Source organism: Bos taurus, chromosome 1 (genome assembly GCF_002263795.3).
Source record: "Bos taurus isolate L1 Dominette 01449 registration number 42190680 breed Hereford chromosome 1, ARS-UCD2.0, whole genome shotgun sequence".
Classification (NCBI taxonomy): Eukaryota; Metazoa; Chordata; class Mammalia; order Artiodactyla; family Bovidae; genus Bos; species Bos taurus.
Genome location: NC_037328.1, coordinates 87847870 through 87992048, shown reverse-complemented (window position 1 = coordinate 87992048; position 144179 = coordinate 87847870). Strand labels below are relative to the sequence as shown.

The 144179-nt window shown below is 37.4% G+C and overlaps 2 protein-coding genes, 1 non-coding gene and 1 pseudogene across 8 annotated transcripts; 3 read left to right on the top strand and 1 right to left on the bottom strand.

Moving 5' to 3' along the window:
• The first annotated feature begins 28026 nt into the window (after nucleotides 1–28026).
• Nucleotides 28027–120652, top strand: PIK3CA (phosphatidylinositol-4,5-bisphosphate 3-kinase catalytic subunit alpha). Of its 4 annotated transcripts, XM_024993044.2 has the most exons (22): nucleotides 28027–28342; nucleotides 69216–69260; nucleotides 83631–84058; nucleotides 84554–84763; nucleotides 86318–86568; nucleotides 88544–88789; nucleotides 89447–89532; nucleotides 92541–92646; nucleotides 93112–93264; nucleotides 93361–93495; nucleotides 100437–100561; nucleotides 101440–101521; nucleotides 102281–102445; nucleotides 102662–102765; nucleotides 103783–103954; nucleotides 105652–105758; nucleotides 106285–106406; nucleotides 107238–107316; nucleotides 110282–110452; nucleotides 111040–111157; nucleotides 111263–111414; nucleotides 112205–120652. In XM_024993044.2, exons 3-22 carry the CDS (start codon nucleotides 83707–83709, stop codon nucleotides 112473–112475), a joined length of 3207 nt encoding a protein of 1068 aa, XP_024848812.1. In that variant the 5' UTR covers nucleotides 28027–28342; nucleotides 69216–69260; nucleotides 83631–83706; the 3' UTR covers nucleotides 112476–120652. The 4 variants fall into 4 exon arrangements, with proteins under 4 accessions (XP_024848812.1, XP_024848781.1, XP_059743896.1 ...); XM_024993013.2 differs by lacking the exon at nucleotides 69216–69260; XM_059887913.1 differs by lacking the exons at nucleotides 28027–28342; nucleotides 69216–69260 and adding an exon at nucleotides 28911–28996.
• On the top strand, nucleotides 67527–67656 carry LOC112448316 (small nucleolar RNA SNORA20). The gene has a single exon (XR_003036682.1). It is a non-coding gene; the product is annotated as a small nucleolar RNA SNORA20 (small nucleolar RNA).
• KCNMB3 (potassium calcium-activated channel subfamily M regulatory beta subunit 3) lies at nucleotides 100559–133447 on the bottom strand. 3 transcript variants are annotated; one of them, XM_059885913.1, is made up of 5 exons: nucleotides 132170–133447; nucleotides 124692–124883; nucleotides 122742–122940; nucleotides 121491–121784; nucleotides 100559–100647 (listed from the first exon to the last, which is right to left on the bottom strand). In XM_059885913.1, exons 1-5 carry the CDS (start codon nucleotides 132229–132231, stop codon nucleotides 100597–100599), a joined length of 798 nt encoding a protein of 265 aa, XP_059741896.1. In that variant the 5' UTR covers nucleotides 132232–133447; the 3' UTR covers nucleotides 100559–100596. The 3 variants fall into 3 exon arrangements, with proteins under 3 accessions (XP_059741896.1, XP_059741892.1, NP_001178213.1); XM_059885909.1 differs by lacking the exon at nucleotides 100559–100647 and having other exon boundaries at nucleotides 121224–121784; nucleotides 126801–133447; NM_001191284.2 differs by lacking the exon at nucleotides 100559–100647 and having other exon boundaries at nucleotides 121386–121784; nucleotides 132170–132231.
• On the top strand, nucleotides 132426–134531 carry LOC782455 (large ribosomal subunit protein uL30-like; annotated as a pseudogene).
• Nucleotides 134532–144179: the final 9648 nt, after the last annotated feature.

The following is a 144179-nucleotide window of genomic DNA, read 5'->3' as shown; positions in this document are numbered from 1 at the left end:
TTCTGAAGCTTCCTCACCTCTCTCAGCCTTCATGGAATTGAAAAGAGTTAGGGCCTTGCTCTGGATTAACCTTTGGCTTAAGGGAATGTTGTGGCTGTTTTGATCTTCTTTCCATACTGCTCAAACTCTCCCCAAATCAGCAGTAAGACTGTTTTCCTTTCTAATTATTCATGTGTTCACTGGAGTAGCACTTTTAATTTCCTTCAAGAACCTTTTTGCAACTTGGCTAACTGGCCCAGGAGGCCTAGCTTTTGACCTATCTTGGCTGTCAACATGCCTCTCTCACTGAGCTTAATCATTTCTAGCTTTTGACTTAGCATGAGAGACGTGCAACTCTTTCTTTCATTTGAACACTTAGAGACCTTGGTAGGGTTATTAATTGGCTTACTTTCAATATTATTGTGTCTCAGAGAATAGAGATGCCTAAGGAGAGAGAGAGTGGCTAGGAAATGGTCAGTGCATAGAACAGTGCATAGAACTTAATGGATAAATACACACAATATTTATCCATTAAGTCTGCCATCTTATACAGGCATTTTGGTTTGTGGCCCTCCAAAGCAATTACAATAGCATCAAAGATCACAGATTACAGATCACTGCAACAAATATAATAATAATAATAAAAATAAAATTTCAAATATTGTAAAGATTACCAAAATAACACAGAGACACAGAGTGGACCACTGTCGTTGGAAAAACAAAAATGCTAAGAGACTTGCTCAACACAGGGTGTCACAAACCTTCAATTTGTAAAACAAACATAATGTCTGAAAAGTGCAATACAATGAGATATGCCTGTAATAAAGAGAAATATAAAGTGGAAAAGGAGAAGCAGAGAAGGAAAAAAAAGGGGGGAGAATAAAGAGGAGAAGTAGGGGAAGCAGATGGAGAAGAAGAGGATGAAAGACAGGGAGGAACTTCCCTTGGTGGTCCAGTGGTTAAGACTGCACTTCCAATGCAAAGCAGGCAGGTTTAATCCCTGGTCTGGGAGCTAAAATCCCGCATGCCTTGTGGCATGACCCACCCACCCCCAAAAAGGGAACACAGTGCCAGGCATTATTCTAAGCAATTTATCTCATTAAATCTTTATAACAACCCCAAGTGGAAAGTTGTAGTCACACAGTCATGTCCAACTCTTTGTGACCCCATGGACTGAAGCCCACCAGGTTCCTCTGTCCATGGGATTCTCCAAGCAAGAATACTGCAGTGGGTTGCCATGCTCTTCTCCAACAACCCCAAGGTAGGGTCTGTTGCATGTGTGTGTGCATGCTCAGTCACTCATTCATGCCCAACTCCTTGTGACCCTATGGACTGCTATGATCCTCTGTCCATGGAATTTTCCTGGCAAGAATACTGGAGTGGGTTTCCATTTCCTCTTCCAGGGGATCTTCCTGACCCAGGGATTGAAACTGTGTCTCTTACATTCCCTGAATTGTCAGGGAGATTCCTTACCACAGGCATCATTTGGAAAGGCCAGAGTCTATTATTATTCCCATTTTACAAAAGAGCCTCTTACCATTTGAAAAGCATACTCAAAATGACAAACAGTATACAAGCCGATGCGGCCTACAATGATTCCATTGACCTTTAGCTTTGTCTGAAAACTACCATCAGATAGAAGTTACACATATCTACTAGTTACACAAGCAACATGAAGGTGTCCTTAACACAGCTGTATAACACCCTGGTTTGTGGAAATGGCAACCCACTCCAGTGTTCTTGCCTGGAAAATCCCATGGACAGAGGAGCTTGGTAGGCTACAGTCCATGGGGCCTCAAAGAGTTGGACACGACTGAGCGACTTCACTTTCACTTTGTCTATCATGCAGCTTTAGGAACAGAAGAATTCAATTCAAGTGAAATAGTATAGAGGCACCATTGAGTACTTCTAACATACTATATTAGAAATCTTTGTGAAAGATGGTGTGGATTAAGGAACTTGAGTACTAATGATAATTGATAATATGATGAGCAAAACAAACTTCTCTAAAATAGATTCATACATCTTATTCTCTTATAGGCTATTTAGTTTTTTTCCTTTTCCTTTATTTTTGATTCCTACAGCAGACACTGTGATGATGGTTTAGTCACTAAGTCATTTCTGACTCTTGTGACCCCATAGACTGTAGCCTGCCAGGCTCCTCTGTCCATGGGATTCTCCAGGCAAGAATACTGAAGTGGGGTGCCATTTCCTTCTCCAGGGGATCCACCCAACCCGGAAATCAAACCCGGGTCTCCTGCATTGCATGTAGATTCTTTTACCGACTGAGATACAAGAACATTAGCCACTTGTTTACCTCTTCTCCCCTGACCTCATGTCCAGAATCTGTATCTTCCTCATTCTTTTTGGCACTTTGTCACCTATGCTGAATCCAGAAAATAAAATTCAAAGGCATTAGAGACAATGAGGGACTTCCCAGGCGGCACTAATGATAAAGAACCTGCCTGCCAATACAGGAGACACAAGACATGCCGGTTCGATCCCTGGGTCCAGAAGACCCCCTGGAGAAGGTCATGGCAACCCATTCCAGTATTCTTACCTGGAGAATCCCTATGGACTGAGGAGCCTGGCGGGCTACAGTCCATGGGGCCACAAAGAGTTGGACACCACTGAAGTGACTGAGCATGCAGGCAAAGACAATGAAGTGAGGGGGAAAAAAAGCAAATAAAATTTAATAAGGTCCTGTGAAATTGCAGGAGATAAGGCATCTGAAACAAGAATAGGGTGCAATAAAAAGGAACATTCAGAAGCAAGATATGTTAGTTATCTATTGCTGCATGGACTGTAGTCCACCAGGCTCCTCCATCCATGGGATTTTCCAGGCAAGAATACTGGAGTGGGTTGCCATTTCCTTCTCCAGGGGATCTTCCCTACCCAGGGATCAAACCCAGGTCTCCCGCATTGCAGGCAGACATTTTACCATCTGAGCCACCAGGGAAGCCCACATGACAAATTACCCACAAGCTAAGCAACTTACAAGAAACCTTTACTATCTTACACAATTTCTGTGGGTCTTGGAGCAAATTAGCTGCATGGTTCTAATACCAAGCGGGGCTGTGGGGCTTCTGGGCACAAAGCCTTTCTGTACCCCTCTATTTCTTTGATCATATGAAACAGCCTTCATTCAGCCTCCATGACTTCCCTGACTTCCAGCGGGCAGATTCAAGCACTTGTTAATTAAGGGAGGGGATACCAGATGAGGGAGAAACAATCAAGAGCAGCCCTGCGGGGAGGACCTGTTTCCCCATCAACAGATACACACAACAATGTCTTTGAGCTGTTTTGCAGATACTGAAACCCCTTGCAGGTGGGAGAAGTTGAAATGGTGTGCCCATAAGCATGTAGACCCCAGACCATTTGGAACAGAAGGTTGATGATGTTGACTCTCACTTACCTCACCACTAACCCATCAGAAGAATGTCCATGAGCTGATCACACCTTCTTTGAACATTTACTATAAAACTCACAATCTTCTCCAAGTTGGGACACACAGTTTTGAAGGCATTAGCCTGCTGTGGCCCCCTTTGCCTGGCAAAGTAATAAAGCTATCCTTTTCTACTTCACCCAAAACTCTGTCCCAAGATTCAATGTGGCACTGGTACACAGAGAAGCTGAGCTTTTGGCATCAGTTCTGGCTCAGAGTCTCTCATGAGATTGTAGTCTATCAGCTAGGGTTGCAGTTTTCTGAAGATTTGACTGGGGCGAGAGGATCCTCTTTCACATGATTTGTTACATAGCTGTTGGCAGGAGCCTTTAGTTTCTCAGTCCATAGAATTCTCCATAACACTATTGTGTGTTCTCACAAATGGCAACTGGCTTTCCCTAGAGCAAGTAATCCAAAAAAAGAGCAATAAGAAAGCTACACTGCCCTTTATGAACTGGCATCCAAAAGTCATACATTTTCACCTGCATCTTTTTTCTTATTCATTAGAAGCATGTCACAAAGTCCCGCACACACTCAAAGGGAGGATTCTTACACATTACTTTTAGATGGCTGCATCAAGGAATTTGTGGAAATACTTTAGCCCACCACAAAAGAAGAAAAATAACTCTAGGAAATTATAAACATGATCAAAGCATGACCATCAGAAAAAAAATTTAATATCCAAGTTAAAAGGTTAAGTTGAGAATAGTTGACAAAAAGTCAGGGATGGTTACTTTCAAAAAAAAAAAAAAAAAGGAAAAAAACATAATAAAGCTTTAATCCAGATGCTCAAATTCCCAACTAAGTGGAATTTCAGGAAGAGAAAACATAAAAAAGTAAAACGGGAGATAATTAAAATTTTTCCTAGAATTGAAGGACACACATCTCTAACTTTATGAAAGGTAAGAGTGGAAAGTTATGTCCACTGCTTAGCACAAAGCATGAAAAATGACCAAACCAAAACATGATAACACTAGAAATAAAGAGAAGATTCTAAAAGCTCCCACAGTGGATTTTTTTTTTTAGTTACAAGTTTCCAAACACCACCCATGTGGTAATCAAATTTCAGTTTTTATTATTTGCATAGGACCAAAAGTCTTTGTATCTTTTTAGCTCCCCAAGTGTTTTTTAAATATTAGTCAAATTTAGGGCTTCCCTGGTGGATCAGGGGTGAAGAATCCACCTGCCAATGCATGAGACATGGGTTCAATCCTTCATCATGGAGGATTCCACAGGCTTCAGAGCAACTAAACCCATGCGCCACAACAGTTGAGCCTGTGCTCTAGAGCCTGGGAAGCACCACTACTGAAGCCTGCATGCCCTAGAGTCTGCTCAGCAACAAGAGAAGACACTGCAGTGAGAAGCCTGCACACCACAAGAGAGTAGCCTTCCCACCCTGCTCTCTGCAACTAGAGAAAAGCCCCCACAGCAACGAAGACTCTGCAGAGCCAAAAAAATTAATAATAATAAGTAAATTATTTTTTAAAATTAGTCAAGTTTGGAAATCATTGGTTTAAAGCGTTTTGAGGAGAGTGAGATAAATATTTTCATATTGAAGTATTATTTTTCTCTAAAGTAGTTGGATATATTTTCCCATTGTTCTTCTATAAATGAATCCAGTTTTTTGTGGGTGGTAGAATTATCCTCATTTTATAGTATCATGGTGGAAAGAGGGGGAAAAAATTTTCTAAAGCACACCTACAACTAAATTTTAGTTCCATGTAACCTTTTTAGATTTACACACTAGAAATGGAAACCTCTTTTCTAACAGCATTAAAAAAGAATAAAAGGAAATGACTTAAACTAAACTACAGCAAAATAGCCTTTAGAGTAAAGAAGTTTCCTGACATTTGGAGATTTGTCAAACACTAACATGGGTTTCTAGGGATGTTATGAAATACTCACTTTGGAGAGTTTTTAGAAAATGCTTCTCATCTGTCTGAGTTTGGAGGATAAACCTGAAGAGAAGAAGACAGCCAAGAAGACTAAATAAATTTGTTTACTCAATAAGTTGTTATTGAACTACCACTAAGTGTCTGGTACTATGCTAAATGTGGGGGGTATTTTTAAGACAGCATTTTTCAAATCTATTTGATCATAGAATACACCAACGAAAATGTGCAAATAGATCTCCACCAAGAGGAATTTCTAATATATAATGCTTATTTGTATAAAAAGAAAACAAAAAAAGAGTCTTACAGATTAATTGGTACAAGAAAATAAAAAATAATATTTATTCACAAAATTAATCAAGCTTAAAACAGTTTTCATTTCATATTCTTATTATAAAATGATACACATTTATAAATTACATTTACATAAAATTACCAACTATACTCTTTCAGAACTTGCAATTCATCAATGTGATCAGTATAAGACAAATATACAAATCTGTTCTTTTCTATAAACAGTTAGAAATATGTCTTGTACTGATCACTTTGATAAATGGAGAATGGAAGTTCCAGTATTGTAAAATATCAGTTCCTCTCAATTTAACCTATAAATTCAAAGCAATTTTATTGCATATGGATGAGTAGGTGACTTTGTACAGTATGGAAAACTGACTATAAGTTCATCAAGAAGACTAAATGAATCAAAATAGACACAAATGGATGACACATTGATCATAGAAGTTAAAGTTCTCTTCTTCCAAAGTCCCACCTAAAAATGACATTACATGAATTCTTAAAAAAGATTATAAATAAAATTCCAGGGAAAAGGAGGGCAATAGGGAAAAGGAGAGTGGCAAATGATACCAGCAAATTATTGGAAGATGGAAAACAACAGAGACGATAACAGAGAAGAGGATACCACAAGTTAAGATGCCTCTCAAAGAGAAGCGTGTCAATTTACCTTACTGAATTCCTGACAGGCTCAAAATATGGATGAATCAGACACTGGTTATGGGGATGAAAGTCAGGGATGAAAACAGAGAAACTGGTCAAATATTTGTACACAGAATAACTAGAATAGTAGGTTCTCTACGTCTGTGTCTCTACTTCTGCTTTGTAAATAGGATTGTCTATACCAATTTTTCGGATTTCACATATATGCATTAATATACAGTATTTGTTTTTTTCTCATTCTGATTCACTTCACCCAGTATGACAGTCTCAAGTTCCATCCACACCTTTACAAATGACCCAGTTTCGCTCCTTTTCTGGCTGGTAATATTCCATTGTATACATGTACCAAATCTTTTCTATCCATTTCTCTGCTGATGGACATTTAGGTTATTTCCATGTCCTGGCTATTGTAAATTGTTCTGCAATGAACACTGGTATGTGTGTGTCATTTGAATTATGGTTTTCTCTGGGTATATGCCCAGTAGTTGGACTGTTGAGTCATATAGTAGTTCTAGTTTTAGTTTTTTAAGAAACTTCCATACTGTTCTTCATAGTGGTTGCACCAATTTATATTCCCTCCAACAGTGCAAGAGGGTTCCCTTTTCTCCACAACCTCTCCAGCATTTATTATTTGTAGATTTCAGGAGCAAGAGAAGTATGGGATGAATTGGGAGATTGGGATTGACATATATATGCTAATGATACTATGCATAAAATAGGTAACTAATGAGAACCCACTGTATAGGACAGAGAACTCAATGTTTTGCAATGACCTAAATGGGAAGAAAATTCAAAATAAAAAAAGAGGGGATGTATGTATATGTATAGCTGATTCACTTTGCTGTACAGCAAAAACTAATACAACATTGTAAAACAACTATACTCAATAAAATTTTTTTTTAAAAAAAGGTTATTTCCTCACTTTAGAACAGACAAATCACTATCGTCTCAGAAGAAATTGAAATCAGAAAGTCCTATGCTTAGACAAAGCAAGTACAGTGCAGTTGTAAAAACCTCAATTCTGAGTAGTAAGGAGCCAGGATCTTTCCTTCATCGTAGGAATTCCAAGAATCAGACACATATCTCACAAGCAGAAGATTAGAGGATCCTTTTTTTTTTTTTTAAGAAACTCAATAACTCTGGGGACAATTACTTACTAATACTAATACTAATATCTAGGAATTCTAATAGCTGAATCACCCTACTCTGAAGCCTGCCACTCAGCTTTTTTAGCATCTCATTCTAAAATATAAATTTTATATACTTATATATAAATATATGAGAGAACTCCCCTGATGGTCCAGTGGTTGGGACTTCACCTCCTGGGTGTGTGGGGTATGGGTTCAGGCCCTGGTCAGGCAGCTAAGATCCCACATGCCTTATAGCCAGGGAATCAAGGCATAGAGCAGAAGCAGTATTGTGGCAGTTTCAATAAAGACTTTAAAAATAGTCCACAACAAAAAAATTAAACATGAAGACTTCCCTGGTAGTACAGAGGTTAAGAATCTGCCTTGCAGTGCAAGGGACATGGATTCAATCCCTGGCCAGGAAACTACGGTCCCATATGCTACCGAGCAACTAAGTCTGCATGCTGCAACTACTGACCCCATGAGCCACAATTAGAGAGGCCATAGGCGCAACAAAAGAGCCTGCAGGATGCCACAAAGATCCCGAGTGCTGCAACGAAGACTCAACATAGCCAAATAAATAAATAAATAAAGTTTTAATTAAAATATAAATGGATACTCTAGGTCACTGAACATTTGAGGACACTTTTTCAGTTCAGTTCAGTTCAGTCACTCAGTCATGTCCAACTCTTTGCGACCCCATGAACCGCAGCACGCCAGGCCTCCCTGTCCATCACCAACTCCCGGAGTTCACCCAAACATGTCTATTGAGTCAGTGATGCCATCCAACCATCTCATCCTCTGTCGTCTCCTTCTCCTCCTGCACTCAATCTTTCCCAGCATCAGGGTCTTTTCAAATGAGTTAGCTCTTCGCATCAGGTGGTCAAAGTATTGGAGTTTCAGCTTCAACATCAGTCCTTTCAATGAACAGCCAGGACTGATCTCCTTTAGGATAGACTGGTTGGATCTCCTTTCAGTCCAAGGGACTCTCAAGAGGATACTTTCTAACAGGTAATAAATACTGAAATGAACAATACATAGAGGTGGGGAGTGAGTGTAAGGGGAAGGAACCCCAATTTAGATGCAAGAAAACATTCAGGCAATTTGTTGTGATCATTGATGGGTAAAGGGACAACATTGTGTGTGTGTGTGTGTGTGTGTGTATGATTTAAAAAAAAACTTTCTTATTGGAGTAAGTTCATTTACAATTTTGTGTTAATTTCATGTGTACAGCAAAGTGAATTAGTTATGCATATACATATATCCACTCTTTTTTAGATTCTTTTCCCATATACGCCATTAGAGTATTGAGTAGAGTTGCCTGTGCTATATAGTAGGTCCTTATTAGTTATCTATTTTATATATAGTAATGTGTATATGTCAATCCCAATCGTCCAATTTATCCCTTCCTCCTCCCCACTTACTCCCTGATAATCAGAAGTTTATGAACAGGGTTTTTTGGGTTTTTTTTTTAGTAACAATCAGAGGACAAGAAATAACTCTGTGGAATTTTAAACATAATCATAAAAACTAAAAATTCAATAGAGGGATCAGATTGATACATTCCAAATGGTGCAGGAAGGCAAAGATTAAAGAGTCAGACTATAGTACAGATAATATTAAAAATATAGATAATATTAACAAAAATCAGAGACATTACTTTACCAACAAAAGTCTGTATTGTCAAAACTATATTTTTTCCAGTAGTCATGTACGGATGTGATGAGAGTTGGATGTAAAGAAAGCTGAGCACTGAAGAACTGATGCTTTTGAACTGTGGTATTGGAGAAGGCTCTTGAGAGTCCCTTGGACAGCAAGATCAATCCAGTCAATCCTAAAGGAAATCAGTCCTGAATATTCACTGGGAGGACTGATGCTGAAGCTGAAGCTCCAATAGTTTGGCCGCTTGATGCAAAGAGATGACTCATTGGAAAAGACCCTGATGTAGGGAAATATAGAAGGCAGGAGGAGAAGGGGGCAACAGAGCACAAGATGGTTGGATGGCATCATCAATTCAATGGGCAAGAGTTTAAGCAAGCTCTGGGAAAGGGTGAAGGACAGGGAAGCCTGGCATGCTGGAGTCCATGGGGTCACAAAGAGTTGGACATGACTGACTGAACAATAAGAAATATTAACAAAACCAAAACAGTAGAATGATACAGGAGGTATAAATATCTGACTGAAAAAGAATCCCAAAGGAAGAAAATTGAAAAAAGAAAATAATCAAAATAAGTTTTTCCAATGGACAAGAATTCTCAGATTAAAAGAAGCTACTGAGTACCCAGGAGTATGAATAAAGGAAGATAACCCCAGTATCATTGAACTCTAGCACAAAAAACCATAAATTATGGTACATTTAGAATAGTGAGTTTAAAGGATCTCAGGGAGAAAAACAGATCACTTAAACAAAAATGAAACTATTAATTTAGATCACATTTTAAAATGGTGACAATTGAGTCAGGCAAGAATTGACAAAAATTCTAAAGCTAGTAGGTGAAGTAATTTGAGAACAGAATAATTATATAGTCAAAATTTTTCACATATATTGTTTATGATTATAAAAGGAAAAATAGTAAGTTTTAGTGGAGAGATTTGGAAGATACCATTTTAACCAAGCAACCAAAGTTAATATTACATGGTAGTTGCCAAGCAGGAGGGGATTGGGAAAAGGATGGAGTGGGAGGTTGGGGTTAGCAGATGTAAGCTTTTATATAGAGACTGGACAAACAACAAGGTACTTCTGTATAGCACAGAGAACTACCTTCAATATCCTATGGTAAACCATAATGGGAAAGGATATTTTTAAGTGTGTGTGTATATATATATTTATACATATATATATGCCAGAGGTGCCTCAGTGGTAAAGAATCCTCCTGCAGTGCAGGAGACTCAGGTTCAATCCCTGGGTCAGGAAGATCCCCTGGAGAAAGAAATGGCAACTCACTCCGGTATTCTTGCCTGAGAAATCCCATGGACAGAGGAACCTGGTGGGCTACAGTCCATGGGGTCACAAGAATCAGACATGACTTAGCAACTAAACCACCATCACTGTGTGTGTGTGTGTGTGTGTAACTGAATCACATTGTTGTACAGCAGTAATTAACACAACATTGTAAACCAACTATACTTCAATTTTAAAATGTTAATATCACAAATAATAGGGCAAATTGACAACATGTACCTCCTGATGAAATGTATTAAAAAGAACATTTATGTATTAGGTTGGTACAAAAGTAATTGTGGTTTTGCACTGTTGAAATTTGCTGTTTGATATTGGAATACATTCTTAAAAGTGGCTGTCATATATCATTTTAATGAACATTTTCCACTCTACATTTTTTTTTGTTAATGACTTATTACTTGCTGTTTATTTTATATTTATCTGAGACTATGGAAATGATCTTAGACAAAATGCAAATTCAAGCAATTTTCTTATCTGAGTTCAAAATGGGTCATAAAACAGCAGAGACAAGTTGCAACATCATCATTGCATTTGGCCCAGTAACTGCTAACCTACATACAGTTTAGTGGTTCAAGAAGTTTTGCAAAGGAGACAAGAACCTTGAAAATGAAGAGTCTAGTTGCCAGCCATTTGAAGTTGACAATGACCAACTGAGATGATCATTGAAGCTGATTCTCTTACAACTAAATGAAAACTTGTTGAAGAACTCAATGTTGATGATTCTATGGTCATTCAGCATTTGAAGCAAATTGGAAAGGTGAAAAAGATCAATAAGTAGGTGCCTCATGAGCTGACCACAAATCAAAAAAAGTCATTTTGAAATGTCATCTCTTATTGTATGCAACAACAATGAACTATTTCACAATTGGATTGTGATGTGCAATGAAAAGCGGATTTCATACAACAACCATGATAACCAGCTCAGTGGTTGGACAGAGAAGAAGCTCCAAAGCACTTCCCAAAGGCAAACTTGCTCCAAAAAAAGATCATGGTCACTGTTTGGGGGTCTGCTGTGGTTAGTCACTGGTGGTCAGTCTAATCCAGTATAGTTTTCTGAATCTCGGTGAAACCATTACATCTGAGAAGTATGCTCAGCAAATCGATGAGATACACCGAAAACTGCAACACCTGCAGCCGGCCTTGATCAACAGAATTCTTCTCCACAACAACATCCAATTGCAAATTGCACAACCAACACTTCAAAAGTTGAATGAATTGGACCGCTAAGTTTTGCCTCTTCTGCCATATTTACCTAACCTCTTGCCAACACACTACCACTTCTTAAAGCATCTCAAAAACTGTTTGCAGGGAAAATGCTTCCACAACCAGCAGGAGCCAGAAAATGCCTTCCAAGAGTTCACTGAAACCCAAAGCATGGATTTTTATGCTACAGGAATAAATAAACTTATTTCTCATTAGCAAAAATGTGTTGATTAAAACAGTTGCTATTTTGATTAATATAGTTGTGTTTGAGCCTAGTTATAAGGATTTAAAATTCATGGTCAGAAACCACAATTATGTTTGCATCAAACTAACAGTATTCCTGCCAAAAATGTATAACCTGAATCAAAGTATGATGAAACGTCAGACAACCCCAAATTGAGGGACATTCTACAAAACAACTGACCTGTTGTTTAAAAAAATGTCATAAAATACAATGTCAGTTTCAATGTCGTAAAATAAAAAGAAATGCTAAGGAACTGTTCATTATTAAAGAGACATTAAAAACTTGGAAATCAAATGCAATGTGTAACCCTGGGTTGGATCCTGGTCACGTTTTAAAATGTTACAAAGGACATTAATAGGAATAATTGGTGAAATTTTAATAAAACCTGTAGATAAAAGTATTGTGACAAAGTGAAATTTCTAGATTTTCATAACTTCACTGCTGCTATTTAAGTGAATGTCTTTGTTTTTATGACACACACACTTCAGTATTTAATGGTAAAGGGATGTATTCTGTGAAATATACTCACACATGACTCCAAAAGAATGGAGATTAGAATGGTATCTAATTTCATGACAGCAATGTAGTTAGAAACAAATGGAGCATCCTCCTAAAATTCACAGGGAACGTGATTTCCCTCCCAGAATACTGTACGCAGCTATATCATCAGTTTTCTATTGCTGCAGAGCAAATTGCCATAATCTCAGTCACCCATTTATTATCTCATTGTTTATGTAGGTGAAAAGCCTGAGCACAGAGTAGTTGGGTTTCTTGTTCAGGGTCTTACAAAGCTGTAATGAAAGAGTCAGCTGAAGCTCTGCTGTCCCCTGAAATTTAAAAGTCCTTTTTCGATCTCATTTGAGCAATAGGCAGAAGTCAGTTCCTTGACATTATAGGACCAAAGTCCTTGTTTTGTTACCAGCTGTCAGCCTGGGACTGCTCTTAGCTCCTAATAGCTTTCCCCCATGTCATGCTATATATATGGCTCCCTCCTCTCGCAGTATAACAATTTGCTTCATCTTCAAGGCCAGTAGGAGAACATCTCTTAAAGGACTCACCTAATTAGGTAAGACTCAGTCAGGATAATCCCTCTTTTTATTCACTCAAAGTCAATTTATGAGTAAGTTATTCATGGGAATACTACCCCATCATATGTACTAGTACCATCCACACTCAACAGAAGGGTATTATGCATCAGGGGAGGGAAATCTCGAGGACCATCTTAGAATTCAGCCTGCCACATCCACCTAAACCTTCATTTGGAGTTTAAGGGTTTTCAACCCTAGCATCACAATAGAATCTCCTGGGGAAATAATTCAATCTTAGTATCAGAATTCTCATTTAGTTGGTCTGAGGCACAATCTGAAAAGATGCTGCTTTTGTTTTTTAAGGCTCTCCCATGTAATTCCAATATGCAACCAGGGATGAAAATCACTATGGTAGAATGAAAACCTTTTCAGATATCCGAGATCTCAAAGAATTTACTTCCCATTTGCCTTTTCTCAAGAAGCTCTGAAATAAGGCTGTAATCAAGGAAAGCACGGGATCCAGGAAACAAGGACTCTAAAACAGGAAATTACAGAGGGAAGTCCCCAGATGACAGACTGCAGGAGCCTAGGAAGTAACCAGTGTGAACTGGAAAAGGAGGATGAAGGACTCCAGGATGAGGTCTCAGAAAAAAACAAGTGGAGTTAGTAGATTATCCAGATTTTTTTTTTTAAGACTTTAAAAATGTGGACCATTTGTTTAAAAGCTTTACTGCATTTGTTACAGTATTACCTGTGTTTTATGTTTTGGTTTTTTGGCCTTGGGTCATGTAGGATCTTAGTTCCCCAAACAGGGATTGAACCTCCATCCTCTGCCTTGGAAGGCGAAGCCCTAACCACTGGACAACCAGGGAAGTCCCAGTCATCAGATGTTTCTGATCACTAGATGAAGAGAACTAGTATTAGGTATATGACAGAACTGATATATAATTGGAAAAAATTGTAAAAATAGGTGCAAAGAAAATTTATACATTTGATAAATGATGTAATTATTTTCTTCAAGAAAAATTATAAGCTTTTCAAGACAGAAAAGTATGTACTACTTGGCAATGCAGTTAACAATGTTAATGTGGCCAGCAATGGCAATCCACTCCAGTACTCTTGCCTGGAAAATCCCATGGACGGAGGAGCCTGGTAGGCTGCAGTCCATGGGGTCACAAAGTTGGACACGACTGAGCGACTTCACTTTCACTTTTCACTTTCATGCATTGGAGAAGGAAATGGCAACCCCCTCCAGTGTTCTTGCCTGGAGAATCCCAGGGACAGAGGAGCTTGGTGGGCTGCCGTCGATGGGGTCACACAGAGTCGGACACAACTAAAGTGACTTAGCAGCAGCAGCAATGTAAATATTGATCCTTAAGTTAAAATTATAATTACCTCGAGTGTACGAAAAGAGGGGAAGAAAGGGTGTATGTATATCTATGTAAAAGAGCTAAGTCAATAAATTGCAAAATAAAAAAAAAAGAAATTTCAAAGTAGATCTATAATACTAATCACAAGGTAGAAGGCATGGGGAACTACTGTTTTATATATAATCTTTTCAATATTACATTTTTTAAACTATGTGCATGTTTAAATTGCTAAATGTTTTTAAAAAAATAGGAGCAAAAGAAAGCTCATGAATAACAATGTAAAAGAAAATAAATTGATTTTTTTATTCAATTTTTTACTCAGTTTTTACTAAATAGATTAGCAAAAGTTAAAAGTTCTTACATGAAAAAACTTATGTGAAAAATTGTTACAAAAGGTAAAGGGTAATTTGCAACTGGTAGGATTGGAGAAGACTCTTGAGAGTCCTTTGGACTGCAAGGAGATCCAACCAGTCCATTCTAAAGGAGATCAGCCCTGGGTGTTCTTTGGAAGGAATGATGCTGAAGCTGAAACTCCAGTACTTTGGCCACCTCATGCAAAGAGTTGACTCTGATGCTGGGAGGGATTGGGGGCAGGAGGAGAAGGGGATGACAGAGGAGGAGATATCTGGATGGCATCACTGACTCGATGGATGTGAGTCTTAGTGGACTCCGGGAGTTGGTGATGGACAGGGAGGCCTGGAGTGCTGTGATTCATGGGGTCGCAAAGAGTCAGACACGACTGAGCGACTGAACTGAGCTGAGGATGGTAGATTGGTATAGCAACTGGGGAAAGCAATTTAGCAGTTCAGCAAAATTGAAAACATAGGCACACTACTACCTAGAAATTTACATTCATGTATGAGCCTTAGAAGGATATCCAAAGCAGTATTTCTTATAATTTGGAAAAATTGAAAAGAATTTGAACATTTATTGACATATCACTAAAATTCATTGGTTCATTCAGCACATGCTTTATGAAGTGGCTACTATATGCCAAGCACTGTTCTTAAAACTAGAAACATAACAGTAATGGATACAGACTAAAATAGTTTACATTCTAGTAGAAGGAGGCATATAATAAACAAAAAAGTACATAATTTGTTGGATGGCAATAAGAGTTATGGAAAAAAACAAAGCTTGGAAGGGTAACAGAAGTCCCGGGAAGGAGTGTGTGTTTAACTTTTAAAAAGGTGTTCAAGGAAATAAATTTTTGAATAAAGACTTGAAAGTGATCAAGCAAGTCAAATGAATACAGGAGTTGGGAGTGTGGCAGGCCTTTAAAATAAATAAACTAGGTTGCTATATACCAAGACAGACAGACAGATCTCAAAACGATAAAGTTGAGTAAAAATGGCTATAAATGTACCAAAACGCTATTGTTCAAAATAATTTTAAGATAATAATACTATTCCATGTTCCCAGATATAGGTAAGTAAAGTATAAAAATATAGAATTTTAGAATAAAACTAAGAAGAAAAAAATACCAATTTAAAAATAGCAGTTGGCAGAAAAACAAACAACCCAATCAAAAAGTGGGCAGAAAACCTAAACAGACATTTCTCCAAAGAAGACATACAGATGGCTAATAAACACACGAAAAGATGCTCAACATCACTCCATATTAGAGAAATGCAAATCAAAACTACAATGAGGTATCACATCACACTGGTAAGAATGGCCATCAACAAAAAAATCTACAAACAATAAATGCTGGAGAGAATGTGGAGAAAAGAGAATCCTCCTTGCACTGTTGGTGGGAATTCAAAATGATACAGCTACCATGGAGAACAGCATGGAAAGTGAAAGTCACTCAGTAGTGTCCAACTCTGCGAACCCATGGTCTATACAGTCCATGGAATTCTCCAGGCCAGAATACTGGAGTGGGTAGCCTTTTCCTTCTCCAGGGGATCTTCCCAACCCAGGGATCAAGCCCAGGTCTCCCACATTACAGGGGGATTCTTTAACAACTGAGCTATCAGAGAACAGTATGGAGATTCCTTTAAAAGGTAGGAATAAAACTACCATATGACCCAACAATCCCACTACTGGGCATATATCCTATGGAAACCATAATTGAAAAAGATACATGTACCCCAGTGTTTGAGGTTTCCCAGGTGGCACTAGTGGTAAATAATCCACCTGCCAATGCAACAGACATAAGAGACATGGGTTCAATCCTGGGTTAGGAAGATCCCCTGCAGGAGGCCATGGCAACCCAGTCCAGTATTCTTAAGTGGAGGATCTCATGGACAGAGGAACCTATCAGGCTACAGTCCATAGGGTCACAAAAAGTCAGACACAACTGAAGCAACTTAGCACAGATGCACTCCAGTGTTTATTACAGCATTATTTGCAATGCTGCTGAACCTAGAGCCTATTATACAGAGTGAAGTAAGTCAGAAAGAAAAAAACAAATATCATATATTAACGCATATGTAGAATCTAGAAAGATGATACTAATGAACATATCTGCAGGACAGCAATGGAGACACAGACAGAGAACAGACTTGTGGACACAGGTGGGGAAGGAGAGGTGGGATGAATTGAGAGAGCAGCACTGAAACATATATTTGTTGTTGTTCAGTAACTAAGTCATGTCCAACTCTTTGCGACTCCATAGCCTGCAGCATGCCAGGCTTCCCTGTCCATCACCAACTCCCAGAGCTTGCTCAAACTCATGTCCATCAAGTCCGTGATGCCATCCAACCATCTCATCCTCTGTCACCCTTTTGCCTCTTGCCACATCTCATACCCCTGCCTTCAATCTTTCCCAGCATCAGGGTCTTTTCTAAGGAGTCAGTTCTTCACATCAGGTGGCCAAAGTATTGGAGCTGCAGTTTTGGAATCAGTCCTTCCCATGAATATTCAGGTTGATTTCCTTCAGGATTGACTGGATTGATCTTTTTGCAGCCCAAGGGACTCTCAAGAGTCTTCTCCAGCACCACAATTTGAAAGCATCAGTTCTTTGGTACTCAGCCTTCTTTATGGTCCAACTCTCACATCTGTACATGACTATTGGAAAACCATAGCTTTGACCAAACAGATCTTTGTCAGCAATGTGTTTCATGCCTTCATGGACCACAGCCTTGTTGTGGTGAAGGAACTTGAGTAACTCAGTGAAGCTATGAGCCATGCTGTGCAGGGCCACCCAAGGCAGACGGATCATTATGGAGACTTCTGATAAAATGTGATCCACTGGACAAGGGAATGGCAAACCACACCAGCATTCTTGCCTCGAGAACCCCATGAACAGTATTGAAACATATACATTTCCATATGTAATATTAGACAGCTGGTAGAAATTTGTTGTATGACACAGAAAGCTCAAATCTGGTGCTGTGTGACAACCTAGAGGGTGGGTTGGGGTGGGAGGTGGAAGGGAGGTTCAAGAGGGAGGAAATACATGTCTACCCATGAGTGATTCATGTTGATATATGGTAGAAACCAACACAATATTGTAAAGCAATTATCTTCCAATTAAAAATAAATTTAAATTAAAAAAGAATGGCTTTCCAGTAATTATATGGCCTTTCCCATTGTTTATTTAAAATATTCTGAAATATGTAATTATTTTCCAGTTTTAAAAAATAAAATAAAAATAGTGGCTGGTTCTAGGGATGAAAGAATTAAGCTTGGATAGAGGATCAATAATACTTATCTTTATTGTAGTATTTTATTTATTAGATGTGAAACAATAAATTTCGCTCAGATAAAACAGACTGTTAAATAATTGTTAATTCTGGGTAGAAGGAAAATGGGTGTTGTATAATTTTTTTTGTACTTTTCTGAATTTAAAATTTCTCAAAAAGATTAGCCAGTACATTTTTGGAGAGAATAATGAGAGCAAAATTGATCTTTCAGATAACAAAGTGAATAATAAAGCTATCATGATTCAAATACTTCCATGCTAGCATAGACAGAGAGATTAATGGAACAGAGTAAAGTTCAGAAATAGATTCAGAGGTATATAGGAATTTTTTATATGATAAATACAGCATTTCAAATAAGTGAAGAGACTAGAAAAATGACCAAGAGGTAGAATAAGTCATTTACCAAAGAACATGAACCTCAATCTTCATTCAAGTTGTGTGTATCAGCAGTTTGTTCCTTTTTATTGTTGATTCATATTACATGTCATGGGTGTACCAGTTTCTTTAACCATGCATTTATTGAAGGACATCTATGGTATTCTGATTTTTGACTATTTATTCTATACAAATTTTAAAACAAGTTTTGTGTATAAATATATCATGAAAAAAAAAAAGACTAAAAGACAAAATGCTGGGAGGTATACCAAAGTAAAAATGACCTTTTTTAATCTTTTAGGGAGACTCAATTTTTTTCCTTTACACATTTCTTTATTATCATTTTTTGTTGTTTGTTTTTGGCCATGTCACATGGCAGGCATGTGGAATTTTAGTTCTCCCACCAGGGGTTGATCCATGCACGGCCCCCTGCAGTAGAAACATGGAGTCTTAACCACTGGGCTGCCAGGGAAGTCCTATTTTTATGTATTATTTTTAAAGAGTAAAAATAATATTTGAGTGAAACAGTATTTCAAAAATTACAATTGCCAACATTTAAGTGAGAACAGTAATTTTTGCCTTATTATCATATAGCACCTATGTACTATCAGGAATGATGTCGTTTAAATGGATGCTTTTACAGCAAAATTGAATCTATTCCTATAATTTGTTTTTATTGTGGCACGATATAAAAATCTTGTTTCACATGAGAATGGCACACCAAAGTGAAAAAGAAAATGAACTGCATGTCTTTCAACATTCAGTATTCCTGAGTTAGGGTGCACTGAAAATCACTTAGCTATATTAAAAGATTTGTCTTACTCAATATTTTAATGTCCCTTGTATTAGAACCTCATGATACTACCCTTCTAATACAACTGCTTTAACTAATATAAGGGATTCCCAATACAAACATTCCTGTTGTTTCTTAGGTAGAAACATTTAAACAAAGTAGTGTTCAAATAGTAGATTCTACAATCTGGTCCCATCACCTCATGGGAAATAGATGGGGAAACAGTGGAAACAGTGTCAGACTTTATTTTTGGGGCTCCAAAATCACTGCAGATGGTGATTGCAGCCATGAAATTAAAAGACGCTTACTCCTTGGAAGTAACAGAGACATTACTTTGCCAACAAAGGTCCATCTAGTCAAGGCTATGGTTTTTCCGGTGGTCATGTATGGATGTGAGAGTTGGACTGTGAAGAACGCTGAGTGCTGAAGAACTGATGCTTTTGAACTGTGGTGTTGGAGAAGACTCATGAGAGTCCCTTGGACTGCAAGGAGATCCAACTAGTCCATCCTAAAGGAGATCAGTCCTCAGTGTTCATTGGAAGGACTGATGCTGAAGCTGAAACTCCAATACTTTGGCCACCTCATGCGAAGAGTTGACTCATTGGAAAAGACCCTGATGTTGGGAGGGATTGGGGTTAGGAAGAGAAAGGGACGACAGAGGATGAGATGGCTGGATGGCATCACTGACTCAATGGACATGAGTTTGGGTAAACTCCGGGAGATGGTGATGGACAGGGAGGCCAGGCGTGCTGCGATTCATGGGGTCGCAAAGAGTTGGACACAACTGAGCGACTGAACTGAACTGAACAATGGCACTGAAAGTATCTTTGCAGCTGCAGAATTAATTTTAATCATAGCTATTAAGTATAAGAAAATTGTTATTCTTTGTGGTCTACATGCAAAATTTGTCTTTCTAACAATGTTTAATTTTTTAATACCGTAAAACTGAGTATTTTTCCCTGAAGAGCTGTTTCTCACCATTGAACCTCATAAAAATACCTGTAAGGCATATTAGTAACTATGCTCTTTAAGCTAAAGACAAGAATTTGAAATGAATGAGAAAATACAGGTTCTTAGCAGAGAAAGCAGAGAAGGCAATGGCACCCCACTCCAGTACTCTTGCCTGGAAAATCCCATGGACAGAGGAGCCTGGTGGGCTGCAGTCCATGGGGTCGCTAAAAATCAGACAAGACTCAGTGACTTCACTTTCACTTTTCACTTTCATGCATTGGAGAAAGGAATGGCAACCCACTCCAGTGTTCTTGCCTGGAGAATCCCAAGGACCGGGGAGCCTTGTGGGCTGCCATCTCTGGGGTCGCACAGAGTCGAACACTACTGAAGTGACTTAGCAGGAGCAGCAGCAGCAGAGAAAGAGAAACCATAAAAAAGAGCCAATTAGAAAACTAAAAATTGAAAAATATAATATCAGAAATTTTAAAATTTCCTAGGTGGGCTCAAAAGCAGAAATGAATATAAAAGAGATAAAAGTAAGTGAACTGAAAGACAGGTCAATAGAAATTATCCTGTATGGACAAGAGAGAGAAAAAAGATCAAAACAAGGAACAGAGTCTTAGAGAGATGGAGGACAACTTCAAAATGTCTAACATTCTCATCACTGGATTCCCAGAAAAGGAGAAGCAAATTGGCAGGAAAATACATGAAGAAATAACTGCTGAAAACATCCCAAATTTAGTGAATTACATAAATTTTCAAACTCAAGATCTCAGCAAACCCAAATAGAATAAACTCAAACAAAAACAAAACAAACAAGAAAACCCTTCAGTACATCATAATCAAACCGTTGGACTCAAAAAATGTAAAATCTTGAAATAATCTAGAGAAAATTTTCTAGACAAATTACATATAAGGGGGAAACAATGGATATCTGAATGACCACAGTCATAAGGGGAAAAATGCTGTTAAATCAGAATTCTATAACCAATGAGTATATTCCTCAGGAATAAAAACAAAATAAAAATATTCTCTAGTGAAGGAAAACTAAGAGAGTGTGTCAAATGGCAGGCCTGCTCTAAAAGAAACACTAAAGTAAATTCTTCAGGCTAAAAGTAAAAATTCCAATCCCAAAGAAAGGCAATGCCAAAGAATGCTCAAACTACCAAACAATTGCATTTATTTCATACGCTAGCAGAGTAATGCTCAAAATTCTCCAACCCAGGCTTCAACAGTACGTGAACCGTGAAATTCCAGATGTTCAAGCTGGATTTAGAAAAGGCAGAGGAACCAGAGATCAAATTGCCAACATCCATTGGATCATATAAAAAGCCAAAGAGTTCCAGAAAAACATCTACTTCTGCTTTGTTGACTATGACAAAGCCTTTGACTGTGTGGACCATGACAAACTATGGAAAATTCTGAAAGAGATGGGAATACCAGACCCCCTGACCTGCCTCTTGAGAAACCTGTATGCAGGTCAGGAAGCAACAGTTAGAACTGGACATGGAACAACAGACTGGTTCCAAATTGGGAAAGGAGTATGTCAAGGCTGTATATTGTCACCCTGCTTATTTAACTTATATGCATAGTACATCATGAGAAACACTGGACTGGATGAAGCACAAGCTGGAATCAAGATTGCTGGGAGAAATATCAATAACCTCAGATCTGCAGATGAGACCACCCTTATGGCAGAAAGTGAAGAACTAAAGAGCCTCTTGATGAAAGCGAAAAAGGAGAGTGAAAAAGTTGGCTTAAAGCTCAACATTCAGAAAACGAAGATCATGGCATCCGGTCCCATCACTTCATGGGAAATAGATGGGAAGCAGTGGCAACAGTGTCAGACGTTATTTTTTGGGCTCCAAAATCACTGCAGATGGTGATTGCAGCCATGAAATTAAAAGATGCTTACTCCTTGGAAGGAAAGTTATGACCAACCTAGACAGCATATTAAAAAGTAGAGACATTACTTTGCAAAAAAAGGTCCGTCTCTAGTCAAAGCTATGGTTTTTCCAGTAGTTATGTATGGATGTGAGGGTTGGACGATAAAGAAAGTTGAGTGCCGAAGAACTGATGCTTTTGAACTGTGGTGTTGGAAAAGACTCTTGAGAATTCCTTGGACTGCAAGGAGATCAAACCAGTTAATCCTAAAGGAAATCAGTCCTGAATATTCTTTGGAAGGACTGATGCTGAAGCTGAAACTCCAATACTATGGCCACCTGATGTGAAGAACTGACTCATTTGAAAAGACCCTGGTGCTGGGAAAGACTGCAGGCAGGAGGAGAAGGGGACAACAGAGGACGCAATGGTTGGATGGCATCACCGACTCAATGGACATTAGTTTGAGTAAACTCTGGGAGTTGGTGATGGACAGGTAGGCCTGGCGTGCTGCAGTCCATGGGGTCAGAAAGAGTCGGATACAACTGAGTGACTGAACTGACTGAAAAGTGAATAATACCAGAAGGAAACATGGGTTTTCAGGAACGAAAGAAGAGAAATGGAAATGGATGGGTAAGTCAAAAAGATTATTTTTTTTCCACATAGGCTCTCTAAAATATGTACAGGAATGTCTTAGAGATATTTTAGGTTCAGTTCTAAACCACCTCAATAAAGCAAATATCACGATAAAGCAAGTCAAATCAATTTTTTGGTTTCCAACTGCATATTAAAGTTCTGTTTACATGAAATATTATAGTTTATTAAATGTGCAATAGCATATCAAAAATGTAGTACTGCATAGCTTAATTTTAAAATACTTTATTACTAAAATATGCTAACCATAATCTAAGCCTTCCATGAGAGCAGTAACAACAAAGATCACAGAACACAGATCACAATATAATAATACTGAAAAAATTTGAAATATCATGAGAATTACCAAAATGTGACACAGAGACATGGAGTAAGCAAATGCTATTGTAAAAATGGCACCAATATACTTGTTAACTCATGGTTATCACAAACCTTCTATTTGTAAAAAAAAAAAAAGAAAGGATATATTTGCAAAGTACAATAAAATGAAACATGATAAAATACAGTATGCCTGGCTAACTATTGAAAGCAAAACTTATAAAATTATCTAAGGGGGTTTCCACATATATAAATTTATACATATACCAATTATACCTTAAAGATCAGTGAGTGAAGCAAAGAGGGACCTCTGTGACTGCAAGGAGTCTTTCCACATTTTACTTGAAGTGATGTAATACACTCAGTGGACTGTGAAAGCTTATGTATATATATTGTAAGACAGAGCAACTATTTAAAAAAATACAAAGAGATATTTGTATCCAAAAAGGCAATATACCAACTAATTAAAATGTACTAATAAAAATATTCAAATAATCCATAAAAAGGTAGGAAAGTAGAAATAGAAAAATATATAGAACAAACAGAAAATAAACAATAAAATAGTAGGCCTAAATACAATCTTATCAACAATTATATTAATATTAAATTACAGAAATTTCAGAGATTGTCAGACTGGATTAAAAAGAGAGTCTTATGTGTTGTCTACAAGTAATTCATTTTAAATATAACAATATAGATAAATAAAAGATAGGAAATACATATATCATGCAAATGCTAACCAAAGAAGGTGGAGTGACTACATTAATATTAGAAAAAATAGATTTCAGGTCAAGGATATTACAAGGGATTAAGATAGCACATAATGATAAAGAGTCAATTCATCAAAAACACATAAGTCTAAATGTATATACAGCTAACAAGAGAGCTTTAAGATATGTAAAGCAAAAACACACAGAAGTGAAAGGAGAGATAGACAAAGCCACAATTATAGCTGGAGACATCAATGCTCTTCTCTCAGAAACTGATAGAACTACTGCAGAAATCCAGTAAGGATATAGAAGACCTAACATTATCAACTAACTTGCCATGATTGACATAGAACATTGCACCCAATAAAACACACATAAAATGTTCTGTTATAGGGGTACAAACTTGTGTGCAGATCAAGAAACAACAGTTAGAACCAGATACGAAATAACTGACTGGTACAAAATTGGGAAAAGAGTTTGTCAAGACTGTATATTGTCACCCTCCTCATTTAACTTAGATGTAGAGTACATCATGTGAAATGCCAGGCTGGACGAATCACAAGCAAGAATCGAGATTGCCAGGAGAAATATCAGCAACCTCATATATGCACATGACACCACCATAATGGCAGAAAGAGAAGAATTAAAGAGCCTCTTGATGAAACTGAAAGAGGAAAGCAAAAAAGCTGGCTTAAAAACATTCAAAAAAACCAAGATCATGGCATCTGGTCCCATCACTTCATGGCAAATAGATGGGGAAAAATGGAAACAGTGGCAGATTTTATTTTCTTGGGCTCTAATATCACTGTGGATGGTGCCTGCAGCCATGAAATTAAAAGATACTTACTTCTTGGATGAAAAGCTATGACAAACCTAGCAGCAGCTAGCTAAGTCACTTCAGTTGTGTCCGACTGTGCGACCCCGTAGACGGCAGCCCACCAGGCTCCTGCATCCGTGGGATTCTCCAGGCAAGAGTACTGGAGTGGGTTGCCATTGCCTTCTCCAATGCATTAAAGTGAAAAGTGAAAGTGAAGTCGCTCAGCCGTGTCCAACTCTTAGCGACCCCACGGACTGCACCCTACCAGGCTCCTGTGTCCATGGGATTCTCCAGGCAAGAGTACTGGAGTGGATTGCCACAAACCTAGACATCATATTAAAAAACAGAGCTATCACTTTGCCAATAAAGTCCATATAGTCAAAACTATGGTTTTTCCAGTAGTCATGTACAGATATGAGAATTGTAGCATAAAGAAGGTTGAGGGCTGAAGAACTGATGCTTCTGAACTGCAGTGCTGGAGAAGACTCTCAGGAATCCCTTGGACAGCAAGGAGATCAAACCCTTAATATTCATTGGAAGGACAGATGCTGAAGCTGAAGCTCCAATACTTTGGCAATCTGATGCAAAGAACTGCCTCATTGGAAAAGACCCTGATGCTGGGAAAGATTGCGGGCAGGAGGAGAAGGGGGCAATGGAGGATGAGACAGCTGGATAGTATCACCGACTCAATGGACATGAATTTGAGCAAATTCCCAGACAGTTAAAGACAGAAGCCTGACGTGCTGCAGTCCAAGGAATTGCAAAGAGTCAGACACGACTTAGCGAGTAAGCAACAAAAGGACATTTACCAAGATACTCAAGCAAAATAAACCTTAACAAATAGAAAAGAACTGAAATCTTAAAAGTATGTTTTCTGATCATAACCAAACTAGTAAGTGCTACATGGTAGTTCATTTTTGTTTTCCTTTGGTGTGTTTTTATTGTTTGACTTGTCAATTTTATAAATCCAGAGTATATTGCTTCATAATCAAGTTGACTCTTGTTTCCAAATGACTTCAAAGCGTAGCTGTAATTTCAGTGTTTGTTACAGAGTATGTTTCAGTGCACAATACACATTTGAGTATCAGTTATCTTTATTTTCAATGGAAAAAAACCAAAAGGCAAGTAACTATTATTAAATACCTCCAATGTGTTAGAATGGAACAACAGTGTCACCTTGGACATTCTACCTCTTTACTTTAGAAAACAGCTCTTTAATTCTAAAGTATTCCATTTTTTTTTTGTCTTACAGTCTGAGAATCACAATTTCAATTATTCCTGTAAAACATTCTTCTTTCAGTCTCAAGACCTTAAGCAACACATTTCATCATATAGAGGCCTAACATAAACGCTGAAGAACAGTGCAGACACCTTCAGAAGCAAGATAAAGCAGACAACATATCAATGGTCACCATATAAACCAAATACAGCAATTGTGACTTCAGCAGTAAACGTTAATCCTGTACCATTGAGTAAGCATACAAGTACCAGGTATAACATTTTCTGTTGTGAACTGCTTGCGTTCTAAGTTGCTTTAGTTGTGTCCGACTCTTTGCGACACCATGGACTGCAGTCCACCAGGCTCCTCTGTCCATGTGATTCTTCAGGCAAGAATACTGGACTGGATTGCCATACCTTCCTCCAGGGGATCTCCCCAACCCAGGGATGGAACCTGAGTCTCAAGTCTTCTGCACTGGCAAGCAGGTTCTTTACCGCCAGCGCCACTGGGAAGCATGACACATGTTGTGACACGTAATTTCTTAAAGGCAGATTGAAAAGTGGAAGAACGTGAAAGTCACTCAGTCCTGTCGGACTCTTTGTGACCCCATGCACTATACAGTCCATGGAATTCTCTAGGCCAGAATACTGGAGAGGGTCGCCTTTCCGGTCTCCAGGGGATCTTCCCAACCCAGGGATCGAACCCAGGTTTTCCACATTGCAAGTAGATTCTTTACCAGCTGAGCAACAGGGAAGCCCAAGAATACTGGAGTGGGTAGCCTATCCCTTCTCCAGTGGATTTTCCTGACCAAGGAATCTAACCAATGTCTCCTGCATTGCAGGCGGATTCTTTACCAACTGAGGTATCAGGGAAGCCCAAAAGGCAGGTTATCACATAACAAAAATCATATAACGCATGTACCATCTATTAAAATAAATTTTAGAAAAAAACATGTATTTACCGCAATTTTCCCCCACTAAGGACCACCTATTAAGATCTCACTAAACTCTGGGCCTGGGAACACAGATTTGGGAAATGCTGCCTTAATGTTTCCTTTGAGTAGTAATTCAATATCATTGCTTTTTTTGGTTTGTTTAAATTCCTTTCTCTTCAGTAACACAGTGTTCTGAAAGTGCTGAAAAACACTGGTTCAAGAAAAATATTTAGAAACTTAGACCCGTGAAATATGAGATGAAAACCAGAGCTTAAGAAAAGAGAGAAAGCACAGGAAATACAGAAACACAGTCAAACGAAACTATGACCACATAAAGGAATGGTTCTTTTTTAGGATTGGTAAGGATGTGTGGTGTTTGAGCAAAACTGGTTATCGGTCAGCTTTCTGCACTGAATGACAAGCTGGACTGTAACATCTCCAGGGCGGGTCACTTTCAAGTCCTCTACTTAAAATGCAAGAGAGGGCCCGAGTTTGAGGACTTGTATTGCAGATTTCTGCTAATCACTGTTTCCACGTCTTTTTAATACAATGAAAGGCCGCTAGGGGGAGAAACACGCCTAAAACCTGACCCTTATCAGTGGTGATCTCAAAACGTAACAGATCCTATTACTCTCCAGCAAAAAGAAGCTTCTATGGCACGCAATATTAAACCACCACCCTGCATCGAATCTGGAACCAAAATGGTTTTTCTAAAGTCTCCGTGGGCACTAAGCGAAAAAAGCACGTGTTCTGAATGGTCAGAATGGAATCCTACAAGCTGATTCAGATCTGAAAAAAGGACATTGCAAAAGGTCTCCCTGAGTGAGTCAAAGTATTGCAGAGGGCTATGGCAGCGCATTCCTCTTTCGGGATGGGCTACAACTTAAACCTTACGTTGGCAAAAGGACGCGAAGCAACGTTTTGTAAAGGCCTTCTTTCTAGTATCGATATCCATTTCTGGTTAGCCACTGACGGAGGCGGTTAGCCACTACGTTCCCTCCCCTCTCCCCTAGACGAGAGTCTCATTTCCTCTATGGGCGTAAAAGTGAATGGACCCGCTTGCTCCCTATACGCCTTTCTATATCTCAACCCAGCCCTACAGCTCGTAGAAACAGATAGGCGCATCCCTGCTGTTCGTACACCTATGCCTCCACAAGATGGCAAAACACCCTCGCCACTGCAAAAGACGACAGCGTTAAATACCAGCGCGGCACGAAAATGAGCCACAAAGCCACTCAAACTTCGGGCACAAAACCAACGCGCAGGCGCACTGGCACACTGTTACCCGATTTGCCCACTTCCACCTCCTGGTCTCCGCAGTTTCACTTCCCCTCGTTTGGTCCTCTGCTTCCGGGGCACAGTAGGCTCGGCCCCTCCTCATCTCTTACCCTCCTCTACCCGAGGAGGGGGGAGTCGAGGGGGTGGGGAAGAGTTCGTTGTTTGTTTACACGATGTGAGCGGAAAAAGAGACCAATAAAGTTTATTCTGGAAACAAAAGGAAAAAAAAAAACAGGGGTGACAGAGAAAGGAGACGGGGGCGGGGGCGTGTGGCGGGGGCTAGCTAGGAGAGGCAGCGAGAAGGAGAAAGCGGCAGTTCCGGTGCCGCCGCTGCGGCCGCTGAGGTCTCGGGCTGCTGCCGCCGCGGCCGCTGGGGCTGGGGCCGCCGGCGAGGCAGGGCTCGGGCCCGGCCGGGCAGCTCCGGAGCGGCGGGGGAGAGGGGCCGGGAGGCGGGGGCTGTGCCGCCCGCTCTCCTCTCCCTCGGCGCCGCCGCCGCCGCCGCCCGCGGGGCTGGGACCCGATGCGGTTAGAGCCGCGGAGCTTCGAGGAGCCCCGAGCGTGAGTAGAACGCGGACAGGCCGGGAGCGGGCGCGGTCGGGATGGGGCCGGGTGGGTGCCGGGGACTCTCGGGCGCGCCCGCCGTCTTGGGCGGGGGCTGCCCGCCCGTCGTCTCTCCCAGCTTCGGCCCGCAGGAGAGTTCGCCTGCGATCCCCGCTCTCCTCCGCCTGCCGCTGGCCTCACCCAGATGCAGAGGCGAGGGCTCGCCGCTCCCTCTGTTCTCCCTCTGACCGCCGCCTCGCTCTTCGTTTCCTTCCTCTCCCATTTTTGGGGATGGGGCGGCTAGAGACTGAGGAAGTGCGCCCAGGGCCGCCGCCCCGGCCGCGATGGCTAGGTCCCCCGCACCCTTGCACATCCACCCGACCCGCGAGCACCGCGGCGTGAGCGATCCCGGGTGCCAAACCGTGAGCTCTTCCTGAGGGGCTGTCACGCCCGAGGACTCCGACCGCGCCAGCCCGGCGACCCTGCGTTTGCCTCATACTGGGTTTAAATCGCCCGGCTGGGGCTTGGAAGGCTACATCCCCGTAGCCCATAGTTCCTCTCCCACCCTTCAACTCGAAGTTGTTTTTTTCCTTTTAACCGAGACAATCAAACGTCTAAACGTATTGGATATTTCATTCATAGACCTGAGACGTCTCGCGATTTGTGTCTTTAGTAAGTCTAATATGTGATGCCTGCTTTATAGCTCCTAAGTGGCTCGGAAAGGTAGGGTAGCGCCTAGAATTGGACTGTGTAAACACCAGACGTTCAGCCAGTGTGTTTTGATCGCGGCTTGAGGGGTTTATTTTAGGATGCTAAAGGAATAGTGGTGATGATGGCTAGTTACCAGGCTTAGGAATCGAAAGCTGTTTTGGATGTCAGTAATTGGGAAGCTGTTTACGTACTTATATAAAGGGTAAGGGGAGCGCAATAAGAGGGGCTTCTGTGAAAAACAGCCTTCGTATTAATGAAGTAGAGCTGTGATTTCGTTTGGTGAAGCTTCCTCATTCCAGCACTGCGCCTTTGGGCACATGCAGTACATGGGTTTGCTAGATGATGTTTTGAATCGTAGTTTGTGAGGCCTGGGAGAACCCCTGGAAAACTTGGGTAGGTAAACTTCTGTTAACTCAAGTCATCGGGTAATTACTATGGCCACATTTGAACCACTGTGGGCAATACCGGTCGCATGTTTTCCTGCTCAGAAGCTGGGTTCTCTGGGTATTTGCTTACATTGCACTGTACAAAATTTGTTTATGTACTGGATTGCGTGTTGTTAAGGAAAGACCTACAAAATACTTAAGATACCACGTTGCTAATTTAATTTGTATAAATCACAGCACGTCTTTATTAATGGATCCTAGAAGCAACTGTAGTGTAAGAATTTGTTAATATGTCTGTATTCAAGTTTTAACATTTTTTAAGACTGAATCATTGAATTCTGGTTGACAGCATAGATCTCTATCTAAACATCACATGTTCTGGAAAATTTTAATTATCAGATTAACTGTTCTGCAGTGTCATCAGCCAGAATTATCTGAAGAGGGCCCAGTGGGGGTGTGGGGGGGGGGTGGGTAGGGTGGGGGGTATTTTGTTTGGTTTTCTGAGTTTTCTCATGTCACCTTTTTGGATAAAATTAAATTTCATCTCTAAGTTTTTTCAAAAGTTTCTTATAGGTTTTTCCATCATTGTAAAATAGAGTGTTTTCCTATTAAAATCACGAAATAGATGATTGAAAGAAGTGATAGCACATGGTAACAGTCATAGCATCATGGGGGAAATAAAAAGAAAATGAATAATTAACTTAATATTTTATCATTGATTTTATGAATATAAAGTTTGAAAGACATTCCGATCAGTTTAGTTCAAGAATTAAAAATGAACCACATATAAATGTAGAACAGTGTTTTTATATGTCTAAAGCTTTTTTTTCTCAATTTTTAGTAAGTTAGATATAGCATTAAGGAGATGTCACTAATACAAATGCTGTAAACCCAAGAATTACTGCATGAGTGTATCTTCTCATGGGCTAGATATATGTGAAAGGAGGACTGTAAAAGAGCAATCAATGGCTTTGCCTGGGAACAACCTCATCTTAAAGCAGAGTTTCCTTCCTGTCAGTATAAGAGCCTCTCCATCCCAAAGAAGTATTGCCTTAAAAAAAAAAAAAAAAAAAGGTAAATTTACAAGTAAAATACTTAAATAGTAAGATAGGTCATACATTTCCTAAAAGAGTTCACTTTGTTTCCTTTATTGAATTAAGATTTTTTAACATTTACTATTACCATTTAAAAGTCATTTGCTCTGTTGATCTGTTTATTTGAAAAGGGCTAACTTAATCCTGTTTGATCTCTTTAGCAACAAAAATAGCATTACAAGGATCACTTCTCTATTTTATTATTTAAATATCTTGAATTTCAAGGGAGGGGTGATTCTGTAAATGAAATGTGTTTCTTAAGCATCATAAAAGATTTTATCTCTGAAAATATTTATGATCCTTAAATTTCTGCAAGTTTAGAAGCATAAATCTTAGAAAATCAAGGTTTATATTAGTATAGTTATTGAGCTGTTTTTTTAAGTATGTTTGTCTTGAGCTACAAAACAATCCTGTAGAGAAGGCAGTATTGCTGTCTCTGAGAAATGACATTTTAATCTAAGGTCAGACAAGTATCAGGTGACAGACTCATTGACAAAATGAATGCTTTGTGACTCCTTTCGTTTTATTATGCTACCTCTAACTTGCTCCAGCCTGCTTTTTTTTTTCAGCCTGCTTTTTTATAAAGAAACTAGAGCCCATAGATCACCTTTTCCCTTATTTGTAATAATAAATGGATGTGTTTAATTCCCCCTATAGCTTAAACAGTGGTTTTTTATCCTGGCCACATATTAGAATCATCTAGTTAGCTTTTTAAAAATATCAGTGCCAGGGTCTCCTTCCTGGAGATTCTGGTTTAATTGGTCTGAGATGGAGCCCAGACATCTGTTTAAGTTCCCCAGGTAATTCTAATAGACACGATTGTAAAGCCCTTGCTTTCTAAGACCTGTATAATTTGTTTCTTTTCTTCTAATTTCATCTCTCCTTTTTCTTCCTACAGCTCCCTTGGCCTTTTCCTGCTTCACATGCCAGTGCTATTTGCTTTTCATGAGACATTTGCACACTCCATACCCCTTGTTTAACTGGCTGACTCCTCATTTTTCATATCAGTTCCTTTGAAAAGTCTAGTCTGGGTCAGGTGCCCTTGCTTCCTGTTCCCATAACATCTTGTGCTCCTACTGTCAGAGCATTGACTCAGTGCATTGGCAATTGCCAATTTATTTGTCTGTATCTTCCACCAAGATGTAAATTTCATGAGAATGCTAGGGGTTTTATCTTATACAGTTATGTTCTCATTGTCAAGCACAGTAGCCAGTACATAATAGAGTTATTCACTGAATAAATATATTCACAACAGACTTCTTTACAACAATAATTTACAAATGCCTATTGAGTTTTTATACTATATTTGTTCACTGAAAATATACACCCCTAACCTGCCACACACATGTATTTTAATTGGAGACATTTGGGATGTTCTAAAGAACATATAAATTATATCAAGAGTGACACTCAAACTCCCCCCCCCACACACACCCCTCCACACAAATAATTAAACACAGAACTGTACTAGAAATCAGGAGATGTGAATTCAGATCCTAACCTCACCACAAGAGTGTGTCCTTGGGCAAGTCTCAATCTTTTGGGGCCTCAGTTTCCTCACCTGTAATAGGGGAATTGTACTGAATGCTCTACATGGTACTACTCAGTGCTTTAGCCTTAAAAACCTATGAGTACTAAAAATACTGACTTTGGGAAATCTGAACCTCCTGTTGGGCTGCTGTCTATGGGGTCGCACAGAGTCGGACACGACTGACGCGACTTAGCAGCAGCAGCAGCAGAACCTCCTTGGTTCAAACCCTGGCTTCTATGCTTACTGGCAGAATTACTTTGGACAGATTTCTTAATATGTATAATGAGAGTAATTACTACTCAACAGAGTTGTTATTGTTTTTGTTTTTGTTGAATTAAATGAGTGTCGATCCAGGAAAGTTTTGGCCAGGATCAGATGCCTAATACATGTTCATTTCCTTTCCCCTTTGAAAGTGTTAGATCTCATGAGTGGACTTATCTAAGATAAGAAAAAAGATAGTTTATGTAATATATCCTGTTTTCCACTTTGCTGACTGCTAACTTTACAGGTGTGACTAGGGACCAAGAACCACGTGGCTTTTAGTTTCATTTTCTTAGAACCCTATTCCACTGTCAAACACCCAGGTGTTAGTTAACCTGCCTGGGAAGTAATTAAGCCTTGAAGTTTGAACCATGACAGGAGTGTCCCTGGTAGCTCAGTCGGTAAAGAATCTCCCTGTAGTTCAGGAGACCCAGGTTTGATCCCTGGGTGGGGAAGATCCCCTGGAGAAGGAAATGATAAACCACTCCAGTATTCTTGCCTGGAAAAATCCCATGGACAGAGGAGCCTGGCGGGCTACAGTCCATGGGTCCCAAGAGTCGGACATGACTTAGTGACTAAGCCACCATGACAGGATAGCAAGTATCAAGCTATTTATGTATCATAATACATAATATGGAGGAAGGGAGAATCTGAACTGATGACCTTATACCATCGCCAAAGATCAGTAAAATCAGATTTGACCATTCCAAAAAAATGGAACAGATTAAAACTAAGGATAATTTACAAAAAAGACTCAGATTTTGGTGAAGTCTCTGTTTGCCAGACCTTAAAATTCAGGGAGTTTTTTTTATTTAGTAAATTTTAGTAAAAATTATTTAGTAAGTAGTAATTTTATTTAGTAATTTCCAGGAGATATAGGAAGTTTACCTCTGGTCAGGACCAGTTGCAGAAGATTGTTCTCGACATCAGATTAGCAGTTACAGGTATCAGTTAGCAAACTGAAGTTATTGATATTTTTCTCTGGGAGTGTTGTATCTTAATTTTATGTGTTTATTTTAACCTTTATTTATTTGATAACCTTTATTTATTTGGTGACACAGTGTAACAATATCTCTGCTGAAGTTTCTTAATGCCAGTCTTATTTTTGTATAAATCAAATTGACTTGTCTGAGTTTTCCCTTAAGTTTATGTCTTTGTTTTGTTTTTAATTTTTTAATGACTTTAGCGTATCATTTATATATTTATTTTTTTTTTGTTGGCCACACCTCAGGGCATGTGGGATCTCTGTACCCCAATCAGGGATCAAACCCACACCCCCTGCAGTGGAAGCACGGAATCTTAATCACTGGACCACCGGGGAAGTCCCTTAAGCTTATGTTTAAAGTGAACTTTATTATCTTTTAAGAAAAGATACTGTAATAAAAATTAAAAATAGTGGTTAGGAGAAACTGAAGTCTTAAGGGTATAAAAAAGAAGCATGAGGCAACACACAGTGAAGTCTAAGGATTCGACTTAAAGGCTTGTGGTTTCCATCGTTCAGAAAGGTTATTCAGCCTTAGATAAACTGATAATGTTTTATAGCCACTTAAGTTATTTGTATTTAATCCTTTATTAATATGAATCAGTTGATACTGGTTAACAAATTTTTATGTGTTCTCTCTCCCTGTCCTCAACTGTACAGTTTGAGTATAATGTCAAAATACTTTAATAAAAAGTTTCTAAGTTTATAATAGAAGTGGTGGCTTAGAGCTTTTTCTTCAAGTTTAATGTTTCTTACAGTGAAACTGTTTTTAGAATGGATTATAATGCTCTGGTTTGGATGGCTGAAAGACCAAATTCCAATCCCAAACTGCTACTTTGTATTTGTCTATAGGGGAAAGGAGGCAGACCATATCACATCTTTGCCCCTCTTTAATATGCTACTTTATAGTAACTCATGTAATTAATGAGATAATTTAAGTAATCCAAGTTCTATACAATTATTTAAAAGAAAATATATACATACTAATTATTTTAAATTTATACCTAGTACAGGAATAACACACTTCAGCGTTTGGTCTGACAATTAAATACTCATCTCTTCATATCATTTTGCTAGTTAGCTTGATGGTTTATCTAAATTACAGTCATTTATAAGAGGTTACGTTTTAGTGTCTTTTAGTATTAATATTAATTGGAATTGTTACAAAGGAATCACTGTGTTAGGGCCAGCATTACCATTTGAAATAAGTGTGGGATTTTTAAAAAGGTAGAAGTTAAGTATTCTTACAGACCATGCTTATCTGGTACACCTTATCTGGTACACTTCAGATTTTAAATATTTGTGTAGTGGAAACCAAGAAAGTCAGTGTTGTGATGTAAAAATAGCTGCATTAGGATAGAAACATTCTGTTCTGATCATATTCTCTTGCCAAACTCACCAGGGGTTAGTAAAATTCTGTAGAGAGATGCACCTTATAAAGCATTATAGAGATTTAAAGCAATATTATAAGGATGATTTTAAGCATAAAATTTTTTTTAACAGGAGGAGACTGTGTTCATTCTTGTATCCTTAGCACCTAGCATAGTACCCAAAAGTTGCTGCTGCTAAGTTGCTTCAGTCATGTCTGACTCTGTGCGACCCCTTAGAGGGCAGCCCACCATGCTCCCCCGTCCCTGGGATTCTCCAGGCAAGAACACTGGAGTGGGTTGCCATTTCCTTCTCCAATGAATGAAAGTGAAAAGTGAAAGTGAAGTCGCTCAGTCGTGTCCAACTCTTAGTGACCCCATGAACTGCAGCCTACCAGGCTCCTCTGTCCATGGGATTCTCCAAGCAAGAATACTGGAGTGGGGTGCCATTGCCTTCTCCAATGCGTGAAAGAGAAAAGTGAAAGTGAGGTCGCTCAGTCGTGTCCGACTCCTAGCGACCCCATGGACTGCAGCCTACCAGGCTCCTCCGTCCATGGGATTTTCCAGGCAAGAGTACTGGAGTGGCTTGCCATTACCCAAAAGTAGGTGATCAGTAAGTGATATTTTTGCAGTGGAATCATAATTGGGGATCAAAACACTTATCTATCAGTTAGTAGCTGTATACTTTAAACTATCTGAAAATTAATAAATTGCTGTGTGTCAGTCTTAGTTGATCATTTACTGTGTATAGATTCAAATTATAGGAGATATTTTTCTATAAGTAAACTAGTTGCATATTTCTATTGATGTTTGTAGACATGTTTAACAAAGATTGATAGGTTAGGAATAGCTATTTCCTAGAAGAACGCTGAATCAGGAGTCTGAGAATCTAGGTTCTATCTAGCTCTTTGGCCTTAGATCTTGACCTCTTAGCACTTGTTTGATTCCTAGCATTTTAAAGCCTATTTTTTATTTCAGGGAAGAGTAAGTAAGCCATTCCCTAGAAGGAAGATGGCCTATCTCAGTTTATTATTATCTTCAGAAGAGAAAATCTCTTTTATCTACTTGTTTATAAATTTGCACGTATTTGAAGGCCCTTCTGTGAAATTCTGACAGAAAAAAACTGCCATCAGAAAAGAATGGACTGGAAAGATTTTTTGCTTTCTCTCCAAAATTGTCAGGGACTTGGGAGGATCAAACTTACAGCAGGCGTGCCCTTTTTGGTTGTTGGCACTGAGAGCAGTTAAGTTTCTGACAGACATTGAGAGTAGATCATCCGTTGCACTCCAGTTGCCAGGGTTTTGAAGGCTCGCAAACCTGTCTCAGCACCCTTAATAGCCATTGGCAATCTTCCTTACTTTAGTTAAAGACTTCTAGGAAAACGTGTCCCATTATTTCCTTTGGTAACCCATCCCACTAGTTGGTTTTCAGAAAATACATTCTAATCTTAGAAACATAATTCCAGAGGCATAGTAAGGCTCTTTTTTCTAGATGTGTCCTCTGTTGTGCATAAAAATATATGAAAAGATGACAAAACTAATTGTCCTTAATCAGGAAACAGTGATGTTTCCTGATGTGTATGCTATTGATTTGTTGTTTCTATAAATGTTCAAACCACTCACTTTCAACTTTTGAATAGGTTTTAACCAGCAAACCGTTCAGGTAATGAGATATTATGTAGAATTATTTTGATTATGTACTTCCTTTTTCAGCAAGCTAAGCAGATTTCTGTTGTTCTTCTTTGACAGATCATGCTTTTCCAAAGTGCTTTTCTGATGGACTTACTGCAGGTCTAGACCTGAAAGTACTGTTGCATTTTGAAACAATTGATTGCCTTTAGCCTGAAAGCAAGTGAATTGTGTGTGTGTTGGGTTTTTTCCTTAGGAGGTTAACCTCTTGACAGGTACAAAATCCTTCGAGTTTTCTGCCAAATAACCTACTATTCTGGAATATAGATTTATGGAACATGTCATCAAAAGTAAATCAGCATTAAAGGTAAAAATTATTGGGAAAAAGATTTAAATTAGGCACTATTGTAAAGTCAGTATGAAATCAAACTACATATGACAGCAAAGAAAGGAAAAATTATATTTTCACATTGTCATTTTATACTTATTGTAAAGATTAATAGTAACATCATTTTATTTTCCATATGAAGATTTCCTTAAAATCTAGTGGCTTCTTTTTTTTTTTTGCAATTGATACCTTGGTAGGCAGCATCTTAAAGTATTTATGAAAGTGATATTTGTATTCTTTTTCTATATACCAATTGTAAAAGTTGGACATGACTTTATCAAAGCAGTTTCTCTACTTGATAATTAACAGTGGTAGTAAAATTCAAAGCAGTTTATAGTATTAGTAATGTTATGGTTCAGAGACTAGTAGTTTGTTTTCTCTTCAGTATAAGGGACCAACTTTCAACTTCCTTAGTGATATTGTAGGACTTAAGATTTACTCAAAATCACTGTGAATAATTTTGACTGCTTCTATGCAATGAGAGCCTAAAGCCTTGTGTTGTTCACAGACACTACTTATATACAGCTAAATGATCTACTGATGTGCAGTGACTAAAGCACAGCTAAATGGGTCATGTGATGGTGTTTTGTTGAGTTTAAATATCAGATACATAAATCTGTTGAGTACATTCCTCTTGCAGATAATATTTTTCCCCAGTCACAATGGGGTCAAGTAGTCTTAACAACTGTACAGAATATTTAAAGTCAGAACAGTCTTAGAAAATCCATAAAATCTGGTCAGTGTGTGTAGGCTTGTTTAATTTTTCTTTTCCTAAATATGTGTCACAGTGGCTAAGAGCATGTGCTCTGAAACCAGACTATCAAAATTACTAGTTTTGTAATAGCAAAATTATTTACCTGTCTAGGTTAAATAGTGTCTTGTTCATTCACCAAGTTGTGTCTGACTCTTTGCAACTTCATGGACTGCAGCATGCCGGGCCTCTCTGGGTTAATATATAATTCCTTGTTCGTAGAAGAGGGATAATAACAGTACCTACATCATAATACTATAATGAAGGTTAAATGCCAAATACATGAAAGCATTTAGAACAATACTTACTATCAGCCTGCCAGGCTCCTCCATCCATGGGGTTTTCTAGGCAAGAGTTCTGGAGTGGGTTGCCATTGCCTTCTCTGAGTACATAGTAAGCACTCAGCAAATATTTGTATGCTACTTGAGAGCGCTAACCATGTCATGTTCATTGGTTCATTTTGGGGTTTTAACATTTTGTAGTGAATTGAATCCTGGCCATTTTGAGAATTTACTAATGGATCCTATCTCTGAAGAATGAATGATAGGGTTCCTATCTAACAAACATCCGGAGAAGGCAATGGCACCGCACTCCAGTACTCTTGCCTGGAAAATCCCATGGACGGAGGAGCCTGGTAGGCTGCAGTCCATGGGGTAGTCCAAGAGTTGGACATTACTGAGCGACTTCACTTTCACTTTCATGCATTGGAGAAGGAAATGGCAACCCACTCCAGTGTTCTTGCCTGGAAAATCCCAGGGATGGGGGAGGCTGGTGGGCTGCTATCTATGGGGTTGCACAGAGTCAGACACGACTGAAGCAACTTAGGAACTGCAGCAGCTAACAAACTTCTTGACATACTGCTTGCTTTTTGTTCTACTACAGTTTTTTAAAGTTTCATACTCAACTCTGAGAATTCGAGTTCAATTTCATACCTAAGAGAAGTTAGCATATAGAGATTTAATGTGATTGAAATGAGGGATTTGTAGACAGAAAGGAATTAAGTAAATGGACGTACATTTTTCACATCTGATCTCAGCTTCCTATGGATTAATTTTCCCTGTCCATTCGTAGAATCTCAGAATCCCCAACAGATAGCTTTTTTCTTTTTTTATTGAAGTATGACTGATTTACAATATTAAATTAGTTTCAGGTGAACAACATAGAAATTCAGTGTTTTTCTAGATTATACCCCATTTAAAGTTTTTATAAAATATTGGCTATCTTCATATGCTGAACAGTATGTCCTTACAGCCTGTTTATTTTATATTTATTAATATTTAGCTCTTGACTTCCTACCCCTATATTTCTCCTCCACTTCCTCCCTCCACACTGCAAGCCGCTAGTTCTCAATATTTGTGAGTCTGTTTCTGTTCTATTATATTCTGGCGTTTATTTTTTAGATTCCATGTGTAAGTGATAACATAGAATATTTCTTGCTCTTTATGACTTATTTCACCAAGCATAATACTCTTGAGGTTCATCCATGTTGTTGCAGATAGCAAAATTTCGTTCTTTCTGTGGTTGAGTAATATTCCATTGTATGCATACATACCACATCTTCATCCGTTTTCATCTGTTGGTGGACACTTAAGTCGCTTCCATCTCTTGGCAGTTATAAATAATGTTAGTATGACCCTGATGGCTCAGCTGGTAAAGAATCTGCCTGCAGTGCAGGAGACACAGGAGATGTGGGTTCAATCCCTGAGTCGGGAAGATCTCCTGGAGGAGGAAAATGGCAACACACTCCAGTATCCTTGCCTGAAAAGTCCCACGGACAGAGGATACTGGCAGGCTACAGTCCAAAGGGTCCCAAAGAGTCAGACATGACTGAGTGACTAAGCATGCAATAGTCATGAACATTAGGGTACATGTATATTTTTGAATTATAGTTTTGTTTTCTTTGGATATTATACCCAGGAGAAAAGGAATTGCTGAATCACATAACAATTCTATTTTTAGTTTATTGAGGAACCTCCATACTGTTTTCCAGTGGCCACACCAATTAACAGTCCCACCAACAGTGTACAAAGGTTCCCTTTATTCCACATTTGCACAAACATTTGTTATTTGTGGTGTTTTTGATGATAGCCATTCTCACAGGTGTGAGGTAATATCTCAGTTGTGGTTTTAATTTGCATTTCTTTAACGATTAACAAGCTTGAACATCTTTCTGTGTGCCTGTTGGCTGTGTGTCGTCTTTGGGAAAATGTCTGTTCAGGTCTTCTGCACACTTTTTATTTGGGTTTGTTTTTTTTTTTATTTTTTGGTGTTGGGTTATGTGAGCTCTTTATATGTTTTGGATGTTAGCCCTTATCGGTCATATCATTTGCAGGTATTTTCTCCTATTCTGTAGGTTGTCTTTTTGTTTTGTTGATGGTTTGCTTTGCTATGCAAAAGCTTTTAAAGCTTAATTAGGTTTCACTTTTGCTTTTCTTTTCTTTGACTTTAGGAGACAGATCTGGAAAACGCTGTTACAATTTATGTCAGAGATTGTTCTTCCTATGTGTTCTTCTAGGAGTTTTATGTTTTCCAGTCTTACAGTTAGGTCTTTAATTCATCTTAAGTTTATTTTTGCTTATGGTGTGAGAAAATGTTCTAATTTCATTCTTTTGCTGTTCATTTTTCCCAGCACCACTTATTGAAGAGACTGTCTTTTCTCTGTTCTATAGTCTTGTCTCCTTTGTTGTAGATTAATTAACCATAGGTGCATGAATTTATTTCTGGGCTCTTTATTTTCTTCCATGAACCTGTCTGTTTTTGTGCCAATACCTTGATGATTTGATAACTGTAACTTTTTAGCGTAATCTTAATAACTCCAGCTCTGTTCTTTTTTCTCAAAATGGTATTGGTTATTTGGGATCTTTTGTGGTTCAATATAAATTTTAAGATTGTTTGTTCTAGTTCTGTAGATGTCTTAGATATTTCAACAGGAATTGCATTAAACCTGTAGGTTGCTTTCGGTAATATGGACATTTTAGCAACATTAATTCTTCTAGTCCATGAACACAGGATTTTTTTTATTACTTTGTATTATCTTCAGTATCCTTCACCAGTGTTTTATAGTTTTCGGAATATAGGTCCTTCATCTCCTTGGTTAAGTATATTCCTTGATAATTTATTCTTTTTGACGTGATTTTAAATGGGGTTGTTTTCTTACTTTCTAGTAGCTCATTATTCAGTTCAGTTCAGTCGCTCAGTTGTGTCTGACTGTTTGCAACCCCATGAATTGCAGCATGCCATGCCTCCCTGTCCACCACCAACTCCCGGAGTTCACCCAGACTCACGTCCATCAAGTCAGTGATGCCATCCAGCCATCTCATCCTCTGTCGTCCCCTTCTCCTCCTGCCCCCAATCCCTCCCAGCATCAGAGTCTTTTCCAATGAGTCAACTCTTCACATGAGGTGGCCAAAGTACTGGAGTTTCAGCTTTAGCATCATTCCTTTCAAAGAAATCCCAGGGCTGATCTCCTTCAGAATGGACTGGTTGGATCTCCTTGCAGTCCAAGGGACTCTCAAGAGTCTTCTCCAACACCACAGTTCAAAAGCATCAATTCTTCAGCACTCAGCCTTCTTCACAGTCCAACTCTCACATCCATACATGACCACAGAAAAAACCATAGCCTTGACTAGACGGACCTTTGTTGGCAAAGTAATGTCTCTGCTTTTGAATATGCTATCTAGGTTGGTCATAACTTTCCTTCCAAGGAGTAAGCATCTTTTAATTTCATGGCTGCAGTCACCATCTGCAGTGATTTTGGAGCCCAGAAAAATAAAGTCTGACACTGTTTCCACTGTTTCCCCATCTATTTCCCATGAAGTGATGGGACCGGATGCCATGATCTTAGTTTTCTGAATGTTGAGCTTTAAGCCAACTTTTTCACTCTCCACTTTCACTTTCATCAAGAGGCTTTTTAGTTCCTCTTCACTTTCTGCCATAAGGGTGGTGTCATCTGCATATCTGAGGTTATTGGTATTTCTCCCTGCAATCTTGATTCCAGCTTGTGTTTCTTCCAGTCCAGCGTTTCTCATGATGTACTCTGCATGTAAGTTAAATAAGCAGGCTGACAATATACAGCCTTGACGTACTCCTTTCCCAATTTGGAACCAGTCTGTTGTTCCGTGTCCAGTTCTAACTGTTGCTTCCTGACCTGCACACAGATTTCTCAAGAGCCAGGTCAGGTGGTCTGGTATTCCCATCTCTTGAAGAATTTTCCACAGTGTATTGTGATGCACACAGTCAAAGGCTTTGGCATAGTCAATAAAGCAGAAATAGATATTTTTCTGGAACTCTCTTGCTTAGTGTATTAAAAAAGCAACCGACTCATATAAACTAATCTTGTATCCTGCAGCTTTACTGAATTCATGTTCTAATAATTTTTGTGTAGAAACTTTAGAGTTTTCTATATATAGTATCATATCATCTACAAATTGGAGAAGGCAATGGCAACCCACTCCAGTACTCTTGCCTGGAAAATCCCATGGGCGGAGGAGCCTGGTAGGCTGCAGTCCATGTGGTCGCTAGGAGTCAGACATGACTGAGCGACTTCACTTTCACTTTTCATTTTCATGCACTGAAGAAAGAAATGGCAGCCCATTCCAGTGTTCTTGCCTGGAGAATCCCAGGGACGGCGGAGCCTGGTGGGCTGCCGTCTATGGGGTCATACAGAGTCAGACACAACTGAAGTGACTTAGCAGCAGCAGTGGCATCTACAAATAGTGAGTTTTACTTCTTTCCTTGCCTGATTTCTGTGGCTAGGACTTCCAGTACTGTGTTAAATAGAAGTGGCAAGAGTGGGCATCCTTGTCTTGTTCCTGGTTTTAGAGGAAAAGCTCAAAGCTTTTCACCATTGAATATGATATTAGCTGTGAGTTTATCATGCTGCTGCTGCTGTTTTGTCAGTAAGTCACGTCCAGTCCTTTGCGATCTCATGGACTATAGCCTGCCAGGCAAGAATACTGGAGTGGGTTGGCATTTCCTTCTCCATGGGATCTTCCCAAACCAGGGATCAAACCCATGTCTCCTGCTGGGCAGGTGGATCCTTTACAACTGAACCACCTGGGAAGCCCTGGGTTTGTCGTAGATGGCCTTTATTATGTTGAGATATGCTCCCACTATACCAACTTTGCTGAGAGTTTTTATCGTGAATGGATGCCAGATTTTGTCAGATGCTTTTTCTCCATCTATTGAAATGATCATGTGGTTTTATCCTTTCGTTAATGTGGGATATCACACTGATCTGCAGATATTAATTATCCTTGCATCCCTTGAATAAAACACACTTGATCATGATATATGATCCTTTTGATGTATTTGTAAATTCTGTTGCTAATATTTTGTCAAGGATTTTTGCATATATATTCATCAGAGATATTGACCTATAATTTTCTTTTTTTGCAGTATTATTAGTTTGATTTTGGTTTCAGGGTAATGGTAGCCTCATAGAATGAATTTGAGAGTGTTCCTCCTCTTCAGTTTTTTTGGAATAGTTTGAGAAGTATGGATATTAGCTCTTCTTTATATAATTGATAGAATTCCTCTGAAGCCACTGGTTCTGGACATTCGTTTGCCCCCCCAGCAACTATCTTAATAGCACTGTACCATGGGGCTTCCCTGGTGTCTCAGTGGTAAAGAATTTGCCTGCCAGTGCAGGAGACGTGGGTTTGATCTCTGGGTCAGGGAGATCCCCTGGAGAAGAAAATGGCAACCCATTCCAGTGTTTTTGCCTGGGAAATTCCACGGACAGCAGAGTCTGGGGGGCTACAGTCCATGGGGTCGCAAACAGTTGGACACGACTTAACAAATAAACAACAAATTGAAGCAGTAATTGTTACATGCTACTAAGTATTTCCTTTCCCTGTCTGTCTTCATGCACTAGATGGTGATTGTGTCATATTGTCACATAGGCGTTGTGTTGCATGGCTTTTGTAGAATTCTCATGTCGTGTTTTAAAGCTTCTCCATTATACTTCCTGTGAAGTCTTAATGAATACAGATTTAACTCTTGTGACTCATTCTGTTCGTTACCTAGTTTACACTGACTGGACATTGTATAAACCTTACAAGTAATTTACATGAAAATAAGGAAAGCAGTCATGTGTTCTGAATATTTTCATCAGTTTATCTCTTAAGTCTTTGCCTTAATCACTAAGGTAACTAGTTACCTGGCATCATGGATGGAAGTTTATGTGGCATCACCTACCTGGTTGCAGTACCATGGTTGGCACCGTATATAAATGAGACAGTTAGTATTTATGTTTTTGGTAACTTAACTCTGTGTGAATTTGTTTTCTTACCTCTTTTAGCTTTTAACAGTTTTAACTAGACCGCTCTTGATGGTCATACAACGTAATTTATTTTTCTCAAGTTGATGATCCATAGTCTATCATATAACAGGAAAATAATAGCAGTAAAACCTGCACACTTTAAAAAACTTCATATATTATTGGAATTAGTTTATATAGAGATTGCTTAAGAAAGTGTCTATCATTTTTTGCATAATTGTTCAACATTTTCCATTATTAGTTGCTCTTAAAGAATTGTTAGCATACTCCCAAGCATTTTTTATGCATGTAAAACTGTATAGAATTTTGTGTCTTTGGGGAGGGGAGGAAATGATAGGCATAAGGAAAAGTTTTTTTTTTAAAAAAATGGCAGTGGACTGCCCTTGTACTGACAAAGAATTAATTGACAGTCTGTGGGAGAAAGTTTCTTTTATTTTCTAAATGTACCTATTAATATATAAATTTTTTTTAGTTACCTCAAACCCAGCAGCAGCAAACTTTAATATCATGAATCTGGGAAAGGGGAATGTTACGGACTTTATGCATGTTACTCCCTTAATCTTCACAGTAGCACTTCAGTACACATCCTCTCTTCATTTCACAGGTTAGGAAACTGAAGTTCCACATCTAATCAGTACAGTGGAGTTGCATCACGTTCAATTTACAAGAATTCAGTTATACATATTAATACCAAGCCAAAACTAAAAGCATGATGAAAGCAATCATTTAAATATTGCAGTCACATTCCACTACTGAGCTTTTGCTTAAAGTAGACGTGAAATTAAAGATGTGAATTTGCTGTTATGTCAAACTGGTTTCAGTGCGTAGGTATGGACTCACTGTGTTGAGTGTGATTCTGTTATTGAGACATGTGTGATGTTCATGCAGTATGGCCTCTGATACCAGGTCTCTAGTGCAGAACTAAAGAAACAGCAACATGTTCCAGTGTTGAAAGAGAAACTGTTGTTTTAGACTTGCTGAGCAATTGTGTTGATTTCTAAGGTGGCCTATAGACATGACCACAATAAATTTTCATCTCTCTGGTACATGCATGGACATGTGGAAATCCACAGCATTTTAAATACTAGATATATTTTATATATTTTGTATATAATTTTGTGTTCTAAATTGATGTATGTATTAATATATTATTATCTTTACACAAAACATATTTTTGTACAAGGTGGTATACAAAAAACATACGTTGTAATTTATGGGGGATTTAAGAGACTTTTTTTCAGGAAAGTGTTGACTCTAAATCCACAGACTATGTATGTGATGTTTGCTGCTATACACCCAGGAACTAGCATGTTACCAAGCACAAGGTTTATTGAATAAATGGGGAAAAAATGTTTAATCATTCAGCAACTTATGTTTTTTTAAATAAAAATATACATATGGTGATCACATTTTCTCAGCCCAGATTTTGAAGGCACTTTTGAAAAATCTGCTTTATCCCCCAGATGGATTAGTCTTAAATCATATTAGAACAATAAGAAAATAGAATATTAGAAATTACAACTGTCTCACAACATCTGGTCCTAATATGACCACTAGACTTACTGTTATTTATGTTTCTTTCCTTTCTCCCATCTGTTCTTTTACATGCATATGAATTTGCTGAAGGAAGTATAACCATACTAGACAGAATTTCTTTAATGAAAACCTAAATGGGTTTTTGCTTTTTCACCTAGAAAAATGGAAAGACCAGAGGATAGAAAATATAAATAAGGTGACAAATCTATGTGTTATTCTTACCTCCTTATGTAATATTTATTCCCTTTGGTTTGTGAAGGGAAGAAGAACTTGAATTCCCTTCTTGAATTCCCATCTGGTTTGTGAAGGGAAGAAGAACTTCCCCTCAGTCCCTTGAAAGAGCTGAGCTGCCAGATATTATTCTCTTTTAGCTGGTCCAGAAGACATGTCTCCTGGGCCATGAAGACATGATCTCTTTCTTACATTGGCAGGGGAGGAAAGGCTTGATACAGTGAAATAGGACATTTGCTTGTAATGCTAGATCAGAACCAGAATATCTAACCTGCCTGCTAACTGCATGACATTGAATAAGCCACTAACGTTTCATAAGCCTGAAAAGTTGATGCTGTGTGGCTAGTGACTGAAGAGATATTTTCAGGATGATACTATGTTCCAGACGGAGAAGGAAATGGCAACCCACTCCAGTGTTCTTGCCTGGAGAATCCCATGGACGGAGGGGCCTGGCGGGCTGTGGCTAAGCAACTAACACACACACACACACACACACACACACTATGTTCCAGAAGTGAGCTTATGCAAACAAACGTTAAGGATGTAGAAGTAGCTCAGTCATGTCCGACTCTTTGCAATCCCATAGGCTGTTGCCTACCAGGCTCCTCCATCCAAGTAGGTTTCCATTTCCTTCTCCAGGGGATCTTCCTGACCCAGGGATCAAACCCGGGACTCCTGCATTGCAGGCAGACATTTTACCATCTGAGCCACCAGGGAAGCCCCAAGGGTGTAGAACTCAAATGAAATAGCAACTGTAAATAAAATAGGAGGGGAAATAAGTCAACAATATATTAAGTCTATTTTATGATTACCAAATAGAAATTATTCTAAAAATGAAGAGGTGTCTTAATAAGAAATTTTATAATTCATAGATCAATAAATCCAATAAGGGAAGTAAAGATCATATCAATGAATATGGAAAAGAAAGTAATAATTTCCTTTTGTTTCTTTAAAAACCAGGAACAAAGAGAAGTTTTAACAAAATATATCAAACTGAAAGCTGAAATAATGGTTAATGGTGAAACACTAGGGAAGTAAACATTTTTTAAAATTTGGAAACCCATTATCACTATATTATTATATAACATTGTTCTGGAAGTTCTGACCAATACAGTGAGACTTGAAATAGAAACAAAAGGAGTAAATACTAAAAAAGAAGCCACACAGTCCCATTTTCAGTATGATGTAGTTGCATTCGTAGGAAAACTAGTTGAGAAATTACTAGATTTAATAAGAAAAGAATATAGAGTAACTAGATTTAAGACAAATAGTTTAAAATTAGTGGTTCTTCTTTATGGTAGCAATAATTGTTTAGAAAATAATATAAAAGAAATAATTTTTAACAATATACCAAAGAGAGTTAAATTATGTTCATAAGAAATATATGAACTCATGTGAAGAAACCTAAAAACTAGTGAAATATAGACACAGTATGGGCACAATGAGGAGAGTGTCATTGCATCTGTTATAAGTACCAGTTTGTCTCAAGCACACCTATGAATTTAACATAATCCTAATTCTTCAAAATGTCAGAAATTTGAACAAGAGACTAAAACAGGTAAAATAAATTCTAAGTGAAAAATGAAGAAAAATGTCAGAGAGCTAATCCTATTGCCCTATCAGATATGAAAATATACTATAAAATGCTAATAGTAAATCAAGGACTTGGATACTGGTATAAGCATTGATAGTAAAGTTGGTAAAGGAAATAAAGATCCCAGAAACATTCTGAATGTAAAAAGGGAGTTCAGAAATCAATAGAAAAAGGAAGACATTCAGTAATTGTTTATGAGAGCATTAAATAGTTAGAAAAACAAAATGAATTTGATCTTTTATCTCATCTTCTATAACAATAAATTCTGGATTAATTGAAGGGTTAAGTGAAATAAATATTTTTATGCTAAGATCTTAATGACCCAGATAACCACGATGGTGTGATCACTCACCTAGAGCCAGACATCCTGGAGTGTGAAGTCAAGTGGGCTTTAGGAAGCATCACTACAAACAAAGCTAGTGGAGGTGATGGAATTCCAGCTGAGCTATTTCAGATCCTAAAAGATAATGCTATGAAAATGCTGCAGTTGGTATGCCAGCAAATTTGGAAAACTCAGCAGTGGCCACAGGACTGGAAAAGGTCAGTTTTCATTCCAAACCCAAAGAAAGGCAATGCCAAAGAATGTTCAAACTACCACAGAAATGCACTTATCTCACACACTAGCGGAATATTGCTCAAAATTCTCCAAGCCAGGCTTCAACAGTATGTGAACGGTGAACTTCCAGATGTTCAAGCTGGTTTTAGAAAAGGCAGAGGAACCAGAGATCAAATTGCCAACATCCATTGGATCATTGATAAAACAAGAAAGTTCCAGAAAAACATCTGCTTCTGTTTTATTGACCATGCCAAAGCTATGTGGATCACCACAAACTGTGGAAAATTCTGAAAGAGGTGGGACTACCAGACCACCTGACCTGCCTCCTGAGAAATCTGTATATAGGTCAAGAGGCAACAGTTAGAACTGGACATGGACAATGGACTGGTTCATAAGTGGGAAAGGAGTACATTAGGGCTGTATGTATATGTCACCCTCCTTATTTAACTTATATGAAAAGTACATCATGCGAAATGGTAAGGCTGGATGAATCACAAGCTGGATTCAAGATTGCCAGGAAAATATCAATAACCTCAGATATGCAGATGATGCCACCATTCTGGCAGAAAATGAAGAGGAACTAAAGAGCCTTTTGATGAAGAAAATGAAAAAGCTGGCGTAAAATTCAGCATTCAAAAAACTGAGATCATGGCATCTGGTCCCATCACTTCATGGCAAATAGATGGGGAAACAATGGTAACAGTGACAAACTTTTATTTTCTTGGGCCTCAAAATCACTGCCAATGGTGATTGCAGCCATGAAATTAAAAGACACTTGCTCCTTGGAAGAAAAGCTGTGACAAACCTAGACAGCATATTAAAAAGTAGAGACATTACTTTGCTGACAGAGGTCTGTATAGTCAAAGTTATGGCTTTTCCAGTAGTCATGTATGGAAGTGAGAGTAGGATCATAAAGAAGACTGAGTGTTGAAGAATTGATGCTTTTGAACTGTGGTGTTGGAGAAGATGCGAGAGTCCCTTGGATTGCAAGGAGATCAAACCAGTTTCAGTCCTGAATATTCACTGTAAGGACTGATGCTGAAACTGAAGCTCGAATACTTGGACCATCTGATGCAAAGAGTCAACTAATTGGAAAAGACCCTGATGCTGGGAAAGATGGAAGGCAGCAGGAGAAGGGGACAACAGAGGATGAGATGGCTAGATAGTAGCACCAATTCAATGGACATGAGTTTGAGCCAAGTTCCAGGAGATGGTGGACAGGGAAGCCTGGCAGAGTCGGACACCACTGAGTGACTGAACAACAATAACAAATCTCATTTAAGAAAGATATTTATCTGGATGGGGAAGTAACTTCCAAACATACAAGAATGAGAGACTCTCAAAGAGAAAGTTTATTACATTTGATTCTCATGTAAAACATTGGCATTTGTTCTGTCTTTATCTCCCACCCCCACCCCCACTCCTATTCCACTTCCCAATACAAACAAACAAACTAAAAGATGTACAAACTAGGATTAGAAATTTGCAAAAATGTAACATACAGATGTTTAAACTTTAAGATATTCATACAAATACTTTCAAAAACACCAAGATCTGTATAAATGAGCAAAGAACTTGAGAAAACAGGTTTGTTTACTAAAGAGAAAATAAAAACATATGGGAAAATTTTTTTCCCAGAATGATAAAGAAGTGAAACTGTAAGATACAGTGATATATTTTTACTTTTTGAATTAGCAAGAAGTTTCTTGTTGCTGGTGAAGATGCTGGGAAATGTGCTTGCTCATGTATTTCTGTTGGCAGCCTAAATTGATTCAACCCTTTCTGAAAGGAAATCAGCGATTTTTTTTTTTTCCATTGAAATTAACATACCTTTTGATCCCTTAATTCCATTTGGGGCATTATGACAATAATGTCCATTTTAAAACAGTTGAAGTATTCAAGTAAGCTGTGCTATATCTTCCATAGAAATAGGCAGTGAGAAGAAGACTGTTGTTCATGAAGAATTTACAGTAATTTGAAGGAATGTTTTCAAGTGGGGAAAAAGGCAAGATACACAATTATTAGGCTATTTGAGCACAACTATATAAGCCATGAAGTAAACTACAAAATATGCATATTAAGAAATTTGTAAGAGACTGCATTGAAAAATGGTAATAATGGTTGTCTCGGTGTATTTTTTACTGTTGTGTTTTCCTCCTTGATTCATGTACCACTATGTTTTGCATAGATACAGAGCACAGTCCCATGGTCTTAATAGACATCTGTCAGTATTTAAGTGAATGAATATCTCTAATATGCATGGGTTACTTTTACTTTGACAGAAATATGAACACAATCCACATCTAAGTTAAAGACAACGTGTAAAGTGTTTTAGAAAGGAACTTGGTTCTATTTTGTGTGGTCCTTTTCTGTTAATAACATCACTACTGCCCAAATTAGGAATTTCTATTCATTTTGGACTCATCGATAATCTCTGACCTGTTAAATCCAACTGATCACCAAAATCTTGAATTTTTTTTTTAGAAATGCCTCTTGGATTCATCTCCACGTGTTCTCATAGTCACTGCCTTAGTTTAGTCCTTTCCTTTACCACTGAAGTATCCCAACAAGTCTCTCTACTTTACTACTCCTCTTTTACCGTTCCTGCCGCCAGAATTGTCAGACATGTAAATAATCAGCAGAATTTTGTGTATGTGGTATAATAGGTTGTATGGGGGGAAAGCAGGGGAGATTAACACTGTCAAATACACCATAAAATACAAAATTGATCTGCTTAAAACTTATTCCTTGTGACTTACATTGTTGCTTCTCAGACTTTAGGTGTATTAGGATCACCAGGGGGAACTTGTTAAAATATGAATTACCCAAGCCTAGAAATTCTGGTTAGATGGTTCTTTGGGCCTGGGAACATGCATTTTAACAAGGCTTCCTGCTCTTGAGCCTCATCCATGTGATCCCAAGACTAGATATTGAGGAACACTGATCTTAAAGGGCTCTCTTATACATTTACTATAATTCTCACAATTTGGCACCAGCACACTTTCTGTACATTTTCTACGCTATCCCTTAAGAACACTTTGCAATCTAGCCATCTAGAACTGCCTCAGGGTCACCTAGGCCCTTCCGGACTCCTGTGCTTGTGCTCATACTGTTTCTGCTGCTCAGAGCCTCTTTTGCTATGGCTGCTCCTACCCAGTAACTTGTTAACCTGGCACACTGTCTTCAGCTTCTCTATGAAGTACTCCTGTTCTCAACTCTCCTTGGCAGAGTAGAGCTCTCCCTCCTTTATAGCCTCTACTTAGGGCTTTCATGCATTGGAGAAGGAAATGGCAACCCACTCCAGTATTCTTGCCTGGAAAATCCTGGGGACTGGGGAGCCTGGTGGACTGCCGTCTGTGGGGTCACACAGAGTCAGACATGACTGAAGCAACTTAGCAGCAGCAGCAGCAGCAGGTAATGCAGTGGTAAAGAATCCACCTGCCAGTGAATGAGGCGCAAGAGACATGAGTTCAGTCCCTGGGTTGGGAATATCCCCTGGAGTAAGATATGCACCCCACTCCAGTATTTTTGCCTGGGAATCTCATGGACAGAGGAGCCTAGGGGGCTACAGTCCAAAGAGTCAGACACAGCTGAGCACAGCACAGCCTCTACTTATTGTAACACATACATGCTAAGTTATGCTTGCTTATTTATGTATGTCTTCCTCAGTAGACTGTGAGCCTCTTGAGGTCAGGGATGTCATTTTACTTATCTTGTACCTTTAGCATAAGCCTGGCACATAATTGCTTAATAAATGTTTGTCATATCAATAACAACTCAATAAAGAAGGCAGGGAAGGAGTGGTTAGTCCCATTTTTCAGTGAGGAAGATGAGGTCTTAAAAAATTAAGTATTTGCTTATAATTACCCAGCTTGTAAGTACCATAGACTTGAGATTTTCCCCTAAGATACCTGGCTGCTTTTCTGGTTTTAGTCTACAGGAAAGGTAGACAGATTATCACTGTAAAACTACACACACACACAGAGCCTTTTAAGCATTTTTTCCTGTTTATGTATTTGTCATGTTTGGGGGAGGGGTGTTTTAATAATCTTTTTTATCGTATTCACAATTTATAAATAATACATTATTTATTACAATATACAATATTACAATAATACAATATTCCTCTAGGGCAAGAACAGATTACTGGATATTAAGCTGTTATTGCTTGGTGTTATCCTCTGCTTTGTATCCCTTTCAGAAACCATAATATAGTACCTAGTGGGGTATCCACAAATACTTGTGTAATTAAATTCAGCCAACACTTAATGTACTTACCATTTATTCTGCAGTAATTAAGACAAAAATTATATATATATAAATATATACACACACGTATAGTACATATATAAGTATTCAAGTGGTTTTGCATTGTGTTTTTTTCAAGTTCAGTTTCCAGAGTTTGGTTGTGTTCAGTGTTGGTACTTCAGTCTTGATGTGTTGATGGAAATCAATGACCAGCTGCAAAGTTCAGATCCAGTGTGCCATAGAATACATCTAGCTATGGCTTAAACCAAATGTTAGCAATGAAATATTTAGTAGCAACTGTTCTTTTAAAAGAAACATTTTAGATAATTAGAGTCATCTTGTAATATCCTTGCACCCAGCTGTCAGCTTTTTACTTTTTCTGCCAATATTTCTGGAATTAAAATCAAGAAAATGGAAATTAGGGTACCACACTTTGAAGTACACTAAATACTTGACAAACTGTTACATCTTATAAAGATTTCCAAGTAGAGTTCTTCAGTCAGTGTCTCAAAAGATTTTGTAAAAAGCAAATATCTAAATTAACCTCCAATATTAAGCTGAAACACATTAGTAAATATTAGCATTTGAGAAATTGAACAGTTCCCTCTCTTAATAGTCACTGGACATGGAAATTATTAAATTTGAGCATTTAATTTAAAAAATTTCCTGTTACTGTTAATTTTGTTACCACGTTTAATCAGCATCTCACTATCCTTTTGTTCTCCCTTTCTTTAGCTTTTGTTGTTACTTTCTGCTTTTAATACAGTCAAATGTCCATTTTCTGTCCATATTCAACTTATAATAATATTCCTCATATCCCACTGTTATACAGTGATAATAGTACCTTATCTTTCCTTTAAATTCTTGTCCCACCTTCCCTAACACAGTATATATGCAGCTACTTAGTACATTGTCAAGTAATGGGTAACTTTTACATTCTATTCTATGACCATACTTAAAACTTCTTATGTTTTGACTCTAGGTAGATTGTAATACCTGATATTAATAGTATTTACATTAATTTGCATGCATGCTAAGTTGCTTCAGTCGTGTCTGACTCTGCAACCCTATGGACTGTAGCCCACTGAGCTTCTCTTTCCATGGGATTCGCCAGGCAAGAATACTGGAATGGGTTGCCATTCTCTTCTCAGAGGATTTTCCTGACTCAGGAATCAAACCCCAGTTTCTTTGTATCTCCTGTATTGGCAGGAAGATTCTCTACCACTTGTACCACCTGGTATGATTATATAAAAATGTTTCACTCCACAACCAAATAATAGATTTCTTTTTACCTTCAACATCATGAACCACACAAAGAATATCTTTAGTACTTAGATCACATGGTTACTCTTTTTATACACGCCACAAGTTGCTCAAAATTGTGCTGTTTTCTGTCTTATTTTGAGCCTGATTTTATTATTGTTTTTTCCTCCCTAAAGTTTTTTCCTCCCTTTTATTTCCTATTGTGAAAATAAGCATGTATATTCTTCAGTATGCCATTAATACTTTGTGACGCCTCATTTCTTTTATCTGCTGTTTGAAAGCTGTGAGATTCTTTTTTCTGAATACTTTTTACTTTGGCCACATAGATTTCATTCTAGTTTGGGCTTATTACTATCTATGATTGGTGTAAAACTTTTCCTGGGATTGCTTTTTCTTTATATAAATAAGATTATGTGATTCAGCCTCTAAGTCAGTTCTGTCATCTCTAGCATGTATCTTCCTCTTTTTTGGCTTTCATTTTTGGTTGGCTTGAGTAATAACTCATGTGCCTTAGGACTGGGTCATGGGAGGTAAAATCCATGGAAATACTTTATATTTTCTTTACATATGATCATTTGCTGGGTATAAAATTCCTGGTCAGAACATTTTCCAACAGATTTTAATTGCTGCCTAGTTTTCACTCCCTCTTTGCCTCCACTCCACAAACCTTAGTAAAATAGTAATAGAAAGCTGTTCCTTGATATATTAAATAGTAGCTGTCCCAAGCCAGAAGCTTCACACAGGCTTAATTACAGAGGATTCACATTCTATTCATGTTATGAATAACATAAGGAACAGTCAGCTATTTTCTCACTTTTTTTGTATTGGTATACAATACTGGTACAGTTAAATGAGGGAAAGGAAACAAGTATGATAAAAGAGGATGTAAATTATTATTTGCAAATTTTACTTTCTGTATTTATTTCTGTCTGTCCTAACCACCCACTCGTATCCTGCTCTCCAAAGTGTAGCCATTGTTAGTAACATATGATTAATTTTAAGGGGGAAATGGGAGGGAATACAGAAATATATATTTATATAAAAAATATATTTTTAAGCCAGACTTTTAGTCTTATTAGTATAGAATTATAATCAACATTTTCTTGTTCAAATATCTTCTGAGTCTGTCATTGTATTCCCTTTTAAATTTTTAATTTTCATCATCAAAATAAATGTATCCTCTAGTAATGACAGTGTGAGGAGGTTGGGTGATTCCCCTTTGTGGAAAACAAGTATAAGAATGCTGAAGTAACTATATTAATATCACCCAATATATTTTAAAGCAAAGAATAATACTAGAGATAAATTATAAAGGAATGAACATAGCAGGGAAATGTGAAATTCTAAATACACGTGCACTTACAACAGAGACACAAAATACATGAAGTAACACTGCCAGAATTGAAAGTAGAAATAGGCAGTTAAATATTTAGAGTTGCAATTTTCTGTATTCTTCTTTCAACAACTGGTAGAATAAGTAGACAGAAAAGCAGGATATAGAAGACTTGAATAAGGCAGTCAACCAATTTAACCTGACATCTACAGAATACAATACCCAACAGCACATTCAAAGTGCATATGAAACATTCATCAGGATGAGCCATATAATGGCCCACAAACATAAAGTTTGTTAATAAATATAAAAGATTGAAATTATGCAATGTGTTGAAATTACATAGTGGCGATTTAATTTAAAGGAATTAAATTAAAAGTCAATACAGAAAGCAGGACAATTCCCAATATGTGGAAATTGAATCACATATTTCTGAGTAATCTGTGGGTGAAAGAAGAATTCACAGGGGAAATTGGAGAATATTTTTAACTGAAGTAGGAAAATATTTTTAGCTGCATGAAAATAAAAATACAGTATATAAAATTTTTGGTATATAGCTAAAGCAGTGCTAAGAAATTTATAGTTTTAAATGCTTAATACTAGAAAAGAAGAAAGGTCTAAAATCAGTTATCTAAGCTGCTTTTTTAAAGAGCTAAAAAAGAAATAGTTAAGATCAAAGTAAACAGAAGAAAGGCAATAATAAAGATCAGAGAGGAACTCAAGTAAATAGAAAACAGGAAAACAATGAGATGAAAATCTCATTCTTTAAAAGGGTCAGTAAAATTGATAAACCTTTAACTAGAATAATCAATAAAAATAAATTAACAATATTAGGAGTGAAGGAATAGATATCATTACAGATCTATAGCTACTTAAAAAGATAATGAAAGAATGTTATGAACAACATTTATACCAATCAGTTTGACAGCTTGGGTGAAATGGGCAAGTTCCCTGAAAAATACAAATGACTAAAACTGACTCAAGAAGAAATAGAAAATCTAAATACACTTATATAGAATAAGGAAATTCAGTTAGTAATTAAAAACCTTCCAACAACAACCATATTCAGGCCCCAATGCCATAACTGGTAATTCTGACAAACACTGAAGAAAGAAAAATTATAATTCCTACCCAGATTTTCAGAAAATACAGATGTAAGGAGAACATCACAACTCATTTTATGAGGCCAGTATTACCCAGATATCAAAGTCAAACAAAGACATCATAAGAAAACTAGCAGTGAACATTCCTCACAAATATAGACACAGAAATCTATAACAAAATATTAGCATATTAAATCCAACAGTATATTGATATGAAAAAGAAACTGTATCATGGCTATGTGGGATTTATCCCAACAATGAAAGACTGTTTAACTTCTAGAAATCAATTCCGTGTAATACACAGTGCTAATAAAATAAAATTGAAAAATTGTATGATTATCTCAATGGATGCAAAAAAAATATTTGACGAAAATTCAACACAAATGCATAAAAAGGTCAGCAGGCTGGGAATTGCAGGCAACTTTTCCATTCTGATAAAGAATATCTATGAAAACACAACCAAAATCATACCTCATAGTAAATGCATATGATTATGTCTTTTCTGGTACAGTTTTTGTTCTTGTTGCTGTTTTAATTAAATAATTAACTTATTTAAAAATTTTGCTTAGTTAAGGTTGCATCTGAGTCTGTCTTCCCAGAGGTGTCAAATCATCTTTGTAATAATAACTTTCACCCATAGGGTAATTAGTTTGATTACTTTTGTGAGATACCTTCCTGTGCATACTAAGTCACTTTAGTCATGTCCAACTCTTTGCAACACCATGGTCTGTGTCTGCCAGGCTCCTCTGTCCATGGGATTCTCTAAGCAAGAGTACTGGAGTGGGTTGCCATGCCCTCCTCCAGGATATCTTCCCAACCTAGAGATCAAACCTGCATCTCCTATGTCTCCTGCATTGTCAGATGGGTTCTTTACCAGTAGTCCCACCTGGGAAATGTTCCTAGAGCCTTCAGTTTTTCAGATTTAATCTTGACCACCCCCTAGGTCTATTTCACAGCTGTTGTCTTATGAATTTTTGCTCTTATCCTGGAAATTCCCTTCATCTGCTTCCTGTGTTGGAGCCTTGATTTCCCATGTCCCATACCTTCATGGCGGAGAAGGCAATGGCACCCCACTCCAGTACTCTTGCCTGGAAAATCCCATGGATGGAGGAGCCTGGAAGGCTGCAGTCCATGGGGTCGCTGGGAGTCGGACACGACTGAGCGACTTCCCTTTCACTTTCCACTTTCATGCATTGGAGAAGGAAATGGCAACCCACTCCAGTGTTTTTGCCTGGAGAATCCCAGGGATGGGGAAGCCTGGTGGGCTGCCATCTATGGGGTCACACAGAGTCAGACACGACTGAAGTGACTTAGCAATAGCAATACCTTCATGGTGTACTCTCATTTATAAGAGCATATTCTCTAGTGGTTTCTTAAAAAAGGATAGTTCAGTTCAGTTCAGTTGCTCACTTGTGTCCGACTCTTTGTGACCCCATGGACTGCAGCACACCAGGCTACCCTGTCTATCAGCAACTCCCAGAGCTCGCTCAAACTCATGTCCATTGAGTTGGTGATGCCATCCAACCATCTCACCCTCTGTTGTCCTCTTCTCCAGCCTTCAATCTTTCCTGGCATCAGGGTCTTTTCCAGTGAGTCAGTTCTTCACATCAGGTGGCCAAAGTATTGGAGTTTCAGCTTCAGCATCAGTCCTTCCGATGAATATTCAGGACTGATTTCCTTTAGGATTGACTGGTTGGATCTCCTCGCAAGGGTCTCTTAAGAGTCTTCTCCAACACTACAGTTCAAAAGCATCAATTCTTTGGTGCTCAGCTTTCTTCATGTTCCAACTCTCACACCCATATTGATTACTGGAAAAACCATAGCTTTGGATGTTTCTTTGTTGGTAAAGTGATGTTTGTGCTTTTTAATATGCTGTCTAGTTTTGTCATAGCTTTTCTTTCAAGGAGCAAGTGTCTTTTAATTTCATGGCTGCAGTCACCATCTGCAGTGATCTTAGAGCCCAAGAAAATAAAGTCTGTCATTTTCCATTGTATCCCCATCTATTTGCCACAAAGTAATGGGACCAGATGTCATGATCTTTGTTTTTTGAATGTTGAAAAGGGATAACTTAGGGGTAAATTTTTTGAAATTTTACATACCTGAATATGTCATAATCTATTTCTGCAATTATGTGATATTTTAGATGCGTGTACAACTCTGTAGATTGAAAATCATTTTACTCAGAATTTTTTAAATATTGCTGATCTATTGTTTTTTGGCATACTGTTTTGCTATTGTGTGATCAGGTGTCATTCTGGCTCCTGATCATTGATTTGGCTTGAGGGTGGTTGTTTTTGTCTTTAGAAATTATTATTGTGTTCCGTTCAGGCCTGGTGTTATGAAATTTTACAGCGCTGTCTCTTGGTATGGGTTTCTTCCTTTATTATGTGGTGTACTCAGTAGGTCCTTGCTTTCTGCAGACTTACATCCTTCAGTTCTTGGAAATTTTCTTGCCTTTTTATATTTTATCTTCATGTTCATTGTTGTTTCTGAAATTCCTTCAAGTCAGATATTAGACTTCCTGAATTGCTTTTGCTAGTTTTTTACCTTTCCCCCTATTACTCATCTTTCTTTGTATTCTGCCTTCCGGAAAATTGCCTTGACTTTAAATGCCTATTGAATTTTCTTTTCAGCTCGTATTCTCTCTTACTGGTTCCTCTTCTTGTTAAATGATGCAGTATTTTCTCTTTCATGAGGATATTTTAATTAGTTTCTTCAACATTTTCTTCTGTCCCATCATTCTCAGTGTTTCTCAATACTCCTGTTTTATCTTGATCTCTGTCTTTAATATTTGGAGACTTTCCTCAAATATATGAAGATCCTTGGCTGTCATTCATATTTAAAAAGCATTAAAAGCTGATAAAAAGTTCTGAGTTTGAGGCAGGGCTCTTGTTTGTTGGTGGACTGTGCTTTAGGAAATACTTAAATGTCATGATCTTTCTCTAGGTTAGTCAGTTTGGGATCCTTTTTTTGGAGAAAAATCTACCATCTCTTATGTGGGACTACTTATGTTTTAGAGTTTTACTGAAGAAAAGAACTTTGAATCTCATTTATTTTTTCTTTTTTTTTTTTAATTAAAAATTTTTCCCAGTGCACCAGCCCCAAGCATCCAGTATCGTGCATTGAACCTGGACTGGCATCTCGTTTCATACATGATATTTTACATGTTTCAATGCCATTCTCCCAAATCTTCCCACCCTCTCCCTCTCCCACAGAGTCCATAAGACTGTTCTATACATCAGTGTCTCTTTTGCTGTCTCGTATACAGGGTTATTGTTACCATCTTTCTAAATTCCATATATATGCGTTAATATACTGTATTGGTGTTTTTCCTTCTGGCTTACTTCACTCTGTATAATAGGCTCCAGTTTCATCCACCTCATTAGAACTGATTCAAATGTATTCCTTTTATTGGCTGAGTAATACTCCATTGTGTATGTGTACCACAGCTTTCTTATCCATTCATCTGCTGATGGACATCTAGGTTGCTTCCATGTCCTGGCTATTATAAACAGTGCTGTGATGAACATTGGGGTACATGTGTCTCTTTCAGTTCTGGTTTCCTCAGTGTGTATGCTCAGCAATGGGATTGCTGGGTCATAAGGCAGTTCTATTTCCAGTTTTTTAAGGAATCTCCACACTGTTCTCCATGGTGCCTGTACTAGTTTGCATTCCCACCAACAGTGTAAGAGGGTTCCCTTTTCTCCACACCCTCTCCAGCATTTATTATTTGTAGACTTTTGGATCGCAGCCATTCTGACTGGTGTGAAATGGTACCTCATAGTGGTTTTGATTTGCATTTCTCTGATAATGAGTGATGTTGAGCATCTTTTCATGTGTTTGTTAGCCATCTGTATGTCTTCTTTGGAAAAATGTCTATTTAGATCTTTGGCCCATTTTTTGATTGGGTCATTTATTTTTCTGGAGTTGAGCTGTAGGAGTTGCTTGTATATTTTTGAGATTAGTTGTTTGTCGGTTGCTTCATTTGCTATTATTTTCTCCCATTCTGAAGGCTGTCTTTTCACCTTGCTAATAGTTTCCTTTGATGTGCAGAAGCTTTTAAGTTTAATTAGGTCCCATTTGTTTATTTTTGCTTTTATTTCCAATATTCTGGGAGGTGGGTCATAGAGGATCCTGCTGTGATATATGTCAGAGAGTGTTTTGCCTATGTTCTCCTCTAGGAGTTTTATAGTTTCTGGTCTTACGTTGAGATCTTTAATCCATTTTGAGTTTATTTTTGTATATGGTGTTAGAAAGTGTTCTAGTTTCATTCTTTTACAAGTGGTTGACCAGATTTCCCAGCACCACTTGTTAAAGAGATTGTCTTTAATCCATTGTATATTCTTGCCTCCTTTGTCAAAGATAAGGTGTCCATATGTGCGTGGATTTATCTCTGGGCTTTTTATTTTGTTCCATTGATCTATATTTCTGTCTTTGTGCCAGTACCATGCTGTCTTGATAACTGTGGCTTTGTAGTAGAGCCTGAAGTCAGGCAGGTTGATTCCTCCAGTTCCATTTTTCTTTCTCAAGATCGCTTTGGCTATTCGAGGTTTTTTGTATTTCCATACAAATTGTGAAATTATTTGTTCTAGCTCTGTGAAGAATACTGTTGGTAGCTTGATAGGGATTGCATTGAATCTATAAATTGCTTTGAGTAGTATACTCATTTTCACTATATTGATTCTTCTGATCCATGAACATGGTATATTTCTCCATCTATTAGTGTCCTCTTTGATTTCTTTCACCAGTGTTTTATAGTTTTCTATATATAGGTCTTTAGTTTCTTTAGGTAGATATATTCCTAAGTATTTTATTCTTTTCGTTGCAATGGTGAATGGAATTGTTTCCTTAATTTCTCTTTCTGTTTTCTCATTATTAGTGTATAGGAATGCAAGGGATTTCTGTGTGTTGATTTTATATCCTGCAACTTTACTATAATCATTGATTAGTTCTAGTAATTTTCTGGTGGAGTCTTTAGGGTTTTCTATGTAGAGGATCATGTCATCTGCAAATAGTGAGAGTTTCACTTCTTCTTTTCCAATTTGGATTCCTTTTATTTCTTTTTCTGCTCTGATTGCTGTGGCCAAAACTTCCAAAACTATGTTGAATAGTAATGGTGAAAGTGGGCACCCTTGTCTTGTTCCTGACTTCAGACGAAATGCTTTCAGTTTTTCACCATTGAGGATAATGTTTGCTGTGGGTTTGTCATATATAGCTTTTATTATGTTGAGGTATGTTCCTTCTATTCCTGCTTTCTGGAGAGTTTTTATCATAAATGGGTGTTGAATTTTGTCAAAGGCTTTCTATGCATCTATTGAGATAATCATATGGTTTTTATTTTTCAATTTGTTAATGTGGTGTATTACATTGATTGATTTGCGGATATTGAAGAATCCTTGCATCCCTGGGATAAAGCCCACTTGGTCATGGTGTATGATCTTTTTAATGTGTTGTTGGATTCTGATTGCTAGAATTTTGTTTAGGATTTTTGCATCTATGTTCATCAGTGATATTGGCCTGTAGTTTTCTTTTTTTGTGGGATCTTTGTCAGGTTTTGGTATTAGGGTGATGGTGGCCTCATAGAATGAGTTTGGAAGTTTACCTTCCTCTGCAATTTTCTGGAAGAGTTTGAGCAGGATAGGTGTTAGCTCTTCTCTAAATTTTTGGTAGAATTCAGCTGTGAAGCCGTCTGGACCTGGGCTTTTGTTTGCTGGAAGATTTTTGATTACAGTTTCAATTTCCGTGCTTGTAATGGGCCTGTTAAGGTTTTCTATTTCTTCCTGGTCGAGTTTTGGAAAGTTGTACTTTTCTAAGAATTTGTCCATTTCTTCCTCGTTGTCCATTTTATTGGCATGTAATTGTTGATAGTAGTCTCTTATGATCCTTTGTATTTCTGTGTTGTCTGTTGTGATCTCTCCATTTTCGTTTCTAATTTTATTGATTTGATTTTTCTCCCTTTGTTTCTTGATGAGTCTGGCTAATGGTTTGTCAATTTTATTTATCCTTTCAAAGAACCAGCTTTTGGCTTTGTTGATTTTTCTAGGGGAGGAGCCAAGATGGCGGAGGAGTAGGACGGGGAGAACACTTTCTCCCCCACAAATTCATCAAAAGAGCATTTAAACGTCGAGTAAATTCCACAAAACAACTTCTTGGGCAGAATATGGGAAACAGTAATTATAAAAGAAAGATAAATAGGACTAACAAAGTTAACATTTTTTGCTTATAAAAAGACAATAGGAAGATGAATAGACATACCACAGAATGGAGAAAATATTCTTAATATTTATTGCCTTTGCTCAGTCATGTCCGACTCTTTGCGACCCCATGGACTATAGCCTACCAGGCTCCTGTGTCCATGGGATTTTCCAGGCAATAGTACTGGAGTGGATTGCCATTTCCTTCTCCACTTAATATTTATAAGTGACATAAAAAACTTATTTTCAGCATATATAAAGAATCTGAAATCAACATTTTAAAAAATCAGCTACCTAATATAAAAATGAAGAAAAGATGCAAAACATTTCATGGAAGTTATACAAATAGCCAGTAACACATGGGAAGATTTTAAACATCATTTGTCATTGGTAAATGTGAATTAAAATCATTGTATGTTTATTTGTAGAAATATCATTACCCACTAGATATCAGCTACCCACTAGAATAGCTAAGATTAAAAACTGATACTACTAAATATTTACGGGTATGTAGAGCAGCTGGAACTCTCTTTTATTGCTGGTGGGAATGCAAAGTGATCAACTACTTTGGAGAACTAGTAGGCCATTTCTTATAAGGTTAAACATAACATTTACCTCCTGTGTCAGGAGTTCACTAAGACCGGGTTCAGTGGTTTTTGCTTAGAGGACTCACAGGACTCAACATGTAGTCATACACGTTGCTGTAATTTATTATAGCAAAGGATGCAGAGCTCAGTCAGCAAATGAAAAAGGTACATGGGGAGAAATTCAGGGGAGAGCAGGTAAAGCTTACAAGGGACCTCTCTCAGTGGAGTCGTGCAAGGTACATTAATTTCCCCAGTGAAGAGTTGTGACAACACTGAAGTGTATCCAACCAGGAAAGCTTGTTAGAGATTCAGTGCACAGGTATAGCCTTAGAGGTTCATCCTGCTGCCCAGCACATACCCAAATTCCAGATGGAAAGCAGGTTATTAGATGCAAACCATATTGTTTCCATAAACAGCTCAGACACAGTGAGCCACTCTTAACCAGTTAGGGGTTGAGAATAATCCTCTCAGTATCTAAGATCCACTTTCCCAGATGCTAACTACGGGCCAACTTTGTAAGCAGGCTTTTTTAGGGATAAACAGTCTTGTAGAACCCAGCATTTCACTTTTAAGTATTTACCAAGAGAAATAAAAGTATATGTCCACTAAAACAAAAACAATAAAAACCGATGTAAAAATGTTCATAGCCAAAATTGGAAAAAGCTCGTATATTTAACAACTAGAGAATGAACAAACTAGTTGTAGTATATTTTGGAGTACTACTTGGTGACTTAAAAGAAGTGTCTAGTGATACATTAACAGCGTGTCTAAATCTCAGAAATAATATATTAAGTGAAAGAAGCCAAATACAAAAGAGTATATACTATGTGATTCAATTTATATGAAGAACCAGAAATACTAATCTGTAATTAGATTAGTAATTAATTGATTAAAAATCAAAATGTGGTTGGGACAGAGAGAGAAGTTAATTGGAAAAGAGCATGAGGGGATTTTCTGGGGTTATAGAAATAGTCAATATCTTGTGTGGTGTTTACATAGATATAAAATGTTAAAAATCATCAAACTTAACATTTAAGATATAAGCAGTTCCTTGTATGTTAGTTATAATTCAGTTTAGGCTTCCCTGGTGGCTCAGTGGTAAGGAATCTCCCTGCCAATGCAGGAGAATAGAGTTTGACCCCTGAGTCAGGAAGATCCCCTGGAAAAGGAAACCGGATCCCCTGGAGATGGCAACCCACTACAGTATTCTTGCCTGGAGAACATCATGGACAGAGGAGCCTGGTGAGCTGCAGTCCATGGTGTCAAGAAAGAGTCAGTCACGACTTAGTGGCTAAACAACAATATAATTCAATTTTAAATGTAATTACTGGGGAACACTGAAAAATAGTTAAATGGAGATACATACTTGTATAGGAAGATTATTTTGTAAAAATGTCAGTACTGTCTAAGCATAAATTGAGTATTGATAATCAAAATATGACCAATTTTTGCTTTGAACTTTTTTTTGAACTTAACAAAATGATTCTCAAATTCATTTGGAATTGAAAGCCAAGTTTAATGAGACTGTGTGGAACTAGAAAGAAGGCATTGTGTTGAATTTAAGGAATAATTGAAATGGCAATAAATAGACACAGAAGAAAGATCCTGGACTTTATTTACAAATGCAAAGAAAACGAAAGAGAGATTGATCCAGTAAGGTTAGAGTTTGAAGGGTGGTTAGAGAGTGGGAGAGTTAGAGGCAGAGCATTGTTGTAATGATTTGTGAGACTTTGAGTTTGAGCTATATCTGTAGATACTAGGGATTCATCATATTGTAACAGTAATTGCATGATTAGATGTGTTTTAGGTAGCTCGTGACACTGGGTAATGAATTGGGGAGGGGAGAAATCAAATAGTGTATGCTTTCAGGGCTTTTTGCCTTAGTTCCTGCTGCCCACTTAACCTGCTGTGCCCACTGTACCTGTCAGACATTCTTTTCATTTCATCTTAGAAAAAGCACTTGCTTATGAACGCTCATTGAAATTATAAATAAGTCATTGTTCCATGTGAAAACGCTTTAGGACCTAATAGTGATAGAAAAAAAAATCCCACGGACAGAGGAGCCTGGCTGGCTACAGTCCATGGGGTCTCAAAGAGTCAGAGCGACTGAGTACACACAGTGACAGAGAAGATGGCCAGAAAAACACAAAAGATGGGTTTAAGGACAGTTTAGTGGGTGGAAGTGGCATCATGCAAGAAATATCTCCAAAGTTTCTAACCTTGGAGATTGATAGACTGGTAATGTCATGAAAAGTCCCCACATTTGCATAGTAAGCTGAGCAAGAGTTACCAATGAAAGAAGCAAATAAAGAGACCAGAATAATATCACAGAAAGATTATTTTGACTTTTTATTGGGGAAATTTGGGGAGAAAACTTTAAATCGTTTATAATATTAATAGCTTCTTAACTTTGTAACTTTTATCTTCTAATTTTGAAGGTATTTAAAAATAAAATGTAACGCATGAACCTGGGAACTTTTTGACAATTACCATTGTAGAAATAGCCACTTTTAGAGTGTTTTCATACTGTCTTGTAGTAACTTTGGAATTGATAGTGAGATCTGTTACAGAGTTTCTCCAGATAGATAGGTCAAATAGTGAGAGAGGTAGAGGATGTATGAGTGAGCGCCTGAGTGTGTGTCTTTTTTGTCCTGGGAAATGACATCCTGACAGGACAGAAGAACAAAAGAACAGTATTGAAAATAGCTAGAGTAAAGGTTGTTTTTTTCTGTCACCACACAGCAGATATGGAGAATAGCAGAAGCAGACAGATGGACAGTTATGCTAGTTTTGGAGTGTTCTCGTAGAGAAAAGAAACTTTCTGTTCCTTTTATTCCGAAATTGAATTTCTAGGCTAACTTACTAGTTTCAGTAATAAGTTTCATATTCTGACCAAAGAAACATTATTTTTTTTACCCTGGGGATAATGACTCATGCTCTTCTCAGAATTTTGCTTTTGTGGAAACTGAAGTGCAGTCATAAATATAGCACTGTTATTTGGATCTTAGTGCTAATGATACTGTTGTGAGTAGACCAGTGATGGGTAAGAACACTAGTGTTGTAAGGTCAGTTGTAAGAAGGGAACCACAGACAGGCTTTAATTAGCTGATTCCTAGAGATATAAAAGTATTTAGATTTTTTTGTAAAAACTGATAAGATAGTTACTGTGATTTTGTTGATTGTGCTATACAAATAGAACACATAAGTACTTCATTGTTTTGAGGACTTCGTGACAGACAAGTAAATTTCTGACTTCCAATAGTGACAGTGGAGAGATTTTAAAGAATTTTTTTTCTGTGCATTTTTTCATATACCACTCAAAATTCGTATGAGACTATCAAGTTATAATCAGATAGACCATAAAGTAACTCTCCAATAATAGAGATTCTTAGTGTTGCTGGAGATGACTCTTGAGAATCCCCTGGACAGCAAGGAGATCAAACCAGTCAGTCCTAAAGGAAATTAGTCCTGAATATTCAATGGAATGACTGATGCTGAATCTGATGCTCTAATACTTTGGCTACCTGATGCAAAGAGCCGACTCATTGGAAAAGACCCTGATGCTGGAAAAAATTGAGGGCACAAGAAGGGAGCAACAGAGGATCAGATGGTTGGATGGCATCACTGATTCATTGGACATGAGTTTGAGCACACTACGGGAGATACTGAAAGACAGGGAAGTCTGGGTAGATGCAGTCCATGGGGTCACAAAGAGTTGGACATGACTTAGCAATTGCCAAATTCAGACTTAAAATGAAGAAAGTAGGGAAAACCACTAGACCATTCAGGTATGACCTAAATCAAATCCCTTACAATTATACAATGGAAGTGAGAAATAGATTCAAGGGATTAGATCTGAGTGCCTGATGAACAGAGTGCCTGATGAACTGTGGACGGAGGTTCGTGACATTGTTCAGGTGACAGGGATCAAGACCATCCTCAAGAAAAAGAAATGCAAAGAAGCAAAATAGCTGTCTGAGGAGGCCTTGCAAAAAGCTGTGAAAAGAAGAGACGCGAAAAGCAAAGGAGAAAAGGAAAGATATACCCATTTGAATGCAGAGTTCCAAAGAATATCAAGGAGAGTTAAGAAAGCCTTCCTTAGTGATCAATGTAAAGAAATAGAGGGAAACAATAGAATGGGAAAGACTAGAGATCTCCTCAAGAAAATTAGATACCAAGGGAACATTTCATGCAAAGATGGACTCAATAAAGGACAGAAATGGTATGGACCTAACAGAAGCAGAAGATACTAAGAAGAGGTGGCAAGAATACACAGAAGAACTATACAAAAAAGATCTTCATGACCCAGATAACCATGATGGTGTGATCACTGACCTAGAGCCAGACATCGTGGAATGTGAAGTCAAGTGGGCCTTAGGAAGCATCACTATGAACAAAGCTAGTGGAGGCTATGGAATCCCAGTTGAGCTATTTCAAATCCTGAAAGATGATGATATGAAAGTGCTGCCCTCAATATGCCAGCAAATTTGGGGAACTCTGCAGTGGCAACAGGACTGGAAAAGGTCAGTTTTCATTCCAATCCCGAAGAAAGGCAATGCCAAAGAATGCTGAAACTACTGCACAATTGCACTCATCTCACATGCTGGTAAAGTAATGCTCAAGATTCTCCAAGCCAGGCTTCAATAATATGTGAACTGTGAACTTCCAGATAGATGTTCAAGCTGGTTTTAGAAAAGGCAGAGGAACCAGAGATCAAATTGCCAACATCCACTGGATCATCAAAAAAGCAAGAGAGTTCCAGAAAAACATCTATTTCTGCTTATTGACTATGCCAAAGCCTTTGACTATGTGGATCACAATAAACTGTGGAAAATTCTGAAAGAGATGGGAATACCAGACCACCTGACCTGCCTCTTGAGAAATCTGTATGCAGGTCAGGAAGCAACAGTTAGAACTGGACATGGAACAACAGACTGGTTCCAAATAGGAAAAGGAGTTCGTCAAGGCTGTATATTGTCACCCTGTTTATTTAACTTATATGCAGAGTACATCATGAGAAACGCTGGACTGGAAGAAACACAAGCTGGAATCAAGACTGCCGGGAGAAATATCAATAACCTCAGATATGCAGATGACACCACCCTTATGGCAGAAAGTGAAGAGGAACTAAAGAGCCTCTTGATGAAAGTGAAAGAGGAGAGTGAAAAAGTTGGCTTACTTCCCATTTATTTGCTGCTATAGTCCTTCCGTGATATGAGCAGGTATATGCATGGGATAAAACAATACTGGGCCCTTGTAAATGGAGGTAAAGTTGCCATTTCATCTCTTCTCCATGGTCTAGACATTGCTTCCCTGTCTAAATGTCCTGTGTAAGTAGAAGTGAATTTCTTCATGGAGTTACTACTGCTGAATTGATATAAGACTGTTGCTGTTGTTTTATATAGCACTAAGGGTCGTACCTCTGCATTGGTCATCTTACGTGGGGCAGAAGATTTCATGTGTGATGAGATGGAGTGCTCCTTACACGATGCCCTTTGTATGGTGAAGAGAGTTTTGGAGTCAAAGTCTATGGTCCCAGGTCGGGGTGCTGTATAGGCAGCCCTTTGTATTTACCTTGAGAACTACGCGACCAGCGTGGGCTCCCGGGAACAACTTGCTATTGTGGAGTTTGCAAGATCTCTTCTTGTTATTCCTAATACTCTGGCAGTTAATGCTGCCCAAGACTCCACAGATCTGGTTGCAAAATTAAGAGCTTTTCATAATGAGGCTCAGATTAACCCAGAACGAAAAAATCTAAAATGGATTGGTCTTGACTTGGTCAATGGTAAACTCTGTGACAACAAACAAGCAGGGGTGTTTGAACCAACCATAGTTAAGTGCTTGAAATTTGCAACTGAACCTGCAATTACCATTCTTCGAATTGATGATCTTATTAAATTAACACCCAGAAAGCAAAGATGATAAGCATGGAGGTTATGAAGATGCTGTTCACTCTGGAGCCCTTGATGACTGATCTGTTTTATTTATAACAACATTAGATGCAGCTTGCTTGTATCTCAAATATTACACATTAAAGTGCAACAGGTGCCGGAAAAAAAAAATTGGCTTAAAGTTCAACATTCAGAAAATTAAGATCATGGCATCTGGTCCCATCACTTCATGGCAAATAGATTCGGAAACAGTGACAGAATTTATTTTGGGGGTGGGGGGGGCTCCAAAATCACTGCAGATGGTGACTGCAGCCATGAAATTAAAAGATACTTGCTCCTTGGAAGAAAAGTTATGACCAACCTAGACAACATATTAAAAAGCAGAGACATTACTTTGCCAACAAAGGTCCGTCTAGTCAGGGCTATGGTTTTTTCCAGTAATCATGCATGGATGTGAGAGTGGACTATAAAGAAAGCTCAGTGTAGAACAATTGATGCTTTTGAACTGTGGTTTTGGAGACTCTTGAGAGTCCCTTGGACTCCAAGGAGATCCAACAAGTCCATCCTGAAGGAAATCAGTCCTGAATATTCATCGGAAAGACTGATGTTGGAGCTGAAACTTGAATACTTTGGCCACCTGATGCGAAGAACTGACTTAATTTGAAAAGACCCTGATGTGGGAAAGATTGAAGGTAGGAGAAGGGGACGACAGAGGATGAGATGGTTGGATGGCATCACTGATTCAGTGGACATGAGTTTGAGTAAACTCCGGGAGTCGGTGATGGACAGGAAAGCCTGGTGTACTGCAGTCCATGGGGTTGCAAAGAGTCGGGCATGACTGAGCGACTGAATTGAACTAAACTGAACTAGCAACTGAACAACAACAAGATGAAGTTAAAGTTTATGTTCCAGTTTAACCTTAATCTTGCAGTTTAAGAAATAGAGGTTTAAATATGCTATTTATGTTCTATAATAGATGCTGTTGTGCTGAATTTTCACCACATCAGGATTCTCCATCAAGGTATCCATTCTTCTAATAATTGTTATTGGGCACATACACATAAGTCTCTGTTGATATCTCCTATAGTGGCTCTCTTTAACCTAGGAACTTTCCCTTATCTCTCCACAGTAAACTTTGCAATCATTCCTTTTCTTGAGATAATAGTACTCCCTAGTGAAGTTTTAGAATTTTAGCTAAGTTCCCTTTTTCAAACTTTCTTTTATCTCCCTCTGTGCATTTATTTTAATTTCAGCAAAATTAACTAATGAATCATAATGTGCGAAGCAGTTGTTTGATAATAATTTAATGACTTATGTTAAATAGTCAGTTTTAAAGGTTTTGTCAGTTGAAACAGATTTTAAAAGTGCTTTAAATTTTGAATGATATGGTAATTTATTGTTTTAACTTTATGTGTCAGGCAGTTGACTGGTGACATACTAAGCAGCAATGAATAAAATGGAAATATTCTTCTTACTGATCCCTTATGTTGCCGTTTATACACAGTCACACCCACTTCAGTTTGTCATTCTCATTGCTCTCATTTTAAAGTACAGTAACTATGATTTCCCAGGTACTTGAAACATTGTACTGTATCAAGTATAAATGAATAGTAAATGTTTGAAAGAGCAAAGTGAAACACATCTACTAATATAATCCATCATTAAATGGACTCTAAGATATCTTACCTATATGGTGTTGGCTGAAAAATCGAGTTTTTAAAAAACAAATCTGTGCTTACATGACTCCACATTGTTGCTGCTGTCATTCGTAGGACTACTTGTCTTTACATCTTGACTAGGGGATGCTTGTGCTGAAATTAAGCTGCCTTCTCTCTGATTGCACACTGGAAGATCTGTATTCCTTTGCTTGCCAGACAGCTCTCCTGCATTACTCCAAATCTTTTTTTAGTGAAGTAGCCTTTATACTAGAGAGCAAATACTTCAGTATCTGATAAATTACTACTAACTTGGTTAATAATTGCTTGCAGGGGAGTTTCTCTGCCTTACTAGTGTAATACTAAAGTATTCTGTTATTGCCAGAAAATGGACCAGATGGCAAGCAGTTACACCAAAGTACAGTATTATTGTTTGGTCTTTAACATTGAAAAAGGACACTTTTAAAATCAAGTTTCTACTGTATTTCATGTCTTCCATCCAGTGTTGTAGCATTCCTCTTGAACTGTATTGTTATCTGTAGATAGATTTGGGTAGTATTCACTAAACAAATAATACCTATCTTACTTTTTTTAGAGTTTAGTTTGAAGAAAATGGAACATATTTGCAAGTAGCTCTCTCTGGATTTATTTGATTAAGTTTGGTAAAATGAGAGACTTTTTGTTTTGGCCAATAAATTTGGCATGTGGAATAAGCAGATTAAAAATAGACATTATATGATCATCTTAAGTGAAATTTAATGAAATAGAAGTCAGTGCCCTTTGCATTCTATGCTCTGTATCTATTTGTAAGAATGCCAGTAATATATCAATAAGTATGGTATAAAAGTAAGAATGCTTGAAGAGATTGTAGTAGTGGCCTCCAAGAAAGGTAATCAGTTCAAGGACAAAGGGTGGGATGTGATATTGGGACAAAAGGATAATAGCAAGCATAGATAAATAGCTAGACAAAAATGGCAGGGACCTGTGTATTGATATGACAACCAAGATTATGCAGTACATCTTCAGTCAGATTTTCCCAGTGTAATCTAAATCAAATCTAAATTTAAAACTAAAATATGTTTTCATGACACTGTATTGTACTGATGCTTAATTTTGTAATACAAACATTGGGGAGTATGCCTTGAGATGAATGAAGCTAAAGGTAAGGTCTTCCTAGTATTTTTAGTAAAAGTTCATTAAATTATACCTATTTCCACAGAATATATGCTAAAATTAGAATGACAGCCGAAGACTAGTTCTGGTCCCTGTGTAAGATTGATACACATATGCAAGAAGTACTCCATAGTTTTATGTTAATGTTTTTATTTGATTGACTTACCAGCAGGCCCTTTTCCTGCCATAAAGGAAATTGGCAGAGTCCATTTGTACTTTCTCCTTAGCCTGTGAGTACTAGTAGAATCGCCACCATGATCGTTGCAGTGCATGCTAGACCTTGTCATTTGATATTGAAAATAGTCCTTGCAACAGCCAGTTATAGCAGTGATATATAAATATATGCTTTGTTCGTCATTTGTGCATGGTAGTATATGAGAACAGACACAGATACCATAGCTGAAGTTTTATGACACTGCATAAAACTCAGGAGATTGAGAAATCCATTGGAAACTGTAGACCATGATAAAGCTTTATGATTGGCCACTCATTCTCTCTTGTAGATAAGTTTGGGCTTGTGACAGATAGTATAAATCTGTAAAATTTGAATAAATTTTGAGTTGACCAAAAATGAAAATAATGCTGTGCAGAGATTTTCAATGAGATATATCTGGAAGCATTTAGGTGAATATATTGTATGCTAATATCCCCAGTCAAAATTGCTAGCTCCATCTTTATTGGATCAAACTAGAGTGAGAATTTACTATTTGGGGATTTAGGTTTCTCTCTATCTCTCTCTTTCTCTGTGGACACAAAGAGCTTCCCTGGTGGCTCAGACAATAAAGAATCTGCCTGCTGTTCATTCTTGATAAAGAGAAGAAAAGACAAAGAGGAACAGTGTGAAGCAGATGTTTTCCAGAAGTTCATCCATCCTCACCCGTAGTAGCAGGAGAACTTGAAAGACTGTTGAGATATTTAAAGCTATGGAAAGTCTTGTGAAGGCATTATGCTAAACCAGAGAGAAACAAAAATGAAAGAGGAAAAACCAGTTGATAAACTTTAAAAAGAGAAGTTCTCATTCCTGATGACTTATGGAAACATCTTGCCTTCAGCCTATTACAGGTCTTTAAAAAGAATCAAGTCAACACTAGAAGACACATTGCTAGTGTTACCTTTTACTAGATGTTTTAATTTGATTAAGATGTTTACTCAGGACATCCTTAAACTCTTTACTGAATTTCTCTGGATGGGCCCTGGATGACGTACTCTTGTCTCTTCAAAAGACTATATCCGAGTCCTGGATAGGTGTTAGCTTCATTAGAATAATAAAGAGTGAAGTTATTTTTGGTAAAGCACCCAGGCTTTTGAGAGGAAAATGGCCCTTTTATACTTTTCGAAGTGAACCCATCAATCAGGAAAGGAATGGTATGTAGTTAGCATCATCATCCAAATAACGCCAAGTAATAAACAGATTGTCTTCCTTAAATATATGGGACGTGAATCTCATTTGAAAAGGGAAATTAGAGTCTGTGGCCATACCACCCTGAATGTGTCCGATCTCAGCTGAAAAGGGAAATTAAAAAGTACTGTGAGCCCCATTTTTTGGTTATCATCAGTAGTAAGTTTGGTTATAAACTTTGACTTGGTGTAAAAGATTAAACTTTTAGGACCTTTTCTCTTCATCTTTCATGGGCTAAAATTTTTGCTTCATAGAAAATTGCAGTAACATTTCTAGAACCCCTCCATATTTTGCATTTTCTTATAGTGGGTCATGCTTCCTTACTGGGCTGGTCTCTTCACTGATCTCATATTGGTTGAATTTTCATGGAGGCATTCGTGCATGATTAGGCTTCTATTTTCACTGTTGTGTTGGAGTATACTCTAAACCCTTAAATGGAGATATAGCTGTCAAACTTAAGTATCATAGAGCTGTTTCTCTCTTTATATAAAAGATACTACTTTTTAACCATTTTTCAAGGAAAGTATCTTTTTTTCTCATTAAAAAAAAAATCACCCTGTATATTATACCAAATTTCCTTTAAATATTGCTTCTGTGAACTAAATAGGATCTTAATAAATGTTCATGAGCTGTATTGTTGGGTTTTAACCCAAAAGATCACCATCATCCCTGCTTATTTCCAGTCAATTCAGATATGATTAAAAGGCATTTATTTTAGCATGAAGAGAAATTTGATAGTATAGTCTATTTCATTCCTCTTCAAAAAGCCAAAAATATTTGTTATCATGAGTTGCATTTTTATTTCTATTATTCATTGCAATTTTCCCCTTTTCTTTAAATAAGAAAACCAATATAATTTCATGTATAAACTTAAAGAAGTAGATTTTACAAATAATGTATAGTATAATTCTAAAATAACAGTTTTTTCTATCTCCATCTGCTTTTTTAGAATAATCTCTTGTGTTTTGTCATTGTTGGAATGTGTCAGATGACCATTTGATGCTTATGCTCTGCTGAGAGTGTACAGACTGAGTTAAACAGATACAGGCTTCATCCTTTAGGGGTTTCATGTTTGAATAAGAATACAGAGACAAATATAAAGATGAGGACAGAGACATCTGTTCAGATACCAAATATATCAATAAAATTATTCTGCATCAAAAAATATTTTTAAAAATATCTATCATATTCTTACACTAGACCTGCAACAATAAAGTTCTGTCCCTTTCTGGATATGGCATTGATAGCACTGATCTTATAGATAAAAGAGAGGGAAACTTTATTGAATTTTTATGTTCCAAGCACTATGCTAAGGATTTTTTAACATGTATTATCTTATTATTTAATTATTACAACGTCACTATGAGGTAGTAACCTCTTTTTTTTTTTTTTCACTTGGTGCTAATAAGGAACTGCCCAAAATTTCCTGAGGAAGTCTTAGTAATTGCAGAGTTCTCCATAAGGTCAGTAATGCTGAGGGTGTTGGAGTAGTGATCTGAACCAAAGCAAAACCTTCAGTTTAGACCATTTCTGCTCTGCTGTTAGAACAGCATATATGTTCTCTTTGCTACTAAATACTGAATAATAGCATAATTGAAAAAATGTGGAGGTTTCTAAAATGTTTCTGGTCCCTCCGTTACTCATTTGCTACAGGTGTTAAGATGTTAAGGCTCCAGTCACAGTTAGATTCTCTTTATGGAACGGTTAGCTTTGCTCTTCCCTTTGGGCAGGAGGAGGCACCCCTAATGCTGTCCACCTGTTTTACCAGTGCTTGCCGTTAGTCACAAGGTAGCCTGGTTAATAAAGAGGAATCAAAGAATTAGAATTTACTGTTTTCTACAACTAGAAAAACAAGGCAAACTATTAATGTATTTTTTATTTGAAGTATTAGTCATTCTTGTAGTTCTACATTTCAGAATCGTAATTTAACCACATACGGCTATCTTCATCTGAAAAGTAAGTGGGATTTATAGAGTTACCTGATTTGCAGTTTACTTCTGACTGCCTGCTGCTTGTTTTATGTGAAGCTATGATAATCTGTTTTGACTTCATCACAAAGATAAGAAAAATATTTCCTGGAAAGCTACGTCACTATGGAATCATTTGTCCTATTAAACTGTGTGTTACTATGAAACATCTCTTATTGTATTTTCCACATTGTTTAAGTATGTTTACTTCATAATCTTGTCCTTCTGATTTTCACCTCTGTTAGTTAATATTTAGTTCCTTTTAAGCTTAAATTTTAAGCAATTTTAATTTATCCTGTCACACTAAAATTTGAATTTTTGTAAGTTCAGATTAGGGAAATTAGTACTATATTTTGAGATTTGTTATGTTTTCTTCATTTACCTGTATAAAATTTGAAAATTCATAATTCAGTAATCTGAGATCAAATTCTTAGATTTCAAGATTTATTAATCTGTATTTCACCTTATTAATGCCTTTTATGCCTCTCACACTGGATTCTTTTAACCACTTTAAAGTTCTTGTTCATTTTTATTGATAATCAAAAGTCTATATCAGTATAGATATTCTTGACCTAGATGATGTCATTATTTTAAAAATCCATTAGCAAAACCCTTCCTAAACCTGTTTGTGGACCTTATGTTAGGGAATGATTATCTTATATAATGGACTTCCCTGGTAGCTCAATCGGTAAGGAATTTGCCTGCAGTGTGGGAGAACTAGGTTCGATCCCAGGAAGACCTGGGATCTTCCCCTGGATTGGGAAGATCCCCTGGAGAAGGAAACAGATACCCACTCCAGTATTCTGCCCTGAAGAATTCTCTGGTAGCCCAGACAGTGAAAAATATGCCTGCAGTGTAGGAGACCTGGGTTCAATCCCTGGGTTGGGAAGATACCCTGAAGAAGGGCATGGCAACCCATTCCAATATTCTGTCCTGGAAAATCCCCATGGACAGAGGAGCCTGGCAGGCTGCAGTCCATGGGGTCACAGAGTCGGACACGACTGAGCGACTAAGCACATCTTATATAATGCATTAAACCTCTGAAATGTAGTGTTAAAACACCTTTTTTATAGCACTACACATTTAATAGTGAAAATGAATTGCATTCTCTTCTAAAGGAATTTAAATTTTCTATATCCTGGTCATGAGAACTTGATTTTCCAACCTGATTTTCTCTTAATCACTAAAAGAATGTTAGATCTGTTTTCTCATGATCTGCATATAAAGGTCAATGAAGGATAGCCCTTTGAAAGAAATGGATTATGTGCATCCTTCCAGAGCTAGTGTATATTACAGCTGTGCCTTTGGACTCACTTCAACAACAGTTCAGTGACTCTTAGAGGAAGAGAATTTTAGAGGCCCTAACTGGGACTCAGAATAATTGTACTAAAAGACACTTGCTTCCCATGCCTGCATAACCTCTGCAGTGAAATGTTTAAAATTATTCTTCTTATCCCTCAAATCCAATTGGTCTCTCAGTGCTTTTGATTTTCCTTTACAAGGTATCTTCATCTGTCTCTTTTTTGCTTTTTACTAATTGCTACCACTTTTTTGTTCAGGCCCTTGTTACATTTTCCTTGGGATAATTTCAACATATTAGTTTTCCTGCTTACTCATTTATGCTCTAGGATTATAGTGGCCCAAATAAAAACCCTATCCTGGAAAAGTTCACAGTCTTATCAGGAAGTCTAACGTGGATGTAGATAATTTTAATAATAACATATTAAGGTACAATTACAGAAATACATGTAAGAAGCTGACTAACATTAAGAAAGGAAGTAGTTAACTCTGGAAGTAAATATTAAAGAGAGTAATCAGACCATGGAATTATTGAGATTTTGGTCATGTTTCTGTAGCAAGTGTAGAGGCAAGTTTTTGTTCTCTTGTTCTAAATAAAGATTCGTTTGTAATTTTTTTAAAACAGAAGAGCATAAAATTTCCAGTTTATGAGCAAATAGATGCAGCTGAGATGCAACTTTGGCAACTGAGTTAGCCACAAAACTAATGTTTCTCTATTGACTTATCTGAGAATGGGGTGAAAAATATCTTGTCAGTATATGTCTAAGTAGATACACATTTGTTAATGTGTTAGTTAAATCAGATAACATGTTAAATCTATCAGTTATAAAAAATGTAAAACCTTTGGTCACTCAGCATTTATGCAGCTTCTGTATTTGTGGGACATGTATATATATCTATAAAATACAAGGTGCCTGTTGTAGCAAATTGTGGCTGTGTGGGCTTCTCAGGTGGCTCGGTGGTAAAGAATCCACCTGCCAAATTAGAGCCACAGGAGATGTGGGTTCAATCCCTGGGTTGAAAAGATTCCCTGAAGAAGGAAATGGCAACCCACTCCAGTATTGTTGCCTGGGAAATCCCATGGGCAGAGGAGCCTGGCAGGCCACAATCCAGGGGCTTACAAAGAATCAGACACAACTGAGCGACCAAGCACACGTAAGGTGATTAAGCTACAGTAGAGTCAGTATAGATATCCCCTAAATTTTCAAGTGTATACTTCAAGATAGCTTTCTTTTTTTTTTTAACTTTTTATTATGTATTGGGGTATAGACGGTTAACAATGTTGTGATAGTTTCAGGTGAACAGCAGAGGGACTCAGCCAACATATACATGTATCCATTCTCCCCCAAACCCTTCTCCTATCCAGGCTGACCACAGCATTGAATAGAGTTCCATATACAGTGGATCCTTGTTGGTTATCCATTTAAAGTATAACAGTGTGTACATGTCCATTCCAAAGTCCCTAACTGTCTCTTCCCACTGACAAGCAGAATTTTGTTCTTGAAGTCTGTCTCTTTCAGTTTTGTAAGTTCATTTGTATCATTTCTTTTTCAATTCCACGTATAAGAGATGTCACACAATATTTCTCCTTCTCTGACTTAACTTCACTCAGTATGACATTCTCTCGGTCTGTCCATCTTGCTGCGAATGGCATTATTTCATTCTTTTTTTTATTTTTTTTTTTATTTTTAAACTTTACATAATTGTATTAGTTTTGCCAAATATCAAAATGAATCCACCACAGGTATACATGTGTTCCCCATCCTGAACCCTCCTCCCTCCTCCCTCCCCATACCATCCCTCTGGGTCGTCCCAGTGCACTAGCCCCAAGCATCCAGTATCGTGCATCAAACCTGGACTGGCAACTCGTTTCATACATGATATTTTACATGTTTCAATGTCATTCTCCCAATATTTCATTCTTTTTAATGTCTGAGTGATATTCCATTGTACATATGTACCACATCTTCTTTATCCATTTCTCTGTCGATGGACATTTAGGTTGCTTCCATGCCTTGGCTATCGGCTGGTGTTAACAGTGCTGCAATGAACATTGGGGTGCATGTATCCTTTTATATCATGCTTTTCTCTGGATATATGCCCAGGAGTGGGATTGCAGGGTCATATGGTAGCTCTCTCTCTAGTTTCTTAAGGAACCTCTATACTGTTGTACAAAATGACTCTACCAACAAAAATAGCTTCCTTATTTTTAGTGATTTTCTGATGCAGATGTAACATTGATATTTTAGAAATAATTTTTAAACATACTTCTGAAATTAAAATTTAAAATATATAAGATATGCTTTATATATATTTTAAGTTAGAAAGTCTCTGCTATCTTAGCCAGTGTATATAGACTTATAATCCACAGTTAACAGTTATCTGTACTCTGCCTTACAATATTGACTGTAGAGGATTGTACTAGATGTTAGTTGCTGCATTTCGAGGTGAATATTATCAAAGAATACATCCAGTGATGGCAAAGAAGACAACAAGCTATCTCACTTGAATTATGGTTAAAGGAATTGGGGTTAAAAGAACTAGGGAAAATTTTTAGTCTTTGTCAATATGTGAAGAGATAGAAGGCAGACTATTGGAATAAAGAAGTGTAAGAATAACAACCTTTAGGAATAACTTTAGAGGTGCTTCACAAAAACTTCTATATCAGATAGGTGAGCACCCAACACTGAAAATTGCTACTGAACTTTAATTAGGTGACTTATAAGGTACTTTAGTGTTTTAAGATTTTAACTTGACTGGCTTAACATTTGGAGAAAGAAATGGCAACCCGCTCCAGTACTCTTGCCTGGAGAATCCCATGGAGGGAAGAGCCTGGTAGGCTACAGTCCACGGGGTCGCAAAGAATCGGACATAACATTAATCTCTTTGTTTTCAAAATATTTAGATTGAAAGTGTGGGATTGAGGTTGCAAAGGCAGAGTTGGGATGACTTATTAGCCAGTGTATATTTAGAAAATTCTCTAGTTGATATCAAGTAATTCTGACATGTTTTCAGAGGTAGCAGACTTTTTCTGTAAAAGGCCAGATAGTAAATATTTTAGATTTTGCAGGCCACATGGTCTCTGTAGCACCTGCTCAACTCTACTGTTTTTGTGTAAAAGCATCATTGATGGTACATAAACATGGTTTCTTGGCTGTGTTTCAGTTGAACTTTATTTAAAAAAAGCAGGTGGTTAGCTGGGTTTAGCCTGTGGGCCATAGTTGGACAACTCTTGCCTTAATTGATAAAATCTGGAAATACCATTCTAATATAAATGGAGAAAGGCTTTCAGTTAAGGAGTTAAAAACCAAATTGTCAAAATGTCATTGTCTTTTTGGCTGGAAGAGTGCACGTCTGGTGTTCCAAATACTGAATTGCCCATTGAATTAAGAAACGTTTTGCTATAAAAGTCAAGGGACAATGGAGAGTCTGAGACTGTTTTCTGTTGTTCATTTCTGCTGCATATTTTGTCCTTAAAGGTGTGTTTTTACACTTTGGTTTACTGTTTATTTGATGATATCATTTATTTGAAAACAAAACTTTTAAGAAACCTGAATTTAAAAATCATGAAAAAATGTCATGGTATTCTTTTGTTCAAAATACTTAGAGACTCCCTTTTACTTAGAGTATACTACATAGAATTCAAACCCCTTCACTTGGAGTCTGTCCTCTTTTCTTGTGCCCCTGTGTGTCTCTCAGTCTCTTCATTATCACATATCCTGCCTATCCCCATGCATTTCATACTCAAGTAGTAAAAAAAGTCAAACTTGTATTGCTGGTAAAGGCTGCATTGTTTTCATGGTCTTTGCACATACACTTTTATACCTGTCTAAAACTCCCTTTTCACCTATCTGCCCCAGGTCCAAGCCACTTCTCTGCAAAATCCCTATTAATCTGTAATGCTGTACATAAACTTCCCTGGTGCCTTCCCTAGCCTCCTCAGGCAGTTGGAGATTTCTTGTGACTTTTCCAAAGTTCCTCTTCTGCCATATAACAATTTTCCATTGTTAAAGTTGTTCCTGGGTCTTGTTTTTCCCCAACAAACTCAACAACCAAAGAGAAAGCACGTATTTACCATTGTTTTCATACTATTTAACGTAGAACCTGGCACAAACAAGTATTTCTCCAAAAAGGGTGATTAAGCCAGGGATTCCTTACACCTAAGCTGTAAATAGCCATACTAATTAAATAGGGATACACGGGGTCTGGGGAACAAGCCACAGTTGCAAAAATCCCAGCATCTGAGCCACTCGATACTGTTCGAAATTCGTCTTTGAGTCTTGCAGTTCCGGTTCTGCCTTCAGACTTCAGCACTTGACTCTGGTACTGCTTTGTGAAGCTGAAACTCCTTGTTTACTTGCCCCCCTCTGTAAAAGAACCCAGTCCTCTTATTCCTATCACTAACTGATGCCATTCTTGAATAATTCGTAAAAACTTGAAAAGATACTATGGGTATACTTGACAGGTTTGTTAATTATATTTAACATTTTTTGAGTGCTTACAGTGTGCCAGTCTCTTTGCTTACGTGGTATTCATATATTACCTCATCGATACCATGGTCTGATGAAGTGTATGCTATTATCCCAACTTAACAAATTGGGGCAGGGGGCCAGGGTGGTGGTGGTGGTGGTGATATAAGGTTTGGTGAGATGAATTGAACTGCTTAAGGCCATACAACTATTAACTAAGGCAGACAGAATCTGAATCCAGTGTAACTTCATAGCCTGTTCTTTTATTCACCATTATTCACCACCAGTGAATATTCCTGCCATAACTGTATGGTTATAATGTGTACTTTGAAATCATGTAGACCTGGATTCAAAATATTTAATATTTACTGGTGGCAAATAACTTTACTTCTTTGACCCTCAGTTTTCTCATATGTAAAATGTTTATTACTTATCCCAAAAGGGTATTGCATGCATAAGTGTAAGATATCTACTAAATAGTGAGTGTTAGCTCCATTTGTCTCTTCTACACTTCTTGTGAAGTAGTAGAGTACTGGGGTACGAGGACAAATAAGAAAGTTAGCTTCCTCTCCCTCCTGTAGAGTACTACCAGTGTGGACCAGTGCCTGCTTTCCAGGATCTCCCAGTATTTTATGGCTATGATCACATTTATTTTCTTAATGAGAAGGGTGTGTCTCAAGTATTTCATAGTTGTTAATTGCCCATAAATATACTAAAGTAGAATAAGGATTAGAATCAGTGATCTCTTGGGTACTAGACTTCTCTTTCGCTAATTCTTAGGAAACATATGGGACTTTGGGAGTTGTTATTTATTATATAAAATAGTTGCCCTCATGATTCCATAACATAGACCTGTTAGTGCCATTCAACAAAGAAAACTGTAAACACAGCTGCTGCTTTGGTATGGTTTGTGGTTTGGTTTTGTTTTTATTTGAACTTATTTCTGCAGGCAGATCATCACTTAAAAGTAATCATTTGGCATTTCTCCTTCATTCTTCAAATTTTTTTGTGTGTTTTTTAAAAGCATAGCCTAACTCATTTCTATAATTATGCTCTCAGATTGATCCATCTGTTTTTTTTACTAGCCAATGAATTTTCTTTTAAAAGTATAGAGAATAGGATAATTATATTTTAAATCCTATAACCTCAGTGAGTCTCTTATAAATTTGAAGAAGATGTTTTCAAGTATTAGAAAAAAATTATACATTCCTTATTGTCTTTCAACTGATCTCTGTATTTCCAGAGGTAGGGAGGGGGCTTGAAATTCCTGCCAATTTATTCCTCATCTCCTTCTTCATGTGTTAAAACTCTGAAGCATACCATAAACACTTGTTTGCAACTGAGAATGGGTACTGCAAAAACATCTAATCAAAATAGATCCTATTGCTCTCTCTAGGTTTCATAGGCTGTGTGGAGAAAGAGGAATTGTAGGGGGCAAATGGAGATGTAGTAAGACAGTTAGGCCTTTGCAGTGGTCCAGATAAGAAATAGTAGTGGACTGACCCAAGACATTAAGAAATTCAAGGTACAGAATTAACACAATTTGTTGATGAATTAGATACTGGCTTGTACGCAATAAAGGAGTCAAAGACAGTTTCTGGATTAAGTATATCCTGCTCTTCACCTCTTTCTCACTGTGTGTGTTCCACTCCTGCTTATCCTTAAAGAATTTAGTTTAAATGTTACCTTCTATGGAAAACTGCCTCATTCCAACTTCCATTAAGTTAGGTGACCACTGTATGTGCTTTTATAAGCACCTGGTACTTCTTCATGAGAGGTTTTTTTTTTTTTCCTCCCTGTTTTATACGTGTCAGTTTTGTACCCCACACCAGCATGCACATAACCTTCACACTCTCGATGTTGTCTTGTGAGGGCAGAGGCCATGCCTGTCTTATTCATCATCATATTCCCGGTACCTAACATGGTCCTGGGGACAGCACCAATACATTGTTGGTGAATAGGGTCATTTATAGCTATTGTCTATAGTGCCTGATAGAGTAATTGAATACAGTTAAGTTGTCTGGGGTTTTTTGAATCATTTCTCTGGCTTAACTTTTATTTCTTTTTTATTTTCTTAATATCTCTGACCTTATTTTTTTTCTTATAATTTTATAGTTTAGCTTACTGAATAACAAAATATAAACCACAGTAAAGAATATGCCTGCAATGCGGGAGACCCAAGTTTGATCCCTGAGTTGCAAAGATGCTCTGGAGAAGGGAATGGCAACCCACTCCAGTATTCTTGCCTAGAGCATCCCATGGACAGAGGAGCCTGGCAGGCTCCAGTTTATGGGGTTGCAAAAAGTTGGACACGACTGAGCAACTAACACTACTACTTTTTGGTAAAAGGGATGGATCATTGCAAATTAACCATCCTATCTCAAAGAAAATGCATTGATGACACTTTTATTATACTGAATATATAACTAAATTATACTTAAAGACAGAATCATCAAAGGTATCACTTAGACAATAATCAATACAAAAAAAGGAAATTACAAAGATTTTTCTTTCTTAAGAAAGAAAAAAATACTAAACTGTGTAAATTCTAGTTACCACAGAGTAGAGGTAGTAGTGTAAAAGGAAAAGGATTTGACTTCTCTAGCCTTTACTTTACTCATCTTTAAAATAAAAACAGTGGTGGTGGTTTAGTTGCTAAGTCATGTCTGACTCTTGCAACCCCTTGGACTGTAGCCTGCCCGGCTCCTCTGTCCATGGGATTTTCCAGCCAAGAGTGCTGGAGTGGGTTGCCACTTCATTATTCTTGCCTAAAAGCCTTTACTTTACTCATCTTTAAGAACAGTGGAACCATGGTCTAAAAGGTCCTTTCCAGGCCAAATTCTGTTGTTCCATAAAATAGAAAGGAATGATACATAATGGGAATTTTGGTTTCAATTGCAGCTTACTATTTATTCTCTCCATAGCTCCAGCTCTGTCTTGATAAGATCTGACCTTAAAAATCCATTCAAATAAGAATTTTTTATTGAATGAATTTATTAAATGTGATTAAATGCAAGTAATTGTTTTTTCTAATTTCTGGTTTGGAATCAATTCTTTTAGCCTGTGCTTAGTTGCTCAGTTGCGTCTGACTCTTTGCAACCCCATGGACTGTAGCCCACCAGGCTCTTCTGTCTATGGGAATTCTCCAGGCAAGAACACTGGAGTGGGTTTCCATGTCCTCCTCCAGGGCATCTTCCCAAACCAGGGATCGAACTCAGGTCTTTTCTGCATTGCAGGCAGATTCTTTACTGTCTGGGCTACCAGGAAAGCCATCTTTTAGCCTAATTAGGAACAATAATATAAGATGAACTATAATTACTTACTCTAATCATTTCAAACTACAGAAAATGAAATTTTACATTTAGTAATGCCATATGTGTATTCTTTGATGGTTCCTCCTTTAACATACTTTTTCTTTCTTTGATTTAGATTTCTGCTTTGGGACAGTTACACCTCTAATTCCTTAAAGTACTTTTATATGTAAAACTTGTAAAGGATCAGAACAATGCCTCCAAGACCATCATCAGGTGAACTGTGGGGCATCCACTTGATGCCCCCAAGAATCCTAGTAGAATGTTTACTACCAAATGGGATGATAGTGACTTTAGAATGCCTCCGTGAGGCTACGTTAATAACGATAAAGCATGAACTATTTAAAGAAGCAAGAAAATACCCTCTCCATCAACTTCTTCAAGATGAATCTTCTTACATTTTCGTAAGTGTTACCCAAGAAGCAGAAAGGGAAGAATTTTTTGATGAAACAAGACGACTTTGTGACCTTCGGCTTTTTCAACCCTTTTTAAAAGTAATTGAACCAGTAGGCAACCGTGAAGAAAAGATCCTCAATCGAGAAATTGGTATGATAAAATTTTGAAATGGCATTGTCATCCTGTTCTAAATGCAAATAACTATGAAGCTTAACTGTTTTCTCATTAATAAAATATTTTGTCTGAACTGGTTAAATAGATTTCAATCATTACAATTCTAAAGTATTTTTTGACTGTTAGGCTAAGGGACTATTTTTAACACCTTGGTATTATTCTGTAAAGTTGTCTTTAAGAAGTATCATATGAGGGAATGAGGGATGATTTATATTTGTTGTATCCCAGTTTTGTTTTCTAAAAAATAATTGATAATGAATAATGTTTGCTACTTTTGCTCCAAATTACTGAGCCTATCATATTTTATATATTAAACATATTTGAGATTTTGTCAATTCTTACTATATGTATTCATCAAAAATTTTATTAACACAGAAAATTCTTTATTGTGATCGTCCATATCTACCAAATTCCTTGTTTATAACAAGCATGGTCTTACTGTGTGTTTAACAGAATGTTATATCCTTTAAGGTTTTGCTATCGGCATGCCAGTGTGTGAATTCGATATGGTTAAAGATCCAGAAGTACAGGACTTCCGAAGAAATATTCTCAATGTTTGTAAAGAAGCTGTGGATCTTAGGGATCTTAATTCACCTCATAGTAGAGCAATGTATGTTTATCCTCCAAATGTAGAATCTTCACCAGAACTGCCAAAGCACATATATAATAAATTGGATAAAGGTAAGAAAATTACTTATCTACCATAAATGGCCACTGTAATGAAAACTTCTATCTGTACCTATATCATTATACAGTCTTTTTGCCCTAGCTAGATGATAAGCTTCTTGAAGTCAGGGACTGCTTGTACTGACAAGATATAATTGACTGCCAAGTACACAACTTGTATGCAATAAGTATTGATTGGGTGAATGAATATGTGCATGTGGTGCTGATCCCTTGGTGAATTGTCTTAGAATAAAACTGAAAAGAAAACGTTGAATTTCAAATTCACTGTTAACAGAATTACAGCTAATTATATTTTTACAAATAAAAACAACTATAAATAGAAATATTTTATGAAATTATGGTGAAAGTTAACACATTCTTACTATATACAAAGAAAAAGTAAATGTTAGATGCAGTGTTTAACTCTGATCATAATGAGTGATAATAATGACTTGACTACTGACAGTATATCAGTTGCTAGAATTAAGTGAACATGAGAGTATTTAAACTGCATTGTTTTAGAAATGAAAATATCATGTATCAGATAAATATTTGTGCTTTTCAAGGTAACAAAGTGAAGTTTTTAATGGAAAGTTATAGAATAGGTTTACTTATTAAACATAGTATTCTGTCAGTAGAATAAATTAAGGCATCTTATTATTATTTCAGCCATATTATTCTAAGTAGTTTAATGATTATATAACATAAGATCTTCATTTAAAATTCATTTCTACATTAGCATAGTTTTAATCTTTTCATTTTCATCTTCTTTTTCTTGATCCCCTAGCTTTACACTTCATTAATCTTAAAGGAAAAAAATAGAAAATTTATTTTCTTCCCCTTCGCTCCCCCATCTTTTCTCATTCTGATTCAACATCTCTCTTTAAGTCTCCATGGTTCTTCCCCATAGTTACGAGGCACACTTGTACTTAAAGTACTGTTGAACCTTTGATGCCATCATGAATCACTCTTCAGAGGGGTTGTATGTATGAAGTATGTCATGCAGTTTAGAATGGAAATTAGTTTGGTCTCAGATACTTGCAACACACAGTAGTCACGGTTTTGTGTGCTTGCCTTAAAACATGAGGCTGGGGCAATGGTTTGTCAGCCCTATCAGATTTGAAGATTTGCTCTGTCTACCTGACATTTACCTGTATTTAATTATGGTTGATTATAAGTCATTTCCGGAGAAGGCAATGGCACCCCACTCCACTACTCTTGCCTGGAAAATCCCACGGACGGAGGACCCTGGTGGGCCGAGGTCCTTGGGGTCGCTAAGAGTCGGACACGACTGAGCCACTTCACTTTCACTTTTCACTTTCATGCATTGGAGAAGGAAATGGCAACCCACTCCAGTGTTCTTGCCTGGAGAATTCCAGGGACAGGGGAGCCTGGTGGGCTGCCGTCTATGGGGTCGCACAGAGTCGGACACGACTGAAGCGACTTAGCAGCAGCATAAGTCATTTCTCTTTGTGGTTAAAGTAATGGTACTGCATACTTTTTGAAACTTGTCTCTTGAAAAATGAAATATATGTGGTGATTTCATTTAATGTTATTTTTCTATTTTAGGGCAAATAATAGTGGTGATTTGGGTAATAGTTTCTCCAAATAATGACAAACAGAAGTATACTCTGAAAATCAACCATGACTGTGTGCCAGAACAAGTAATTGCTGAAGCAATCAGGAAAAAAACTCGAAGTATGTTGCTATCATCTGAACAACTAAAACTCTGTGTTTTAGAATATCAGGGCAAGTATATTTTAAAAGTGTGTGGATGTGATGAATACTTCCTAGAAAAATATCCTCTGAGTCAGTATAAGGTGAGTAACAAGTTTTAAAGATATTAATTTTAAATTTAAAAGGTAATAACATTGGGAACTGGTACCTGTATTTAGGATGCAGTTTTTGAAAATTTAATTTTTTTTGGCCACACTACTTGGCTTCCAGAATCTTAGTTCCTTGACCAGGAATTGAGCTCTGGTTTTGGCAGTGAAAACGTCAAGTCCTAATTACTAGACTGCCAGGGAATTCCCAAAACTAAATAATTAGTATTAGTAAATAGCATTAATAAGTTTATTTTTTTATACTATATTTAGTTTGAGAGACTGATGAATTTGAGAGGACCAGTGCTATTCTTTTAGATTTTATATGATTAATATTTGGGGACCTGACTACATGTATATGGGTAAGCTGAGTAACAGTTTACAGTTGTAACAATAGTTATGTCATTATTCAGATACAAACATTTGATGACGATTTAATTGTGCCATGAGGTAAGATATAATAATGTTTCAGGTGTTTTACAAAAAATGCATTATGTGCTTTTTCTGGATACCCCCAGTTCTATAGTGGAAATACTTTTATAGCCAATAGAAATTTTAAATAACATGAAACTTGCCCAAAAGGCTTTTCATGTGCCATACTTTTCAAAAAAGGGCTTGTTGTATTTGAATACGCAGTGTTAGCAATAAAGTAAATGTTCTTTGTCAAAAAAAAAAATTGGCAGTTATATTAACACCCAAATTGACTCTACGGACGTGAGTCTGAATGAACTCTGGGAGTTGGTGATGGACAGGGAGGCCTGGCGTGCTGCAATTCATGGGGTTGCAAAGAGTCGGACACGACTGAGTGACTGAACTGAACTGAACTGAACTGAATGATTTTTATCCCTTTCCAAACAGTGGCACTAGAAGGAATTAAACATTTCAAAATCCATGATCTACAGTTAATTAAGATGCACTGTTAATACTTCTCTACTCTATTTTTATATTCATTAAATAAGTACCTATAAGAAGCAACCATATTTGTACCAAGCATATGTCAAGTACTGATTTACAGTACCTAGTAAGACATGGTTTTGGCTTTTAGTTTGCTTACATTCTACTAGGGCTTATGGGTAAGGAGGTAGATTTTTGTAATATGTGTACAGTAGTGCTATGTGTATATGTGCTTAGTCGCTCAGTTGTGTCCAACTCTGTGTGACCCCATGGACTGGAACGCCCCCAGGCTCCTCTGTCCATGGAATTTCCCAGGCAGGAATACTGGAGCGAGTTTTCATTTCCTTCTCCAGGGGATCTTCCAAACCTGGGGATCGAACCTGTGTCTCCTGCATTGGCAGGCCAATTCTTCACCTATTGAGTGATTAGGGGTATACAGTAGCATTTATATTAAAAATCTGTATCCTGATTATCATTTTAAAGTTCAAACCAATGCATTTTAATATTTTTTAAAACATTTCATAATTATTAGTCTCCTTTCTTTGTGTGTGTTTGTGTGTGTGTGTGTGTGTGTGATTTTTTTTTAAGAAATGTTTCTCAAGAAATGTTGGGACGAAAGAACAAGTGGGCAGCAGCTCTTGGATTTTACATCAGTATGACTTAATACATTGAATGACACAGACTTTCTAAATATGTTGCTTTTTCCTTTAACAAGTACAGTGTTTTCATAATGAGTATGTCCTGATCCTTATTTTTAATTCTTTCTTCTTTCTTTTTTTTTTTCCAGTTGAAGGTAGAACTATAGTCTCAAAAGCTGACCTTGGTTTTTCTTTTCTTTTATACAATTTATATGCCAGGAGGTGCTTGGCTTATCTGCGCTGTAACCTAACTCCCAAATGTTAGTGTTTTAAATGTTATAAATATAGCAACTGCTAAAAAAAAAATCTATAATGTTTGATTTGTTTAATCACCTTTGCAGATTAGTATGTAAATTATCTCATAATACTCTTTGCATTTGGCTTTTAAAATGAAACCTTACAAGAAATGGCTTCTCCCCTCCCACCTTAATCTCTTACAGTATATAAGAAGCTGTATAATGCTTGGGAGGATGCCCAATTTGATGCTGATGGCTAAAGAAAGCCTCTATTCTCAACTGCCAATGGACTGTTTTACAATGCCATCATATTCCAGACGCATCTCCACAGCTACGCCATATATGAATGGAGAAACATCTACAAAATCCCTTTGGGTTATAAATAGTGCACTCAGAATAAAAATTCTTTGTGCAACCTATGTGAATGTAAATATTCGAGACATTGACAAGGTAAGGTCAAGTGTTGCTGTTTATAATTGATATAAATTATTTTATATAAATCTTTTTTATTGAACTATATCATAATCTGTTGACCTGCAGTACGTTTTCAGTTGGCTAGAAAACATCTACCTTAGTTTGTAGTCCTTTTCTGCAATTCTAATAATTCTAATATCTGTAATTCTAAGCTCTTAAAACCAAACTTTTATAGAATTCATTTGGCAGGAAAACCTGACCTAGTCTGAAGCAAGGTTTTTTATAATCTTTATCCCACTTAGTGTAAATATCCGTATGTTTTGTTGTAAAAATATTAATAATTTCTCTATGAAGTGCTGCTCTAACTGCTAAGAGTACTAAGTAATATTTAGTATATGTACCAGTTTATCGTTCTGAAATTTGTAAAACTGAATTACATAACTGGCCTAAAAAGGGATTGTGGGCCTGCGTTGAAGACAGCAACATATTGGTGAAAAATGTACATCATTTATTAATTTACTATATATGGGAAGAAAAAGAGATCAGAAAAGCTACATCTGAACAAAAACTTTTAGTTGATTCTCTCATTCATATCAGTTAAGTTGTTTTGATAATGTTTAATATTGGTCTTAGACTGTCTAGTATGTGTATGCGTATATGTATGTGTATACACATAACTTTTTTTCGCCTTAGATTTATGTTCGAACAGGTATCTACCATGGAGGAGAACCCTTATGTGATAATGTGAACACTCAAAGAGTACCTTGTTCCAATCCCAGGTAAGGAAGTATATGAATTTATATTTTCAAAAGTCATATTAGTGTTTAACAGTATAATAAATAGAAGTAGCGTATTTTACATTATTAGTTTTATGCAAGTCATATATAATTCCAAGACATTTAATATAGAACATAAGGACATTCCATCAAATAAGTATCTTCATTCGGGATCACTTTATTTATATTCTCTAAAATGTTAACTCCATTTCCATTAAGAAGTGAGAGTTGGCAAATAACTTCAGAGCTATACTACTCTGAGGCAGTTTCCTTTACAACACTCCCAAGAATACATGTTTATCACATTCAAGTAAAGAATTTTGGGGAACAAACCAATTTCTTAGTGGGAGGAGGAGTTATTGGAAATGTTTAAAAATGATTACCGCCTAGATAAAATGAAGAAATAAAAACGGTAGTATAATTCAGCAACTTTCCATCTTGCCATTTCTTTGCCTTTGTTTATAGAATCATTGGGGAATAAAAGTTTATTCCTGAATATAGTAGTATTTTAAGATAACTCAAATTGGCTTTAAATGTTAAAGTAGACTTTTTAGACTAGCAGTAGAGCTAACTAATGGATCTTTCAGAAGTAAGTTTCATAATGAGTTCAGACTGAGTTCTAGAAAAGTCAGGGAAAAGTTCTGGTCTTGTCATTGCTAGAGGTGCCACCCTCCTAGACCATAGGTAGAGTTCAGAGAGATGGTAGCCTTCTCTACCAGGAAGAAGGAATATAATTGCCATCCTGCCTGAACCATTGTAGGTCAGAAAGCAGGTTAGAAGTTACGCTGTGGCAATAAACAAATTCAGAATCTTTTAAAATTTTTGTTAGACCAACAAAAGTTTGTTTCCCATTCGTACAGCATATCTGTCACAGGTTAAGTGGGTGCTTTTGCAAGGAGCATAAAAACAGTATTTGAGGAAATAATAGCCAGAAATTTCTAAATTTTGGTGAAAACTATAAAACCAACAACCTAAGGGGTTCAATAAGCCCAAGGAAAGACCCCAAAATATTGTTAGATAGATTTATCTTAATTCTTTCAAGTAACAAAAATAAACAGACTTTAGAAAAGTAAAAGGTAAATTTATTTAATGATATAAGATCAAAATGTCAAAATTTAATATATTAAAGTAGCTATTTAGAAAGGATTTCTGTTTTATTATCTTTTCTTTAAGAATATCTATAAGGTAAAATCCCTATGGAAGTAGTATAAAGACTTAAGTAAATTGTGGAGCTTTTCTGTACTTAAAAATCAGAGATAAAAATATATGAAGTTATTAGAAAGAATCTTAAAAATTCTTACTGAGATTAAATGATTTTTCCAAATTTGTGCTTTCTATATGCTAAATAAATTAGATACTTTATGATTTCCATATAAATGTTACCAGTTATCTCCCAAAATCAGAATAAATTTGGAATATATATATATATAAAACGATTGCTTAAAACTAAAGAACTTAATTGGGTGGTGCGTGTTTGTGTGGACTTTAGAAGAAGAAAAGAATATGCTTTAGTTGGTTAGCACAGTACTGAACAACTATAATACATTAATAAGACAGCTCTCTTAAAAAGTGTGCAGAAAATTTTTCATTAATTATGAGCAATTCAGAAGGTTTCAGTGTCGTAAAAAGCACTAGGTATGTTTGAGATACACCATCTAATTTTTCTTGAATTACTATGAACTTAACAAAGCTTACAGTATTTCTTTTCCCTGCATTTGTTGTTTGCTTTCCCTTTAGATTTCCTTCTAGCTCAGTTTCCCCATTTTAAATGTAAGTCTTCTCTGTGTAAATGGACACTTGAGCTTTTAATATGGACTAATTACTGTTCTAATTTCTTTATGTTATCTCATTTAATTTTTACAACAGCTGTATGAGAGTTGGTGCTGTTATTAGTCCCACTTCACAGATGAGAAAACAGACAAAGCAAGGGTTACACATTTAGTAAAATAGTAGAAACAAGATTTTACTCCAGTCTGACTTCTGAATTCATATTTTTAGCCATTACTGTTTTTTAATTAAAAAAAAAAAGAACTACTTATTGTATTTGGTTCTTTACAAGTATGTATACCAAATATAGACATAATTTCACATGTAACAACCAATAAGTTAGTTTCCTTTTTCTATTTCCATTTTCTATAAGTGAATTTGTTTTTCATTTTTACCAAAGTATAGCACAAATGCATAAAATTATACAAATCATGATTGTATAGTTCAGTGAATTATCACAACATGAATACCTATATAACCACTATGCTGGTCAAGAATTAGAACATTTACCCGCATTCCAAAAACTCCTCCTCAACTCCTTCCCAATCCATTAATCTTCTCTCCTCCCCAGAGGTAACTTTTGTAATGCTGTTAGTTTTGGTTGTTTCTAAATTTTATATAAATGGACTCAAGGAGTTGATATTCTTTTGTTCCTGGCTTCTTACAGTCAATATTATGTTATATTGTAAATAACTAGTGTTCATTTCCATTGATATACAGTATGCCATTATATGACCATACTACCATTTATCTATTTACTGTTAGACATTTGGATTTTTTTTGAAGTTTGGAGATACTATATATAATTCTGTTAGCATTCTGTTCAGGATTGCATACATTTGTGTGGTTTTATACCTAGAAATGGGGCCAAGTTATGGATCAGTTTTAGTAGATTATGGTTTCCAAATTGGTTGTACAAATTACACCTCCCCTAGCATGTATGAGATTTCCTGTTAATGCACATCCTTACCACCCCTTAGTATCATCAGTCTTTATCGTTTTAGCCATTCTCTTTTATAGTGTTATCTTTTTATTTTTGCATTTTCTGGATGACAGATGATACTGACTACTCTTTCATGTCTATTAGCCATTTAGATTTGATCTTGTAAAGTTTCTGTTCCAGTCAGTCTCTGAGCTGGTTTTCCTTTGATTTATCTTTCTTTTAGTGATTTATAGGAATCATTTATATAGTCTGGATAAAGTCTTTTTTGGTAAATTCTTTTTTTCTTTAAAATTGTTCTTAGGTGGAATGAATGGCTGAATTACGATATATACATTCCTGATCTTCCTCGTGCTGCTCGACTTTGCCTTTCCATTTGTTCTGTTAAAGGCCGAAAGGGTGCTAAAGAGGTAAAGTATCAGAAAGAATGGTAATATTCACTCCTAAAAACCCCTGAATATACTGCTGATTGAATTTTTCAAGAAATGGATATTTTTTTCCCTTACCTAAAAATTAATAAATCAAACATTTAAAAATAATATATTGATTTAAAGAATAACTTAGTAGAGCTTCCAGAATTTATTTTATGATGAATATGTCCTCAGTTCATACTGATAAAACTTTTAATGTGCACAGTGACTACACGTAAATATGTCTTGCTTGCTTTGATTCATATTTCCCATTTATAATTTTAAAAATATGTGTACTTTCAAATGGGGAAAATGAAACTACACTTGGAAAAAAATTAATGTGACTTGTTATAGATACAATTTAAAAGGCAGTTGTTGAATTCTCCTTTCTGGCAAAGAAAAGTATTTTGAAATGTGTTTTATAATTTAATCTACAGAATAGTGAACATTTTTCTGTTTCTTAAGGAACACTGTCCATTGGCCTGGGGAAATATAAACTTGTTTGATTACACAGATACTCTAGTATCTGGAAAAATGGCTTTGAATCTTTGGCCAGTACCTCATGGACTAGAAGATTTGCTGAACCCTATTGGTGTTACTGGATCAAATCCAAATAAAGTAAGCTTTTTATTATCATAAATTAGATTTTTTTTCTTTTTTATGTGTGTGATAGTCAAGTATAATATGTATAATAACTTTTGTTCCATTTCTTAGGAAACTCCATGTTTAGAGTTGGAGTTTGACTGGTTCAGCAGTGTGGTAAAGTTTCCAGATATGTCAGTGATTGAAGAGCATGCCAATTGGTCTGTATCCCGTGAAGCAGGATTTAGTTATTCCCATGCAGGACTGGTAAGGCAAATCACAGAGTTTTCCTTAAGTATCAGTCATAATCAGTGCATTTGCATACCTACTTTTACTCTTTGAACGGAAAAGGTTTCATGTGTTGTAGTTACACTGGCATCAGTATTACAGGCTCTAGAACAGTATTGCAATAGAATACAATCCTGTATGCTCATATTTTTTCTGCAGTCTGCTTCTTAGTTTAGCCTGCCTCATTTAACAAATATTTTATTTAATATTGACTACACATATATATTTACTATACAGTAGGTTGTTGTTCAGTCACCCAACCATGTCTGATTCTTTATGACTGCATAGACTGCAGCATGCCAGGTCTCCCTGTCCCTCACCTTCTCCTGAAGCTTGCCCAAGTTCAAGTCCCTTGCATCGATGATGCTATCCAGCCATCCTATCCTCTGATGCCCTCTTCTCCTTCTGCCTTCAATCTTTCCCATCATCAGGGATTTTTCCAATTAGTCGTATCTTCACATCAGGTGACCAAAATGCTAGGGCTTTATCTTCAGCATCAGTCCTTCCAATGAGTTTTCAGGGTTGATTTCCTTAAGATTGACTGGTTTGATCACATTACCGTCCAAGGGACTCTCAGGATCTTTTCCAGCACAACAGTTTGAAGGCATAATTCTTTGGTGCTCTGCCTTCTTTACGGTCCAGCTCTCACAACCGTACATGACCACTAGGAAGACTATAGCCTTGACTAGACAGAACTTTGTCAGCAGAGTGATGTCTCCACTTTTCAACACACTGTCTTAAGTTTGTCATAACTTTTCTTCCAAGGAGCAAGCATCTTAGTTTCATGGCTGCAGTCACCATCTGCAGTGATTTTGGAGCCCCCAAAAATAATGTCTGTCACTGTTTGCATTGTTGCCCCATCTATTTGCCATGAAGTGATGGGACCAGATGCCATCATCTTAGTTTTCTGAATGTTGAGCTTTAAGCCCACTTTTTCACTCTCCTCTTTCACTTTTATCAAGAGGCTCTTTAGTTCTTCTTCACTTTCTGCCATAAGGGTGGTGTTATCTGCATATCTGAGGTTATTGATATTTCTCCCAGCAATCTTGATTCCAGCTTGTGCTTCATCCAGCCCAGTGTTTCTCATGATGTACTCTGCATATAAGTTAAATAAACAGGGTGACAATATACAGCCTTGACGTACTCCTTTCCCTATTTGGAACCAGTCTGTTGTTCCATGTCCAGTTCTAACTGTTGCTTCCTGACCTGCATACAGATTTCTCAAGAGGCAGGTCAGGTGGTCTGGTATTCCCATCTCTTGAAGAATTTTCCACAGTTTGTTGTGATCCACACAGTCAGCGGCTTTGGCATGGTCAATAAAGCAGAAGTAGATGTTTTTCTGGAACTCTGTTGCTTTTTCGATGATCCAACAGATGTTGGCAATTTGATCTCTGGTTCCTCTGCCTTTTCTAAATCCAGCTTGAACATCTGGAAGTTCACAGTTCATGTACTGTTGAAGCCTGGCTTGGAGAATCTTGAGCATTACTTTACTAGCGTGTGAGATGAGTGCAATTGTTTGGTAGTTTGAGCATTCTTTGGCATTGCCTTTCTTTGGGGTTGGAATGAAAACTGACCTTTTCCAGTCTTGTGGCCACTGCTGAGTTTTCCAAATTTGCTGGCAAATTGAGTGCAGCACTTTCACAGCATCATCTTTCAGGATTTGAAAAAGCTCAACTGGAATTCCATCACCTCCACTAGCTTTGTTTGTAGTGATGCTTCCTAAGGCCCACTTACTTCACATTCCAGGATGTCTGGCTCTAGGTGAGTGATCACACCATCATGATTATGTGGGTTGTGAAGATCTTTTATGTATAGTTCTTCTGTGTATTCTTGCCACCTCTTCTTAGTATTCCTTCTGCTTCTTTTAGGTCCCTACCATTTCTGTCCTTTATTGTGCCCATCTTTGCATGACATGTTCTCTTGGTATCTCTAATTTTCTTGAAGAGATCTCTAATCTTTCCTATTCTGTTGTTTTCCTCTATTTCTTTGCACTGATCACTGAGGAAAGCTTTCTTATCTCTCCTTACTATTCTTTGGAACTCTGCATTCAAATGGGTGTATCTTTCCTTTTTTCCTTTGCCTTTTGCTTCTCTTCTTTTCACAGCTATTTGTAAGGCCATCCCATTCACTAGTTTTATTGACCGCAGTGCTTCATAAGGTCCACTTGACTTCACACTCCAGAATGTCTGGCTGTGGGTGACAGATCACACCATTGTAGTTATCTGGTTCATTAAGATCTTTCTTGTACATTTTTTCCATGTATTGTTTCCATTTCTACTTGATCTTGACACAGTAGGTACCAGGTAATAAACTTGTGACCTAAAGAGACCTCTACTGTTTATACAGTGTGCTGGTTAAAATAGGCCTGAGACTGGTAAAAGCAGAAATATAAGATTACAAATTATGCTGAGTGCCATAAAGGAAATAATAGTGTGTCAAGAATAACGAACTGTTTGGGGAGAAAGGATAGTGTACCTTGGGCGCAGGAGAGACCTCTCTGGGATAGTAACTTTGAACTTGAAACCAACTTGAAACCAAGGTGTATGTGTGTTGTTAACTGGGCCTAGAAGCAGAGGAAATAGCATATCACAATAGTCTATACCGGACTTCCCTGGTTGCTCAGTAGTAAAGCACTCAAATGCCAGTGCAGGAGATGCAAGTTCGATCTCTGGGTTGGGAAGATCCCTGGAGAAGGAGATGGCAATTCACTCCAGTTTTCTTGCCTAGGAAATCCCATGGATAAAGGAGCCTGGTGGGCTATAGTCCATGGGGCTGCAAAGGAGTTGGACATGGCTTAGCAGCTAAACAACAATAATAACAACATAGTCTCTGCTAGAAAACAGTGTATATAAAATGGAGTTTAAATATTGATCTGTTTGTCTGATCTTGGCTGTAGTTTTAGAACCAGAATGTAACTGGGTTCAAGGATCATAAACTCTCCCTTATTTTTCAAGGCAAAAGTGTCAGTACTGAGAGAATATTTTTGTTCTTTGCTGTCTCTTTTCCCAGGTTCCTAATTTGTCACCTTTTTCTTTGGCCTAAAGATTATAGATAGACCATTCAATGAATGTGGGTCCTGAAACATGCCTGCCCCCAGTAATAGTGCACCCAGAGGCAGTCTGGAATCCTACACTTAGAAACTTGATTAGTTTAACTTTATTATTAATAGTTGTGTTCTCAGTAAGGAGTTTATCAAATTTTTGTAAATGGAATAATAATAATAGTGATAGTAATCTTCCTGGCTGTGTACTTTCAAAGCTATGTACAAAATGTTTTGTTAAGTAGAAATTAATTTAAAATCATTTCTGAATTCTGTCATTTACTAAAAGTACAATTAGCTTTTTTGACATTAAAAAAGGGATTCTCTTGCTTGAAAAATGTAACCACTACTTTGTACGTTTAATTCCTTGAATATATTTAACATGTATTAAGTGCTTAATATATACTAAATGCCATTCCAATTACTTTTCACATATTACCTCATTTAATCTTAAAAGTAGTCTCAATGAGGGTAGGTGCTATTTTAACTCTTATTTTACCAGAAAAGAAAAGGTTTAAGGAGTTTAAGTTATCCAGTATCACTGTTAAATAAGTATTAAGTCTTTTACTCTTAACCATTCTAACTTAGATAAACAGGATAATAAGCTTGATTCCTTAATTTTGAAATTAAGCATTTCTATAAAATGTCCATAACTCTATCCCATTAGTTATACCTAAAAATTAACTGAATTACAGAATTAGGTCACATACTTGAAAGCTCATTTATTTCCTATTTTATTCATATGTTAGTCAGTGAACTCAGTTTGCCACAGCCCATTTTAGCTTTTGAGTTTCCTTTTTTAGCAGTTCTAAGTTTTTTAAGGATTGATATTTTATGACATTTTCTTCCTAGAGAATTTTTTTTTTATTTCAAAGAAAAACTCTTTATTTTTATAATAGAATAAAACTGATTCTATCTTTCAATTACCATTGTATCTATTGAAAACTTTCATAAATCTAAGATACAACAATGGGATTCTTAGTTTTCTTGTATCTTAAGACATTTTACTATTTAATCATTATTCATTAATTAATTCCAACTATGCTAAAATAATATGGAAATATAGAAGAATATAGAATAGAATAACTAGAAGGATGATACAATAGTGAGGTGAATCATCACTTTTACATCATCCTTCAGTCTTATTGCAATGCTCAATGTTTTCCATCATCTTTCCAGATGTATAAAGAAGTCTGCAAGCACCATCTTTGTAGTTTTTTGTTTTGTTAGTTTTTAGGCTTTCATTGAACACTGTTAATAATTTAGAATTTTTCCCTTTCCACTCACAGTGACAAAGAGAAGAAAACTTGACAGAGAAAAATATTTCACAAGTATTAAATCAGAGTGTGAATGCAAAGAAATGGATAATAGTGCTTTAAAGCAAAGTTTCTCAGCCTTAACACTGATGACATTTGGGGTCAAAAATTGCTTTGCTATAGGGACTGTCCTGTTCATTACAGGATGTTTAGTAGCATCCCTGGCCTCTACACACTAGATGTCAGTAATATCACCACCACAGCTTGTAACAATCATAAATGTTATGTGTCCCAACACTATCAATGGTTCCTGGGAGGTAGATGGGACAAAATCACCCCAGTTGAGAACCACTACTCCAGACTTAAATGATGATGTTAAAATTGATCATATTCAGTGAAACATCAGATGACACTATCCTAGATGAATTTTCTCAAACTCAAGAGACAGTGAGTGAACAGTGTATCTCCAAGGACAAAAAATGACTAACACAAGTTAGTCATTCTGCAGGAATGACTTTATCACACGATATGTCTTAGTAAGAACCTGGACCACAAAAAAAATTTTTTAAATAAAAAAAACCTGGACACCACATCTTTTCCAGTATGCTTTTTAACTTTTATGATGTTGTGCACCAAAATTTACTTTGTAAGTAGCTAAATGCTACAGACAGTTGTGTATAAAAATAACTGGAAGGAAAAAAGTAATGTAGAAAAGTTTTAACTCCTTGGATTGATTATTCTGACTGATATCTATAAGTATAAAAAATAGAAATGTTTTGCACTTAAAAAGCAAAGAAGGTGGTTATCCTCTCTTCAACAAAATTATGAGTCATCAAAGTTTTCAAAAGTATTGTATTTTGAAAATGCAAGTATGAGAAGAAAAACCAAAAGTAATGATAGGCTAGAACTTAGGAGATATGTATTTGAAATCTGGAATCAGTATTCACAAGATGGATATGTTTCAGGCTCACACAGGACAGTTGATTAGCAAGTTTGTTGCATTGAACATATGTTGCCCATTTTGGATTATAAATTTGGTTTTACTATGTTTAAATTCTTATTAAGATGTCTATTAAATTGTGTTTACCATATTTTATTCTTCTCTAAATTATTTTATATTAAAAACAAAAGTAAAAGAACTAAGAGTCCATTGGAACCCAAATGATTAATGTTAATGACTTCTTTTTCTGATGAGTTGAAGGTTAAGTATTTATTCTTTTACCTAGACTATTACAGTAGCTTCCTACCTGGTCTCCCACTTGTCCCAGAGCAGCCAGAATAATAAAATTATAAAAGATAAATCAAGTATTAATAACAGTATTTATCCTATAAATAACTTTCACTAAAAGTAAAATCCAAACCTTTTACCCTGACCTGCAAATTTTACATGCTGTGACTATGACCTCCTTTCAGTCCTCTCCCTCATCTACTGGACTTCAGATGCACTGATCTTCACCAAACTCTTTCTGTCCATGGGGCACTTTGACTCTTTCCTTCTTCTGCGGTAATCTTTCCCTGGTCTTAGTGTGGATGGTTCTTTCTTGGCATTTGGATAACAAATTAATATGTTCTTAGAGGCCATTTCTGAACACTCAGTCTAAAGTAACCACCCCATGCTTCTCTGTCACATCACTCACAGCATCTGTCTATGTTGACTCTCCAATAGCTTTATTTGTTCATTTAATTTTCCACTATAATAGAGTCTCTGTTAATACAGGGTGTTTTACTATTTTCTGAGCCAGGCAGTAAGAATAGGACCAAATTACACAATCCATGTAGTAAACATTTGTTGAGCGAATATGTGTCAGTAATACTTTGTTATGCTGTTGGATAAATTAACAATATTTAAATATATAAAAACCAGGGGCTCCCCTGGTGGCTCAAATGATAAAAGAATCTGCCTGCAGTGCAGGAGACAAGACCTGGGTTTAATCCCTGAGTCAGGAAGGTTCCCTGGAGAAACAAATGGCTACCTACTCCAGTATTCTTGCCTGGGGAATTCTGTGGACAGATGAGCCTGGAAGGCTACAGTCCACAGGATCCAAAGAGTCAGACACAACTGAGTGACTGACACTTTGACTTCTTAAATAAAAACCAAGTAGCATGGATGTCTGCTTTCATCTTTAGCCATTAGGAATAAGTATAATCCATCCTAAATGGCATGTGTTTTTCATCATATATTAATGTGTTCATAGTTATTCATTATGTGGCTTATATATTTGTGTTTAAAGGGAATAAATACATTACTTGGAATCTTGGAATTACACCAAAAGTTATGGTATTTTCATTTTAGTTTCCAAAATTCAGCGTGCAGTATTTTAAAGTGGGTTGTTGTGTGTGTTTGTTTGTTTTTCCTGTTTTCCCCTTATTTTTACTTTTGAAATTGGAAAGCCTTGCGGTGATTATAAGGATATATTTAGGCAAGGGTTATGAAAGAATTTAAACTAGTTCTCCCCTATCCCTGAAAATAAAGTCTTATAATGAGAATAAACTTTTTCAACAGTTAATAATCAATGTAAAGTTTATTGAAAGTTAATCCTTTTTTGCAGATCACTCATAAATCGAGGGAGAGGGTTAGGAAATATGACAAAGAAAATTATATAAGATATTACTTTATTTTACAGAGTAACAGACTAGCTAGAGACAATGAATTAAGAGAAAATGATAAAGAACAGCTCCGAGCAATTTGTACACGAGATCCTCTATCTGAAATCACTGAGCAAGAGAAAGATTTTCTGTGGAGCCACAGGTAAGTGTTAAGATAGAGTCTCTGTTTCTTCTATTTCACAAGAAAGAACTGACTTTGGCTTGATCTTGCCATGTTTCTGCCATTACCTATTAGAGTAAATAAAGCATAATTAATACTTTTTTTATTATAAGCTTTATCCTTTTTTAAATTATAGATGTAGATCAGTATTTCTAGAAAATCATGGTGTATTGGTACTAAACTTACAGATTAAAGGCTTTTTTAAAATTCTAAATCCGTAACATGACCTTTTCTTAGATTTGGTTTTTTGGTTTTGTTTTCAAATAAAATTTAAGATCCACCCCCCCAAAAAGTACCTGTAGTTTTAGACCCATTTAATTCTGATTTAGTTGGCCTAGATATTTTCCATTTTTAAGAGTTCCTTCCATTTTTCATATTTTCTTATGCTTCCTGAAAGTAACAATGTAATGCCCTATTTTTACGTTTGAAGAAATTACCCTACAGCTTGGTAAGTGTACACTGGTTTATTTAAATAAAGTTGCAGTGCATTTCTGCAGAAAGTTCATTTAAATGTAAGTTTTGTCCACTGACCACAGTAGAAGTGAGAACTCTTCCCATGGTTCATGATTAATAATAGAAACTATGTAAAGAATGTTGTAAATTTATAATTTTTCCTAAGTAGTTGTCCTCCATTTGGATTTTCCTTTTGTCTTCCATGCCATTTATAACTGTCTCTAAATATATATAGGTGCAGCTATAGTGTTAAACAAAGATTTGTTTTGATTTTAAGAAAGGCTAGTCATGGTAAGAAATTTTAAAAATGTTTGGAACTTCTTAGAGATCGCATAGTTGAAAATTTAGACATTTAGGTCTTTTGGATAACATGTAAGAATGTTTTTTATTTTGTCTTTTCCACATAGACACTATTGTGTAACTATCCCCGAAATTCTACCCAAATTGCTTCTGTCTGTTAAATGGAACTCTAGAGATGAAGTAGCTCAGGTAAATGCATGTTTGAAATTACTGAATAACTGTTGCACAAATTTGGTATGTCGTTCAAATTGTTTTCTCTCAGAAAATCTGTATAAGTGTAAGAGATGAAATAGACTGTGTTTTAAATTAATTAATATTGATAATACAGATGGTCCTCAACTTACCATAGTTCAACTTAAGATTTTTTGACTTTACAGTAGTGAGAAAGTGATATGCATTCAGTGGAAACTATTTCAAATTTTGTATTTTGATCTTTCCTCAGGTTAGCAATATGTGGTAAAATAGTCTCTCCTGATACTGGGCAGCAGTAGTGAGCCACAGCTTCAGGCAGCCAGGTGATCCTGAGGGTAAACAACCAGTATCCTTATGACTAGTCGGTACCCATACAGCCGTAATAAAATAGGCTTTGTGTTAGATGGTTTTGCCCAACTGTGGGTTAATATAAGTGTTCTGAGAATGTTTAAGGTAGTCTGAGTTAAGCTATGATGTTCAGTAGATTATGTGCTAAATGCATTGAGCTATTTTCAACATATGATAAGCTTATCAAGACATGAGCCCATTGTAAGTCAAGGAAGATCTGTGTAGTAAAGAAAAATACCGTTTACGTAACTTTCACTGAAAAAATTAATTAGAATTAAACATTTTAAGCACTGAATTCATCAGGGGGGCTTTTATCTAATTTTATAGTGAGAAATTAAGACAATGTCTTAGAGGGTTCATTCACAACTATTTTTGCTTTTTAAATATAATTTATTATCTCATACACAGATGTACTGCTTGGTAAAAGATTGGCCTCCAATCAAGCCTGAACAGGCTATGGAGCTTCTGGACTGCAATTACCCAGATCCTATGGTTCGAGGTTTTGCTGTTCGGTGCTTAGAAAAATATTTAACAGATGACAAACTTTCTCAGTACCTAATTCAGCTAGTACAGGTAAAATAATGTAAAATAGAAAAATAATGTTTTATTTTAAATCCATGCAATTTGCAAAAAATGCTGTATTAGCTGGTTTTATACTTTTGTAAAAATCAGTTTTATCATCAAGAGTATCTATTTTCTTCCTAAAAATTTTTTTCTTTAAATTCAGCAATGAAGAAACTTACACTGATTGATGTAGCTTTGTTTTTATGTATGTTTTTACTGACATAGGTACTAAAATATGAACAGTATTTGGATAACCTGCTTGTGAGATTTTTACTCAAAAAAGCGTTAACTAATCAAAGGATCGGTCACTTTTTCTTTTGGCATTTAAAGTAAGTCAAATTATTTTTCCATTTAATTCTTTATATAAATATCACTTATTCTAATGTATAATGTATACATGTATTAATGTATACTTCTGTATTACTTATCTACTATTGTTTTTGTTTATCCAGAAGAGTTTTCTATACTGAAAGTATATTGTACCATGAACTTTCTCAGCTTTTTCTCTTTAACATTAAATAAGCAGTAAAATTAAAACTAAATTTTATACAGGAATGAGAGCTGAAATATTTTTAAAGACTTTGATTCTACTTTAAGAAAAGTAAAGTTTGCCATGTCTAGATTAATGTTGCAATTGATTTCACTGTATGTGTGGGTTAAGATATTCCTTAACCACCCCCCCCAAAAAAATCTTCCCTTGGAATTCAGAACAATAATGATGAAACCTTACTAGAAAATAAGATAATTAAGAACAAAAATATTTTACAGAATTGATATATCTAATACACAAAGTTAGAGGTCATAAACCATGCACGTTTTTATAAATTCAGAAACAGGTTTATAATTAACATGTTTTTTTTTTTTTTTAATATTAAATCAAAAATTGAATCTGGAAGCTAGGTTTAAAATAATTTAAATTCAGGCATAGTACAGAAAAGGGACATATATGTCAAGAAGAGTCAAATAGTGTTCACTGAGCTCTTCATTCCCTCCCTGTTCGTTTTATTATTTTTCTGCCTGATTTCCTTTTTTCATGTTTATATATTCTGTGCTAAGACTAGTAAATGAAAGGTAGTTGAAATAAACCTAAAATTCTAGATTTTTTAAAATTTATATTTTCAGGAACTACCTGAAACTCTTTAATTGTTTTGCTCCTAAATGATAGGCTTTATAATTAGTTAATATGATTATATAACATTTTTTGAATTTAGAAAATGGGTTTTCTTATTTTCCTACAGAAGGTTTTGTGTATACTCATTTACAGTTCTCTCTCTCCCTCCCTCTCTGCCTCTTTCCCTCCCTCCCTTCCTCTCTTGCTCTCTCGTTCGCTTGCACTGGTCTTCTAGATCTGAGATGCACAATAAAACAGTTAGTCAGAGGTTTGGCCTGCTTTTGGAGTCCTATTGCCGTGCATGTGGGATGTATCTGAAGCACCTTAATAGGCAAGTTGAGGCTATGGAAAAGCTCATTAACTTGACTGACATTCTCAAACAAGAGAAGAAGGATGAAACACAAAAGGTATGTGACTCTTTAGTGTGTTTTTGAGACTCCTTCATTGCAGTAGAGCAGGGTTATTTGAGAGCCCATTATATATGCCTTAGAATTAGGCAGTTTAAGATTTTGATCCAAGCAATATAATGTTAGACACATTAGTCTCTTGAGATTTGTTTTTCCTCATCTATAAAATGGGACTAATACACTCCTCATAGGGTTGATGTGAGAATTAAACCAGATATACAAAGTACCTATCATAGTCCCTAGAACATGGAAGGTGCCCAGTAAATATTAGTTCCTTCCTCTTTACATTCCTTTCTCTTTTATATAGCCCTTTTTAATATTCTTTTCCATTATGGTTTATCACAACATACTGAATATAGTTCCCCATGCAATACATTAGGACCTTGTTGTTTAGCCCTAAGTGTTGAAATTGATTTTTCCTTACTCTGTGTCATTTCTTTTCCATTAGTAATGACCCTGAAAATGAGCAAAAAGAAATTTAGTTTCTGTATTTCTAAGTTTAAAGTGGACTCAGTCACACAGTGAATAGTTCACACATTCAAGTCATCTGCAGTTATATAAAGGTTTCTCATAACTTTTCCTCCTCCTTATCTATTTTTCAGTCTAACACAACCTACAGTAAAAAGTGAGATTATTCCTCACTTCTAGTGAATGAAAAAAAGAACATTCCAGTTTATTAGGCAGTCCCCAAAGGACAATGTAAATTAGTAGTAGTGAATAAATTTTTTCAACATCATCACCAATATTGCTTGAAAAGAAACAACTTTAAAAGAAAGTTCGTGTATTAATCTAAATATCAGTATGTAACTGAGTTGATTTTATTGCAATTGTAGTATGTAAGTTCAAATATAGGTTATTAGAAAATAATTGTACTGATTCTACTGCTGGAATTGTGAGTGAGAGGAAATTAGACTACTTTGAAATAATAAAATTTATTATATTGTAACGAAGGTAAGAAAAAAGAAATTAGATATTAAATTTGTAATTTTAAGTATTCTTCTAAACTGAAGTTTTCATATTGATTGGTTGGCTGTGATAAAGTAGACTAAAAAAGTGATTTTAAAAGGATGTTTCTTTCCAGCTATGTACTAGAACTTAGTAGCATGAGACTTTTCCCAGCAATCCCCTAGACCTTTTTTACTGAACAAAGAATGTGGTGTTTTCTGAAAAGCTTAAAAGTCAGACTATTAAGCTAAGCTAACATGATGTCTCCATAGTTTTTCCTCTAGAAGAAAGATCTGCAGACTTGTTCTTAAAAATTCAGATAGTAAATATTTTAGACTTGGCAGGCCACACAGTCTGTTTTAACTACTCAACTCTGCTATTCTAGTGTAAAAGCAACTATCAAAACGAATAGATGTGACTGTGTTCCAATGCAGTGTGACTTAGAAAAACCAGCGGCTGACTTACAACCATAGTTGACCGTGCTTTGATCTAGAGCCAAAACATAGCCTCTGTCAGGATACAGGACCTTCTTACAGGAAGGTACACAGTACTGTAACTCTCACCTCTCTGCCTGAGTTGTGCTGCTCTGTGTTATAGAGTGTTATAGAGACCCTTCTAGTTAGAATGCAGCCAGTCCAGGATATGGATTCAAAAATTACACACTGATGAGGTTCCAATGCGTAAAAGATACTAGCAGTTAGTTTTACCTTTTATCAAGTCAATTTCTAACCATGATTATGCTTATCTATCAGGTACAGATGAAGTTTTTAGTTGAGCAAATGCGGCGACCAGATTTCATGGATGCTCTCCAGGGCTTTCTGTCTCCTCTAAACCCTGCTCATCAGCTGGGAAATCTCAGGTAAGGAACTTTATTGGCAGTTTTATTGATATATTTAAACACATACTTTCTCTGAAGAAAATCTTGAAAAAAGTCAAAATGTCCATAATAATTGTATTCAATAATATATGCATCTCTTTCCTTTTCCTACCCTGTAAAACAAGAGTAATAATATTTTCTTAAGTTCGGAACTGCATTTATTCAGAATGAGTTTTTACTGCTTTAACAATAGAATTTAAAACTTTCTATGGCCAGAATTTGTGATATCATTGGATAAGAAACAGAATGTAATATCTGTAAAACTAATGATTATATACCTATATTTGTGGAAAATACATATTCTATGTAGAAGAAGTTTTTAAGCTTTTTGTTATGTATTTTTTCTTTATATGCCCTTAGAAATTATTTCATACGTAAAACTGAGGAGAAAGTTTAAAATTGCTATAACAGTTCAAAAAGCTATATAGTGTATGTATTTTGAAATAAATTGAGACTGTAAAGAATAACAAAGCTAAGGTTCCAAGTAAAATTTTCAACTCTGTTAAAGGCTTGAAGAGTGTCGAATTATGTCTTCTGCAAAAAGGCCACTGTGGTTGAATTGGGAGAACCCAGACATCATGTCAGAATTACTCTTTCAGAACAATGAGATCATCTTTAAAAATGGGGATGGTAAGAGTATTAATGGACTTATGATACATGAACTTAGCTATATTTTTATACACAGGATATTTATGAACCATGAAGATTATTGAAAGCCATTTAAGGAATATGCATGTGGTAAAATATGTGATATTAAGCAGATGTCATAGCCTTTAGAATATGTATTTATAATTCTTGAAATGAAAAGATGTATTCGGTTTAGAATCAGAAGGCCTGAAAATCATTTTGCTTAAATGTATATCCATTCACTCCATAAATATTTGACATGCTAGGCCCTGAGGTTGTAAGAATACACAAAACGGAATCCATGCCTTCTTAGAGTTTATAGTCTAGCAGGGAAAAGAGAGACGTTGAACAAATAACTACAGAAACAAAACTACAACCTGGTAGATATAGTCTGCTAAGGAGTCATAAAAGAAGGTCCTAATTCATTTGGAGAATAGGCTGTGGGGGAATATATTTTTATATCCTATATTCTATATACATTTGAAATGTATCATGGATAGGTTTCCATTAGGAAATGACCTTTCAGCTCTGAATTCTGTTAATTCAAATATTTTAATATAAACATATTCAAATTTAAGGATTCAGAAAAATAAGTAACTTATATATTTTAATTTTTTTGTGAAATACGTGCCCACTTATCCTACATTGTTATACAGATGTGTTTATGTAGACACTTTAGAAATGGGTTAAAAACTCAGATTATTGCTTCTACAGATTATTTTGAAGAGCAAATATAATTCTACATATTTTCTGTTTAAAAACATTGTGATGATGTGATACTCAAATTTGTGCTTGTGGCATTAAGTGGTGCTGTACATATTATTTGAATTTCAGATTTACGGCAAGATATGCTAACCCTTCAGATTATTCGCATTATGGAAAATATCTGGCAAAATCAAGGTCTTGATCTTCGGTAGGTAACCAGTAAGGCGACATGTATGTTGTAAGTTATCCTGAAAAGGTAAACCATTAGTAAATATTAATTGTAAGCTATATATTAATTAGAAAGAATATAGTCATATATCTATAAATAAATGTATAGAGTAATAACTAACACTAGTGGAGTACACTGAGGTACTTTCCATTTGTCCTCTTCTTCCTTGGCTCAGAATGGCTAATGAGATTCAGCTAAGTTAGAAGAACTGTCTCTCATAAGCTGGTAAAGACTGCAGTTGCCTCCATACTGTCACTAACAGTCTTCCCTTGGTATCTGCTGTGGATTGGTTCCCGGATGCCTGCTGATTCCAGAGTCCATAGATGCTCAAGTCCCTATATAAAATAGCATAGTATTTGCATAAAAGCTATGCACATCCTCCTGTATACTTTGTCAGTTCTAGATTACTTACAATACCTAGTATCATTAAAGGCTGTGTAAATAGTTGCCTGTGTGTAGCAAATTCAAGTTCTGCTTTTTGGAACTTTCTGGATTTTCTCCCAAATATTTTCCATCTGCAGTTCGCTGAAGCCAAGTATCCAGAACCCACAGTTGTGGAGGGCCACCTGTATTTAGGAACAGGGCATAGGAGACACGAGACACAAAAGGCCCCAGTTTTCATTCAGAAGTTAAGAATTTAAAAGAAAGTTTCTTCCTTGATATTAATTTCCTAATTCTAAAACTTTATAAACTCTTTAATCTTTAGTCAAATTGCAAATTAGTGACTGTGCAAAAAAGCATCTGAATTTAAGCGAGCTATATTATTGAAAAGTAGATGGATCTTTGGAAAGTTATTATGTCTTTTAACTTAAGTAAATTTAAAGTTTAATTTTTTAATAATAAGCCTTATAGGATTATGTAACCCTTTAGAAAATCCTTATTGGATTATGTAACCCATTATGTAACTATGAGCATGTTCAATAATAATAATAAAATTAAAATAAGGAAAAATGGTCAGGAGTACCACCTTAAGAAATTCCTGTATTTACCAGAACAGATAGAAGGAAAGATCACAGAAGAAAAATGATCAAAAGGGTAGGAAGACCAGACTAAGTAATTCACAGATCCAGACGAGGGGAGAGAATTACAAACAATTTACAGTATCAGTTGCTTCAGGAGTTTAAGAACATAAGGACTATGAAAAAGCCTTTGGATTTGATGATTCATGGTTAGTTTTAAAAAGAGTCAGTAAAATGGTAGGCACAGAAATTAGGCTACAAGGAATTAAGTGAGAAAGTGAAAATAAGTTAAACTCTTTTAGGAATTTAAGAAGTAAAGGAAAGATGGAAAGTAGCCTATGAGAACAACAGAACAAGAAAAAACATACTTTAGTACTTATGTGACAGCATATTAGATACTTTTTTCATTGTCTCTGTAAATCCTCACATCTCTGTGCTTGAGACTACATGTCCTTTTTTATATTCTATGTGGTGAATGGGAAGTATCCCTAAAGCACTTCTGCTTCACATCAAAGTATGCTTACATCAAGGAAAAAGCATTGGTTGGTTATTTGAGCTGTGAGCTAAACTAACTGCTTTTATCCTGGAACATCATTTTGACTTAAAGAACAACTAATAGACAGAATGTGGTTATTCAGACATGGATGTTTGGCAGACATTTTCTTGAACATGAACAATGTCTTGAGTGTGAACAATATGAGACTCTTCAGAGAAAACAACTGACAGCATTTGTTGTCAAGGATCAAATTTGAGCTTTCAAGCAAAAATTAGAATTTTGAGGACCTTGTATCTACTGCTGTGAGCTTCCCCCAAATTAAAGATTTTTCTGATGAGATCAGTGACAATGTTAGCAACTGTGATTTTTTTTTTCAGTTGATATAATAAAAAAAAGTACCATAATTTGAAAGATCTCCATATCTGAGTGAACTAATATCTTCCAAATGACCAATGTAGGATATTATTAAGTCATGTATGGGTAAAAGTTCCATTCAGAGGCAAGATGAACAAATGGGTGGGTCTTCATGTTACAGAGTATGAAAAGTTTACTGGTACGGTTTCACTTTCCATACTGCAACTTGAGAAACTATCACTTATCAAGTTTTAAAACAGTGTAAAAGAAAAATTATCTGAAAAGACTACTACGATACTCCTTTTTCCAACTACATACCTGTGTGAAGCCAGATTTTCTTCATATGCTTCAGTTAAAACTTTGCATAAGATTGAATACAAACGCATACATGAGAAGCCACCTCAGTGCTATCAAGCCAGACATTAAAGAAATTTGAAAAAATGAGAAACAGTATCGCTCTTCTAAGGGTTTTTTGTTTTGGTTTTTAAGGTTTTTCTTTTGTAAAAGTATTTTTATGTAAAGAAATATAAATACTTTAGATGAATTAACAAATATTGAAATTTTTAAATTTTAATTTCTAGTGTCAGTAGATATAACCCACATAAATAAAAGCTCTTTTGTATCCTTGATGATTTTTAAGAGTTCAAAGGAGTCCTGAAACCAAAAACTTAAGAACTGATACCTTAAGGTATCATTTATATGTCCATTAAACATCTTTAAGTTCACCCATATTTTTAAAGTCATAAATGTTTATAAACTTTGAGTTGCCACAGTGATCTTCATGCTTTTCTTAAGTACAGTTAAATGCTTTCACAGTTGAAGGTTACAATAAATGATGGCAGATAATTTGAGGATTTTTCTAGGAATGTTTGTCATTCTGTAATAAAAGAAAATTAAAACTAGATTAAAGGAGTAAGGGTCCCACTTGATAAATTTGCACATAGAATATTCCTTTATTAGCCCATTAAAATACTTGCTATTTTGGGGAGCACCCTTCTATTTGCTAGATGGAATGCCACTTGATTCATGAATCTCCTAATGAAGCCAATTAGATCTTCACATTAAAAAAAAAAAAAAGATACTTGCTGTTTTAAAATCTCATCAACTAATTGCAAATATCTTGATCCTTTTTCAGAATGTTACCTTATGGATGTCTGTCAATCGGTGACTGTGTGGGACTTATCGAGGTGGTGAGAAATTCTCACACTATAATGCAGATTCAGTGTAAAGGAGGCCTGAAAGGTGCACTGCAGTTTAACAGCCACACACTCCATCAGTGGCTCAAAGACAAGAACAAGGGGGAAATGTGAGTTTATTATCCTTTTCTTCTATGTTAATCTAAGTTTTCAATAGATAAATTTTTTAATGGTGGTGTATATTTCGAGTTAGACCAGAAGAAAAAATTGTATCTACTTTGGAAAAAGATGTGTTCAGCCTTTGAAATGTTTGAGGTTACTGCATTTAAATGATTAGAATTGTTTATAATTTGGTGAAATCCAAGAATCTAAAATCTGTTTTTCTTAATGCTTATTCTTTTTTTAGAAGTTAATGTTAAATTAACATTAAATTAATAAAAATGAAAATGAAAAATTTTACTCCCAATTCATTGTTAAAATGATTCAAAAATTTTATTTTAATGACACACTAAGTATTTTTTCACTATAAGAATTATGCTTTGGTCAGAGAATATTTAGAAGTTTTCTTAGAAACCGTTGATAACTTCAGAATCCTAAAGTTCATCAGATTTTTTAACATAATTACTTCCTTCCCCTAATGTCAGTGATTGTTTTCGTTGTTTTAATACAGACTTCACTAGAGACTCTGCCCATGTTTTCCCAGTTTGGACTGGATCATTCTGTACTTCCATACTAATGCATGCTTATTTCCTTGTAGATATGATGCGGCCATCGATTTGTTTACACGATCATGTGCTGGATATTGTGTTGCCACCTTCATTTTGGGAATTGGAGATCGTCACAATAGTAATATCATGGTTAAAGATGATGGACAAGTAATAGCTTCCTCTTTTTAAATATGTTGACATTCTTAAATTTACTAATTTGGAACATTGTATTTCCGCATTTGTCAAACTAACATAATTTCTCATTTTTGGAAGCTGTTTCATATAGATTTTGGACACTTTTTGGATCACAAGAAGAAAAAATTTGGTTATAAACGAGAGCGCGTGCCGTTTGTTTTGACACAAGATTTCTTAATAGTGATTAGTAAAGGAGCCCAAGAATGCACAAAGACAAGAGAATTTGAGAGGTAAGCTGAAGAAATCAAAAGCACATGCTAAAGAATTCTTGCTAATATGCAGTTGATATTTTTCAAGCAATGTACAATAATATATGTTATGTTAACATTGTAGCATAAATTGAATATTTCATGTGTTTATTGTGTAATGCTGTGAAAGAAATGGAAAGAAAAACCAGTTTAACTTATTGAATTAGTTAAGGCCTAAAAAGAAAGTGATCTTTAAACTTCTTCGGACAGTAAAAGTTTTTCTTTACTGCTGTTTAAAAATTGGAGTCCACCTTCTCTGTATTAACGAATCATGTATAGTGTGCTACATACAATACTTTTTTAGTCATACAGTGTGAGGAATTCAGTCAGCCATGAATATCATGTTTGTTCATAATTTTTCTTACCACCTTATGGAGTATCATTAGTCTATCTGAAAACCTTAATGTACTTTTAAAAACCTTTTATAAAATTATCTTTTATGTATAGCTCAGTCCTGGTCCTAACCTAACCCTAAAAGCTTTAGTATAGACCAGTTCATGCATTTAATAAATCCTATTCTATTCCTAATGTGCCAGGCATTATTTTGGGGGTTGGTGACAGCAATAAACAAACTCCTTATGGACTCATAGAGTTCACATTCTAGTGTCAGGTCAGGGAGTAGAAAGTGTTGGTAAGAGGAATAGGGAGAAGAATGCTGTATGTTATAGTTTTGTCTAAGAAGGCCTCAATAACTATGTGACACTTGAGCAGAGACCTGAAGGTATTAACAGGATTTACTCCATACTGACCAAACTGTTCTTATTACTTGTAGGTTTCAGGAGATGTGTTACAAGGCTTATCTAGCTATTCGGCAGCATGCCAATCTCTTCATAAATCTTTTCTCAATGATGCTTGGCTCTGGAATGCCAGAACTGCAATCTTTTGATGATATTGCATACATTCGAAAGACCCTAGCTTTAGATAAAACTGAGCAAGAGGCTTTGGAGTATTTCATGAAACAAATGAATGATGCACACCATGGTGGCTGGACAACAAAAATGGATTGGATCTTCCACACAATTAAGCAGCATGCTTTGAACTGAAATGATAACTAAAAGCTCAGTATCTGGATTCTACACTGCACTGTTAATAACTGTCAACAGGCAAAGACTGATTGCATAGGAATTGCACAATCCATGAACAGCATTAGAATTTACAGCAAGAACAGAAATAAAATACTATATAATTTAAATAATGTAAACGCAAACAGGGTTTGATAGCACTAAACTAGTTCATTTCAAAATTAAGCTTTAGAATAATGCGCAATTTCATGTTATGCCTTAAGTCCAAAAAGGTAAACTTTAAAGATTGTTTGTATCTTTTTTTAAAAAACAAAACAAAACAAAAAAACCCAAAATATATAGAAATGATGGAGAAGGAAAAAGGATGATGTTCTCTTTTTGTCTTGCAAATGTTTTCTGTTTCGAAATGTGGACACAACAAAATCTATTATTGCATTAGGTCCAAGTAAACTGGAGTTTGATGTTAAATTACTTTAAGATTGGAAAATAATGAAAATTTCTTATTTTTCCATTGCTGTTCAATTTATAGTTTGAAGTGGGTTTTTGACTCCTTGTTTGATGAAGAAAAATGCTTGGGGTGTAAGGGACTCTTGAGATTTCAACAGAGACTTTTCTTTTTTAATAAATCAAACCTTTTGATGATTTGGGGTCTTATCTGCAAAGTTTGGGAAGCAGTCACAAATGAGACCTGTTACAAAGTGGTATTTTGAGTTTTGTTTTTTTTTTTCCTAGACAGTATTTACAAGAATCTGATTCTTATTTCCCAGGGAAATTCTGGGCTCCCTCAAAGTAAAATAATCATCGTAGAGAAAGAATGAGCAGGAATAATTTTTGCTCCAGAATTGTACAGTATTCACCTTAGATTGACTTTTTTTTTCTCCTTTTGCAATGAATTGAATACATTTTTCATGCATGTTTTCCAGAAAATAGAAGTGAGTATTAATGTTATTAAAAAGATTATTTTTTTTATTAAAGGCTATTTATATTATAGAAACTATCATTAATATATATTCTTTATTTACATGATCTGTCCCATAGTCATGCATTGTTTTGCACCCCAAATTTTTATTGTTTGTAGCAGCATGGTCAGCTTTTTTCTTGATCTGTGGGTAAGGTTCAGGCACTATCTCATACCAATGACTAGTATATAACTACTTAAAGAAAACAGATTTAAAAGTTCTCTTTCCTTTTATTGTCTTCTGTTTTCACTTGAATCGCCCATCTTCCATCCTCTTTTATAGTTGAGAATGCCTCAGTCATATGAAATTAGTTGCCAAATTAACACAATTTAGACTATCTTCCTAATTGCTTCACCCCTCTACCCAAGTAGGCTCATGAATAATACTTTATCATAAGGGGAATAGAAATCATGAACTTTTTACCTTTTAAGGCTATTTACTCAGTCTCTCCCTAGTAAAATTAGGACCTTAAACCATTTTAAGATCATGTCCCATTTCTAATCAGGGCTCACTTTCCAACTTTATTAAATAGCATTTGAGCACAAGATACATTCTTAAACATTTTGAAAAACATTAACCCAGAATGTAGGGGCTCAGGCTAGTCATCACTCTACAATCTGATAATTTACTGAGTATTTGAAATGAATGATTAATGCCCTAGGAAATAGCTTTAGCAAATGTCCAGGTGCCACACCAGAAAAAGTGCAATAATTTACTGACAGTTTTCTAGACTAGGCTTATTATTGGAGTACAACATTATGAAGAGTGCATATTGTATACAGCATCACTTAAGAATATCCACTTATGAAATCAGATCTATAGTAGAAGTCTTGGATAGTAAACAGGGACTCTAATACAGATACTCTTAATATTTGGCTATTTTAGAACCCTTAAAGGGCATAATTATTGGAGACTTAGGTACCTCACTAAAGTGTGTACATAATATTGCCAATAAGAAAGATTAATTTGAAAATTAGGGAAACTTCTCTAAACTGTCTTGGAATAGTTAAGGAGAGTTTAAACTCTGTTTTAAGCAGGAGACCAGATAGATTCTTTTGCAGATATCGGAAATTTCAAACTTATTAAAACTTTGTGATTAATGTTTTTTGTCTTTTAGATTTATTCAGTTAATACATACTAACATCCCAGTATTTTCTGTATTAGGGATTAATTACAGGAACGCTCAGTAAAATAATACAATTCTGAAAGAAGTTTTGATGGTGGAAACTGAGATTTTAACAGAGAACCAACTGTGTTTTACTGAGTGCCAAAAAAGCTTTGAGCTTCCTTGTACAAAGTTTATATAATTTTTGCATTTTTCACATCAATCCAGATAGTCCCTTCCCCTAGGACCTCTCTGCCACTAAAAGACAAGCCACATAGCTTATTTTATCCCAAATTTTAAGAGTTATTACAACCAAGTTAATTCCATTGGATGAAATGTAGACAGGTTCTATAAAGACTATAGATTAAGTGAACTAGCTAAAAACAAAGTATATTTCAAACATATCCAAGCAGAGTTTATGCAAACAACATTAAAAATAAGGAAAAAGGGGACAGGTAGTACTCAGAAGGCAAGGAACCAAAAATTGAATTAAATTATTACATGGGATGACTAGGATATGTTTCAAGTCAGTGATAATATAGCTACTTCCAGGTACTTCAGTATCAGAGATCAGTTCCTATTGGCCAATTTCTATGACCAACCGTCCTTGTCATTGAATGTGGTATAACTGACTATTGACTTGACAGGTTCATTTGGCCAATTGAGCAATATTTCCTTTAATGACTATTTTGGAGAAAAGAAAAATAGGTTTAAAGAAAATAAAACTTAATTTAAACACATTTCTCGCAAGAAATAATCAACTATTTGAAAATCATGCTTTAACTTTTTATCATATTTTCAGCTATATAAAATCATTTATTTTGAAGACTTTCAGAATGCTGTTAATTTGAAATCTGTTAATCATGTTGTAGAATTTGGTTTTTTTAAAAAGATGTTTCTAATTGGATTTTTTAAAAAAGAATGGAATTTGGTCACTATTTTATGATAGAACCTAAGCTTTTTGTGGTTCTTAGTGTCCTCTGTAAAACTTAGTGTCGAAGTAATCAACTTTTGAGGTTTTCCCTTCTAATCTGCTTTATATTACAAGCCCTTTAGGAAATGGGAACCCGGTGAATATATAATGAATTGTAAAATATTTTAATGTGTAACTTTTTCAACTGTGAAACTATGACTATTGGTTTTTTGAAGAAAACAGCTGCTGATAAAGTATTTTGTGTAAAGTGTAGTTCTTATTAATCAGGAAAATAATCAATTACTTGATTAGAATGTATATATCCTCTTGGATTTTATTTTAAATGGATTGGTGATTTTCACGTAGGTAAAACACAGTCCATCTGTATTCTTTTTCCATCAAAAATCTAGTGATTTGGCATTTATTTAAAAAAATGTATGAGCAGCCTATGTATTTTAAAGGCACCATGGAAATGTCACAGTACATAAACTTGGATTCGTTTCTTAGTGATTTGTAAATCCATTTAATTCATACCCTGATCAGTAGTCCGTGTTTGCCACATTTTGAAGAAATATAATTTCCAGCATTATTTTAAATATAGCAAGTTAACTTTTTCTCAATGTTATAAATTCCTTTTGTTTCTGTTATCTGCACAAACTGCAGACCTGGGCTGGACCCACACATTCAGAATCCATCTTAAAAATTGATTTTGATGTCCAAGGCATCACTAAAATATTTCAGTTTAAAGACCATATGTGGTGTTAATGGATTGTGGTGCTTCTACTATTTAAAAACAACTTTCATACTTCAGATATTTTTGAGAAGAGGGGAATGTGAAGGGAGGGGGCAGAACAGGGAGGAGTTGCTTGAATGAGTTACATTCTTCATATCCGTCCTGCTCGGATCGGGCACTAAGAAGGCTGAAAGCTGTGAGAGTATGTTGTGCACACCATGAGGGAATTAATTCTTCATCAAGGATGGGATTGTGAAGGCTGAACTATACAAATCAGCACTGACAAAATCTTCAGATAATAATTCTTGGTGATAGAGAATAATACAGCTGGGCTGTTTTTTAAAATATAAAGACAAACCATTTTTATTTTTTAATTATCACATTAAAAATTGTAAATGTATCTTATGTACCATGGCCTGGGAAGCCTTTTTTCTTTTCTCTTAAGAGTTATTTTCACTTTCTGAAAAGAATATAGGGTTCAGCTCAAGATAACTATGGTCCTGATAAAATTGGATGGGTAACTCTACCTCAGAAGGTTAATAAGAAAAAAAAAATACATGAGTCACAATTCAATACTTTTGGCTCTGATATTACAGAAATTTGGAGAGCACTGTATTTTAGATTTATAAAGTCAGAGTTGATTTATAAAGTCACAGTTGGCATGTCCTGTTTTTAATGGCATTGGATACATTTAGAAAAAAATGGGTTAAAATTTAATCATTGCTCCAGCCATTTGGAAAAGGCAGTAGTGCTAGGAGGTTCATGGTACTAGGTTCCTGAATTTAGCATTTGAAATTAGTTTTGTTTTTTTTTATTGTTAGTGAAATTGATATGTGTATATTTGCAGACATTTATATTTGTATACACAGTACTTGCTAACCCTAGTCAAGAGACATCATTTATAAAAGGTGTAAACATCAAGGTTCTAAAATTCAGAAGAGTTTAGAATCAATTAGGAGTTTCCCAAGTTGGGGTGTTAGTTTTTACAAGCTTATTTCATTCAAGTGCTTCACTTGAGTAAGGGTTTGCACTTTTTGTCAATGCAACGCCATTCCTTTTGCTTGGTTTTAATTATGTTCGTATTTCAGCCATGCTAGTTAGCATAAAGAGATAGTTATGAGCCATAAGAAAATCTTATGACTTAACTTTTACACAACTACGCTTAAGAGTTTTAGCAACAAAGAAAAAAGATCAGTCCACTGTACATATTAGCATAGATGGGTAGCTGGTTTTTACTACCAACAGTTGACTCCAATCCTCCTGTTGGTAAGAATGGGAAGGATAATGCGTTTTGTAAGCATTAAGTTTATGAATCTATCTAAAATATTATTTAATCTCTCACTATAATAATTCTGTGGTTATGCTAAGAGCCGTGTATATTTCTGGTGATTCTTTTGTTAATCCTTCTAGGATAGCAAAGATGCAGAACCTTCACTGTTCTATTATTTTCTCAGAATATCTTTAATAAGACTAACCTCTTTAATTCTAGTGCAGATTTCCAAATGTGGTCACTAGCCATTGATTTCATAGGAAAAAAACTCATCAGATTTATATTCCTATTGGAGAGCTTGGCCTTCATGATTTCTAGAAATGATTCTGGCTGTGGAACCAAAGTTTCAAATGCAGTTAATGTTTTCAGTGCGGTTCAGTCCTAAGACTTTATTTCGGTTGAATAAAATCTAAAAGAATGTATCCTTTTAGAACATTACACTTCAACATCTTGGGAATGTGACACTACCATAGACTACTGACACCTCCAGTGTTGACTTTGGAAGCTTCAAAAAGGAGCTCCCATCACCCTCTTTGGCCCCATTTATTGTCACAAATCTATTTCTCTATATTTGTCTTTCATTGAGTTAGAGTCCTGTAGTATACCACATTAGTTAGGCGGAAAATGTTTTAAATGTTCTTTTAATGATGGCCCAAAAAAGTATATGACACAGCAAGTGCATGTGTTACTGTACTGAGAATACAGAATAATAACAGTGTCACTAAATTTAAGACCTCGTCCCAGTCATGCTCTTCCTGGCAAGAAGTTTGGCCTGTGACTGCACTTATTGTTTGTGCTCATCAGAAACTGTCAATGTCTGCTTTAACTTTGCAGTCTGTAACATCACGCTGTTTATTAAAAAAAAAAAATTACTTTAACTTGTGTCCAAATAATCCTTAGTGTACTATATGTTGAACAAAAAAACTGTGATAATTACACTTGCCATTTAATACTTAATAGCAAACCATCTTTTTAATACTTAACAGCAAACCACTGTTGGTAATAATCAAAATTTAGCTGAATTTTTCTTATCAACAATGACTAAGTTTAGTTGATTGAAAACCTGAAACTATTATGCCTTAAAAGCCAATTTTTCTGTCGCAGTAACATGATGAATATTGGAGAAATATCAGTTTAAATATTAACTTCCTTTAAACATGAAGAATTATATGCTTGTATTTTAAGCAGAGATTACATGTGTACACATACACATATGAATGTATCTGTATGTGTGGACAGATTTTTTCCCAAGTCAGTTGATGACCAGAACCTAAAAGTGAAGTTCGTCTAGAAGCAAACTGGTTTTGCACTCAGCTATCATAAACCTTGCAAAAGGTAAGTCTGGGCTTTTCTTGGACCAGTAATGCACATGGGCATTGATATTTAGTGCTTCCAAGCAATTCACAGCGAATAACTGCTAAAATTTTCATAGGCCAAATGGTTTGAGTTAACGTTGTAAGTTGACTTTGTTCTTCAAGCATAATGTCTCTATTTCCTTAGATGAGCCAAGTAGCTACTATATAAATGGAAAACTATAGTATTTGAAACACTTCAGGTTTCACACTTTCATACGCTTTAGGTTTCCGATTGTTATTAATATGTTAGGAGAAAAATCCAAAGAGCTGCATATTGTTAGGTGGGTGTCAGACTTACTAAGAAATGGAATAGATATGTGACCTTAATTTAAGAAATCTAGAAAATCTCAATTTGTGGAATGACTTAAAAAGTGTATGCATACATATATTTTATTACACGGAAGTCTTTGGCATACAAAATAATCTACTACAGCCTTCTAAAGAGCATGTTCCGAACTCTAGATACATATCATACTTAGCCAAGAAAAAGTGGGGAGGAATCGGCTCCTGAATCTCCTTACCCCAGCCCCTGTTCCAGCTGTCCAACAAAAGGTACCAAGACTGGTTGAATTATTTTATTTTTAATAAGAACTGTACATACTTAAGGTTTACAATATGGTAATTTGATATACATAATGAAATGATTACTATAGTCAAGCTAATGTATCGTTCATGTAGTTACCTTTGTGTGTGTGTGTGTGTGTGTGTGTGTGATGAGAGCACCTAGACTCTTAGCAAACTTCTGGTACTCAATGCAGTATTATTAACTATAGTCATTATGTTGTACATTAGATCATGAGATTTATTCATCTTATAATGAAGTTTGTACACTTTAACCAGTGTCTCCCCTATTTCCCCCACCCTGCCCCTGGTAACCAGCATTCTGCTCTCCGCTTTTTATGCGTTTGACTCTTTTAGATTCCACATATAAATGAAATGAAGTTTTTTCCTTTCTGTGTCTGGATTATTCTTAGCACAATGCCCTCCAGGTTCATCCATGTTGTTGTAAATGGATCTCTTTTTCAGGATGAAAAATATTCCGTTGTATGTATGTTTACACACACACACACACATATATATATCACGATTTATTCATCTGTCGATGGACACTTAGGTTGTTGCATATCTTGGCTGTTGTGCACAGTGCTGCAGTGAACATGAGAGTACAGATATTTCTTGAAGGTACTGATTTCATTTCCTTTGGGTATATACCCAGAAGAGGAGTAAGGTTAACTAAAAATTCAAACTTAGCAAAAGTTTTGTTATCTATCTACGAGGTACCAGAAACCAACCTAGGTGTTTTGCATACTTTGCCTTTTTTCTTCCCTAAAAATAACGTCATGAAAGAAAAGACCCATCCCCATCTTACGGACAAGAAGAGTGGCTCAGTTCAACTGACTTGCCCAAGGACACGTATCTGAAGAGCTGTAATTATGGCCTACAAATTTTAAAAAATCGTACTCTGAGACACATGTTCTCTCCACTATTCCACACTAGGAGGAGGAGAAAATACCCAAATTGTTCACTGCTGGTCAAGTCAATATTGCTCTATTATTCAGTTTGTTTAATAATGTGTGACTTGCAATTATTGCTAAAAGGCATTAAACTGGCTTAGAATCAGAGTTTGTTTTGATTACATCTACGTATCAGAGTTGCTTCAAAAGTCATCCTTTTTATTGTCCATGATGTAAGTTTTTTAGTAAAATTGTAATGATACTTTGAGGAACATTGGTTTTCAAAATGAAGTCTGTTTTCAACTCATACTCAGCTTAATCTGAAAAGCACTTGTTGGGAGAGTCTTGTGATACTATTTCATAACCATGGTTGATTCATTAATTAAAGTACGGACAATTGTTGACTATCCATGTGGGACTTTTCTATGATGCGGATTATCTGAGATGAATGTTAAATTCTATCCGGTACAGCTTCTCCCTAACTTGATAACATTTCTAGCCACCTCTCCCACTCCCTTCAGAGTGTACACAAAGAGCAAAATGAACTTATGGGAAGCATAATTAACTAGAAAGAAATGTTTCTAAAAGAAAAATCACATGCTACATAGCAAGGTTAAGTACAGATAACACTAAGCTTAGTGAATTTCCCAGGCAGCAGCTTTCCTCTTTTTTCATGGACGATGAGGTAAAATGGTAGGTCCATGTTTTCTGAAATTACTAGATTATTATCTTCCTGTAGTGTATGAACTGCTCTTCACTAAGACTTTTTTGACAAGTGTTTTAATGTTCACTGCATTGCATGGAATTAGACTGCCTGTTCAGTGCTCAGCAGGTTAGAAACTTGCATCACTTATTTTGACAGTGACAGGTTCTAGCAGGGGCTGATACTAGACGAAGCACAATGACCGTGAGCTCCTTTTACCCTGTGGAAACAAAAGGTGCTTCCCTGGCTCATGTGGAGAGATTTGGAATAAAAAAGATGGTGAATTTATATTTATTTATAGAATAGAATATACAATGAGACTTTTTAACATTTTTCTTTCCCACATGAATTAACCATGCTTTGTTTCTACACAGTTAGTTTGCGAGTAGGCATAATCAGGCCCTCAAGTGTAGACCCTGCAGGTATCTGGAGGCCAGGACTAATTTGGCCACCATCTTAAGGTTTCTCTGCTCCTTCCTTTGCTCCTCCCAACACGCCACAGTTTGAATTGATGCTGGGCCATATGAAGAACTTTGCCACTTACCTCACCTCTGAATGCAGTGCTGTGTTTTTCACACAAGAAGGACAGGTACTGTGTTAATCTCACCATGCCACCTATCAGGACACCACCCAGCAGGGTCAGCAAAGGCCAGAATAAACAGTGGAAGATCACCATCTGGTCGTACTTTTTTATGAGAATGACATCTTCGGATTGGCTGTCTGGACTGTAGAAGCATGAAAACGGGGTCCCATTTTTGTGATCGAAGAATTCCTTTATGTCCAGAGCACCACTGAGCAAATCATTTCTATGCTGGTGGCACTTAGGTGTGTAGAAGCACTAGGAATACGGAAGAGGAAGAAAAATGAGGGCGCTGGCTCTGAAATCAAACGCTTTCAAGTTTTAATTCTGAAATCACTTCACAGCTGAAGCTATTAAGAGTTTTAATCTCTGAAGGTGATAAGACCTATTACATAGCTCATGGGGAAGGGGTGCCAGGAGGGCAAATAGTGAACTGGCCATTTCTGAGCACTAAACAAAGATGTGGGAATAAAGATACTGAGGTGTATTACCATATCCACTAAGCACTCAAGACACTCTGCCGTCGGCCTGCAAAAACATTTGAGACCTTAAAGGTTATGGCATCCAAAACAGAAATCACCAGGTTGAAACCAGTGCTTAAGTAAACACAAAGAAGTGCAAAATGTCAACTAATTTAAGTCAACTTTTTATAGGTAGGTGAAAATGTACTTTTTAAATCATATGAACCTGTTGCTGCTGCTGCTGCTGCTAAGTCGCTTCAGTCGTGTCCGACTCTGTGCGACCCCATGGACTGCGGCCTACCAGGCTCCACCATCCATGGGATTTTCCAGGCAAGAGTACTGGAGTGGGGTGCCAATGCCTTCTCCCATGAACCTGTTGAGTATCCTTTAAAGGATAATCTTTAAATTTCTTTGATAAGAATGATTGTTTGATTTAAGGTGGGCTGTAAGTTCATTTTAACATTTTCGATAAGATGAGGAATGGGATCTCCCAACAAGAAGTTAAGACTACTTACAAATAATTTTGTTCACTGTCTCAAGTCTTTAAATTCCAGACACCAACGTGAACTCTCTTTTCTATATACCCCATTTTTCCTCCAAGAATGCTTTTAGCTTCATTTATCCTGATTGGGTCACTATTGATACGTTCAGTGGAAGAAAACAGCTTTATCTAGAGATGGCCCCTTGCTAGGGACAGTCTGCCATGGAAAGGTTGCTATAATTAGAACACTTTCACACATGAAGTTTACACTACCTTGGAATTTATCTGGACAGCCTCTTCATTATAATGTAGGAGCACTTTCTGACCTGAATGGGTGAGCTTCACAAATAGCTGGAGACACGGGTACTTGCCCTGACCTCGGCAGTCCATCCCACAGGTAAATGCACAGTCCGTCCAGTCATCCATGGTGTGCACATGAATGATAGTGCAGTTCGATTCTTCTCTCTGAGTGCTTCCATTTGGAAAAGTAAATAAATGGTTTTCATCCCTAGAAAATTTAGTCCTGTATTTCTAATGTATTTCAAAGCAACGTAGGACCCATCACAGAAGGCATTTAGTGATTCAGGAGCACAGAGAACTTTGCAACGGGATAAACGGCAGCAAGGTACCAAGTTCCATCTCAGTTATGACCCTTCTGGCATAGTTCTCACTATAGATCAATGATTTTCGAATTTCAGAATCACCTGAATGGGTTTGTTAAAATGAGGAATTTGTTAAAACATGGGTTCTATGACTTCCAGGGATTTGGATTCAGTTGGTCTGAGTTGAGGCCCAGAAATCTGTGAATTTAACAGTATTTAAGGTGTTTGGGGAAACATACTTTTTAGCAATATTAGCCTAAATACTATAACCACAAAAATTCACACTCAGAAATCTTACCATCTCTTCCTGCCTCATCAACTCAAGATCTGCCCACTGGCTTGTCCTGGTGAAAATGTGCCTTTGGAAGGAGTCCAGCCACAGGGCTCTTAGGCAACTTGGCCATTCCATTTACTCTCTCTAAGAGGCAAGTGCAAATCCTATGAGGAATCCCATTAGAAAACTTGCCTTATTTTAACGTTAGTAAATTCCTTAAGGTCAAGAACTATATCCTCTGCATCTTTATGTTCCTCAAAGCAGAAAGCACAATGCCTCTCACATAGTAGAGGCTCAATAAGTGTTGTACTAAACTAAATTTTACTTGGCTTCCCTGGTGGCTCAGTGGTAAAGAATCTGCCTTCCAATGCAGGAAACACAGGTTCTATCCCTGATCCAGGAAGATTACACATGCCTCGGAGCAACTAAGCCCCTGCACCAGAACTACTGAGCTTGTGCTCTAGAGCCCGGGAGCCGCAAATACTGAGCCCACGTGCCACAATTACTGAAGCCTGGGTGCCCCAGAGCCGGTGCCCCACAAGAGAAGTCACAGCAATGAAAAGCCTGCACACCAGAGCTAAAGAGTAGCCCCACTTGCTGCAACTAAAGTCCACACAGCAACAAAGACCCAGCATAGCCCCAAATAAATAACAATTATTTTTAAAAATATTACTTGGAAAACATTCCTTGAGGATTTGCACACACACCACACACAGAATGTCATAGATAGAGTGAGAAGGGGTAGACAAATGTCCTGCCCCTGAAGACTGTGGTGGTATTAACCTTGGGTATTTTCCTTGGCTCTTCTGAGCCTGAGATTTCTCATTCATAAAGTGAAAATCAAAGTAATAAAATAATGCTTCCTTCATGGACTTGCTCTAAGTTTATATAGGGATAAAATATATGTTTGATATATAGTATATATTTAATGGTAACTTATTACATGTGTTTAATAAGGAAACTACTTAAAAGAAAACTAATATTTATTGAGCAACTACAATATGCCAGGTAGATATTACCAAACTCAAAAACTCAGACTCAAAAAATTTTTGTTATGTTCATGCAGAAACTCATGCTCATCTCCTTCCTTAGGATGTTAGTGTATTAAAGAATGTATTACCTGCAGGGATATCGAATATGTGGACCCCCTACTGAAAGACTTTGGAGACTGGAGGAGCAGCAAAGGAATATCTTTCACTTTCTCACCACCCCTTCCTCCACACCCAGCTGCCTCCCAGCACTAAGAGAAGAACAGGGATTCTGGAGAAAGCAAAGCCAGTCTCCCCTCTCCTCTATCACTGTGCCTACACCTAGGATAAATGTTCTGTCTCCTCTCTCTGTTCTCACCTGAGCAAGAAGGGCTTCAGGATGGTTACTCCAAGCACGAAGAACATTAGGACCGAGAAACCCATCATTGCAAACCCTAGCAGCATGGCCCGGTCCTCTCCAGCACTGGATGGTAGCTTCCTGTGCACGTCTGGTGGGTCTCCATCATTGTGGTCTGTGTTTCTCCTCGTCCCTGAGGTAGAAAAGGCTGGCCTTCATGGGAACAGGGAAGGAGATATTTCAATAAATTGGGACCCCAGTTCTCATAAACAGTTGGGAACAGTAGTGATTATTTTGCATGATAGAGAAATGTTGAATCACTGCGTTGCACACCTGGAACTAGTATAGTGTTGTAGGCCAATTATACTTCAGTTTTTAAAATTAAATAAACAGTATTTGTTTTTAAAAGCCTGAGTTTAAATTCTAACACTTCCGGAAGAAAGCATAATAGAAATCCTTTATGACCTTGGTGTAGGCAAATATTTCTTAGATACAACACACAAGCACAATCTGACACACAGGCACAAAGAGAGCCAATTAGTAAACCGGACTTCATGAAAATTTCTGCTCCTCAAACACTGTTTAAAGAATGAAAAACAAGACCAGACTGGAAGAAAATATTGGCAAATCATTTATCTGATAAAGGTCCTGAATCCAGAACACATTAAAGAACTCTCAAATTCAATAATGCCACACAACACGATTAACAGTTTCAACAGCCACTTCAGAGAAGATATATACATAGCAAATAAGCACATAAGATCTCGTTAGAAACTTGTACATTAAAACTACGCCAACATACCACATCATCCCCACTAGAATGGGTTAAACCAAATCAACAGACTGTATCAAGTATTGGAGATGATATAAGGAACTAGAACTCTCCTGCACTGCTGATGGGAATATAAAACGGTATAAGCACTTTGGAAAACAGCTGGTATGTCCTAAAAAAGTTAAATATATAGGGGACCATATGACCTAGGTGTTCCATTTCTAGGTATGTATTTACCAAGCAGAATGTAAGCACACGATCATACAAAGACGTGTACACAGATGTTCTTGGCACCCCAACTGTAAGGATCCCAAAACTGAAAACAACCCAAATATATGATATAGTTTTATCAATAAGTATAAATTCTTACATTTGTATAAAGGAATATTATGCAACAACAGAATCGATAAACAGTACTCATCAGATCAGATCAGTCGCTCAGTCGTGTCCGACTCTTTGCGACCCCATGAATCACGGTACTCATGCTGCTGCTGCTGCTAAGTCACTTCAGTGTGTCCGACTCTGTGCGACCCCATAGACGGCAGCCCACCAGGCCCCGCCGTCCCTGGGAATCTCCAGGCAAGAACACTGGAGTGGGTTGCCATTTCTTCCTCCAATGCATGAAAGTGAAAAGTGAAAGGGAAGTCGCTCAGTCGTGTCCGACTCTTAGCGACCCCATGGACTGCAGCCTACCAGGCTCCTCCGTCCATGGGATTTTCCAGGCAAGAGTAGTGGAGTGGGGTGCCATTGCCTTCTCCCCACAGTAATCATAATGGACCTCAAAATAATTACGCTGAGTGAAAAATGCTGAACAAATGAAAGAGGCCACAGTGTATAATTCCATTCCAACAAAATTCTAGAAGATGCAAACTTACCTTTAGTGACAGAAAGCAGGTTAAGCAGTTACCTGGGGGGTGGAGGATGCTATGGGCTTCCCCCGTGGCTCAGTGGTAAAGAATCCGCCTACAATGCAGGAGCCACAGGAGACGCAGGTTCGATCCCTGGGTTGGGAAGATGCCCTGGAGGAGGAAATGGCAACCCACTCCAGTATTCTTGCCTGGAGAATCGCATGGACAGAGGAGCCTGGTGGGCTACAGTCCATACGTCCCAAAGAGTCAGACACAACTGAAACGACTTAGCGTGCAAGCAGCATAGGGGACACGCTAAGGGGCACAAGGAAACTTTCATGGTTGTAGGTGACGGGTATGTTTCTCATCTTGACTGGGTGATGGCTACACATATATGTCAAAACTTACCAAGTGGTATACTTTAAATATGTGCCATTCATCATATTTCAAACATAAAGCTTTTTTCTTTTTTCTTGACAAATGTTGGAAGAAAAAAAGTGGGACACTTACCAACCCATGGTGAAGGGATGATCCCCTCTGCCGTTCACCTGAGGGGTGTGGGCAGACTTGATGCAACACAGTGAGATCTTACATTCAGAGCTCAGTCCATCTAAATAAGCTAAAATGACACGTTATAATTTTTTTTTTTTAATGTAACAAATAAGACTAAGGAATGTTGCCTGGGTAAAGTCTTTAGAGATCTGTTTAATCAATGACTAGGAAAGAATCACCTGTAAGTAGCTTTCATGTAAACTTACTTATCTCTCAGGGATATTGTATACTCCCCCAGAAAATATTTTTTACATTCCTTTATGAATTCCATATGGGAAGAATGACTCCGCAGGCTCCCATTTGGAATTAACAGCATCCTGAAGGAGGATCTGACTTGCTCTTTCATGTCCAGCTGCCGGGAAGACAGCACATCCAGGGCTTTCTGGCCAGGGGCCCAGTCTGCTCAGAACAGCGAGGGTCTCGCTGTGGCTTCTCCCCTCGCCCACCTCTTCTCTGTCTTCACACAGCTCCACAAACAAGGCCCTCCATCTCTTCCCTTTCTCTGCTCTGTACTAGCAAAGGAGGTGATAAATTCTTTCACAAGGGGGCTGTCCAGTGAACCAAGCCCAACACAAAGGTCACCAACTGGTGGCCCATGGACAGCAGCCAGCCCACAGATGTGTTTTGTTTGGCTTTTCCTGTGTGTTTTTGTAATTGTGGGATTAGCTGCTAACACTTTAAAAATCATGAAATTTCTCACACAAATGCAGATTTCTACTTTTGGAAAAAATCACAAAGGCCACATCACGGCCTATGAACAGCTGGCTGAGTTGAGCAAAGACTGCCCCTGGGGACAGGGGTGTCTTCTCCAATCCGCCAGTCCCACCACTGCCTATGGTCACTGTCACTGTTCCCTGCTCAGCAGGCATTTCTGTCCCAGAGGTATTTCCATTTTAAGAAGCTTAAAGAAATCTTAAGCCAAACAAATGCAGCCATAACGGTAAAAACGCAGGCTCCATCAAGCTGTGTAAAAAGCTTACTAAAATTTTGAAGTGAAGCAAAAACCCTGTAGAGGGAATTGCTAGTTGTTGTCTTCTGAAAGCGTGTTTTATACCTTATCATCCACCCTTCCTCCTTTTTCTCCCTAATTCCCTTCCTCCTGGCAATATCTTCAGACAAGAGAGTGAGATTGGAGGGGATTCCCTGGTGGTCCAGTGGTTAGGACCGTGTGCTTTCACTGCCGAGGGAGCAGGTTCAATCCGTGGTTGGGGGACTGCGTTCCTGTAAGCCTCATGGCTCAGCCGAAGAAAGAGAGTGTGAGTGAGAGGGATGTGGGGCAATCCAGTTTGTTCTGGGGGACTGCTCTGGGAGGCACTACCCTCAGGAGATGATGACAACTCTGTCGTTACACTGCTTTGGGAATCAGAGTCCTGGTTTGGGATTTTTAGTCTCCTTTGATATTTTACTCACCTTCTATCTATCATCCCACCTTCAGAGAATGGGCAGTGGAGGAAAATTTAATGACATCTGAGCCAGCATATTTTATAGTTTCTCAACAAATATGATAGTTTGATTAAGAGTTTTAGCCCTAAAGGAAGGTTTGGCTCTTTTCCAGGTTCCCATTAGTAAGAACCCGCCTGCCACTGCAGGAGACACAGAGACAACGGTTGGAATCCCTGGGTTGGGAAGATCCCCTGGAGAAGAAAATGGCAACCCACTCCAGTATTCTTGCCTAGAGAATTCCAGGGACAGAGGGGCCTGGCAGGCCACAGTCCATGGGGTCACAAAGGGTCAGATACAACTTAGTGATTAAACCACCAGGTTACCAATACCCAACACCCAGCATTTCCCTCGTGTTCTGAAACTGGGCTTTAGTTGCTCTATATTGTAAAATCTCCAGAGGCTTATTGTCAGATATCTGTGGAATCCAGGCATGAAGAGGCTTATTATGAAGCCTCTCTGGCCATTTCTGACCTATTGATTTAACATAGCCAATTATACCTGTGATGTACAAAACTGGCATAACCTGGGAATAAGACCTAGTAGTATAATAGACTATTCTTGCTAATATTTCTGTCCACTTTGTTTAAAGGCTTTATGAAAAGCTGAAAACCTCAAAGACACCTTGTGAAGAAATTATTTCATATATGGAGGGAAAGATAATAAACAATAATTGCTAAAAATGAATACACAGCTATATTTTACTGTCTCCTGTAAAGGCAGGCAGATTCTTTACCACTCTGCCACCTAGGAAGCCCATTTGGGTGTATGTGTGTATATATATATAACTGAATCACTTTGCTATATACCTGAAACACTGTAAATCAATTATACTTCAATAAAAAAAATTAGTGGATACATTTAACAGTGATTTAGATACATCTGAAAAGATAATTAGTAAACAGTTTGATCTGCAAAATAGCTAAAGTATATAATACAGAGATTTCTTTACTGGAAAATGCTGAAGAAAGGTTAAGAAGCATGGAAGACAGACAGAAAGGGTCTAGCATAAAGTCTAGTCAGAATTCCAGAAAAAAAAAAAAGAGAAAAAAGGCCAAGTAATATTTTAAAAAGACAATAATATTAAAGAAATTATGAAGGTCCAGTCCACAGATTCCAGAAGCCAAGTGGGATAAAATAAAATGAAACCCACACCTACATACATCACAGAGATTTTGCACAGAGACAAGAGAAATTCTTAAAAGCAGCCAGAGAAAAAGATTAACTTCAAAGGAATGACAATTAAGCTGAGCGCTTACTTCTCTATAAGAACAGAAGCCAGGAATATTGCCTTTATGCTGATAAAAAACAGAACTCTATACCCAGCAAATAGCTCACAAGAGTTAAGTAAGAAATAAAGGCATTTCAGACATACACAAAGCTGAGTTTGCCATCAACAGACCCCCACTAAAGAAAAAGGTGAAGCAGTTACTTCAGGCAGAGAGAAAACAATCCAATCTAAGAGCCGAGAGTTAGTCAAAAATGAAGAGCAATTACAGGGTAAACAGGTAAGTAAAGATACTAACCTCACAAAATAATAACAATAAAATTTCCATATTTAAATTTTTTAATTAAAATAATGATAAAGGTGATGACAATGACTCTTCACTTACTGGGTTATTCCCTTTGTCTATATTGTTTAAATAGAAGGAGAGCAGCAACTTCCTGGTGGTCCTGTGCTTAAGACTGCACTCCCAGTGTAGGGGGTACAGGTTGGATCTCTCACTGGGGAACTAGGATCCTTCAGGAAGCATGGCAAAGCCAACAAATTAATTAATTTAAAAAATAAATAGAATGAGATCATACTGGATATAATGGGTTCTTTTTTAAGCTTGTCTTTTTCACTTAACATAATAACCACTTTCCCATGTTGGCAGCAATTCTTTGTAACCCTTCTGCTGGGTACATAATATTTCATCAGTTGGATACACCATAATTTCCTTAACCATTCCCCTATTGTTGGATATTAAACTGTTTCCAGTTTCCCCAGGCCATAAATTAAATTTATGGTATTTAAATTTGTGATTTAAATATGTAATTAAATTTGTGGTATTTACAAGTACCTTTCATCCAAGGACCTCAAAGTGCTTAAGAGTGATTTAATTTTGCTCTCCAGCCAATAAGATGAGTGAATAGCATTTTCATTCCTTTTTGCCAGCAATAATCTTCACTTCTAACCAAGGTGTGTACCTGGAGGGATTTTATTCACGGTCATGGCAGTACCCACCCCTTCCTGTTGCTCCTCTGCTTTCAGAACTGACTTTCCCACCTTCCTAAACTACCACATTTGCTATGGGTGTTTTCTGGCTTAGCCTGAGGCAAATTCAAAGAGCTTGAGCATGTTCATCTGGTTGTGATCCCTGAGGAAGCCAGCAGCCTCTCCCTCCAACACTGTTACTTGGGTAGACTTTTCCTTAGAAGGATGCCGAGGTTCATCAAGGCTTGATAGTTCTGCTGACACTCATCTCACATGTGTATGTAATTTTAAGCACTGGGTATGTTAAATTAACATTTCCTTATAATTTGTGTTGCAGAGATGTGGGTGATTATTTTTACACTTCTATTTTTTTTAATTACAAATCTATATAACAACTTCTTTTGAAACAGCAAAGGAGGTTGAGGAAAGTCAATATGGTCTGTGAAGTTCACCATAAGGCAAGATGGGTGATCCAATTGTGCATATCAGAAGTGGAAATGGGACACTGTATTGCCTTGGGGAGAACACAACTGCTCTTACTGCTAGTTGACTGTGTTATGAATGGGGCATTAGAACTTGTTCCCTTGCATGTTAGTCATTTGATCTTCTGCCTTACAATGATTCACTTTAATTGTCTTCTCTCAAAAGCATTAGTTCATTTGTAAGGGAGAAGTGTTTTTGCCTCGGTCTCTTTCTTCTGTTTGTTCCTTCCTCCTCCAGCCCTGACCTCCATCCAAACCCCTCTCTCACTTTCCTGCATTCTCTCTCTCAAAGGTGCATGAGCGTAGTTACAGAAGATGGGAGTGAGCGATGTGATGACCATTATGATCTTTATACTGTTTCCACTTTCTCAGCTCCCAGCTCCACTCAAGCTGCTAACAAACCACCCAGGTTTCCAGATACAGTGGGCAAACATAGCTATGAAATGTACCCTCCCAGGAGTAAGCTGGCAAGCCTTAATATCTCAGTCCTCAACACCCTCAGGCATTGCTCCTCTCTCCAGGTGGGTGCCCACTTCTCAGTGCCCTACTGCTCCACTCCTGGGGGCAGGCAGATGTACAACACCTCTGCTTTGCATTCCCATGGGGAGGAAAGAGGTCCTCAAGATAACTGGTCTCACTTCCCCCTTAGATAGTAGAGGCGGGTGGTTAATAACAGCAGCTGAAATGTAAAATGGTACAGTACAGAAAGTAGCACTGGCTTTTATACTAAGGCATGCAGAGACCATCACTACCTCCATCAGCAGACAAGGGGATGGGGCAGAGAGAGGTGAAGTAACTTGCGCACAGTCAGTCATTTAAGCGAGCTGGATTTGAACCCTGGCTGTGACGCCAAGATCCAAGCAGTTTTCACCAATGAAACCAATGCTGATAGTAACTTCATTCAACTGACAGACATTCGTTGAGCACCAACTGTGTGCTGGGCAGAGTTCTACTGCTGCAGAGCCAGGGAGGTTAGAGTCCTAGCCTCCAAGAACTTGCCGTCTAGAGGAGGAAGCCGAGGAAGGATGCACCCTGTGATAGCAGCGCTGCTGGGGAGGCCTCCAGGCTCCCTCGGCAGGCATGACAAGTGGACACCTTCTGAGGATAAAGGCCAGACTCAACCCCGGAGCTCCTTGAGGCCGCTCTTCTTCTAACCAGTTGTTCAGTGAGATGCCCATAAAGGCTGAGAGATTCTGGGGGTGACTTACCTCCCCTGGCGTCTCTGGCCACCCTGGAGTGTAATTTGAACAGGGATGCTGAACGGCTGCATGAGACCAGGGGCCTAGGCAAAATGGACTCCTTTCACCAGATTCATAGCCTCTGAGGGCGCCAGAAGGGTGAAGTTTAAACATCAGCGGAAGTGGGGTCCCAGGGGAGGTCCTCAGGCGCATCTGCGCCTCCAGAGCTACCACCTGGGGGTGTGCCGTACCCGCTCCCCTGGTGAGTGGGGAGGTTAGGACAGGCATGTCCAGGCGGCTCTGCAGACTCCTGGCAAGGCAGAGTGGTCTGTCCAAAAGGCTCAGGATCGACCCTCCATGGCTTCTGCGGCCAGACTTCCTCCCCAAGCTCACCCAGAGCCTGCCTCCGCCTTAACACCTGGGCTTGGCTTCAGCTGTCACGCATCGCCATAGAGACCGAAACGCTTGTGGAAAGTTCTGAGGCCCAAGGGACCCTATGTAATTGGTGAAGGGCATATCAGTTCAAGGTTTATAAAAAGAGGAAATGTTTTGCCCTGTCCACATTTCCTTTTTTCCTTTCAAGTTTTTCCATTAGAATATACATTGAAAGTGTTAGTTGCTCAGTCGTGTCAGACTCTTTGCGACTGTACTGTCCATGGGATTCTCCAGGCAAGAATACTGGAGCGGGTTGCCATTTCCTTCTCCAGGGGATCTTCTCTACCCAGGGATCAAACCCGGGTCTCCTGCATTGCAGGCAGATTCTTTTACCGTCTGAGCTTGTGTATGTGTGTGTGTGTGTAGAATATACATTAATAGATAGCTAATGGGAAATTGCTATATAACACAGGGGAGCTCAATCCAGTGTTCTGTGACAACCTAGAGGGGTAAGATGATGGGTGGTGGGAGGGAGGTTCAAGAGGGAGAGGACATGTGTATATTCACGGCTGATCCACGCTGCTGTACAGCAGAAACCAATACAACATTATAAAGCAATTATCCTCCAAAATTAAAATAAATTTTTAAAAATTTCTGTTAGAGTGCAAGCTTAGAGGATGGATTTTTCTTGTTAACTGCATTTTCTGATTAAGAGAATTCATTTCTAGACCATATGTGATTTAACAAATTTTTAAGACTCCAAGGGTCATAAAATAACTCACCCTTAAAACTACACCAAAGTTCAAAACAAACAAGCAAAACTGTATCAAACCTCTTTCCCAGCTGGAACCATGAAGGGTGCCATAAGAGGAGAAAAAGAAGATTCTTGCTGTGCCAAAAACCCTTAAGAAAAAGTGAAAGAATTTTGCAGAATTTAAGATCAGGTGCCTGAGGAAGAAGCTTGCCCAAAAGAAGCTTCAAAAGGCAAGGAGGAAATTTATCTATGAAAAAGCCAAGCAATATCACAAGGAATACAGGCAGATGTACAGAACGGAAATTCAAATGACTATGGTGGCACAAAAAGTCATCAATCTATGTACCGTGGAACCCAAACTGGCATTTGTCATCAGGATCAGAGGTATCAGTGGTGTGAGCACAAAGGTTTGAAAAGTGTTGCAGCTTCTTCACCTCTCACAGATCTTCAATGGCACCTTTGTGAAGCTCACCAAGACTTCACTTAACATGCTGGAAACTGTGGAACCATACATTGTTTGGGGGTACCCAAATCTAAAGTCCGTAAATGAACTGATCTGCAAGCGTGGCTATGGCAAAATCAACAAGAAGCGAATTGCCCTGATGGATAACATGTTGATTGCTCGATCCCCTGGTAAATATGGCATCTTCTGCATGGAGGATCTGATTCATGAGATCTGTACTGTTGGAAACTGTTTCAAAGAAGGAAACAACTTCCTGTGGCCCTTCAAACTGTCTTCTCCACAAGGTGGAATGAAGAAAAAGACCACCCATTTTGTAGAAAGCGGAAATGCTGACAACAGGGAAGACCAGATCAACAGGCTTATTACAAGGATGAACTAAGGTATCTACCATGATTATTTTTGTAATTTGCTCAGTTAATAAACACTGTGCTCAGTCACACGGTTGTGTCCTCTGCCTCTCTGCAACCCCATGGACTATAGGCCACCAGGCTCCTCTGTCCATGGGATTTTCCAGGAAAGAATACTGGAGTGGGTTGCCATTTCCTCCTCCAGGGAATCTTCCTGACCCAGGTATTGAACCCACATCTTCCAGATTTCCTGCTTTGTAGGCAGATTCTTTACTGCTGAGCCACCAGGGAAGCCCCTAATAAACATTGACTGCTTTCAAGTTGGAAAAAAAACCCACTGTATATTCTATCTTTGTTTGATAACTAAAAGACATGTGGGGGATCTTTCAATACCACCAAATCATGAACATAAATTACTATTACATTGCAGCTCACCAAAATGATGATGACAGAATGCCAAGTAGACTACTTTTGCTGAATTTTTTTAAGTAAAGGTAATATTATCTTGAGGCTTTCCTTGTAGCTCAGTTGGTAAAGAATCTGCCTGCAATGCAGGAGACCTGGGTTCGATTCCTGGGTCAGGAAGATCTCCTAGAGAAGGAAATGGCAACCCACTCCAGTATTCTTGCCTGGAGAATTCCATGGACAGAGGAGCCTGGTAGGCCACAGTCCATGGGGTTGCAAGAGCCGGACATGACTAAGCAACTAAACCACCACCAATATTATATTAACATTTTCCAAAACGTTGGTGTTGGCAAGAAGGTAAGCATAATCTCATCTATAAACATCATGTATATACAGCCATATTAACTACTGCAACTGTATTAATACCACTTAATGTAAAATATATGTACTTCTGATTTGTATAATTTTCTACTAGAGTTATGGACTACTTCCTTTGTAAATTATTTGTTTTTAATAAACTGATACAATTTGGAATAAAAACTGGTAGCAACTAGATTTTTTTCCCCATCTACCTCCTGCTTGTCACAGCCTTATAAATATACAAGAACTTTCTTTTTCAGATTAGATGTGCTAATAAATTTCCCTGCAATTTAGTATGTAACTCTCTTTGAAGAAGTGAGTGAAAAAAAAAAAAAGAAGTGAGTGATTTACTGCTATTTTTATGCATTTGGATCAACTTCAGAAATATGGTCGTTTTTGAGCCTTTGAGACCTCCTATTTGAATTTGCACCTGCCTGGGGCTTCCCATTTTATGATTCTAGTTCCACCCAAGTGAAAATACTCATGTAGAATCTTTTAATAAAATCATCTTAAGAGGGTGTGAACAAAGAAAGTGAGTTAATTTAAATTACTTTCAGTTCCAATTCAAAAGTTCTGATAGATCCAGGCAGATTTATTTTGGGTCCTGGGCAAGTCTGGGCCTGGTATGTCTTAGAAATAGCTGGCACAACTGGCCATCTGAGACTGACCTCAGACCTAGCCTGTGCTCAGTTTTTTTCTTCCTTTTTACATAGGGTCATGATGGTAAGTGGCTTCTCTGGTGGCTCAGAGGGTAAAGCATTTGCCTGCAATGTGGGAGACCCGGGTTCAATCCCTGGGTTGGGAAGTTCCCCTGGAGAAGGAAATGGCAACCCACTCCAGTATTCTTGCCTGGAGAATCCCATGGACAGAGCAGCCTGATAGGCTACAGTCCATGGGGTCGCAAAGAGTCAGATATGACTGAGCGGCTTCACTTCTTCTTCATGATGGTAAGTGGAAAGGAGTAACCTAACCTGTTACCCTTTGATTTTCTTCCTGGTGCCCCTTTACTTGGAAACAATTGGCCTCTCTGTCCACCAGTACCCTCCCACCCTTACAGCAAGTGCCCGTTAACACACTCCACCCAAGAAGAACCTGCAGTGGTTGGTATGACTTGCCATCCCAATGCATCCATTCAGGAACACACAAGCTAAGCCACAAGAAGTGCAGTGGTGAGAGAGGCCAGGTGCATGGACCTTCACTGGACACAGAATCTCTAGTCCCCACTCCTGGTCCCTGAGACCCTCCCTGAGTCCCTGGTCCCCACCCTTGGTCTCTGAGATCCTTCCTGAGTCCCTAGGATTCATGTATCCCAAATAGATGGGGAAACAATGGAAACAATGACAGACTTTATTTTGGGGGGCTCCAAAATCACTGCAGATGGTGACTGCACCATGAAATTAAAAGATGCTTGCTCCTTGGAAGAAAAATTATGACCAACCTGGACAGCTTATTAAAAAGCAGAGACATTACTTTGCCAGCAAAGGTCCATCTAGTCAAAGCTATGGTTTTTCCAGTAGTCATGTATGGATGTGAGAGTTGGTCTATAAAGAAAGCTAAGCACCAAAGAATTGATGCTTCTGAGCTGTGGTGTTGGAGAAGACTCTTGAGAGTCCCTGGACTGCAAGGAGATCCAACCAGTCCATCCTAAAGGAAATCAGTCCTGAATATTCATTGGAAAGACTGATGCTGAAGCTGAAACTCCAATACTTTGGCCACCTGATGCAAAGAACTGACTCACTGGAAAAGACCCTGGTGCTGGAAAAGATAGAAGGTGGGAGGAGAAGGGGATGAAAGAGGATGAGACTGTTGGATGGCATCACCAACTCAATGGACATGAGTTTGAGTAAACTCCAGGAGTTGGTGATGGACAGAGAGGCCTCGTGTGCTGCAGTCCATGGGGTCACAAAGAGTCAGACATGACTGAGTGACTGAACTGACTGAGTCCCTGGTCCCACTCTTGGTCCCTGAGACCTTCCCTGAGTCCCTAGATCACTCTTTCAGAGTAGCTGGGGATCACTTCCTACTCCACAAAAGCCATGAGTCAACCATCAAGCCCACCATTTTGGCCCCCTCCCTCTCTGGACTGGAGGCTTTTCCCCCAGTTTTGTAACTTCAAGCAACCTTTTATATATTCCCTACCCTGGTTTTCTTTAGTAAAAAAATAAATAAAATTCCATGTGAGTGGTATGAGTAAGATGAAACTTAATTAGTGCCCACAAACTGCAGTGAAATCCGAAGATGAAAGGGGATGTTATTGCAAAATGCTGGCATCATGGATTCCTGGCTCCACACTCATTTTCTTTTCCTTGAACAGATGCTTTACTCAAGGGGAAAAAAAGAACCATCTCTCCCTTTCACTAGGCTGGAGAAACCACTTCCTCATTCATTTTCATATTCTCTCAATTGCACACTACCTACTGTACAGTTAAGAATTCTTTGGTAGCTGAAATTCTCCATGTTCATGAGAACTATATTTGTCTTCAAATTTAGAGATGTACAAATCCCAAAACCTAAAAAGTATACAACAGCTTATGTTCTTTGTGAGGTTCCGTGTATTTGTCAGAGATTAAATAAACCCCAAACTGAATAATTATCCTGGTATGAGTAGTTTTTGCTGGTGCAAGCAGCAATTTAAACTGCCAAAACTAAGGTAATAAACTGATCTTATATTCTCTTTGTAGGAAAAACAAACAATAAGGGAGTATGATCTATGCTACACATTTACAGAGTCTCAGACTGGATCTTTCTTGTCCTTCATCATAATGACTAACTCCAGACATCTTTGCTAATCAAATGGACACAGACCCTATGATCTAGGCTTGTGTCAGAGAAATCAGTGTCACCTCTCTACAGATGTTCTTCCTGCTCAGATGAGTGAGAATACTAATGACTAACACTCACTGAGTAGTTACTTTGAGCCAGGAACAGTTCTAAGACTTTACAGGCACTAATTCATTTCTTGGGCATTTTTAAGAGCAGAGAGCTACAGGGAGTTACACAACCTCACAAGAGCCACAGAACTGGGCCAACCTGGCATAGAAAAAGCTCATTGTATAATTGAAGTGGAAACTAACAAACAATAGCTGAAATTGTTAGAGGGTTCAAGAGCCCTTGATTTATGGTCTTGTTTGAAATACACTGTGACCAAGTCTTCACCAGGTGGCACTGGGGACAGACATGTTTGATAATAATGTAGTTCAAGGTCACTGATCACTATGTGAGTGGTACTTGATTTCAAGGGTGACCTAAGGTTCCCAGGCCCCATCTTTAGAGATTCTGATCAAATCATTGAGGTGTAGGACCCAGGAACCTGCATTTTGAAAAGCTCCTCACGTGATCCTAATACAGGTGGTCCTACAATTAACGCACGAGAAAACCCTGGGTCATGGGTTATGGGTTTAATAGGTCTTGGAGGCCTGGTCTTGGGATCCTAGACACTGCTTCTGGTCCAGATCACAAGACCTCCCTGAAACTCAGCTAACTCCTCTGTGCAATGCAGGGGTTGGAGCAGATATTTAAAGAATTTTCCACGTTTCAGTTCAGTTCAGTCGCTCAGTCGTGTCCGACTCTTTGCGACCCCATGAACCGCAGCACGCCAGGCCTCCCTGTCCATCACCAACTCCTGGAGCCTACCCAAACTCACATCCATTGAGTCAGTGATGCCATCCAACCATCTCATCCTCTGTCATCCCCTTCTCCTCCTGCCCTCAATCTTTCCCAGCATCAGGGTCTTTTCAAATGAGTCAGCTCTTTGCATCAGGTGGCCAAAGTATTGGAGTTTCAGCTTCAACATCAGTCCTTCCAAAGGACACCCAGGACTGATCTCCTTTAGGATGGACTGGTTGGATCTCCTTGTAGTCCAAGAGACTCTCAAGGGTCTTCTCCAACACCACAGTTCAAAAGCATTAATTCTTCGGCGCTCAGCTTTCTTTATAGTCCAACTCTCACATCCATACGTGACTACTGGAAAAACCATAGCCTTGACTAGACGGACCTTTGTTGGCAAAATAATGTCTCTGCGTTTTAATAAGCTGTCCAGGTTGGTTATAACTTTCCTTCTAAGGAGCAAGCATCTTTTAATTTCATGGCTGCAATCACCATCTGCAGTGATTTTGGAGCTCAAAAAAATAAACTTTGTCACTGTTTCCACTGTTTCCCCATCTGTTTGCCATGAACTGATGGGACCATGATGCCATGATCTTAGTTTTCTGAATGTTGAGCTTTAAGCCAAATTTTTCACTTTCCTCTTTCATGTTCATCAAGAGGCTCTTTAGTTCTTCTTCACTTTCTGCCATAAGGGTGGTGTCATCTGCATATCTGAGGTTATTGATATTTCTCCTGGCAATCTTGATTCCAGCTTGTGCTTCATCCAGCTCAGTATTTCTCATGATGTGGTCTGCATATAAGTTAAATAAGCAGGGTGACAATATACAGCCTTGAAGTACTCCTTTCCCTATTTGGAACCAGTCTGTTGTTTCATGTCGAGTTCTAACTGTTGCTTCCTGACCTGCATACAGATTTCTCAAGAGGCAGGTCAGGTGATCTGGTATTCCGATCTCTTTCCACCTTTAAGATCCAATAAAAATATGAAGCTTCTCTGGTGGCTCAACCAAGTAAAGAATCCACCTGCGATGCAGGAGACTGCTTGCAATGTAGGAGACCCAAGTTCAATCCCTGGGTCAGGAAGATCCCCTGGAATAGGAAATGGCAACCCACTCAAATATTCTTGCCTGGAAAATCAAATGGGCAGACGAGCCTGGTGGGGTATAGTCCATGAGGTCGTAAGAGTTGGACACAATTTAGCCACCACAACAAAGTACATGCAACCATAAGTTAGTTTGCAAGGACAAGTCATTTCCCCTCCTGGAATTACAGTAATGTGAGAACAACCTCACCTCAGCTGCTGAGTGACAGCTAGAAAGAAAACCCAACCATCTGCCCTCACCCCACTTCTCTTCAGTTCAGTTCAGTTGCTCAGTCGTGTCTGATTCTCTGCGACCCCATTGACTGCAGCACTCCAGTCTTCCCTGTCCATCACCAATTCCTGGAGCTTGCTCAGACTCATGTCCATCGAGTCAGTGATGCTATCCAACCATTTCTCTTAGACAACTCATAATAGCTGAGGTACTCTGAGCAGCCCTGTACTGCGGCATTTTGCTCAGTGGCTTGGGAACATCATTTACCTCAGTCACACCACACAAGGAGGAAGGGAGGCACTCATTCTGCAGATGAGGACACAGAGAATCAATCACAAAGCCACAGCAGGGAGGGGTGAGTCCAAGACTCCAGAAGGGATCAAATACAAAGCTGAGCTTTTCCTGACAGTAAGTCACCTTCTCATTCAGTGGCTTAGGATGTGGGTCTTACTCTCAAGGTCTACCCAGGAATGTTGGTGGCCAGGTCTTCATAGAGTGAGGACATTCACAAGTTTTGATAGTGTAAACTACAAATTGGCACTTAACAAGAACATTGCCAATGACTGAACAACAAAGGCATTTGCCATCTGCCTCTACAGAGATTCACTGAACCCTGGTGGCTCAGAGGGTAAAGCTCCTGCCTGAAATGCAGGAGATCCGGGTTCAATCCCTGGGTCAGGAAGATCCTCTGGAGAAGGAAGTGGCAGCTCACTCCAGTACTCCTGCCTGGAAAATCCCATGGATGGAGGAGCCTGGTAGGCTACAGTCCATGGGGTCTCAAAGAGTCAGAAATGACTGAGCAACTTCATTTTCACTTCACTTTCTACGGAGATTAAGCCCTATGCTACTATAGCTGTTGACCTTCAACAACCCCTGAGGGAATTCAGGGTGGAGTGAGGCACTCTGTGCTCCAGGGAATCTGGTGGGACAGGTCTTTAGATAGTTGGATGTTTTTAGGTCTTTAGATAGTTGGATGTTTTTAGGTCTTTAGATAGTTGAATGTTTTAGTGCTGCACTCAAGATGCCAGCAAATTTGGAAAACTCAGCAGTGGCCACAGGATTGGAAAAGGTCAGTTTTCATTCCAATCCCAAAGAAAGGCAATGCCAAAGAATGCTCAAACTACCACACAATTGCACTCATCTCACACGCTAGTAAAGTAATGCTCAAAATTTTCCAAGCCAGGCTTCAGCAATACATGAACTGTGAACTTCCAGATGTTCAAGCTGGATTTGGAAAAAGCAGAGGAACCAGAGATCAAATTGCCAACATCCGTTGGATCATTGAAAAAGCAAGAGAGTTCCAGAAAAACATCTATATCTGCTTTAGTGACTATGCCAAAGCCTTTGGACTGTGTGGATCACAATAAATTGTGGAAAATTCCTCAAGAGATGGGAATACCATACCACCTGACCTGCCTCTTGAGAAATCTATATGCAGGTCAGGAAGCAACATTTAGAACCAGACATGGAACAACAGACTGGTTCCAAATAGGGAAAGGAGTACTTCAAGGCTGTATATTGTCACCCTGCTTATTTAACTTATATGCAGAGTACATCATGAGAAACGCTGGGCTGGAAGAAACACAAGCTGGAATCAAGATTGCCAGGAGAAATATCAATAACCTCAGATATGCAGATGACACCACCCTTATGGCAGAAAGTGAAGAAGAACTAAAGAGCCTCTTGATGAACATGAAAGAGGAGAGTGAAAAAGTTGGCGTAAAGCTCAACATTCAGAAAACTAAGGTCATGGCATCTGGTCCCATCAGTTCATGACAAATAGATGGAGAAACAGTGGAAACAGTGACAGACTTTATTTTGGGGCGCTCCAAAATCACTGCAGATAGTGACTGTAGCCATGAAATTAAAAGACGCTTGCTCCTTGGAAGAAAAGTTATGACCAATCTAGACAGCTTATTAAAACGCAGAGACATTATTTTGCCAACAAAGTTCAGTCTAGTCAAAGCTATGGCTTTTCCAGTAGCTTGTATGGAAAATCATGTATGTATGTGACATTTGGACTATAAAGAAAGCTGAGCACCGAAGAATTGATGCTTTTGAACTGTGGTGTTAGAAAAGACTCTTAAGAGTCCCTGGACTGCAAGGAGTTCCAACCAGTCCATCCTAAAGGAAATCAGTCCTGAAAATTCATTGGAAGGACTGATGCTGAAGCTGAAACTCCAATACTTTGGCCACCTGTTGGGAAGAACTGACTCATTGGAAAAGACCCTGGTGCTGGGAAAGATTGAGGGCAGGAGGAGAAGGGGATGACAGAGGATGAGATGGTTGGATGGCATCACCGACTCAATGGATACGAGTTTGAGTAAACTCCAGGAGTTGGTGATGGATAGGGAGGCCTGGTGTGCTGCAGTCCATGGGGTTACAAAGATATTGACACAACTGAGTGACTGAACTGAACTGATGTTTTTAGGAACAGATTTTATGATCTCAATCCTTGCATCTCCTCATATCTAGAGAAGCACTAAATCCTTCATGGTGACCTCAGATTCTCATGACTAACAGAAACCTTTTGTAAAATGAGTGCTTCATGGCATTGAAGTCCCCCTTCATCAAAACCTTATATATTGACTTTTCCCCACTGCCACTTTGGAGCAGTCTTTCAGAGCCAACTGAGATGCTGCCTCCTGGGCTGCAGTCTTCATTTTGCCCCAAATAAAACTTAACTCACAACTCTCAAATTGTACATTTTTTTTTAGTTGACAATAGGTCTGGATATCTTACTTTTAGATAAATTCTTGCCTCTGATTCGACCAAGCCCTCGTTTCTTGTCAAGTGACATGTAGTCATTAATTCTAATGCTTCCTTTTAAAATGACAGAATAGGGATTTCCCTGGTACAGGAACCCGCCTGTGAATGCAGGGGACACAGGTTCGAGCCTTGGTCCAGGAAGGTGGAGCAACTGAGCCCACGTACCACAACTACCGAAGCCTGCAGGCCCTAGAGTCCACACTGTACAAGTGAAGTCCCCACAATGAGAAGCCCACACACCACGGCTGGAGAGCAGCTCCCGCTCACTGCAACCAGAGAAGGCCCACACAGGAAACAACAGAAACCCAGCATGGACAAAAATTAATTAAAATACGGCTGTGTAGATGCTTCATTTTTAAATAAGAACTTAAATAATCATAATTCTCAACTAACTAAAAGATGTTTGTTTTGTTTCATTTTCTGTTTCTCTTTCTGAGAAGATGACAGAATATAGAGAAATAAACTTAGACACTTAATTTCTTTAAATAAAATTCCACGAGAGTTTCTGGGTTAGCAGAGATTCAGACTAACTCTCCTTGTCCTGGAAATTTGTAGCTACTGGGCTCCTGATCCCAGTGCAGACAATTTTAATGTTAGTTCCTCCTGAGCTCAAAAATTTAGCTCCATGAGGGTCTGAATCTGTCTGCTTTATTCACTACTGGACCGCCAGCTCTTAGAACAGTGCCTAGCACAGACACTCAGTAAATAGTTCCTGAATGATTGAACAAGCTGGGGACTACCTCAGAAATTATTCTGTGTATAGTAGCATTGAAGCAACCACCAACCAGCTGGGACAGGTTTGAAAGATTAAAACATTTGGCTATCCCTGTCTGTCCATTTATATCTACAGCCTCTCCATGGTGTGACTTAAAGTTCAAAATGATGGCTGCAAGGATCAGCAAGATTCTTAGTCATTCTATCCAACAAGCATTTAATAGTGTAGTATATTAATTAATTAGTGTAGAGTTCAGTTACAGTCACACAATACACAGCAGCGGTTCTCAAAGGGGACGGTGCCACCTCCTGGTGGACATTGTGGAAACCTCTGGGGTGTTTTCTCGGTTGTCACCAGGATTGTATTGGACAGCCAGATGCAGCAGAATCCTGCAGTTTGTAGAAAAAATCCCACACGACAAAGAGTCGCCTAGAGTACCATGAAACTTTCCACATTCCCGCTAGACATTCGGTTCAGTTCAGTTCAGTCGCTCAGTAGTGTCTGACTCTTTGCGACCCCATGAATCGCAGCACGCCAGGCCTCCCTGTCCATCACCAACTCCTGGAGTTCACTCAAACTCATGTCCATCGAGTCAGTGATGCCATCCAGCCATCTCATCCTCTGTCGTCCCCTTCTCCTCGCTAGACATTCACGTAGGTGAAAAGTCTGTCAATACTGATCTGAGCTAAAACCAAATGCCATTTTACATATGAACACAAAATATCTTATCTTTGAGTGGCTTTTGCATTTTTTTACTCTTCACTGAATTTTCCAAAATGCATCTGCTGAGAAAATTGATGGACATGTGTATTTCTTTTGTTCAGAACTTTATTAAAAGTTCTTTGCCATTTTGGAAACTTGCATCACCATCACTAAAGTTGTGCACGGTATTTGAGTTACCAATATAATAAAACCCAAATCAGCCTATGTTTTCAG

Excerpts from the sequence above, each read along its gene's own strand:
- KCNMB3 (NM_001191284.2), bottom strand. The coding sequence starts at position 132,231 with ATGCAGCCGTTCAGCATCCCTGTTCAAATTACACTCCAGGGTGGCCAG. Across the intron at positions 124,884-132,169 it reads GGCCAGAGACGCCAGGGGAG|GCCAGCCTTTTCTACCTCAG; the intron begins GTAAGTCACCCC and ends GTTCCCATGAAG. Across the intron at positions 122,941-124,691 it reads CTGAAGCCCTTCTTGCTCAG|CACTCAGAGAGAAGAATCGA; the intron begins GTGAGAACAGAG and ends TCCAAATGGAAG.
- PIK3CA (XM_024993013.2), top strand. The coding sequence starts at position 83,707 with ATGCCTCCAAGACCATCATCAGGTGAACTGTGGGGCATCCACTTGATG. Across the intron at positions 92,647-93,111 it reads GCCGAAAGGGTGCTAAAGAG|GAACACTGTCCATTGGCCTG; the intron begins GTAAAGTATCAG and ends CTGTTTCTTAAG. Across the intron at positions 111,415-112,204 it reads AAGACAAGAGAATTTGAGAG|GTTTCAGGAGATGTGTTACA; the intron begins GTAAGCTGAAGA and ends TATTACTTGTAG.